This window comes from Macrobrachium rosenbergii, chromosome 16 (genome assembly GCF_040412425.1).
Source record: "Macrobrachium rosenbergii isolate ZJJX-2024 chromosome 16, ASM4041242v1, whole genome shotgun sequence".
Lineage (NCBI taxonomy): Eukaryota > Metazoa > Arthropoda > Malacostraca > Decapoda > Palaemonidae > Macrobrachium > Macrobrachium rosenbergii.
In genome coordinates, this window is record NC_089756.1 from 3,852,018 (window position 1) to 3,996,196 (window position 144,179).

Sequence of the window (144,179 nt, forward strand, 5' to 3'; positions counted from 1 at the left end):
TGACAATATTTTGATAAGTAACAGGGGTAGACCCACCAGCTGTCCGGAGGAGTCTACTTAGTCGTCCCTCACTCTGACCCTGACACATGCTACTCAAGGTCGCGAGTGTGTTTGAAGCATCTGCTATTTCACAAGGTTCAAGGTCGCATATCGACTCACAATCTAGCACAATACGCTGGTCACTAATATTCATAAATGGCACGTTAACCTCTCCGTGTATCACTTCACTCAGACCCGGAATGATAAAATCTTCCCATTTGTTATGGGGTCTGATCATAACTAAGGTGCCTTCCGGTATGTTCCGTGAGGGTGTCACGGTGAGGGATGAGAGGGTCCGGGGTGGTGCCACGTCTCCCGCCTCTGCAGCGGTGGGTACTCCCCCCTCAGCCCCTTTCGACCTTAGGGAGACCCGTAGGCACCTCCGCATCTCCCCCTCTGTGGCGATTCGTTGTCCCTTTCAACATACCTCGATCCCCTTCCCAGCTGTGCCAGCCACTATTATTTCGTTCTTATCTACAAAATCAATTCCTAAAATAACTGAAATTCCCTCTACCTGTAATGCTGGCACCACGTAAAATGTATGTGTCACTATTCGCCCATCGATGGTTACCTGTTGCTTTACAGCCCTCTGAGTTACCATTCGATGGCCGCCTGCAGTACTCAAAACTAAACAACCTTCCATAGGCTGCACCGATCCTGTCACTAGGTGTTCTTCTAGCAGAGACACACTTGCTCCAGTGTCGATCAACGCCCACCCCTGTCGCTCCCCTACCCATATTTGCACGATTGGCACCACAGCTTCCTTCGTGGGTTGAGGGTGGGAGGTAGGTTCTTGCCTGGCCTTCTCTCCTGTCACCCCGAACGGCCGGGCATGGGCAGCGAAGGGTGGTGGAGGGCACTCCACTACTTCTCGGGGGTTGACTGGTTCCCCCTCCTCCCGACAAGGCGTCCCTTGCTCTACCGGGGCACGGTCGCTGGTTGGACCCGGCGGTCGTGGGTGTAGTCGGGGCCCTCCGACTCCTCCTCCACGCCGCCTTCCCCTTCCTCTCCTTGGTGGGGGAATAACGTTGTTCCGCTGGCCGTCGTCGTTTTTTGAACAAGCGCTCACGAGGTGGTCTGTTGCTTTGCATCGAAAACAACGTCGTGGCTGGGTGAGAGAGGGGCACTGGGCCCTCATGTGGCCCTCCCTCCACACCCCAGCAACGCCAACCGTATTATTCCCAGCTGATTTCCCCTTGCCTCTTTGAGGCCCCTGGGTGCGTGACCCTGGCCTCTGGTTGGCGGATGAGGCTGGCGGAGGATTCGCTGGGTCAGATTGGTTAACCGTTGCAACAACCGATTGGGGGGTGGCCTGAGCTCCCATCCGTGTTTGCTGGCTTCGTTCGTGGTCGAATAGAAGTTGCACTTTCGGCAGCAAGACGTGTAAGGGCCTCTTGTCGTAAAAAAGAAATCCCACAACGGAGGTGGGAAGAATCCGCTTCAGCATGCGTCGACAGGACTCTTTTCCCTCTACAGTCTGGTCTCTATTAGGGGTGAGGGACTCATAGTCTTCACCGACGCGATAGTAGAAGGCTGAAATCGACTCTCCCACCCCCAACCTGGGGTCATAAGCTTCCATTAGATCCATCTTCTCCTCTCGGTGTAGGGCAAACTGCTGAGTGAGGTGCTGTTTAAAAGTACCCCAGTCTGCCGAATAGCTGACGTCCCAGCTCCTAATTTGTCTCGCTGCATTACCGATGATCTTCTGTTTCGTTTGTACAATTTTTTCTCTATCTGTCCAGCCAATGGTGGCGTTTTCAACACACTTTAAGAAGGTCTCGATCGAGAGGAAACCTTCACCAGTGCGTGAGTTATCAAACTCAGGTACTGATCCATCTAGCACAGGCAGTTTTTTTATTTTTCGTCTGATCACACTTGCGGGACGACGCGACGTTGGCGATATTGTGGACGGGTCGACGGGCTGTTTTGTTTGCGTTTCTTTTGTTAATTTGTGCAACTCTTCTAACGCGTGTTGGATATTTGTTGACACTGACGGCTGATTCACACTGTCCTTTTCATTGGCACTGTTATTGTTAGCACTGGTACTGCTAGTACTGGCACTCCCGCCGTCGCTCGCAGCTTTTCGTCGAGTCTGCATTGTTTATTTCACGATTGCAATTACACTGTAAATTATTATGTACCGGCAATACCCCACACCTGACACCAAATTATATGACCTGATCTTCGATCATATAAGGGTTCTACCAGTACAATGAAACGCGTAAGATACAATTAACACATGTGTATTTTCCTTAATAGTTACACAGGACCCTGTTGCTAATATTACGCTACTAATTATATTAAGGTTATAACCATCGGAAGGTACTCTGAAACAACACGCGCCGACCCCTGTCTTTGAAACGCGACTTGACCCATCGACCACTGACTCCCTACTGACTCTTTGCTTTTCAAACTGAACTGGTTTGGGTCATAGACCTCAGCTGATTGGTCTCTCATAATCGAAATGGGCCAATAAGGGTCTTCGATGTATGGCACTCATTTGAATCACCCACGCCAAGCCGCCAACGATCGTATGGGTATTCGATGAATCAGCGGTATCTATCGGTTCGTTACTCTCTGGTCACACACACACGCACAAGGCGTCTAGTAGATTTTCTATATAGATCAGCTCATATATATATATATATATATATATATATATATATATATATATATATATATATATACATATATACATATATATATGCATATATATATACATATATATACATATATATATGTATATATATACATATATGCATATATATACATATATATATGTATATACATATTTTTATAAATATTCTACTGTTTGCCCTCTCTGCATTATTTAGTAAGAATATCATTCTAACAAAGACAGGAAGGCATCTCTGTCGAAGCTAAGAGAATTCGGGTGAGGGACGGTAGGCTGTGCTTTCAAAAAAATAACCTCTTTAGTAGGGAATAGGTTAGCATTAAAGTCCTCAACCAACAGGGAGGGTTTTCACCTAGTAACCTCTAGTGAAGGTGGTCTTAAGCTTCCTTTTTCCCTGTCCTGTGCATTCGGTGATGTCTCTGTCAATTTTTCAGACTGCCGAGGGCTATGGACAAGTGTCGGGCAAACAGCCAGCTGTGCCGTACCCTGACCTGACTGACGCCGGCTGAGAGAGACAGACTTTCAGACTAAGAGCATGCGTTGTGCTTAGCCTAACTTTGTGCTTCGTTCCCCTCCTGCCTTTGTTTTACTAGTGAATTGACAATACACATGTTTTTTTCAAGAATCCCGATCGTCCGTTGCATTGCACAAGCAGCCCACGTAATCAGTAAGTCTGGAATTGACAAGTATTTGCTGATTGCTGGTAACTCTTCCTCTGTACTTAATTTTTTCCATTGTTTCCCCTTTCGCCACCATTTACGAGAGAACCTGGCATAACCATATTTCATTGTGAAGTCTAGCATATGACTAATGATCATTGCCTAGTGAAATTGGATAATCTATTCCTGTGCATTAAGTAGGAATTAGGGAAGGTCAAGTGTAAGTGAAAATTTAGGCAAACCTTGGACCCTGATCCCATTGTTTGGAAGAGAAATATCCCTTACCAATAATAAAGCTGTGTACGATATCTGCTAGTGTATAGACATCGTTGCGTTATATTTTGTAGTTGAAGCAGGGAAAATTAACTGTGCCCAACGTTGACTAATGGTTCATGTAATTTCCCTTGCTATCACAGCACATTCTTTCTTTGTTGGAATTAGGTGGGAAGTGAAGGGGTTTGATGTAATTAGTTTGTTACAGAAACAATCCAATTATTAATACTTACAGTAATTCCGACTGGCGACCTAATCCAGTTAAGTAATTGCCTGTCTTTTGGGGGTAACTTTTAGCTTCGATTGACAGTTTACGTGTGTCTTCGGCAAAGCAGGGCTATATAAAATGCAGTAATCAATAAAAAACTCATCAGCCAAAGCCCACACATAACTATATATATATATATATATATATATATATATATATATATATATATATATATATATATATATATATATATATATATATATATATATATATATATATATATATATATATATATATATATATATATATATATATATATATATATATATATATATATATATATATATATATATATATATATATATATATACATATATATACACATATACATACATACATATATATATATTATATATATGTATATGTACATATATATACATATACTCATATGTATATATATATATATATATATAATAATGATATGCCTTATAATATGTATATTTTTGCAAATTTAATATGTTTTCTATTATGTTTATCATGTGTTGTGTATAGTAATATTGTTCATTGCAGTACCAAGTGTCAGATCTTAAAAGAGTTAGTTTGACTGCTTGATTTTAGAGATAAGATACATTTCTCTGTGAGATTCATGCTTACCCAGCTGGTAGGCGCTTTTGTACACAGCTGTCAGGTGTTCAACCAGGGTAACCCCCTTCATTTCGAAGGGTCATGCCTGACCCACTTAAGCTGTCAACAAAGGAGAGACGAGGTGACAGGTCTAGGTAATATTTGTTGACCAGGGCGAGGGTAAGCGAAGGTTTGTTTCCTTATCTACTTAAACTGTCATTAAAAAGAGATATGGGATGACAGGTTTAGGGATCAGTGGTTGTCCTAAAAGCCTGTTGTTTGAACAAGTGTGCAGAAAGGGAATCCTCTATTAACTAAAGAGTTGGGTGCTGACAGGCTAAAGAGCCCTCTCTGGCCCAGGGAAATTTCCCTTGTTATTTTTTTTATTCTTTTCTTCTTCAGGGAAGATTCGCTGGGTATTTCCCAAAAAAATGTCTTACTGGCAACATAGGTTACTTCTCAAAGTAGAGTTTGGAAAGCTGGGCATTAGCCTGTTAGAGTCCATTTGACTTGGTCAAACTCTCTCTCTCTTATCCTCTCTTACTTCAAAGGAGAGTAAAATTTATAATATAACAGATTTGTGTGGTCACTGATAGAACATATCTTTTAAGGTCTGATTTTGGTGAAACTGTGTAGTCTTATAGGCGCCTTAAATAAAGTGTTTTTGTGCTGCAGCAAGGGATTTTACAAAAGTGATACAAGTTTGTGTAAGGTAAAGTGGATTTTGCTTATTATTACCATGATAAAATAAGAAACATCAGGGAGATTTTGCCTTAGTGAAATTATTGTTGGTAAATCTTTTGTGCATTTTTTGTGTGTTCTTGTTTTTTGCATTTTTTGTGTGTTCTTGTTCTGTGCATTTTCTTGTGTGTTCTTGTGTTTACAACTTTATATTTTTACCCAAACTTTTGTGTTGGTGATTTAAGATTTATTTACTTAACATTTTACATATTTTTTATACTTTAACATACTTGATTTTATTTTTATTTGTTAAGATTTCCTTTTCAAATCTTGAGCAGTTCTTAATAGTTTAAATTTTGCTTAGTTAACATAATTTCTTGATAGATTAAAGTTTTGTGAATTAATCTTGTTTAAGAATTAATTAAGTCTTGTGTTGTTTTCAAGCAATGGTAAATTTTTCAGATTGTGAATTCTAATTATAAATTTTGAAGTTGAAAATAAGTTTTTGTATTTAAAGCTCTTAAACACAGTGTTTCATTTGTTGACCACCAGTGAATAGGGTTATTTGTGTGTGCATAAGGCAAAGTGATAAGCATGTTTTGTTCCCTTTAATTTTACTAAAGTGAATTAAGACCAGGGAAACAATTATAGTTGTTTGGTGGGGTGGTGCCCTTTTTATATAGTATATTTTCATGCCTCACACATAACTTGATAAAGAAAGTTTGATTTTTCAAGTGATAAGTAAGTTTTAAAGGGATCAGTGTTACCTTAAGAGTGTTCAGTTGTACTTTTATTGTTATGAGGGTTCAGGTATCTGGCTGAAGTGTGGTAAATTTTTGGTTTTGTGATTAGTTGTGTGATAACCAGGTACTTGGTACACTTCGTGACAATATATATATGTATATATATACATATATATATACATATACAGTCTATATATGTATATATATATATGTATATATATAAATATATATGTACATAGACATATATATTTATATATATACATATATATACTATACATACATATATATGTATATATATAAATATATATATACATATATATACATACACACATCTATATATGTATATATATATACATATACATACTATATATATATATATATATATATATATATATATATATATATATATATATATATATATATATATATATATATATCACTAAGTCCACGTCGGAAGGTGAGCGAAAACCGGGACTTTGAACGAGTACTTTCGTAGTTTATTCTACATTTTCAAGTTCACACTGAATGCAAAAGAAGTTGACAGAGGTTTATATACAAAAACAGAAGATGGGGGCGGGGTTACAGTTTTCTGGCAGATGTTCTTTTCAACTTCCAACGGACATTGGTGAAAGCGCACAGTATTCGGCTTCGACGTAAATTCCTTAAAAAATGTTAATAAGAACAAGTGATCCCAAAGTTATTACTACCCAGGGTCGTCATTTAGCAGGGGGCTGGGAGGGGCAACTGCCCCCGCCCCCAAGACTCAAGTTGCCCCCAGGCCTCAACTTGCCCCCACCCTCCCCCCAAGCCCAATGAAGTAACAGCAGCTGGTTTTCCATTATTCCCACAAAATTCAATTGTGTCATCATATTAAGTTTTATCTATCTATCTATTTTATGTGCTTCAAAAAGCGCATAAAATAGCTCAATATTAAAAAAAAAAAAAAAAGCTGATTAGGCTCGCCTCGTTCGCCAAATCGTCTTTGCCCCTCCCCCAAAACAAAAATCTGAAATGACGCCCCTGACTACCTAGACGATTACGAGTGGACAGTGAATCTTCTTTCAATGAATTGTGTGTAATCTCCCTCAAGAAATATACAGAAAAGACAAGAAGGATCGAACCCAACATTTTCGAGAAATTGAGAACCGATAGATTTAATTTCATGAACAGGATCCCCCCGGATTGGATAACAGTGCTACTGAACAAAATTTTTAATAACTTTAGATTCAAACTAAACAAATTAGTTCTCCACCTGGATAAAAAAATTAAAAAGTCTCATCGAGATAAGTGATTGGAGTAACAAACATAGAGACGACTATGTAATAAACCTCTCAAACAAAGAAATGGACCAGAACCTTAAATGTGCTTCAGGCTATGGTTTATCATATTCTATTAGTGATGACATATCGTGCACAAACAATATCTCAGAAATATCCAAACTGGAAAAGAAAAACACAGTTGTATCACCTTCAATGAATTTAGTTAAAGGCCTTTTCTTCGACTTACTTCAAATACCTAATAAAATAGTGAATTTCCCGAGAAGGTTTATAAATGCCATTCATGAAACGGAGAAAGATAAAAGTTTGAACATTACTAAAACCGACAAATCTAATTGTTTTGTAATCATGGATAAAATCAGCTATGCTGAAAAAATAGAAAACTTATTATCTGATTCTAGTACTTACAAAAAACTACGGAAAGACCCATTAAATGATGTCATAAAAAGTTTCAATTCTAAAATAAAAACTATACTAAAGGAATTCGGTTCAATAAAAGAGAAAGTGTCAACGATTGGCCCATCCCTACCGTACATGTACGGATTAATCAAAACCCATAAAAGAGATTTTCCCATTCGCCCCATTATCAGTTCATCCGGTTCTATCAGTTATAAACTTTCTAAATATCTTGTTAAATTACTATCACCTATTCTGGGTACTATTTCAAATTCCCATTTACAAAACTCTGTTGATTTCTGTACTAGACTTTCCCATATTGAATTATCCAGTACTGACAAATTAACCAGTTTCGATGTGACATCTTTATTTACTAAAGTTCCTATTGATGACTTACTTCAATATTTATCACAATATTTGGACCTGTATAATCTAGAATTACCTACCAATGTTATTATTAATTTGATATCCCTTTGTATAAAAAGTTGTAAATTCTCTTTTAATGGTAATTTTTATGAACAAATATTTGGTATGGCTATGGGGAACCCGCTTTCGCCACTTTTGTCTAATATTTACATGGAATTCTTTGAGTCTAGACTCATTCCAAGGAATCTCTTCTCTAAGGTGCTTTGGGTTAGATAGGTAAACGATTGGTTTTGTACTGTTAAAGAAAATGTAAATATTCCAGATTTCTTGCAAACAATTAATAATCTTGTACCATCCATAAAATTCGCAATAGAATATGAAGAAAATAATTATATACCATTTCTGGATGTCATAGTCATTAGAAATAACACCAATTTTTGTTTTAAGGTATATAGGAAACCCACGAATAATTTGTCATATATTCATTTTTACTCTAACCATGTTAAACAAATTAAGATGTCAACATATCTTAGAGCTCTTAGAATTTGTAGTCCTGAATTTTTGGAAGAGGAGTTTAAAATTATTGATAAAATAGGAGATTCATTATGTTACCCTCCATATTTTTAAGAACTTTGTAAAAATAAAGCAAAAAAGTCATATTATAATCCAACCAGTGTTAACAACGAACTTAAGAATATTCTCTGGTTACCATTTTACCCTAATTTCATTCCTGCAGTGCCCATTTTAGAAATTATTGATATTAACTTAGTATTTAAATATAATAATATTTTGAGAAATAAACTAATTAAGAAGAGCCCACCCAATTCAAACAATATTGTATATAGTATTCCTTGTAAAGAATGTAATAAGATTTATATTGGTCAAACATCAAAAGGACTAAAAGCAAGAAGCTCCCAACACAAATATGCCATTTCAAAGGGCTTATCAAATAATGGCATTGTGGATCATTGGCTTAAAATAGGCCATGGGATGAACTGGGATAAGTCAACGGTCATCTACAAGGTCAACGACCATCGAAAAAGAAATCTGCTACAGACTGTCTTCATCGATGCTACTCCCACCAGGAATGTTAATCTCCACCCTGGATTATCCCTTGATCCTTTGTCCCTGTCTTTTTTGTTTAAAGAACATGCTGCCCAGACTAACAAACTGTAACCCCGCCCCCACCTTCTTTTTTTGTATATAAACCTCTGTCAACTTCTTTTGTATTCAGTGTGAACTTGAAAATGTAGAATAAACTACGAAAGTACTCGTTCAAAGTCCAGGTTTTCACTCACCTTCCCACATGGACTTAGTGATATTCTCAAGCACGCGTTCCTTCGTGCTGTATTGGATACATACATTATATATATATATATATATATATATATATATATATATATATATATATATATATATATATATATATATATGTGTGTGTGTGTGTGTGTGTGTATATACATATATACAGTATATATAGTAGGCAGGAGAAGGACACAGAAACACATACAGATCCAGTACATACATTTATTTGTCTACGCGTTTCTTGGCCCGTGGTCACATCATCAGGTCGAGAAATGCATAGACAAATAAATGTATGTACTGGATCTGTATGTGTTCCTGCGCCCTTCTCCTGCCTACTATATAGTGCCCTCCGATGTGTGGATTACAGTATATATATATATATATATATATATATATATATATATATATATATATATATATATATATATATATATATATATATATAATATATATATGTATATATATATAATATACAAATATATACATACATATACATATATATACATATATACATACATATATATATATATACATCTATATGTATACATACATATATATATATATACATATATATATATACATCTTCTTCTTTTTCTTTTAACGTGTTTTTATTCCCATTTTTGTATGGGGTAAGCACGATGCCTTCTTTTGAAGGACTTTTTGATTTGGCTTTGGGGTAGACCTGTGGTCTCGATCGGCTGCCCTGCCTGACATCGCTTAGACCCCGGTATGTTTCATGTATCATACCAGACCCAACACCCTTTCTTCCCAGCAGCAAGAAGCTATTGCGCGGGTATGGCGAGAGTTCGAGACGTGTGAGATGTTTGTTATGTTTTTAGAAGGTGTTGTAGTGGCTTTGTTTTGTGTGTGTATTTAGTCTGTAACATCCATTTGCTTTTTAAGCAAACCTATCCGTTGATTACATATATAATCCCGGGATGTCTACACGGATAGCAAAGTGTCTGCCTCTCTGATCAGCCGGCTTGCAGGATTGAACCCGCGCCACAGACCTCTACGAAGTCCGAAGCTGCTGCTGTAACCGACTGAGCCATCGAGGCTCTATATATATATATATACATATATGCATATATATACATATATATATATATATATATATATACATGTATAACTGAATCACGAAAATATGGAACGTGATGAATATATAAATAAAGATAAAATCCACGAAGGAAATGGAAACACTGGAGTGCTGCGAGGCCTTTTGACGCTGTGTCCTTTACTTAGCAGACTGAAGAAATATAAAAGTATGTTTACAAAGAAAGCTCATATAAATGACAGATGGGCATTATAAAGGAAACATATGTACCTGGAATCCAACACAATTGAAGAATTAGTAGAACTGCCAAAACAGGATTAAATATTTAAGAGGTTTTTACAAAGGATTAGGATCAACTGTTCAGGAGCAGGGACAGGACAATTAAAAGATTATACAGGTTCGTGACTGACCACCTAAAAATTTTTAGTACAACACAATAATTCTTTTTTTTTTGTAAACAATAATAACTTTTTGCAAGATGAACATTTTTACAAATAAAAATTATATTAAACATACGGATATATAGAAAATATATATCAAGTAGCTAACTTGTAATTAAGTCAGTGATGTTATCTTTTAGGCCATTCTTGAACATTTTTCTAATACAGGGGTCCAAATAATACATGCCAGGGCTAAGATTAAAATTACAACTGGAAGTAAGCTGGATAATAGCGGACTCAATAGATTTCTTGAAGAGAAATCTTTCGATCTAACAATCACTGAACTTTCAGTCCAGTTTATCCTGTGAGGGTTTTCACTTAAATGAATGAATATAGCATTGGATGCTTGTCCAGTTTTGACTGAATACTTATGTTGCTTAATACGTACATCTAAGTCTTTGCTAGATTGGCCAATATAAAAAGAGGGGCAATCCAAACATGGAATATTATATATTATGTTGTTGTTTTCTTTAGGGCTATTTCTTATTAACATTCTTTTGAGTATGTTATTATAAGAAAAAAGGAGGTTTACATTAAAAGGTTTTTACAATGATTTTATGTTTTCAAAACCACTAAAATAAGGCAAGCTAAGAATGTTCTTAGGGGTTTCTTTCTTCATGTTATTTTCACTATAAAACTTTTTGTGGGCTTTGTTATAACAAATATCTAGTATATGTGAAGGATAACATAAATTGTCCCTATTTTTCTTATGTATTCAATTTCTTTATCCAAATACTGGGGACTGACAATGCGCAAGGTTCGTAAAAACAGCGTCGAAAGGCCTCGCAGCACTCCAGTGTTTCCGTTTCCTTCAGTGGATTTTATCTTTATTTATGTATATATATACATATATATACATATCCATATATATACATATATATACATACATACATATATATGTATATATGTATATATATATATATATATATATATATATATATATATATATATATATATATATATATATATATATATATATATATATATATATATATATATATGTTAGATATGTAAATGTAAAGATTAATAATGTCCGCTTCCCGAAATCGCTGTATTCCCACACCGAACTGTGCTTAGATTTTAAGTACCCATTACGTACCGTCACATTAATAATTTTTTAAGCATTTACTGCGTAGATTTTAAAATTTTTTTCAAGTATTATCATAGTACAAATCATTTTAGTTAAATAATTTAAGGTATTAATTTGAATTAAATTGCGTTCTTACGCTGTTCAAATAGATAAGAGCGCGGAAATATCCGTAGCCTCACCCGTAATTAGCTACCACACTAGAATCTTTAGTCAATACAATGGCGGCCATGTCGTTGGTGTCCACAATCCAATCGGAAATCGAAAAAGCTCAATTAAATTTAAAGGACGTTGATGAAAACCTTCGTAAATTAACAGGACGTGACTTTAATGATACGAAGTAAGTTGCAAAAGTTGGCAAAGAACATTGGAAGTGTAGTTAGCGCGTACAGTTATCCGTCGGGATTTTCTGTGGCGTGGCGATGCCTCTGTAATGCTTATGGGACGGTAGGCCGAATGTAAACAATTATCAGTTACCACCTGCATTGTCTAGAATTTAATTGTGATCACCCTGATGGTTATGTTTAAGTAATCCTACAGTTGAGGGGTCCGAATTCACTGCATTACGTAAGGTCAAGATCAGCACGTAGCCTATATCAAATATTTATTGAATTGGGTAGTTTGCAGGACAGCTGGACTAGGCTGCCTCCGGACGGAAGCCAAGTCATTGGCTCCCATGTTTAGTGTTACTTGCTGGTACCCCCCCGGGCCGGGTCAGGGCACGGCGCCCTGGGTGAGGTTAGGAAGGTAAGGTCATTTTAGGTCGGGACCTGGCTTTTAGGGAAGGTTAGGTTTGTTTACGTATGTGGAACCTGACCCGTCGTTTTGTAGCCCCCCTCCCCCCAAATCAGTCCAACATATTTGTAAATCAGTAGCCTAAACCTGTAGGCTTTACGTGGTATTAATGTTGGCCTTTGCCCCAGAAGTAAAAGACATGCATGTTATTTACATATACATTGGGAATGATTATCCGTAGTTTAATCACTTAGCCTACACATATAAATCATAAAATTTTGCTGACAACAAGCAGTAGGAAAGGCTAGTGAACCAGTGTAAGAAATCGTTTGGTGTAGGTTATAACATGACATGCTACGTATAAATACCCAATATAGTACTTATATTTAATAACTCAATTAATATTTCAGTCAGCGTCCAGACCAGAGAAGATCACGAGTTTCTTCGGGTAACAGAGATGAAGAACCTCCAGCCAAGCGAAGACCCCAAGGGGTTTTTGCCAGGTTAGAATCTCCGTGAATTCTCTTGGTAAAACTATAGAACAACTCTGCACGGCTTATTAAGTGTTGCTGGTGAAGGTGTTGTTTATTGGCGGTCAATTATTATTAACCTCACATCTTCATTGGAAACCCTTTGGGAACAGGGTTTTGGGTGGGATAAAACACAGGGAGAGAGAATGGACTTCATGTTGGTATGATGGTCACCCTGGAATGGTTGTGTGCATAAGCAAATGCATATGGGAGCCATGTGTTCAAGAAGGGATTGGCTAAGGAAACTATTACAAAAGGAACTATACTAACATAACCTAACCTAGTAGGCCGTGTTATTTAGCTGGGGGTGGCCCAGGGAAGGAAACTCTACTTTTTACCAAAAGTTCCCCTATAACACTGAGCATGTGCGATAGCATTCCAGGATGGCCAGCATACAATAGTGTATCAGTTCTAAGGTTAATTACAGTCAGCTGCCAAAATATAACTTTAGATTCTTAATAAGGAACCAAAATACCATAGAAAAACTCAATTTCCAAGGTAATAAGCCGTGCGGATTTTTACTATAGTTCTACCATTCTTTCAATCAGCAGTGCTTGAAGCAGTTTTAATATGGAAAATATTTGCTGTTTATTATTTAATGCTCTCTTAGCTAAAGCCATACTAGAGTTGTGTATTTTATACGAACTTGTATTTCACATCATCAGGCTGGGGGGAGTTGTTCTAGAGCAACATTATCAGGAATCTCGTGGTAGAGGACGAGGTTTCCGACGTGGTAGTGATGGAAGCGAACCAAGAGGTGGTGATGGGAGGGGTGATTTACGAGCCGAGATTCATGGAGGAGGAGAAGCACGTACTCGACGAGTCCAGGAGGTGGTAGAGGAGGATGAGAAAACTCCTAAGGTATAAATAATTTGATTCTGGATCTTGTATCTTGAGTAATTGTTTGTTAGGCTTGGTGTCAATGTTGTAGAGAGTAAATCTTGGTTGTTCCGACACAATATACAAACCGTCGGTCCTTTACTTTAGGAATTACTTTCAGGGGTAGGCTGGAAATGGCCCTTAAACTCTTGAGCAAGGTGGTTAGGCAGTAACTACCGCCAGGTAGGCGGGGATACCCGCCTGCCCGGATGTAAACATTCCAGTTTGCTTTCGGCTGTCATGTGTTGCTGATGTGTTTTCGTTCTCTCCGCCTGACTGTCATTAAGCTCTTATTATCCCGGTGGGATCTTTCTGTATTTTTGTTTATATATACGTTTGTTTGATATTTATTAATACAAACCCACCATTTGTGATAACCTTGTGTAAGCCGTCGTTCCCTGCCTGTGTCTTGGGTTTGACGGCCAAGGGCGTAACTGGAGTAGCGTAACCAAGTGGTAATGCTTCTCTTCCAGCAGCCCTTTACGTAAATACTGAAGGCGCCCCTGTACTTTCAGAGATATAGTGGGGACATAATATCTTCACTCCCCTACATTCATCGGGACATAAGAGTTCATTCCCTTCTTGGCTTCCGCCCTCCATGTATAAGGGGCATCACTAATTTCTTCCTACTTATGCTGAGTGTTGCTCGCCGCCTGTGCTTGGAGAATTACAGGCCGGGTGGGAGGTTGTGGGCGTCATCAATAAGTTCCGCTTCCATGGCACCCTTGGTGGCCTCCCCTCCATCCTTTTTTCTCTTCCTGTAGGTTCTTCCTTCTCCCCTTTAGTAGATCTCTCCTTCGCCCTCTTCGCTCGCTCGTCGGGCGAAGACCAGGGGCGGGGAGCGATTGGGTGACCTCGTCTAGAGCACCTCCTCCCGCTGTGTAGGGCAGTTCCCCTTGTAGCGGGAGGAGCCTCCCTCTACTAATCATCTTACTTTTCTTTCAAGTTGACAGTGAGCATCACAGACACAGCAGTAGTTGGCTGGATATATCAAAGAATATCTTGCATGAAGCAGTCCCGACATTCATTCAGTGTTACTTCGGGATCGACCACAATTCCTGGTTAGATAACATATTTCCACGTCGGGATCGCTCTGACTCCGTTCCCGCTGATGTGGATCGATCGCTGTCATTGTTGGTTTTCATGTATGCTGTTGCAATGCCTCCTGCGTATCTATGGTCCATCTGTTCCTGCTGTTCTCTGTGTTATGCTCTTGTCAACTCGACGACAGTCTCTGGGCTGCTCTTCCTGGTCTCCTGCCACAGCCGCCCGGATCGTTCCTGTCGCTGCTGGTGACTTTCAAATGACATTTCTGTCCGTTGCAGTAGCTCCTGCCTTCCGAACCGCTAACGTAGCTCCTGCATCGAATGTCCTGATGGTGCCCGCTACTTCTCTTAGTGGTTGTGCCCGGGGCTGCTTCCGTTGTGTTCCTGCCAGCTGCCCTGGAGGTTACGATGTCAGCCATCCTGTAGAAGATGTCGGCGTGAAGATGAAGGAATTCGCCCTGTTGAGGTGATGTTCCAGGCCGTTGCAGTAGCTCCTGCCTTCCAAACTGCTGCAGTAGCTCCTGCATCGGCTGTCCTGATCATGCCTACTGCTTCTCCTGGTGGTGGTGTCCTGGCAGCGTCCGTTGTGTTCCTGCCGGACTACCCTGGAGGTTACGATGTTTTGTGTCCACCATCCTGTAGAAGATGTCGGAGTGAAGGTGAAGGAAGCTGTCCTGTGGAAGTAGCCGCCGTCTTCTTCATCTTATCTCTGATTTCGTCTTCTGCTGCGTCTTCCCTTCCTCTCCCGAGGTCTAAGGGGGTCCCGAGAATCAGACAGACCTCCGTCAGCCAAAGGAGAGGAATGCTGCTGCTTCCCCTTGATGCCCTTGGACGTCTAGGGACTGCCTCCTTCCGAGGAGGCAGTGGGTCTCTCGTTGGCTCTTCCCAACCTTCGGGTTAGGAAACCGATTCGCATAGCCCAGGGTTTTGTGTTTCGGAAGCCGCGGGCGCGCAGACCTCAGTTTGCGATCCCGTTCCCGAGTCTTAGAGGTTCCGCCTCTAAGATGGGGGCTGCTTTGGGCGCTCGTTCACGAGCCGCTCCAGGTGCTCGAGATTCTATGGAATATCGAGTATCCCGATCTGGTCTGGAGAGATTTTCCTGGACCCAGTTCGGGAGCAGTGCGAGAGAAAGGGCCGAGGCACCCAGGTGTCTCGGCTCCTCTTTCTGCCAGCACTGCAAGCACTCCCCGAGTGTTTGCCAGTGCTCGGTCGGGTTCCCAACCTGGTGTCTCAATCCTGTCGGTTCGAACATCAGAAGAAGCAGGGAAGAGATTCACTTCGGGAGTCCTGCGGGACTTCTAAGGGACTGACTCTCTTCCGGGAGAAAAGTTTCTCTCATTGGCTCTTCCCGATTCACATTCTCCTGTGGGATCTTGCGTTTCGGGGGCCGCAAGAGCGCGGCCTCTCGAGGCCACACCCTCGTTGCCAGTCTTGGAAGTCTGCGTCTAAGACTGGTTCTGTGCTTGGCTGTTTCAATCTATTAGGAAACAAAGCAGCCGCTCCCAATTTTTGGGAGTCTCGTGGGTAGCTCTCAAGCGCTCTCCTTACAAGAGGCACAGTACAAGAGAAAGTGCCAAGACACCCTGGGGTCTGGGTGCGGAGACGCCGGAGTGTCTGGGTGCCGAGACGCCAGATGTCTCAATACTGCCCGCCAGCTGCTTCGGTTGTTCGGGCGGGCTTCATTCTTGTGTCTCGAACTTTAGGGTTCGAGCATGCAAGATAGCAGGCACAGAATTCCCCTTCGACCTTCTTCTCGAGGGGCCTCGGCCTCAAAGGAGTTTAGAGTTTGGGAAACCAGCAATTGTTCACAGCAGACGAGTCCGGCCTGCCCAGTTACAATTGCGTTCGCGCAATTGGCCCGGTTCGGCCCCTGGTCGCACTTACGAGACTGGCTCGGTTCGACTCGGCTTGCCCCGCCTGCCTCCCAGTCCACCGCATACCAACCAGCTGGATCACGTTTGCGTGATCGGCTTGGTCCTACACGGTTTTTTCCGATTCGGGTTCTCGGCTATGTTCAAGTGAACTTTTTGCTTTTCCCAGGAAAGCGCTTTGCCACGGCACAAGTGCTCTTCTTCCCCCTTCTGTTGATTATCGCTCACGGTCCACCTCTCCTGCTTATCTTACTGGCAGGACAGGTAGGGATACTCTTTTCTCCTCACCTGTTCTCTTCTCCTCTCGGTTGTTCCGAGAGGCGCAAGACGGACAGAGAGAGCTCCGACGAAATTTTCTTCGGAATTCGGCTGCTTGGCGTGCTTTGGGTATCAGTCCCCCGATTCTCTCGTATTATAACCAGGTAGCCGAGGAGGGTTTCATGGGATCTGTCAAGGTCTCCCTCCAAGGGGAGAGGTACAGGAGTTTCACGCATCGGAAACAGCGAGGGTCTTCCTCTTCAAGTTACGATCGCCCCCATGTTTTCAGAGAACTTCGTCCTGCGGCTCCCCCAATGAATAACCTTCATCACTCGCAACCCTTGCAGTTCCCGAGGGGCCGAGAGTGTCAGGGACCACCGCAGTCCTGGCTTCCGAGAGCATTCTCGACCTGATGAATTCTTTTCTTCGAAGGAGTTAATTCAGGTCGAGACACCAAGCTTCCACCCCTGCCTTTGACAGAATGTGAATTCTTCTTGCCTCGGAGGGTCTTGCCGACTGCAGTTTTTTGGGCAATTCTGGTGCTAAGAAGAAGGACTTTGTCCCAATTCGGATCTCCGTCATAAGAGGACTCCCCTTTGTCTTATTCGCTCACTTTGTCGGACGTGGAACAACAGGGGCCGGACAATCAGGATGACCTCTTCTCTGGGGCCCTTCCCCCCCCCCATTGACCCGACTTTTTCTTCAGGTTTGGCGGTAGAGACTTCTCTCAGGGGGCAGGCTATGGATTTGACTTCAACCTGGCTCCACCTGGGTCTCCCTGGTGTCCCATCACTGGAGGGTCTCCTCACACCGCAGCTACTGCAACCACCAGCACTGTGACAATGACAGCTTTCTCCAAGATGCCAGTGACTGTCTCGTCTCAAGGTGACCGCCGTGCCAGCATCTCAGCACGCAACGCCTCTGCTCCTGGCTTTTCCATGGCCCTGTTGTCTCAGCCTGGACCCTCGATGATGGTGACCTTTTCTGTGCCTCATCTAATGGTTCCAGTTCCAGGCTGGCAGATGGAGGAGCCAGGACATGCCAAGAGCCAGGGAAGCCAGGAAGCATTGGGGGACTTGACCACTTCCTGAAGAAGATGACGAAGAAGAGGTCTAGGAAGGTGTCATCGTCTTCATCTTCGTCGTCGTTGTCTGCTACTTCCTCCCTTCTTCCAAGGCTCATTGGTCGAAGAAGAAGGCTGTCTCCCCCCCCCCCCTCCCTCCCCAAAGAAATCCCATTCTGGGACTCCTAAGTGACTACCTCCCTCCACAGGGGAAGCAGTGGGATCTCTCATCGGCTTTTCCCGTCTTTCGGGTGCAAGTTCTCACCAGCCAGCTGTGCATTCGACTCCACCCAGTCCCCGATCACCAGCCTGGCTCAGTCGAGTTGAGTGCTCGGCTTGGCTTGCGTGAACCGCTGTGCTCTCCTCGGGACAGTGCTTCACCAAGGCGAAAGCACTCTCTGGACCCGGGTTGCCATCATCACCGCGGGTTGATGACCGCTCTCGGCCTGCTCCTCCTGCTGGTTCCGCCAGCAGGACTAGTCGGGGTGCCCGATCCTCCTCACCTGTCCCCTCAACCTCCTGGGGTTTCCCTTGGAGGGGCGAGTTGGAAGGAGGAACTCTGGAGACTCCTATCCCCAGAGTTTGACTACAAAGGCATACGTTTTGGCTCGGTCCTCGGATCGACCAGGTCGTATGCCTGAGTAGTGCAGGAAGGGTCTAAGGGGTCTGCCGAGGTTCTCCTGCCTGCCAGGAGAGTAGATTGGGAAGGCCGCACCCTGGAAGGACTCGAGGGTCCACTCCCCCAGGGTGCAGACACCCCTGAAATACAGAGGACTTTTGCAGAGGTCATTGCGCTGATCTGTCAGCACAACGACCTTGGGGAAGGGACCACGGCCTCATCTGTGGATTGTCCTTCGTGCCTTGAATCTTTCTGAAGTCCAAAAAAGGAACCCAAGGTTTTGGAGGGGCCGCCATGGTCCACGCTTACCGAAGGACTTCTTGATCAAATAAATAATCTTGTATCTGGGCAAGATTATTCATTTTATTCGGATAAGCTGCTTCCTCCTCTTCTGCCTCAACAGAAGTGCTTCTGTACGCCCTCGGAGAGGGCATTGCCAACCAAGCAGATTGACCCGGACCTGGTGTGTCTGGGCCCGGGTCTCTCACTGCAGCAGCTTACTGCGGAAGGAATCTCCCTCTCGCAGCAAGAAGCAGTGACCCTGGAAGCCACCACTATGGCGGCTTTCTAGGCAGTTTCCTGGCTGGATCTGTGGTCATTCACAGTATCCAAAGTGGTGGCCTCCTCGGACGCTATCTTGCTAGGGGAGGACTAGAGAGAGACATTGTCCTTTCGTCCTTTCTTGTTTCGCCAGGTCTGTAGGTCCCGAGTCGGCAGTGACCCTATGGAACAGACCGTTGCTGGGTTCTGCTTCTCTCTTCCCTGGAGAGCTGGTAGATGGTGTGGTGGACAAGCGTCGGGCCAAAGACAGCGACCGCCTTGTCCACCAGGCAGTGGCCAAGACCTCCAGGTCTTCGCGCTCCATTGCGACTGGGCCTTCGGGCCAGGCTAGCACTTCGTCACCCCCCAAGAAGTCCCAGTCTTCAAAGGGTTCCTGTGGGAACACCGAGCCTTCTTCTTCCACTGGGAAGGGTGGGCAGTCACACCCCTTTCAGCCCTCTTTCCAGTCCAATAAAGAGGGCAAGGCGAAGAAGAAGGGGAAACGCTAGGGCAGCGTTCCCCTCCAGCTGCTGGGCAACATGGCAGCGATACTGAGACGATACCTGGGTAGTGGATGCCCTTCGGGAGGGATATCTACTCCCCTTCGAGTCTCAGCCACCCTTCACCAAATCTCTGGTCCGTCTCCGCACCTACGTTCCTGGTTCAACAAAGGATCTTGTACTCATGCAAGAAGTTCAAGCCATGCTGAGCAAGAATGCTGTGGAAGTTGTTTCAGATCGGTCCCCAGGCTTTTACAGCCATGTCTTTCTCATGAAGAAAACTTCGGGGGCTGGAGACCAGTCATAGACCTCTCTCCCCTGAACTGATTCGTTTGCCAGACTCAGTTCACGATGGATAGGGCTCATTCCGTGCTCGCCTTCATCAGGGAGAACGACTTCATGCTTAAGGTGGATCTGAAAGATGCGTACAGTATTTCCAAATACCCATCCATCCATCCCCCCGCAAGTATTGTAAACCCCCGTATTCGCGGGGATGCGTACTACACCTCCTGTGAATAGCTAAAATCCGTGAATACTTAAACCCCTTCCAAAAACACTTAGAACTGCCTATTTTGAAAGTTCAAAGACAAAAAAAAAAAAAAAACTAAAAATGCTTATACACGGTATTATCCTACTTACGATGGGGTTAGGTTCCAAAAAACCCATCGTTTGTTGGAAAAAACGCATCTTGAATAAAGCCTAGCCTACACTACGGTATTCAGTACCATGTACACATATATGGTAGCCTAGCTGTACTCTACACATAAACAGTATAGTAATTATTATTATCAGCTAATTCTGTAGGTTCATGCAGATTGACTTATGATAATTCAATACAAAGAGAAATTGAATAACAAATAAGAATTAGCTTAGCCTACACTATGGTATATCGTATACGTATCGGTAGCCTAGCCTACATTATGCTGTACTCTGTATTCACAAATTAATATCGTATTATACAAACATCAACATAACGAATATGCATCTTTTCCATGGATCTTTTAAAATGTTATGCTTTACTTCACTGTATCCAATAATTTGTTCCGACATGATATGCAAACCATTGGTCCTTTACATTAGGAATTACTTTCAGCATAGGCTGGAACAGCCATTAAACTCTTGAGCAAGGTGGTTAGGCAGTAACTACTGCCAGGTAGGCGGGAGTACCCGCCTGCCCGGATGTAAACATTCCAGTTTGCTTTCGGCTATCATGCGTTGCAGATGTGGTTTCGGATCTCTTCACCTGACTGTTGTTAAGCTCTTTATTACCCTAGGGGATCTTAATGTATTTTTGTGTATATATTACGTGTGTTTGATATTTAATAATACAAACCCACGATTTTTGATAGCCTTGCATAAGCCGTCGTTCCTCTGCATCTGTGTCTTGGGTTTGACGGCCAAGGGTGTATTTAGAGGGGTGTAACCGAGTGGTAATGCTTCTCTTCCAGTAGCCGTTTATTAGATACTGAAGGCGTTCCCCTGTACGTTCGGAGATATTTGTTGGGACGTAATGTCTTTGCTCCCCTACATTGATTGGGACATAAGAGTTCACTTCCTTTCTTGGGCTCCCTCCCTCCGTGTACTTCCTTCCTACTTGTGCTGAGTGTTGTTTTCGCCCCCTGTGCTATAGAGAGTTGTTGGGGGGAGGTTGCGGGCGTCATAGATAAGTTCTGCTTCCACGGCACCCTTGGTGGACTCCCCTCCTTCCTTCTCTCTCCCTGTAAGGTCCTCCTTTTCTCTTCTTCGGTAGAGATCTCTCTCCTTTGCCCTCTTTATTCACTCGTCGGGCGAAGACCGCAATGTTGGGGGGTCGGCCTCTGGGCAGTTGGGTGACTGCTTCTAAGGGGCCTCCTCTCGTTGCGTAGGGCAGTTCCCCTCGTAGCAAGAGGAGTTTCCCTCTACTAATTATCTTTGCTTTTTCTTTCAGGTTGACAGTGAGCATCGCAGGCATGGCAGTAGTTGGCTGGATATCTCAGGGGATATCTTGCATGAAGGAGTCCCGATGTTCATTTAGTATTGCTTCGGGATTGACCACAGTACCTGGTTGGAATGTCATAGTTCCACGTCGGGATCATTCCAACTCTGTTCCTGCTGATGTGGATCGATCACTGTCATTGCTGGCCTTCATGTATGCCGTGGCACTGACTGCCTCTTGCATATCTGTGGTCCATCTGCTCCTGCTGTTTCCTGTGTTATGCTTCTGTTAACTCGACGACAGTCTCCAGGCGACTCTTCCTGGTCTCCTGCCACACCCATCCTGACCATTCTTGTCACTGCTGGTGACATTCCTGGCCTTTGCTCTAGCTCCTGCCTTCCAAACCGCTTCCATAGCTCTTGCATCAGCTGTCCTGATTGTGCCTGCTGCTTCTCCTGATGGTGGTGTCCTGTGCCGCTTCCATTGTGTTCCTGCCTAGCTGGCCTGGAGGTTACGATGTCCGCCATCCTGGAGAAGATGGAGTGAAGGTGGAGGAAGTCACCCTGTGGAAGCGACGTTCCTGGCCGTAGTGGTAGCTCCTGATTTCCGAACTGCTTCCGTAGCTCCTGTGTCAGCTATCCTGATCGTGCCTGCTGCTTCTCCTAGTGGTCGTGTCCTGGGCGACTTCCGTTGTGTTCCTGCCTAGCTGCCCTGGAGGTTACGATGTTTCATGTCAACCATCCTGTAGATGTCGGAGTGAAGGTGAAGGAAGTGGCCCTGTAGAAGTAGCCGATGTCTTCTTCAACTTATCTTCGATTTCATCCTCTGCTGCCTCTTCCCTTCCTCTCCTGAGGTTCAAGGGGGTCCCAGGAACCGTACAGACCTCCGTCGGCTGAAGAAGAGGAAGGCTGCTTCTTTACCCTTGATACCCTTGGACGTTTATGGGTTGCCTCCTTCCGAGGAGGCAGTGGGTCTCTCGTTGACTCTTCCCAACCTTCAGGTTAGGAAACCGATTCACATACCCCTGTGTTTTGTGTTTCGGGAGCCGCGGGTGTGCCGACCTTGGTTTGCGATCCCATTCCCAGTCCTAGAGGTTCCGCCTCTAAGACGGGGGGGGGCTGCTTCAGGCACTCATTTGCGAGCCGTTCCGAGTGCTGGAGATTCGGTGGAATATCGAGTATCCCAATCTGGTCTGGAGAGTACTCTCCGCGGCCCAGTTCAGGAGCAGTGCGAGAGAAAGGGCTGAGGCACCCAGGTGTCTTGGCCCTTCCTGCCAGCACCACGAGCACTCCCCGAGTGCTTACCAGTGCTCGGTCGGGTTCCCAGAAGAAGCAGGGAAGAGATTCCCTTCGGGAGTCCTGTGGGACTTCTAAGGGACTGACTCTTCTGGGAGACAAGTTTCTCTTGTTGGCTCTTCCCGCCCTCGGGCGGGGAACCAATTCGCATTCTCCTGCGGGTTCTGGCGTTTCGGGAGCCTTGAGAGGCCGCGCCCTGGTTGCCAGTCTTAGAAGTCTGTGTCTAAGACTGGTTCTGTGCCTGGCTCTTTTCGATCTCTCAGGGAACTGAAAGCAGCCGCTCCCAATTTGCGGGAGTCTCGTGGGTCACTCAAATCCTGTGAATCACAAGCACTCTCCTGACGAGAGAAAGTCCCGAGACACCGAGGTGTCTGGGTGCCGAGACTCCAGGTGTCTGGGTGCTGAGATGCCAGGTGTCTCGATACTGCCCGCCAGCTGCTTTTGTTGCTTGGCCAGGATTCATCCTCATGCCTTGAACCTTAGGGTTCAAGCATGCAGGATAGCAGACACAGAATTCCCCCTTGAACCTTCTTCTTGGGGGGCCTCGGCCTCGAAGGAGTTTAGAGTTCGGGAAACTAGCAATAGTTCACGGTAGACAAGTTCCGCCCTGTCCAGTTCCGATTGTGTTCGCGCAGTCGGCTCAGCTTGCTCGCCTGCCCAGCCCCTGGTCACACTTGTGAGACTGGCTCTGCTCAGCTTGGCTCGGCTCGACCCGCCTGCTTCCCAGTCCACTGCATACCACCCTTGGATCGCATTTGTGTGATTTGCTCGGCTCGGCCCAACTCATTTCTTCCGAATCGGGTTCTTGGCTCTGTTCGAGTGAGCTTTCGGCTCTCTCCAGGAAAGCGCTTTCCTTCCCACATGTGGCAGTACTCTCCTTCGGTTGATTATCGCTCATGGTCTGCCTCTCCTGCTGGTCTTACTGGCAGGACAGGTAGGGGTACTCTTTCTCCTCACCTGTTCACTTTTCCTCTCAGTTGTTCTGAGAGGCGCGAGACAGACAGAGAGAGCTCCGATGAATCTGTCTTCGGAGTTCGGCTGCCTGGCGTGCTTTGGGTGTCGGTCCCCCGGTTATCTCGTAGTGCAACCAGGTAGCCGAGGAGAGTTTCATGGGATCTGTCAAGGTCTCCCTCCAAGGGGAGAGGTACAGGAGTTTCACGCTTCAGAAGCAGAAAGGGTCTTCCTCTTCAAGTTGCGATGGCCCTCGTTTTCTGGAGAACTTTGTGCCAATTCGTCAGCACGAGGATCCCTGGGACAGGACCACAACTCCCCCAGTGAATAATCTTCACTACTCGCAACCCTTGTAGTTCCCAAGGGGACGAGAGTGTTGGGGGCCGCTGCAGTCCTTGCTTCCGAGAACGTTCTCGACCAGATGAATTCTTTTCTTCAGAGAAGGAGTTCATTCAGGTCGAGACACCAAGCTTCTCCCCTGCTTTGACAGAGTACGAATTCTTCTTGCCTCGGAGGGTCTTGGTGACTGCACTTCTGTGGGAAATTCTGGTGCTAAGAAGGACTTTGTCCCAATTCAGATCTCCGGTTTTGTAAATTCCGAGTTGGTTCAACTCTTAAGAACAAACCTTTACTTGGTTCTGCCTTCCTCTTTCAGAGATTTGCCAGATACCTCGGTAACCAAGGTTCGTACCAGGGCACTGCCTTGTCCTTTGGACAATGGCCAAGACTTTTGGGTCTTAGTCATCTCAACTCGACCTTGAGTTCAAGCCAGCCCCCCTCAACTCCTAAGAAGTCCCAGGCTTCGGAAGAAGATTGCGGAACACATAGCCCTCTTCTTCCCTTCTAGGAAAATGTGCATAACTGTCTTTTCCACTCTCTTCTCCATAAGGAAGAAGGGAAGAGAGAAAGAAGTATCGACTGGGAAGAAGTTCTCCTATTGCTGATGCTTGGGTAAAAATGATACTTATCGAGTCTCTGGAGCTGGCAGCGACATTGGCGAGACCTGGGAATGGATTCCTTCAGAAGTATCTATTTCCCTTAGGTCTCGGCAATTCATTTCATCAAACTTCCATCCCTCTTCCTCTCCCATGCTCCCGATTCGGGAAATGCCAGCCCCGGCTAGAGCTAATTGTCTCGGTATCCTGTTATCTTGCAGAAGCTTCCCCATGGTGGAGAGTGGAGGTCTGCTTCCATTCCTCTATCCTTTCCTCTTCGAAGTATGAGGAAAGAGTTAGGCTAATGCTTGATTGAAGGAACCTTCGAATTTGCTTGAATATTCCCCTCACATCGTGTGTCTACTTAAGAATTCACTGATCAAGGAATAGGTGCACACTGGCAAGACTTTGTCTTGAACATGTGTGACTGAGACGATTAGTACCTTTTCATCACCATCCTGGGCTCAGGGCAGCCTTTTGGCCGTCCGAGAATTCAGGATGAGTTTTGCGACACTGTGGTTTCGTTGAACAAGAAAGCACAGTAGTGGCATTTGTTGACAAACAAAAGGTAATCGTTTTTTCCTCCTGTTTCATCTGTTGACATTTGCAGGCATTTGAGTGTTCTATAGTGCACTCGACAGCTCAATTAACCAGATGCATTCCCGGTGGGGATGTATTGGTAGGCGAGCTTGGCCTCGGGTTTGAGTGATCGGGACGGAACGTGCTGCTCACTCTTTTCTTCATGAAGAGACTGCTCGACCGAGAAATCCCTACCGTCTTTCTGTTGTCTCCCTGCACAACAAGTCAGTAGTTTTTCTTGCTCCTTCATACCAGACCCGGGGCCGCTACGGTGAGGCATGCTGTCTTTTTAGGGAAGAATTCGATATCTACATTTTTCCCCCCATTATTTGTCTGTTTCGCTAGGGGTTCACAAGCATTGCTCACCCCGAGTTACAGACAAATGCTGGAAGACTTCACCTTTCGCCCGACCTGATAGCCGAGGCATCGAGAAGAGTTCTGCTTGACCCAACCTCCTGTAGCAGTTCTTCAGGCAGTACATCCCTGTGTGTTCAGGACTGGGAGACCTTCCAGCTTTCCATGCAAGCTCAGGCTTTCTCGCCGAGCGGCAACGGATATAGCTGGATATCTCTTGAAGTCCTCTGCAACAATGTTCCAGGGACCGGATCCGTCTTCGCTGGTGGGTGTTGTTGATGGAACTTCTCAGGTCAGAGCCGCTCTTCAAGTCTGGACTTTCTCGTCTTCTCCACTGAGGGTTGCTTCTCTCCCTTTCATTTGTGAAGAACGTAGGCCCTTGCAACCTAGTCTTCTATCTGAAGTAGCCTTCTCCTCAGTCGAGATTTAGCTGCAGATGAGAAGCTGCTTCGGTCTTGCTGTCCCGGGGAACTGTTCCCTGGGTAGCATGTGACTCTCACTTAGGGTTCCTGTCCTGTGCTCTGCACACATCCTTATGAGAGTCGTCGGATAGAGATGTGCCCTCTTAGGATCATCTCTCATCTCGCTCCAGCCTTGGCATAGAAGATGGAAGAACTGGTGAAGGGGATCATACCTCGACTCCCTCTCGGATGTCGTAAGTGGACTCCGAATCCATCAGCATCTATTGTTGGGTTCGAGTCCTTCTTGTTCCCCTTCTCCTTGGACTTTGTATCAATGATCCAGATCAATCGTTACTTTGTCCTATTAGGGAGCTGTGGTACTTTCCGAAAGGGCTCGACATTCCTAAACTGGATGTCGTTGACGTTTTCGCTAGTACTGTCTCTCCCAAGGAAGACGTATCTAAGGACACATCTTTTTCCGGGCTTTGTGAAGCAATTGAAGGAGGTACTCAGCAGCTAGCGATGGCAATACTGGTACTTTTCACCCGAGAGCTCAGGAAGTCAATGGCTTGGTCCATCCCTCGCATCCAGAAGTTTCTGTCGGTCTGGAAGCAAGATGTGGCCTCATAGACCACACTCTTGTCTTCCTGTGGTCTTACCCACAGGCCCTTGGAACCTTTTTTCCTTGGTTCTGTGGTGGCTGCACAGCAAGTTGTGTTTTCTTACCCGGCTCCTTCAAGAGGACTAGTAGCATCTCGCCTAAGGTGTTGGTTCTGGAAATGAGAAGGATACAGAGAGTGACTGGCCTCTCTTCCTCCTCCTTCCCCATCTTCCTACTTCTTCTCCTTCGGGATGAGAATAGGACTTGAACCAATACTTGCTGGATCTGGCGCTGATGCGGTAAGACTACACATCAAGCACCCATTCTGTTTTTCTTCTAGAATCATAGAAGCAATTCCGCTCCTTCCTCTAGCAAGGGGAGGAAGGAGAGACTGGCAATAAAGGAACCCTATATTGGCTTTTCCTTACTGCCTCCGACTCTGGATCCTTCCAGCCTATTTCGTATGAGTTACGTTTCCTCACTCATGCGAAAAGGTCCAGTATCTGACATTTGATCTTGCAGTTCCTATACTCCGATCAATATGTCAGATGCTTGGTACTCCTCTCTCTTTCGACCAGGAGGAGTAGCCCAGGTGTGCAGAACTCCAGTCAGTTCAGGAGACTCACTCAGATTCCTCCCTCCAACCAGTGAGTCTTCCTAATGTAAAGGACCGACGGTTTGTATGTCATGTCGGAACAAATCACAGTTTTTGAAAGTAAATTGTCTTTTTCCTAACTATACAAACCTGAGGTCCTTTACATTACATAATATGCCCACCTCATGCCACCCTTCAGTCTGAACCTGGACTGAAAGGCAAACTGTAATGTTTACATCCTGGCAGGCGGATACTCGCCTACCTGACAGTAGTTACTGCATAACCACCTTGCTCAAGAGTTTAACGGCCGTTTCCAGCCTACGCTGAAAGTAATTCCTAATGTAAAGGACCTCAGGTTTGTATAGTTAGGAAAAATACAATTTACTTTCAAAAATTTTGATATTGTATATTGTATATTCTTACATTGTCTTTTGTGTTATAAATTGCAAGTACAGCGATCAATGGTTTGGTATGGAAACTGATTACGTGGCAAGTTTATTTTGCTGTATTTAGCCGAGTTCAGAGCGCTTTTCTTGCTTGTAGTTAGCGTAAATGAATCTCTAGATACTTTATTTTTATGGAACCAGGTTATTTCTCATTATACGAAGTGTTTTCAAGTTGAAATATAACTTAAATACGTCTTGTTGTGAAATTAATTCAACTATTTGTTTTGTTAATAGATGACGGCCGTTTGGGGCATGTTATTTTTGTGTAAAAAAAAATCAAGATTCCATTGGCTGTTTTCACTTGATTTCATCATAATACGAGCTTTATGTATTTATCTTTATCAGCATGAAAACAGCAGTAATATGTGTTCTTTCATGCCCAGTAGTTTTGATTAAAATACTTTCTCTCCAGTTTTATTTACAGTCAAGTTTCATCCATGTTGGCGATGCATGATAATTTATAGTCATTAGGAGTTTGTACATTGTTTTCTCCGCTTCACTTACAACTTGTAGCTTAAATTTAGCAGTATATTTCCTGGCCGACCTTTTATCCATAGTGAATAAGGGTATAATGTAAAAATATATCACTCCTATTCTACTTGACGGCATTTGTAGCACAACTACGGTAATTGTTTACTACCGTACAGTTGTTGATATACAAGCAAAACAGCTGTTGTTATCCGATTCGATTATAAGCAAAACAACAGTTTCTCGTTCAGTTGTTTATGGCTGTATGCATTTACGCAAGAGTATGACATTACTGACAATACTTTTATCATTCTCTTTTACTTTTTTAACGAGAAGATGGGATAAAGAGATGGAGGAAAAGAAGTTGGTCTATTGTAATTTGGTCTCTCGCTGCCTGATTGTATGTTGCTGCCTGCACCCACATGAAATTTTAAAATATTTTCTAAATATTGTCGTGTCGGTATTAATTGCTTATCGCATCGCAAAATCGAATTATCGTAACTCAAGCACTACCTAGGTACTTGAGTATTTTAATACTATTATCACAAATTTTCCACGAATAATGTGTAGAGTATACATATGTTCCATAGAGAAATCCGCGAATCGTGAGACCGAGAATACGGGGGGGTTTACTGTACCTTCACTTTATCCTTGGGGAGACGGTGTTCCAATTCAGGGCACACTGTTTTGGGCTGTCAACCACTCCTTAGGTGTTTGCGCTAGTGTTTACCTTAGTGTCAACTTGGCCCCATTCTCATGGGATACATCTATTGAGGTATCTCGACAATTGGCTGGTCCTGGGAAGCTCCCGCTGGCGGTTGCTTCAGGACAAGAATCGGCTCCTCGAGTTTTGCCACGATCTAGGGATCTTAGTAAGTCTCAAGAAGTCAGATCTCGCCCCTGAACAGAGGATAGAGTACCTGGGCATGCTGATACAGTCAAACCACAAACTTACGCAAGGTTAGGTTCCAGAACCCCTCATGCAAGACGAATTTTTGCATAAGTTTGGCATGGTCTCAAAAAATGGAAATAAATGCTTATTTCTAAAGTTTAAACACTAAATGGGACCCCTATCATGCTCCCAAATTATTAAGCTAATTTTAAATGAAATTAAAGTTAATTTAATTTTATTTAAAAGTTAGCTTAATACATTACCCTTAAAAAAAGAAATAAATGGTTGACATAAAAATAGAGAGCTGGAAGAGAATTTTTCTCTCCCTCCCCTTCTGACTGATCTATTCTTAGAAGTCTTCTCAACCTCTTTTTAATAACTTCTTTATTCTATGTCTCTTTGTCTTTGTTCTGAAATGCCTTTTCATGAACAAACAGTGTTTTTTATTTGGACTAATACAGCTCATAGTTATTATGTCTCTGTGTTTTAGAATGTATTTTCCACACTACCGCATTTACACTTTGTAGATGGTACAGGTAAAATTAAATCAGTTTAAACTATCTACTGTACAGGTAAAGATGTACTGTACAGAGAAATAATAAGTTGTAAAAATGTGTGAGCACTAAACTCTATCGACGCCTTCATGGCGATTTAGGCGTTGTCCCCTTTGTTGCCAAATGTACTTCTCTCGAGTTTTTAAAGGCCTACCCTTCCCATTTACCCCTTTTAATCCGTGCTTCTGTCAAGAAGGTTTAACCTCCTTGGCGTTTGTTAATGTCTCCTGGGAGCAGTATACTTCTGGGTGTTCTCTATTGCCTTGACACTCCTTCGAAAATATTTCCATTCTTCCAGGTCTCTGGTTTTCATATAGGCCTCATTGAATCGCTTTTTGGACCTTCCTTGTGATTATCTCACGCTACTGGACTTCCGCACTTTTAATTTACTTGTTTTTGTGTCAATTTACTGTGTATATATATATGTCTATACATATACATATATTTACACATATACATATATATACATATATACAGAGAGAGAGAGAGAGAGAGAGAGAGAGCAATTGACATTTGAAAAGGACAGATAAGAGAGCGCAGCATAAATATACATAGGTTACACAAATAAGATTATCGGCAGCTATTTAATTTATCATCTACTCATAATATGGTCCTTCGTTTCTTTCCAGTTAGAGTATTCATAAAATTTTTCTATTCATATATCTTCTTTTCTTTACAGACTTAGTTCAAGTTTTGCCATTTACTCGGAATATTTAATTGTTTTTTCTTTGTTTTTGTATCAGTTTTTATCGTTATAACATACAAGATACCTTTGCATGAATGCCCATACCCGATGAAAAATATCTATTGTGTTTTATAGTCTTCATAAGGGTTTGTCAAAACAAATAGATGATTTGGGTCATGAATGTCATATTGATAATAATACACAAAAATGCCAGGACTATTTATGATCGATTTCTCGAGCCTGTGGATGAAGATTAATGCGGGAACGAGGACTTCCTTCCATGTTGTTTATAAGGCGACAGACTCCTTAATGAGTCAGTGAGTGTTTTGACTGACCTTCCCTTGTGGAGGCACGGGCTGTTTGACATCTTCATGCCCTGAGGTCAGCTTAACAGGTAAGAGAAGAACTGGCAGCGCTGGAAATTTTTTTGTCACGTTTAAGAATAAACGTGTTGTTTTATTGTTGTTAAATGCTAGAAAATTACGAGGGCCTTTAATAATTGACAAAAATTGATTAGCAACCAATTATATTTGTGTTGTATAACTTACGCTGCCTTCATATACCATACAACATGAGTGGGAATATTTGATGTGGCAGCGCCGGTCACCTCCCATGCCCTGCCCTTTTCGCCATGAAGGAGCCGATGGAGTATAACTATGAACGAAAGAGAGAGAGATAAGGGTTGTCCTTACTTAAGAGAGTGAAACTATTTATCAGTTATTACGAACACAGAGAATAACACGAGAGAGAGAGATAGAGATGTCCTTACTTAAAATATCAATTGTTCCCACACAAATACAAACCCTTGGTTCTTTACTCATATGGGATTACTTTCGGCGAAGCTGAACTGGCCGCTAAAGACTTAACAAGGCATTGTGGTGCTATTACTACCGGCCGGGTAGTTGGTTGGTAACAGTGGGGAACCCATGGTACCACCCTCCCGGCGTCACTCATTCACTTTACTTTCCGGCCTCATCTGATGCGGACATGTTTTCCTGCTCTCTGCTCGGACCTTCCTGGATGCAAAGCTTCAACTTTTTCACGGTGTGTTTGTTCCTGTTTTTCTTTTGGCTTGTTACTTTAGTATAACTGTGCGTGTTTGTAATTATGGACAGTCTATCACAAACCCATGATTTGGATAAGCCTGTGCACTGGGTATGTCCTGGTAAGGATAAGAAATGTGGCGCTTTCCGCTGTAGTGCGGATTCGAACCCTCACTCCGTTTGCTTAAAATGTAGGAAAGGGAACAAGGACCTCCCTGATTATACTGTTGATGAACCTTCCGATGAGTGTAGGCTTTGGTCCCCTGAGCGTCGGAAGGGCTGTCTTTGGCTCCTTCGACTCCGACGATTGCTAATCCTTCACAATCATATTTGAGCCCCGAAGCCCTCCCTTGCAGCCTATTCACAGCGCTGAATCTGTCTCCCTGTCCCCTGTGTCTGCACCCGCAGTCACAGAGGAGGCGAGATCGGTGGATCTAGCCTACACTCCTCTCAGTTCTCCCCCTCACCCAGAGTTGCTGATCCCTGGGTTGGGTGGGCCCCATACCCACCTTTGTCTTTCACAGGGTTGGTGTCTGTGCCAGGTTTAAGTCAGGTGTGGGAGTCGCTCAGGATGGTTGGCAGCCCTGATCTTCCTTTGCTCCTTGAGCATATCAACTCTGCTGCGCGGGCAGGAGTACTGCTCCCTCCCCCCACTACCCACACGGTTGACGCTCTCACAACCACCACCATCATCACTGTGCTGCCGGGGAGCGTGATGATCTCGGCTTCTCCTCCACCCAAACCATCATCCTTACCCAAGCCAGACAAAGGATCGTCAGGGAAGGTGCCCAAGACGTCTCGACTCCGAAGACATCGGGAGGAACCAAGAAGGGGTCCCCGCAGCCTTCTTTGTCTGTTTCAGCATCGAAGAAGGCTGGAACACGCCTAGGCAGTAGGGACAGCGGTCTCCAATCGGCAGTCCACACCCCTGCGTTGGTCTCTTCTGCACTCTCCAGTGTGGAGGATCGTCCAGCGTCAGAGCGTGGAGCGGCTGTGAGGAGGCCGTTCCCTGATCGTCAAGACTGTCGCTCACCCAGACGAGTAATTCCGTCTAGGCCTTCTTGCGAGGCTCCACCGCAGGTTGGAGATCGTGAGGGGTCCATGGCCTCCGCTGGTTACACCAGCTGACACGACGGTAGTGTTCGCTCTGCCTCTCCCGCCCCTCAACTTCCTCGGGATTCTCCGGGAGGAAACGGGGTCGGTAGGATTCCTGGGGCTGAGGCCCTTGTGCAGTCAACATCAGAGGCATCCGGTCCTTCCTCACTCCAAGCGAGCGAGAGGTCATGCGCCTCTGTTGTACGGGGCAGAGAGACGGGGTCTGTCTCAGGCTCTCCTGCGGGTGTGACCTTTCTGGATGACCGTCTCTCGGAAGGTCCACTTCCGAGAGACCCGGACACTCAGGAAATACAGAGGGCGTTTGTTGAGGTCGTTCGCTGGTCCCTCAGCACAACGGTCTGGAGGAACCACTTCCAACTCCTTTGGAAGAGTGGTCATCCAGGTTGGAGGAGTTTTACGCTTCCAAGAGGGAGCCCAAACCCTCCCTTGGTTTACCGTGGTCTCCCTTGGCAGATAGCATCCTCAAGCAGGGGAACGACTTGGTCTCCGGACCATTGTCTTCGCCTCGCTCGACTCGCTCTACCAAGCTGTTGCCTCCCCCTCTCCCGAAACAGAAGAGATACTACGTGCCTTCGCAGGGAGCACTGCAGCAGAAGGTTGTGGAACCGGGGCTAACTCGTCTAGCTCCTGGGGCCACTTCAGCTCAGCTAACGGGGGAGCCTGCGCTTCTCACGCAAGCTGAGCTGAATGCCTTGGGGGGTACGGCTCTGTCTGCCCTCCAAGCAATCTCCTGGCTCGACAACTGGGCCTTCGCGTTGTCGAGAATCGCGTCTTCGTCTGGCGCTCAGAGCAAAGACCTGACCTTCAGGAGTCTTTGCCAGTCTGGTGGGAAAGCCATTTCCTTTATAACCCACCAGACAGCAAACCTCTGGGCAAACCTGGTACTGAAGAGAAGGGATGCAGTGTTGTCTTGGATCTACAGATTATTGGGTGCCGAAGCTGCAGTCTCCCTGCGCAATGGACCCAGTCTGGACGCCACCTCCTTCTTCCCCAGGGGCGAGGTGGATGCTGCGGTGGACAAGAGGAAGGCCGACGAGCGCAACCGTTTTGTCCACCGGGCAGCGACGAAAGGCGTCACGCAGCCTTCTCGTCCTGCGGACCGGACCGTGAGTCAGGCTAGCACCCCAGCCCTGAAGAAGTCTGGTGTTTCGGCGGGCACTCAGGGGAAAGTCCAGACCTCATCATCTTGACCTCATCATCTTCGCCTCCACAGAAGGAACCGCAGGGTCCCTTTCGCCAACCTGTTCCCCGAAGAGGAAAGGTAAGGCGAAGAAGAAGAGGGGAGGAGCTCACTAGGGACAGCGATCCCCCTCAGATGCTGCCGTCGGTGGGGGGCTGCCTATCAAGCCACTGGGCAACTTGGCAGCGATACGGAATGGAGACTTGGGTAGTGGATGTCCTCCAGAAGGAATATTCTCTACCCTTCGAGTCACCGCCTCCCCTCACCAACACACCGGTCCAGTTCCCATCTTATCTTCAAAAACCCCAGAGGAAACAGGCCCTGCTTCAGGAGGTCGAAACTATGTTGAGCAAGGGAGCCATCGAAGTCGTCGAGGATCGGCCTCCAGGCTTCTACAGCAGGATATTTCTCATGGAGAAAGCTTCCAGCGGGTGGAGGCCAGTGATCGACCTCTCTCCCCTGAATCGTTTCATTCGCCAGACACGGTTCATGATGGAGATGGTGCGAACAGTACTGTCAGCCATCAGGGAGGGCGACTTCATGCTGACGATCATCTTGATGGACACGTACTTCCAGGTACCGGTCCATCCATCATCTCGTCGGTACCTTCGCTTTGTCCTCAACGGAGTGGTCTACCAATTCAGGGTACTGTGTTTCGGGCTGTCGACCGCTCCGCAGGTGTTCACGAGTGTTCACCCTGTTTCAGTTTGGGCCCATTCGCACAGGATACGTCTGCTGAGGTTTCTCGACGATTGGTTGATCCTGGCAAGCTCCCACTTGCAGTTGCTACAGGACAGAAATCACTTCCTCGGGTTTTGTCGCGAACTAGGTGTCGTGATCAACTTCCAGAAGTCGGACCTCATCCCCAAACAGAGGACTCGGTATCTGGGCATGCTGATCGACACGGCAGCAAGCAGAGTCTTTCCTTCACAGGCTCAGATCAGCACATTCAGGAAGGTGGCAAGGCAGTTCCTAGCGAAACAGGACCAGCCGGCTCAACAGTGGCAAGTTGTGATCGGTCACCTGTCGTCATTGGAGAAGCTTGTTCCACATGGTCGGCTCCACCTTCGGTCTCTCCAGTGGAGACTGAGGGACTTCTGTGATCAGTCTCGGGAGCCCCAGTCGGTTCTCATTCCCATCTCTCAGGAAGTGAGGAACGATCTCGATTGGTGGATGGACAACAGGAACCTCTGCATTGGGACACCTCTGTCCTCTCGCCCTCCAAACATGCTGCTCTTCATGGACGCATCGAAGGAGGGCTGGGGTGCACACCTGGAGGAGTTGCTGACTTCAGGTGTGTGGGACCATCACGACAAGCACCTTCACATCAACATCCTGGAGATGAAAGCAGCGTTCTTAGGTCTTCGGTGCTTCCAGAACCGTCTGATTGGACACTCGGTGGCGTTGATGAGCGACAACACGACCATAGTGACATACGTCAACAAGCAAGGGGGTCTTGTCTCCCGCACTCTCCACACATTGACGTTGCAGGTGCACCAATGGGCAATAGCCCACTCCGTAGAGCTGTCGGCCAGATACATTCCAGGCAAGAGGAACATTCTGGCGGACACGCTCAGCCGTCGGGGTCAGGTGGTGGAGTCCGAGTGGTCCCTTCATCAGAGTGTGGCGGACAGGCTCTTCGGCCTGTGGGGGCGTCCAGTAGTGGATCTGTTCGCCACCCGGTACAACAGGAAGCTTCCAACCTTCTTCTCCGTACTGGACCCATGGGCAGCTGCAGAAGATGCCTTCCAGCACTCGTGGGACAACCTCGAGGTGTATGCCTTTCCCCCATTCTGTCTGCTTCTCCCACTTCTCAGTCGAGTTCTGGTGTCGACAAACCTTCGAATGATCCTGGTGGCTCCCAAGAGTCCAGAGGCCACTTGGTATCCGGACCTGCTGGCTCTACTCTCCGAAGAAGCTGACAGTCAATTATTTGTTCACGCTAGGGATGCAACGACTGACGGGAGCAAGTCTATAATCATCAAGGCTAATGACACAGGTGTGCTAGTCATAGCAATATCTTTACTACCGTCCCTCCAGAAACTAGGTCCTCAGGAAATGTGGATTGCCTTTGGCCAAGGAGCCCATATGCGATGGATTCCAGTCCATAAGGTAGTTTCTGCAATTGGGCTTGAGAAAGCTAGAGGGATCCCCTACTTTCACACATTCACTGGATGTGACATTGTGTCTGCCTTTTGTGGGAAAGCGAAGAAATCTGCATGGCAGACTTGGAATGTATTTGATGATATTACTGAAACATTCATCAATCTCAGCCAGCATCCAACATTGATTCGTGATCTTGACATGCAGAGGCTGGAAAGATTTGTTGTCCTCATGTACGACAGATCAAGCACAGCCACTGGTGTGGACGAAGCAAGACTAGATCTGTTTACCAGCAAGCAGAGGCCATACAACTCAATTCCACCAACACAGGCAGCCCTCAGAGAACATGCAAAGCGTGCAGCCTACCAGGCTGGGATCATCTGGGGCCAGGCAACCCACTGTAATCCACACATGAGAAGTCCAGCTGAATGGGGGTGGACACAGAAAGGAGAAGCATGGCAGATACATTTGACAATACTACCACCGATTGCAGCAAGCTGTCAAGAATTGACAAAGTGCTCCTGTGAGAAGGTTTGCAAAGGAAGAGGCAAGTGCTCTCAGGCAGAGCTTCCCTGCACATCACTCTGCAGCTGCATATGTGAATAGTAGCGGATCGAGAAACAGCAGCACGGTATGCATAACTTTGAAAATGTACTAGCCAGGACAAAACTTATGTAAAGAAAGACAAACATCTTTGTGGTCATCTTGAGAAATATGTCTCAGGGTGCTTTTTAAACAGGAAAATATAGTTCAGCAGGCTTCAAAACATAGGAATCCACACTTAGATCGTGCAAATCAGACAACTACAAATATTTCTAAGCAAAACATCTACTTCGGGCAGTTATTTTGGCAGCCATCTTGGATTTTGAATTGGCCAATTGGGCAGATTTGATTAGTATACCTTGGAGGACACTTGTGCCAAATTTGATGCTTGTATCATCATTTGCACGATTTTTCTGTTATCTGCCCCACTACCTAGCAGTAAAACAATCCAATGCTTATACATTGCTTTATTGCTTCTGACATATAGCTTCATCCTAGCCCTTTTTCAAATGATGTTGGTTACTCCCATTCATTTGAAAAGGCCCAGAAGTCTGACTGTTGAACATGCAGTTCTACACTCCTTTCAACATGTCAGAGGCACGTTACTCTTCCTTGATTTACTCAATCAGGAAGAGGACCCAGGTGTAGCAAACTACCAGTCAGTTCAGAGACCTACTTAGGTTCCCCCCTACAAGGAAGTAAGTCTTCCTTATGTAAAGACCAGTGGTTTTTACTTTGTTTAGGAACAAATGATCAATTTTCAGAGTCATTTGTATTTTTCGTAACTATACAAACCTGAGCCCTTTACAGTTAAGTGCCCACCTCATGCTCCCCCTCATTCTGATACTTGGACCAAAAGGCAAAGTGAATGCTTATCAGCCAGGTGGGCGGGGCTCCCACCTAGCACTTGGTAGTTAACTATCTAGCCACCTTGTTTAAAAGTTAAACTGCTATTTCCAATTACGCTGAAGCATATTCCTCTGTAAAGACCCCAGGTTTGTATAGTTAGGGAAAATACAAATTACTTTAAAAATTTGTCGTTTTTCTGTTACAGCATAATGAGTCTGAGCATTTTGTAACCAGTGTATTAGTAATGTAATGTTACAGTTTTGAACTCCCAACGAATCAATAAATGAACAAACTAGTTAATAACACTGTAATACTCTTGTTTAATTTTCTAAGAATTGAGTGTCACTGCAAAGTTGTTAAATTTGAATATGAGATTAAGAATGAAGTATGCCATAAATTAGAAAATGAGCAGCATAATTAAAAAAGGGTTAAAGGAAAAAAGTCAAGTAAATCATTTGTAGGCCCTTTTTTTCAGGATTGGTTATCTGTGAGGTTCTGGTTTTGAATACTGTACTTTAAAAATTGGTGGTCTGAATTCATGTAACATGATGACAGTTCACTGTAATCAGGTTATGTAATAGAGTGAATCACTTCTCTAGGCAATGTAGTAATCCTCTACTGTACTGTTCTGGTATTTTGAATAACATTTTTTACTGTATACAATACATCATTTTTATGGAATAACTTACACTGTGGTAATTCTTTTTAAGTGTAAAGTTATGTATGTGAAGATAGTATTCATTTTTGGACCAGGGCTGCCTACTGTGCACAAGGCTGTAGCATCTTGAAGTTGCTTCTACTGTGCGCAGAAATAAGTGAAAGTCGGGTCCCATACCTTGTGTGTAATCATAATACTATAGCATCTGTTGTGTCTGTTATTTGATTAGTCAGTGTATGTGTAAATTTCATCTCATGTCGCCAAGTAACGAGGGATGCATTTCTGTGACAGTTGTAATGCACAACAATGTCAGGCACTTTACAAGAAGTTTCTAACTTGAGGTCCCTATAATTCAAGAAATATTACAGTATCTTACATAGTTTGAATTTATGAAACTTGAAAAATTTGTAGTTGGAGAATGATTTTTTCATATAATAATTTACCAAGTTATTACACAGCTATAGTTTCAACTTGCACAGCAGCCTTTATTTAAAAAATCATGGAAGCACTTCAATAGTTTAGTGTAGGTGACAAGCCCCGCACACTAACGGGAGTACTGGAAGCAACTTAGCAGAAAACCTCATTCTGTTTCTGCCAGCTCTCGAGTGACATCAGGGGTTAATTGCAGCTTTTGTTTACTGATTTTCGGTTGCGTGGCTGGATTTCAGTGAAGTATTATCAGTTATTTTGAGTAGCCTTCAAGCTTTAATAGCTTTCAGGATCAGTTTTCAAGTTTTTATTGTTATTCTGTCTGATTCAAATTCATCTCGTTTTTCGTAGCGAAGGTTGGAAAACAGGGGTGCAATAAGATTGATCAGATCTTCATATAACCCTTGTAGTAAGGAAGACATATGTTTTACAGTAAGTGTAGGGTGCAGTAATGTAAGGAGGAACTGGTGCTGAATGTAATGATTGCCCGAGCACCCAGCACCTGCTCTCAAGTGCCCGGCACCAAGTGAACTTAAGTGGAAGGAACTTAATCTCACCTAGAGAAGTTAGTGATAGGAAGAAGAATGCAGCCTCTAGTGCCAAGAAACATGCTTCTCTTAGCTCAGCCTAGGTTAGAAGATAACCCTGCTGTTCCTTCTTCCTCCCTTCCTGGTGTTTCTCCTGCTACTAGCCCTCCTACGTTTAATCCGCCTACTCTTGCGCTTGGCTCCCTTGTTTCTGACCCTTGCCATTGCTAGTCTCGAGTCTAAGTTTAACAGATTTTAACGTAGTAGTGAATGCAGTGAAGCGGAGGAGGTGGCTACTCATCCCTTCGGTCCTCTTAGACCAAGGTCACTGTCATACTCCCCTAGATTGGGGAGAAGACATACTGAAAGTCCAATGGAGGCCAATGGGTTTGTCCCACAGGTAGTTGCCCCCTCAGTCAAACCTGTTTTGCATTCCCAGGTATTGGCATACAGCCACTGGAAAGGCATCTTGACAGGAGACAGTGTTATGCAAGTGGAGGAGGTGGCTTCTTGTCCTGCCAGTTCTCCTAGACGAAGGTCTCTGTCCTGCTCCCCTGAACCTGGGAGAAGACATACCAGAAGTCCAAGGGAGGCTGGTGGGGTTTGCCCACGGGTTGCTGCCCCCTCAGTTGAAACTGTTGCATGTATATCCCAGGTTTCAGCAGACAGCCACTGGGAGGGCGTCTTGTATGTGCATCAGATGTCGTCCGACTCTCTAGACTCCAGCTTAGGCTTGGAAGCACTGCAAGCGCTTTCTAGATTCATCTCATTCATAGAATAGGCATGTAGGCGATGCTGACAACTCTTCTCCACTGCCTAGTTAGCAGTTTAAGGAGCTTGGCGCAGTCCTCTACCTTCTTGCAGTGCATGGGACAGCTGAAGTATTTTTTTCTCCTGAGCATACTTCTGTTGGGCGCCAGTATTTGGCTCCCAACAATCCCTCTCAGGCACCTCAATTCCAAAACTCCATTGAGAGTGGTGTGGCGCAAAGTTAGGAAACTGAGTGGAAAATTTGTTGCGTCACCATTACCCTCATTAAAAGTCAATAACACTCTGATCACAGAGCCCACTGAAGTTGCCAGTGAGCTGGGAAAACACTTTTCTCAAGTTTCCAGCCCTGATAATTATTCTCTAGAATTTCAGAGAATTCGGAAGGCTGAAATGACTCTGAAATTTGATTCGGGAAAATCTGAACCATACAACCACAAATTTTCCTTAAGAGAATTTCTCGAAAGCACTCTCTTCAACTGAATCAACAGCTCCAGGGTGATTCAATTTTATATGAAATGCTTAAACACCTCCCAGATGATGCCAAAAGTATCTACTCAAGATTATAAACAAAATATGGGAAACTGGAATTTTACCCAAGGACTGGAAAATATCCATAATTGTCCCCATAAAAAGCCTAATAAAGACGCTTCCCAAGCCACCAGCTATAGACCAATAGCTCTTACCAGCTGTGTTTTGTAAGCTGATGGAGAAAATGATAAACACCAGATTAGTTTGGCACCTGGAAACTAAAGGACTAATAACTCCATTTCAATTTGGTTTCAGGAAAAATCGTTCCACCCTTGATCCTTTGCTGAGGCTGACCAATCAAATCCAGCAAGGATTTGCCAAACGATGTCAGACTATCGGGGTATTTTTCGACCTAGAGAAAGCATATGACACTACTTGGAGAATTGGCATCTTAAAACAATTGCACAAAATGGGCATATGTGGAAGAATGATTAAATTCATATATTCCTTTTTAACAGAGAGATTTTTTAAGGTTAGAGTGGGCAACACACTCTCCCAACCTTTTGTGCAGGAGGAGGGTGTTCCACAAGGAAGTGTGTTAAGTGTGACACTTTTTCAGTTGCAATAAACAGTATTGTGCAACAAATATCATCACCTGTTAAATGCTCGCTTTTGTTGATGACCTTGCAATATACTGCACAGGATATGATGCCTCGTCAGTATGTAAACATTTGCAAAGGTCTGTTAATGCTATTACAAAGTGGGCTGATGAGAATGGTTTTAAATTCTCTTCCTCGAAAACAGTTTCTGTAAGATTTACTAGGTGCCAGCGTGTGGAAGAGGTTCCCACCCTTAGTTTAAAAGGATCTATCATTCCTTATGAAAAGGAAGTAAAATTTTTGGGAATGACCATTGACCAGAAATTGACATGGGCCAGCCACATAAATGCCTTAAAGACTAATGTTAAACAATCTCTCAATATTTTAAAGGTTGTCTCTGGATTTAGTTGGGGAGCTGATAAAAATCCCTGCTGAGACTGTATGACTCGTTGTGTCGATCCAAGCTAGACTATGGCTGTCAGATTTATTCCTCAGCTTGTAAAACCAAGCTGAAGGAACTGGACGTTGTACACAATATGGGGCTGAGAATATGCTCAGGAGCTTTTAGAACTTCGCCTGTTGAAAGCATATATGTTGATACAGACCAACTTCCCCTTGATCTAAGGAGGCAAGAACTAGGATTAAGATACATGGCTAGAATTAAAAGTGCTCCCAAAAAATCCCTCCTTCCAAGTGCTGAGGGAAGCAGACTCACGGGTCTTTTCTGGTACAAGAGCCTCTAGACCATTCCAAATTAGACTAAATGAAGATGTTAGGGATAGTCATCTTAAATCCCAGAAAGTCATGGAAGTGAAACATCCTGTGTATCCTCCATGGCTTATCCCAGCAGCATCCGTGTGCAAAAAAGCATATAACAAAAAAGACTGTCCTGAGGAAGAGATTAGGGAAAGTTCTTGGAGCACGATACTGCCCATACTAATGTGACAAAAATCTATACTGATGGATCAAAGTTGGATAGTGGTGTTGGCTGTGCAGTTATCCTTGGTGATACAGCATATACAGCTAAACTACCTGACTTTGCATCCATATTCACAGCAGAACTAACAGCCATAGTCTCTGCCCTGGATATAGTTTTGAAAGTAGCTTGACACTAATTTCAACTCATCTACTCGGACTCCAAAAGCACTTTAGAAGCAATAAAAAAATTCAATAGCTTCCATCCATTAGTTCAAAAAGTTCAGGAATCGCTCTTCCATTTGTATTATCTGGGTAAATCTGTCTCTTTCTGTTGGGTCCCTTCTCATGTGGGGATTTGTGGAAATGAGATGGCAGATAGGGAAGCGAAAAGTGCTAGTGTCTATTCAGAAACAGCCTTTAGTAAAGTGCCTCATACAGACCTAAAAGGTCCTTTTAGATCTTATATTTTAAACAAATGGCAAGAAAGATGGACTTCTTCTCTTGCCAATAATAGAAAGTATAGAAAAATCAGAAATAGTATATTGCCATGGGCTTTTCGTCTTTCCAGTCGGATAGACGAACAGAAATAGTTTTAAGCAGAATGAGGATTGGGCACACTTATTTGACCCATCAGTTTATTTTAGAAGGGGGCAGCCTCCCAGAGTGTGCTTATGTGGTGAGATGCTAACAGTGGAGCACATTCTGGTTGCTTGCCCCAGATATTTTAACCAAAGAGAGAGATATTTTAGAGGTAAATCCCTCTGTGATATTTTTTTTGGAGATGAAGCAGATATTTCTGCTCTCATCCCCTTTTTAAAGTCTATAAACATTTTTAATAAAATTTAATTATATTTTATTAATCACATCATAGATATATATATATATTTATTTATTAAGCATTTTCTTCATTAATTCATTCATTTATCATATTGTAATTTATCTATGAACCATCTTCATCATACACTCATTAACTCATTTTTCATAATATAATTTATTTAGTTTCCATTACGGCGCTGAATGGCTTCTTTGGCCCCAGTGCCTGGGCTTTTGCCCTAAAACTCATACATCCATCCATCCTCTCAGGCACCCGTTGTCTTCATTCAGCGCCCATCTCCTCACAAGCGCCCAACATCAACTCTTGAGTGTCCGCCGCCAGTTTCTAAGCACTTGGCGCCAGTTGCCAAACGCCCAGCGCCCGCTTCCAAGCACCTGGCACCAGCTCCCAAGCGCCCAGTGTCAACAATTCAGTATCAATCTCCTGCTCGGAGCACCAAGCACCCGTTTCCAACCGTGGGTCTCCTAGCCTAAGCAGCTCTCCAATATTTACGGGCAACCTCTCCTACCCTTTTTTGGCTCAACCTACCCCTGGTCTTGCCTACCTCGACCTTCCTGATGAGGACCCATCTAGATGACAGATCTAGGCTCCCCACAGTGGTGCTTTCCATGTCTTCTAGAAAGGCACTAAAGGAGATTGAAGTTTGGTTGTCTGCTAAGAGGCTTCCTTCGTTTTTCCTCCCTTCCGATTAATCCGTAGGTTTTTTCTTTCCTGTGCCACCAAGGAAGCTCCTTCCTGATGCTCAGCATTTTCGTTAGCGAAAATTATGTTTTTCGTCAGCGGATCTTGACCTCCTTGTCAAAGAACTCTTGGAGTTGCTTGAAGCTTTCAGTTTCTTGGACTGGAAGGTGAGAGCGCTAGCCAAGAAGATTAAAGATGGCAATGATTTAGTTGGAGATTTTGCCTTGGACTGGCTAGGAGTTTTTTCTCATGTAGACAAGACCATTAGGGATGGCTCTCTTGAACTTGAGGCTCATTTCTCTCTGGTGGTTTTGAAGAAGAGAGATTTTTGGTGCTCCCTTTCCACTAAAGGAGTCACTCAGGCCCAGAAATCAGACCTCCAATAGAAGTCGACTTCTGGCGCATTCTTCCAAACACCCCAAGGATTTGTCTGCGTTTGTTCCTAAGACGGTCTCTCCTCTCCAGCTACATCCCTTTCGTGGGATTAAGCCCAAGTCCAGTCTAGGACCCGCTCCAATGTCCATTTCTCAGCCATTTCTATCAAGAGGAGCTCAAGTCATTGCCTAGAAATGAGGAAGAAGTCCTCCATGCACAAGTGGAACCCAGTCTTCTCGAGTTTTGGGAAAGTGGAGTATCAGAGGGACATAACAGTAGATTGTCAAAGTTCTGAGGGAAAACTACTCCATTCCATTCATGGAGAGCCCCCTTTAGTCCATTCTCCCATTGTTTTGATGGCCTACTCAAGAGGCTCGGAAAAAATTCGACCCTTTTGGAGGTGTCCTCTCTGCAGTCGAGGACATCAGCCCAGAAGGCTTCTACTTCTGTTGTTTGTGGTCCCCAAATCATTGGGGTTTGGAGACGAACCAGTCAGTCTTTTCATCAATTCACCATGGCGATTGGATGATAACCTTGGATATGCAGGATGCATACTTCCTCTTCCCCATCCATTTGGACATCAGGAAGCATCTAAAGTTCGTCTTGCAGGACACACTCTCAGACGCCCCACATCAGAGTCTAAACACCTGTCTCCTCATGGAGCACCCGATGCCACCCAAGTACCTGGCACCACTCAGGTGCTTGATGCCAGCTAAAATCTTCCAGTTTTAGGCTCTTTGCTTCAGCCTCTCTATGGCACCCCAAGTGTCCACTCGAGTCCTCGCTCCTCTTACAAATGACTTCATTTTGTAGGCATAAATGTTAGTCTATATCTGGATGACTTGCCTCTTTGATCCCCTTCTTGGGAAAAGTGCATGAAGGATTTGAACATCTTCCAGGAACTGAGAATTATCTACCTTCAGAAGTCCCAGTTGTCCCTGTTGCAAGAGTTCCTCTATGTGGGGATTAGTCTCAACTATTGGACTTTCCGGCTTTTCCATTTGCCAAGAGAATCACCAGGTTCCTTCAGATGGTCCACAAGTTTGTAGCCCCTATTTTCTTGCTCGGCCCATCAGTGTATGAGCCTACTGGTGACCTTTCGTCCATCAAGACTTACATCATGTTAGGTAAACTTCATATGAGAGTTTGGCAATTCTGCCTCAAGGCCAGCTGGGACAGGGAAACACAGCTGGACACCTACATGTTTCCCATAATCCTGGAATTTAAGTCGGACCAGCAATGGTGGCAGTCCAAACGTAGACTTTCGGAAGGAACGCCCTTCATCCTCTGAGCCCAGACTTAGGCTTCTATTCAGACTCCTCAATTGTAGATTGGGGAGTCCTCTTTGGGGACCAGGAAGTTTCCAGGACGTGGTCACCAGAAGAACAGAACCTTCGCATCAGCATCAGAGAGCTGAAAGCAATTCACTTAAGGCTTCAGTGCTTCTCAATCCTAGTTTACAATAAGACTGTGGTAGTCCATTCAGACAATACCATAGCCCTAACGTACATACGAAAGCGAGGTGACACTCTCTTATTTTCTCTCTGCCAGACAGCTAGAGACCTTCTACTGTGGACAGATCAGAATTGAGTAAGTCTAGTCACTCAATATATTCAGGGCGAACTGAATATTCTGGCAGACGAACTGAGCTGTCAAAAGCAGGTCCTTCCCACCAAGTGGATCTTAGATCCCCTGGTCTATCAAATCAGCAAAACTATGGGGCTGGCCGACATTGGACCTGTTTGCCACCTCAAGGAACCATCACCTTCCTCTTTTTTGTTCTCTGGGCCTGGGCCCTCTAGCATGGGCAATAAATGCCATCCTGCTAGATTGGTCCTACTTGGTCCTCTCCACCTTTCCACCCTTCAACATAGGGAAGTGCTGAACAAGTCTTGGGCTCATCGCAACGTTACGATGACTCTCATAGCCCCATTTGGACCCAGGAAAGAATGGTTCCAGGCCCTGCTAGGGTTGTGGGTGGACTTTCCAAGACACCTTCCCCAAAAACCATGCTTGCTCAGACAACCTCACTTTGAGAGTTACCAAAGGGTTGTCTGCTCTTGCCCTGACAGGCTTTTGACTGTCTGGAAGCTTGTCAGAATGTAAAGATTTTCAAGATGCACTCCAGAAGCTATTGCAAGATGCAGGCGTCGATTTCCTAGCCATGTCTTCCAGGCTAAGTGGGAGATTTTCGAAAGTTGGTGTCTCAGACTCAACGTCTCTTCTTCTGAGACATCTCTGACCCAAATTGCGGATTTTATCCAAGGAGATCTAGGAATCTCTAATCCTCCACCATTAACCCGTAAGAGGTCAACCACGTCATATGACATGTTGCAGAGGTCGTCCCACACAGGTTATCCACGTCATATGACATTCTTAAGTTTTTAAATTTGTGCACCTTCATAGCTCATTGTACGGATATTGTGTATGTTGAATGGGTACTTGGCAAACCTCCAGAAATGCAACAGCACCTGAAACCTGCCCAGGTTGCCAGATTGGGCTACAAATCACAAATGGGGCTGCTTTTTAAACCTTTGGGCAACCATATTTCACAATCTGCTACTTGTGACCTTTTGGGCTACTTTTGATTTGACGTGGACTCTTTTATTCAATTTGGGTTACTTCCATTTATTTTTTATCTTAATAATAATAATCACACCAGTGGCCATACAATGCTCTTAGTGATCCCCATCCCATCCAATACCCCCACCCCATCTTCGACAATACCACCAACAAGAGGAAGACAAGCTTGTCGTCCATTTCTATGAACCACACGGAGGAGGGGAGGTATGGGTGGCCAGGGAGGTAGGACTGTCTGTGTCAGAAATGTCAGACCAGCTGATCCTGGGTAGCAGTGGATTGATGATAACTTTCTGCCTCATACCTTTGATTTTGATGAAAGTTTATCAGGAATACAGGTGGATGATTTAGAAGAAAATACTCGTGAAAGTGATTTTTTAATTTTTTTTTTAATAATTCTAAAATGAAACTGACTGAAGAGGGGTCAAATCGTTACTTTCATTTTATGCAAGGAGGTCATATATCAAGCAACACTCAAGGGAACTACAGTGGTATGACATCACAGTATCAGAGATGAGAAATTTTTCTTCCTAGGTTATGCTTATGGGTATTGTCAGGAAGGGGAATTATCATGATTATTGGGTCACTGATCCTCTCCTGAGTACGCCCATTTTTTCAAAACTAATGTCTGTGAATGGTTTCATAAACATTTTACATGCATTACATTTTTATGATCATCTTGAAGGATATCTAACCAATGCAGTAGGCAAGATAAACAAAATTCGTGTAGTGTTTGATCATTTAAGAAATAGGTGCAAAGAAGTATTTTATCCCTTTCGTAATGTAGTCATAGATGAGAGCCTCATTTTATGGAGAGGTAATATATCATTTAGACAGTGCATTCCTTCTAAACATCACAGATTTGGATTGAAATTGTTCATTTTATGTGACTGTCAAACTGGTTTTGGTCAAGATCTTATCCTGTACGGTGGTGCTGAAACAGAAGTGACACTCGACGAGACTTTTGGGGTTGTCTGGTGGTGTAGTGTTAACCCCTATGGAGCTTATCTTGACAAAAATCATGTATTATTTGTCGATAATTGATATACATCTCCAGCCCTCTTTCAGTATCTTTATTCCAGGAAGACAGGAACCTATTGATAGTGCTTGTAAGACACTAAAATGGTACAAGAAACTTTTATATCACATGTTAGATATCACAGTATGGGATGCAAAAATACTGTTTACTCTCAAGAATCATGAAAAAATGCATACACTGCCAGACTTCATAATGGAAGTGATAGGCCAGCTGTTAGAAGATAATGCTGTTGAACGCCCCTCACCTGGTCGTCGCTCTGCTGCTGGAGATCCAACCTGACTTTCTGCACATCATTTCATTCGTACGATGCGAGTGTCACCAGGTGTCAAGAAACAGAGTACAAAGGGTTTGCTATGTCTGCTGACATACAAATCGTCGACCATAGCAGAAAAAAGACACCTGCTTCCACTGCCATGAATGTGAAATGTCACTATGTCTGGAACCATGTTTTGAAGAATATCATACTCTTAGAAGTTGTAAAAGTGATAGAGAAAAAAGAAAATGTAGTTTGTAAGTTGTATTACTGAATAAAAAGTAAAATAAATTTTTTTCTAATTTCAGTTTTGTAAGAGAAATTTATATAATAAATTTTTCATAGTAGTAGAAAAAAATGGTGTATTAGGTGACCTATAAGAGTAAAAAAAAAAAAAAAAAAGCGAAAATGGACAACACCACAAGGATTATGTCTGAACAGCCAGCGGGGGGATACTCCCCTAATGCAAACTTTTGGTTTTGGACCTTTAAATGTGGGTTGTGTGCCTTTTAAATGCTATTTTCTTTCTTTTGGGACCATTTGGCTTTTATTAAGCCAAAAAAATAATTTTCAGTTTTTTTGTAACCTGAGGGAGTAAACCTTGTTTACAAGTATGTAACCTCTTACAGGTTAAGGGGTATCGAGCTGTGTTTAGCTTAGTGTTTAAACACAGGTCCTGAATTTTGCATCAATCCCAGATCTTAATGGACTTAGTATTGAAGTGGCTGACAGGTCCCTCTTTTGAACCCCTTAGTTCCTCTTCTCGGAGAAACCTTACTTGGAAGACACTCTTCCTCGTAGCTTGGCTACTGCTAACATATTAGCGAGTTCTAGGCCATCGATGAAGGGTAGATTTTTTCACGAGGAGATGCAGTTTGCTTCTTTACCCTTGGATTTTTAGCCAAGAACAAGGACCCTTCCAAGCCCTGCCCCCTTTCTTTCACCATTAAGACATTTAAGGATACCTTGAATCTGAAGAAGGAGAGTCCTTTGTCCTGCTAGGGCTTTAAGATACTACCTGAGCAGGACCAAAAAGATAGGAGAACCATCCAGTAACCTCTGGTGTTCTGTCAAGAATCCATCGCACCCTCTAACTTAGAACACATTATCCTTCTTCATCAGAGACTTAATTTCTGAGACGCATTCTCAGATTCAGGAGGACATTTTACCTGCTTTTAAAGTGAAAGCTCATGACATCAGGACAGTCTCTACCTTATTAGCTTTCAGGCGCATATGTCCCTCACTTCCATTCTGCAGTTGTCCTACTGGAAGTGCGAACTGATCTTCATGTCTCACTATTTGAAAGAAGTTGAAACTGTTTGAAAATTGCAGTACCTTGGAGCCATTTTCAGTGACTGGCATGGTATTGGGAGAGGAAGCATAGGAATCTCTTTTTCTCCTACTATCTCTTCACCTTGAAGTATGGTGTCGAATTTTTGGGAGCCAGGGTGTACAGTGTACCTGGAGTACCCACCAGTCTCAGTGGATGGGTTGTGGTGTTGTCAGTGTAGGTGAAAGCGTTGTCTGGTTGTTTATATTAGCACTGCACTAGAGTAAAGGCACTTGTGTGTGCTTTGCCAGGAAGGCGACCCATGGCTCAACCGCCACGCCTCTACAGGTTAAGATGAGCACCAACCAGAGGCAGTTTTCACCTGCAGTAGCTCTCTTACCAGTAAGGAAATGACAAGCATTGTTTCAGTGCTAGCAAACTTTTCTATTTCAAATTCATCACTATTACTTAATGTTTTGGAGTAGAATATGTCCATGTATCCCACTTCCTGTCAATGTGGTATTCAGCTGTGCAATTGCTTGGTATGTTACTTATATGAAAATGTTATTTTCATGATAAAGTTACATTTCATATACACTTACCAAGCAATTACAGAATCAGAGGCTCCCCTCCTCCCCTCTCATGGACATACGGCACAAACAGAATGAGGTTTTCTGCTAAGTCATTTCCAATACTCCCGTTAGTGGGTCAGGCTTGTCACCTACACTAACTGTCGAATGCGATTTTTTAAATAAAGGCTGCCACGCGACTTGAAACTGTAGCCGTGTAATTACTTGGTAAGTATATATGAAGCTTAATTTTATCATGAAAATAAAATTTTTATTTTTTTGTAAACTGAAGCTTACGCTGAGCCTCAAAGAGTAATATAAGTGATGATATAGTAAGAAATAAACTTTTGTTTCTTTACCAGCCATCCCTGGCTTCGTCAGTTGCTCGACCCCAGGTAGATTTCAAGTCTCGGACGGAAGCTGCTGCGGAGCTCACTAAAGACAGAGCATCCCGTGACAGGTATATTTTGTAAAAACTTTTAATATGAAAGATAAAAAGAAAACTTGACATATCATAGAAGCGCTGTACAGTATATTGGTAATGCAACACTAGAGGCGAGTAGTTTTACTGTTTGTTGGAACATTTAGTTTTCTTCATGAATTTTTCCAGGAACCGTCGAATGTTTGGTGCACTTCTAGGAACTTTAAAGAGATTTAAAAATGATGAAGCTAAACAGAAGGATAAGGTTAGTACAGTTTATTTAATAGAGGGATTTATTACATGCTTGTATTATTCATTGTAAAATTAAACCGACACAGTCCGGGTTAAAATATATTAAGCACACCCCTAAACTGGGCTAAATTTAAGGATGGCCAATTTAAAAAAAAACATTAATAGAAAGAGGAAAATATGCATATGCATATGCACATGGTATAAGAAAAAAATTATAAAAAAAATTTATGTATCATCACAGGGAGTTGCAAGTAAATACTAGATTTCCAACCTTGTGCAGGGCCTCTTTACCAAGACAGTCACAAAAAATATGCAAATTTTACTAAGTTATAAATGTTTTTTCTAATAATTTTTATTTTATTTTGTAAAATTATAATTACAGCTCACACAATATCATAACAGATAAGAACTAAAGTCAGTAACAAATATTATAAAATATTTACAAGACATCCTTGGATGGAAATTTTAGACAAAATTCCCCTTCGACATCACATGGCAAGCTGATGTCGTTCTCCTGTATGACTAGCTATTATAGGTGCTGTTAGAGTTGCCATGAGTCATTTATGGCCTATGGAAGTGATCTGAAGATTTTTCCCGCAAATTTCATTCAAACTGTATAGCGCAAAATGGTTCGTCAGAGGACAGTACCCGGAATTTACCCTAAAGTTATAAATAGCTATCATTGGACGACACCCAGTCACAAAGGGTTAAGAATTGTAAGATATCTTCGTTATTTTATGTGCTGTCTCTAACTGGAGTCTTTGAAATTGTATATAACGTCAGATTTATTTGGGTAGGGGATTATTTCAATTTTCATCTGTTAATATATTAATGCTATGCATTCTGTTATATGCTAGTTTTTCTCTTGTTGTTTATGGGTGGAGTAAATATTCGCACAATAAATTGGTGCAGTAAGTCAGGGAACTAAATAACCTAGCAGTAAATACTAATATAAAACTTTTCCCAATCAATGTCAGTTTTGAAGGATTTATTAAATTTTTGAGTTCAGTAACAAAGGGAAAGAGTACAGGCTTGAAAGTCTGATTGTTCCGATACGATATACAAACCGTCGGTTCTTTACATTAGGAATTACTTTCAGTGGAGCTGGAAACGGCCGTTGAACTTTCAGACAAGGTGGTTAGGCAATTAACTACCGTCCGGGAGTTAGGAGTACCACCTGCCCTGATGTAAACATTCCAATTTGCTTTCGCCCAACATGTGTTGCAAACGTGTTTCTCGCTCTCTGCCCTGACTGTTGTTGAGCTGTTTTCCCGGTGGGATCTTTCTTGTTTTGATTAATTATGAATGTTGATAAACCCCATAAGCCCTCCTTTCCCCAGCATGTATGTCCTGGGGTAGGAGGGGAAGTCCAATAGCTTTTGCTCTCATATTGACGTGGACCCACACTCCCTTTGCTCCACCTGCAGAGGATGTGTGTGTTCTCGTAACTCTCCTTGCTCGGAGTGTTGTTCCTGGTCTGCTGAGCAATGGGCGAAGTTTGAGGGGAGGAGACAGTACCGAAGGAAGCCCACCAAGGCATCATCTGAAGGTTGTACGCCCCCGATGACTCCCTTGGTGACTAACCCTTCGGGATTGTTTCTCCCTCCCAGCAAGCTTCCCCTTCTTGCTGCCTCTCTGGGTGAGGACTCCCCCTCATCTTCTTCACCCGCTTCATCAGGTGTGGAAAGCTGTGGGGGAGCGGACGATCAGGACATCCTACTGGGGCCTCTTCTCTCTTCGGGGGGGGGGTGATTTTATTTCCCCAGAGTGAGTAGAGGCTTCCTCTTTTGACCCGACTTTGCCTCCAGGTTTAGCAGTGGAGGTGTCTCTCGGTGGGCAGGTTTCTGACCTCCCATCTACCTGGCGTTCCATCATTGGAGGGCATGATCTCTTATCTGTCCGACGCTCCTGTGACGACTCATGCAGCTGCCACGTCTACCATGTCAATCGTCACCATGACGTCTTTTGCCAAGCTGCCTGTATGGTTGCCTCGCACCTGGGCACTAAGGTATCAGCCTCTCCTGCCGGCTCCATGCCGTTCTCGGGTTTCTAAGGAGACCCGGATACCCCAATCTGGTACCGGAGAGACCTCTCTCCGTACCGACTCGGGCACAGGACAGGAGAAAGAGTCCGGACAAGCAGGTGTTCTTACTCTTCCTGCTAGCACTTCTACGAGTGTCAAGCAAGTTCCCTGAAAGGTGCGCCAGTCTCTCAAGGGGCTAGGGGAAGAAGAAAAGGGGGAAACACTAGGGGCGGCGTTCCCCCGCAAATGTTGCCGAAGGTGGGGGTGCCTGTCTTGCCATTGGGCAACATGGCAGCGATACGGAGTCGAGACCTAGACAGTGGATGTCCACCAGGAGGGATATCTACTACCCTTCGAGTCTCGGCCATCCCTCACCATCACACTGGTCTATCTCCACACCTATTCATGGATCTCCAAAGGATATCACACTAATGCAAGAAGTGCAAGCCATGCTGAGCAAGGGTGTTGTGGAAGTCGTGTCGGATCAGTCCCAAGGTTTTTACAGCCGAATCTTTCTCGTAGAGAAAGCCACGGGTGGTTGGAGACCGGTCATGGACCTCTCTCCCCTGAACCGTTTCGTTTCCCAGACTCAGTTCACGATGGAGACGGTGCGATCATGCTCGCTTCCATCAGTGAGGACGACTTCATGCTTATGGTGGACTTGAAGGATGAGTATTTCCAAATATCCATTCATCCGTCCTCTCGCAAGTACCTCCGCTTTATCCTCGGGGAGTTGGTCTTCCAATTCAAGGCACTCTGTTGCGGGCTCTCAACCACTCCCCAGGTGTTCACGAGAGTGTTTTCTCCTGTCAGCTTAGGCCCATTCACACGGGATACGTCTACTGAGGTATCTCAACGACTGGCTGGTCCTGGTTAGTTCTCGCTCGCAGTTGCTACAGGACAGGGATCAGCTCCTTGAGTTTTGCCGCAGTCTTGGGATCATAGTAAATCTTGAGAAGTCGGATCTCATCCCCAAGCAGAGGATAAAGTACCTGGGCCTGCTGATAGATACAGTAGCAGCGAAAGTCTTTCCCTCAGACTCTCGCATCAGCAAGTTCAGGAAGGCAGTACAACTGTTTCTATCTCGACAGGAACAGCCAGCTCGGCCGTGGCAAGTCGCCATCGGTCACCTGTCGTCGTTGGAGAAGCTGGTCCCTCATGGGCGTCTTCACCTGCAGTCTCTACAGTGGAGACTAAAGGAGTATTCGTCCCATTCCCAAGACCCCCAGTCCTTTCTCATCCCTCTTTCCAAGGAGGTGAGAGAAGATCTAGACTGGTGGATGGACGACAGGAACCTCTTAACCCTTAAATGCCGACTGGACGTATTTTACATCGACAAAAATTGTCTGTCGGGTGCCAAGTGGACGTAAAATACGTTGACTACAAAAAGTTTTTTTAAATATTCGCGGAAAAATATTTATAGGCCGTTTGCGAAAGGTTTTAAATCACGCGCCTTGAGGGATGCTGGGAGTTCACGGATCAAGCTGTTGTTTTGTTTACAAGCGTGCCCCAGCTGCAGATGCACGAATTTCTTTCTTATCCCAAAAGAAAGCATCAGCTAACTCTGTTGAAAATCTCAGAAATTCTTTAGTCACTTTGTCGTAATTTTTACACCGTTTTCTATTAGCCTTTACATAAAGTTTTATACAGGTAGTCGTCGACTTACGACCTATGCGACTTACGACAGACCGACTTTACGACGGTTACGACAATGTAATAATATATAATAATATTTAATTTTATATTTTGCTAAAATAGGTCGAAAGCGCCGTCAGATATACTTTTTCCCGCTACCGCAGCGCTCATATCCGAGAGATGCTCAGCTTTCAGCAGCGTTCAGTGTGTTTGTGTCGTTCAAAATGGTAAAAGATTCATATTTTTGTAATGTATTTTGTATTTCTATTTTTTGCAAATAAATCAGATGTAATAACAAATTACATTTGATTTATTTGATGGCTTATAAGACGCATGTCTTCATAGGACGCACCCCAATTTCAGCAGGACATTGAGGGAAAAAAAATATAGAATTAGGTTATCATATGCATATTGTCTCTTACCAACAAAATCAACAAAAACATTAATAAAGAAGTTATTTACCATATTTACATTTATCAAAATATGTATTATAAAATCAGCCATTTACTACGATCGAATGTTTCGTCTGCTGCTGAAAGCTACCTTCATAGGTTTACCAATAGATTGCAACACATTCATTTGTAAACATTGTTTCTTACCGGCAGAATCAACAAAAACATTAATAAAGATGTTACATATGGTAATATATGTTATATATATCCATTATATATTATAAAAGTATGCAGTCAAGGGGTAAAATCCAATAAATAAAAATGTTTCCTATGTAACGGCTCGAGTCTCGTGAGCAAGTGAACAAAGCCATGTTATTCTTAAAAGAAAATGCTAGCACGAGTTACGAAGTATCAACTCAACGAAGCCTTGTTATTATGCCTAAAGAGAATGGTAGCAGGAATTGTCAACCACCAATTGATCGAAGCCATGTTGTTATGCGTAAAGAGAATGTTAGCAGGAATTGCCAACTACCAACTGAACGAAGCCTTGTTATCCGTAAAGCTCTCGAGATAATCACCAATAGGTGGCAGCACACGTACTGTAAGTCTGTAAATTTGGAATGCGGCGATCCGCTATAGATGACGATAATGATATTAACACATTTTAATGAAAATATCGATAATAACAACGTAGATATTGATTATAATACTAGCAGTAGTAATTGTGGTGATGGTAAGTGTGATAATGATAAATAATTATAATAAACTTTGTTTTTTAATAGGTTATTAGGATAACACCGAATGTTAGGCTAGGCTACAACATCAATGTGACGTTTCATGTATAATTTCGGCCAAAATTCTTACATTTTGAGCCTACATTATGTACATAGGAAGCAGGGGGATTTTTTAGGCCATTTTTTTTTTAAATGCGTCTTATACCCCGTTAAATACGGTATGTATTTAATTCAAACCTATAAATAAATAAAAGTAAATAATACGTCATCGTGTAGCCAATTGGCAATGCAAATGGCAGATAAGAAAATGTAAACAGACCAAACAGATGGTTTGAATGCCTACAATAAAAATGTTGAATACAGTAATAAAAGTAAGTATTAATCAAGGAGTTCAAGCATGATAAGATTTCATATGCTAAACGTAATAATAGGTATTATACATGCACATTTTTGGGATAATATAAAATGTATATGTAGGCTAGTCATACTTAGGATATAATATATGATGGATAATATATGGTAGGTACAGAATACATGTACATATGTGGTTGGTCGACTTACGACGAGATCGACTTACGACCGCTCTGTCAGAACCTAATGCCGTCGTAAGTCGACGACTACCTGTATATGAAAATGTGCGCAATTTCATATAGAATACAACAAAAAATAACTCATGGTTGTAGCTTTTATCAGTTTTGACATATTTTCATATAAATCACGATAAGTGCCAAAATTTCAACCATCGGTCGACTTTGACTTGACCGAAATGGTCGAAAATGCAATTGTAAGCTAAAACTCTTACATTCTAGTAATATTCAATCATTTACCTTCATTTTGCAACAAACGAGAAGTCTCTAGCACAATATTTTGATTTATGGTGAATTTTTTAAGAAAACTTTCCTTATGTCCGCCCTAATTCTGCTGAAAATCTCAAATTCTTTAGTCACTTTTTTGTAATTTTTGCACTGTTTTCTATTAGCAGTTACATAAAGTTTTATATATGAAAATGTGCGCAATTTCATGTAGAATACAACAAAAAATAACTCATGGTTGTAGCTTTTATTAGTTTTGACATATTTTCATATAAATCACGATAAGTGCCAAAATTTCAACCTTCGGTCAACTTTGACTCGACCGAAATGGTCGAAAAATGCAATTGTAAGCTAAACCTCTTACATTCTGGTAATATTCAATCATTTACCTTCATTTTGCAACAAACGAGAAGTCTCTAGCACAATATTTCGATTTATGGTGAATTTTTGAAAAAACTTTTTCTTTACATCCAAGCTAACTCTGCTGAAAATCATGTAAGAGCCTGACGCCATCTCTTCCAAACACATGTGTGTTCGTTGTCCATCGGAGTGGACAAGACAACAAGAGCATCTTGTTTTCTTTCTCTAAAGGAACGCGATTTCAACCATACAATATTTCCGTCTGTTTCTCCCTAATCATTGTTGTCTTGATGTATGTACAATCACCACTACTTGCATTGCCATGCAAGCATTCTAATCATGTACTCATAATGTTCCAAACTGTGTGTATGTTTCTGTTTGTGAAGACGCCAAACGTCTCGCCACTCCGATGGACGACGAACACACACGTGTTTGGAAGAGATGGTGTCAGGCTCTTACAATCTCAGAAATTCTTTAGTCACTGTCGTAATTTTTGCACAGTTTTCTATTAGGCGTTACATAAAGTTTTATATATGAAAATGTGCACAATTTCATGTAGAATACAACAAAAAATAACTCATGGTTGTAGCTTTTATCAGTTTTGAAATATTTTCATATAAATCACGATAAGTGCCAAAATGTCAACTTTGACGACCGAAATGGTCGAAAAATGCAATTGTAAGCTAAAACTCTTACATTCTAGTAACATTCAATCATTTACCTTCATTTTGCAGCAAACGGGAAGTCTCTAGCACAATATTTCAATTTATGGTGGATTTTTGAAAAAAACTTCTTCCTTACCTCTGTGCGCAGTAACTCGGCTGATAATCGCAGAATTTCTTCAGTCACCTTGTTGTAATTTTCGTACCATTTTCTATTAGGCATTACATAAAGTGTTATACATGGAAATGTGCACAATTTCATGTAGGATAAAACAAAAAATAACTCATCGTTGTAGCTTTATCAGTTTTGAAATATTTTCATATAAATCACGATAAATAGAAAAAATTCAACCTTCGGTCAACTTTGACTCGACCGAAATGGTCGAAAAATGCAATTGTAAGCTAAAACCCTTACTTTTTAGTAACATTCAATCATTTACCTTCATTTTGCAACAAACAGGAAGTCTCTAGCATAATATTTCGATTTATGGTGAATTTTTGAAAAAACTTTTTCCTTACCTCCGCACGCGGTAACTGCTGAAAATCTCAGAACTTCTCTAGTCACCTTGTCGTAATTTTCGCACCATTTTCTATTAGGCATTACATAAAGTGTTATACATGAAAATGTGTACAATTTCATGTAGAATAAATACAACAAAAAATAACTCATGGTTGTAGCTTTTATCAGTTTTGAAATATTTTCATATAAATCACGATAAATAGAAAAAATTCGACTTTCGGTCAACTTTAACTCGACCGAAATGGTCGAAGACTGCAATTTAAGCTAAAACACTTACAATCTAGTAATATTCAATCAGTTACCTTCATTTTGCAACAAATGGGAAGTCTCTAGCACAATATTTCGATTTATGGTGAATTTTTAAAAAAAAAACTTTTTTTGCGTCAGAGCATTACGAATTCATGGATAATTTTGTGATAATATTTTCTCTGTGTTGCTTTGATTGTTTTACAATTTGTTATATACTAAAATCACCGCAATTTAGTGTACAATACAACGAAAAAAAAAATAACTCATTAGCTTCAACCGTTTTGCCCACACCACGATTTCTATACAATTATATATGAAATTTTTTTTTGCGCTGTCATATATTCTAATATTTATATATGATAATGATGTTTTTTTTCATTTCTGATGGTTGCATACTAAACTTCAGGCAAAGACAAAAAAAGGAGCCAAAAATGAACTCTTAATCTTAAAAACTAAGCGTGCTGTGAATTTTTGAAAAAAAACTTTCTTTCTGCTTTGGCGCTAACTCCCGAACTCCGCCGGCATACGACAGACACTTTTGTAAATAGAGGCTCGGTGTTTAAGGGTTAATAGGAGTATGCCTACATACTCCCCCTCCGGACATGCTTCTGTTCTTGGACGCATCAACCGAGGGATGGGGCGCACACCTGGAGGAGTTGCTGACTTCGGGAGTGTGGCACCGAGATGACAAGCACCTTCACATCAACATCCTGGAACTCAAGGCATCCTTCCTGGCTCTCCAAGAGTTCCGGGATCGAGTGATGGGCCACTCGGTGGTGTTGGTGAGTAACAGTACCATGGCAGTGGCATACATCAACAAGCAGGGGGTGTCTAGTATCCCTCCCGCTCCACTAGTGCAGCAGATAATTGCATATTTCATAAGAATCGTTCAGATAGTGAAACAAGCATGAAATTTTGCACAAGTGCTCTTTAAAGTTCCTCTATCAGAAAAGGGCGCTGGCCACGCAAAAATTTAATATGGCGGCCAAATTCCAAGATGGCAGCCAGTATCGACAGATTTTGGCTAATTTTTCACTAGAATGGCATGTATTTGCTTCTAGCAATATGGTAAAGCTCTTCCATACTATTTCTTGTGAATATTATGTTTCTGTAGCTTCCCAGTACAGTTTACCTTTAAATATGGGGCTATATGGCTGCCAAGAAAAGGTAGAAACAATAATTATAATGAGAAATAATGCCCGTTCAACAATTATCGCTTTAAGCATGGATCTTGGTTTCTGTGGTTTTAGATCCTAATGAAGCCATCTCTTTCGAATAACTCATCAATTTTGAAGGAAAATTAATAAATGTAAAAGAGTGTATGTCTGCACACAACCAGGGCACACTGGTGACATCACTGCTGTGTAACTCAGCATGGGGTTCAGTGCCAGCTAATCCAGCTTTACTAATCCTGTAGTCTTAGACTAGTAGTTGTAGTATAGTTTAGTTTAGTGTCCCAAATGCTTTCTAACAGCCCCAGACCAGCTATAGTTAGATAGCCGCACCTGAATAGACAGGATGTGCCAGCGCGGGAGAGCTCTGGTGGAGGCAGGAGTTGCTTCATCTGGAACTGCAGAATCCTTCCTGTCAGCTGCAAGTGTAACCAGGACACGGCAGATGCACCAGGTTACAGCCTCTAGTTTGTACAAACTCCTGAGGACAGCATACACTGACTACTGTGCTGAGAAAGCAAACAACAATGAGCAGGCATTAGAGTTTGAGGAGTGGTGTGACCTTCAAGACAGCAGAGTCCACAGTTCCACTTCTGGCACATGGTGTTGTCTATGGAACTTGTGATATTCCTACTGATCAGGTCCTTCCGTGAGGCCAATTTTGTCCTCTACTGCCAGGCATTGCATGAGCTGATACCCTACTTCTTTTCCAACAATAATACAAACTATGCTCGTTGGCTGCCTATTCACCTCAGGGACATGCTTACCCTAGAGAGTTCACACCCAGAGTTGCACAAGGGAGTTCAAGGCTGGCAACTTTGTTGTGCACAAGACCAGTCACCAGTTCTCAGCAATGGCTCTTGACCAAGCTCATGAGCAGACCAATGCCTTTATAAAGGCTGATGGCGGAGCCATTGGGCTGACTGAAGATCCGTCAGCACTCAGAAGATGGATGGTGGTTGGCCCAGAGATCATCCGCTTGGTGTCTGCATACGAAACAGAGGTTCAAAGTAAGGAGTCTAATGAGCAGACAACACACCATGAACAAACACCTCATGCGCAGAAGACATTCTTGGAGAGAGTCAGCAAGCTGTCATTGGCTTTGCAACACTTGGGAAGTCCTTTTCAGGAAGAGAGCCAGGATCTGTATTCCATTGACAACAAAGACATTGCCCACCCCAGCTCAGCAGAACTTCTACAGACACACCTTGACAGAGGCCGCACTAAATTTCAGAAGTTTTCAGACTCTTTGGCAAACAATGCAGTCTCCTTCTATGAGCCGATAAAGAAGAACAGAACTGACTTCTTCAGGCAAGAAGCTGCTCCTGTAGAACAGTCAAAGCAGAAACTTCTGAAGGAGGATTGCCAGCTTTTTCTCAAAGCTATTTATATCCTGTCAGAGCCGTGAATGTGATCTGCAGGAATTCTTCCAGCACGAGAATCAAACATTCCCAGCTTCCCTTAGTGAGGGTGGTAGGCTGTACACATGTCAGAAGTCTCAGCTGACCTCGGTCCTGGAGAGTCATGTTACACTAGAAGACAAAGAACCAAAGACTGATGTCCTCATTGTAGATGGATCAGCTTTGGTCCATGCCTTGCCACCAAAGAAAGGAAAGACCTTTGAGGGCTATGCACTTTGCGACTTCTTGCCTGTGATACAATCCTATAGCAGCAAGTACACATCATCACATCTTGTATTTGATGTATACAATACATCCAGCCTCAAAGCTGAGACCAGGCTCCAACGTGGTCAAGGAGGAAGGCGCAAGGTGACAGACAAGAACACAATTCCATCCAACTGGCGCAATTTCCTAAGACACGATGCCAACAAGACAGAGTTGTTCCAGTTCCTGGCAGACAAAGTTGCCCAGATGTCTGCCACAAATGTTGTCATTGCCACGAAAAAGGTCTGCTGTCCTCAGCACTCATGAGGCTAGTCTTCAGGGACTGGAAAAGTGCTCTCATGAGGAAGCTGACACCCGCATCTTTCTCCATGCCAAATATGCCACAGAACATGGAGCCAAGACCATCACGGTTAAAGCAAATGACACAGATGTTCTTGTCGTTGCAGTCAGTGCTTTCTCCACTCTCCACAATCTAGGGCTAGAGAAGCTATGGGTGGCATTTGGCCAAGGCCAGAGCCTGCGCTGGATTGCTGTGCATGACCTGTGCAACTCTCTGGGCCAGGAGAAGGTGAATGGCATGCTCTTCTTCCATGCGTTCACAGGCTGTGATACAGTGTCAGCCTTCCGAGCAAGGGCAAGAAGACCGCCTGGCAGACATGGAACATCTTTCCAGAGGCCTCCACTGTGTTCTCCAAACTGAGTCACTACCCTCTCAGAGTGGAAGAGAGTGACCTGAAGGTCCTGGAGAGGTTTGTCATACTTATGTATGAAAGATCCAGCACTGCTGGCACTGTGGATGAGGCTAGACTTGATATGTTTGCCAGAAAACAAAGGGCATATGAGGCCATTCCACCAACCAGGAGCTCTCCTCCAACACACCAAGCGTGCTGCGTACCAGGCTGGTTGTGTGTGGGGCAGGCCACCCAGTGTCAGCCACAGCCAGAGAACCCTGCTGAGTGGGGATGGCAAAAGTCTGGTGAAGCATGGCAAGTCCTCTGGACAACCAACTCGCCCTTAGCCAAGAGTTGCCAACAGCTTACCAAATGTGGATGCAAAGCAGGCTGTCGGGAAAGGTGCAAGTGCTACAAGCTGGGTCTTCCTGCACAGCTCTGTGCACTTGCAAATGTGAAGTCTAGATAAATATTGCCCTCTCTTCAGTAGATAATCTAGCTTGAGCATCCAACGTGTCATGCTATGCCTACCTTCTTATCCTCGAATTTTTCAAAGGTGTAGGTTGAGAGACCTATACATAGATTGGTTGCGTTTTTAGTCCGTATTTCTCTTCTTTTCTTTTTATGGTTACAGTCTTAGACACAATGTTGTATGTGACCATACCATTACTATTTCAGTTGAAAATAGCATATTAGTTAAACTGTCTGATCACATGAATATACCATTAAATAAAAACAGTTGGTCTCTATGTCTGCTAGCGCTGTGGATAGAAAAAAAAACTTTTATGGCAACCATTTTGTACGCCATCTTGGTTACAATTCATTTAGTAAGGGTTTTCAATAAAATGTGTGGTATGGAACATTTTATAACCTAAAAGTCGAGGTTTAAAAAAAAAAAAAAACTGGCATATTCCATCCAATAGATGCTCCCAAACCAGTGAATCTCCAACATAGATGGCGGCCATTTTGAAAAATAGCCGCCATCTTGGATTTTCAGGTGGCCAGCGCCCTTTTCTAAGAGAACGTAGTCTTAGGAATGTTTGTGCCAAATTTCATGCTTGTTTCACTATCTGAACGATTTTTACAGCAATCTGCTGCACTACACCAGTTGACAATGTAGATGCATGAGTGGGTGCTGGCTCGGTAGAGCTGTCAGCCAGGTACATTCCAGGCAAGAGGAATGCCGTGGCAGAGAAGATCAGCTGCCAGAATCAGGTGAGCGGAACAGAATGGTTTCTTTACCCAGGAGTCGCGGAAAGGTTGTTCGGCCTTTGGGGGCGTCCAGTCATCGATCTGTTCGCCACCCGGCACAACAGAAAACTTACGGTCTTCTGCTCAGTCGTGCTGGACCCTTGGGCCGCTTTGGAGGACATGTTCCAGCACCCATGGGACAACCTTGACATCTGCTCCTTTCCTCCATTCTGTCTGACTCGCAAAGTGATCATCACTCCGAATCTCAGAATGATTCTGGTGGCACCCAAATGGCCACAGACCGTTTAGTATCCCGACCTGCTAGGTCTCCTTTCCGAGGCGCTGAGAGAGATCCCCCCTGGCTCAACCTGCTGTGTCAACCCTACGTTGAGCAGTATCACCTGGCAGTGCAGTCCCTGTGTCTTCACAGCTGGAGGTTATCCACTATCTCCTGCGAGCAAGAGGCTTTTCGCGTCGCTCAGCAACATGGATGGCTGGATACCTCAGACAATCCTCCGCAGTGTTATACCAGGGAAAGTGGTCCGTCTTCTGTGGTTGGTGTCGTGGATGGGGTATCTCTCCGGTTGGAGCTGCTGTTCAGCAGGTTGCGGACTTCCTTTCTTTCTTCGCCGAGAGAAGCTTCTCCCCGTTTCAGCTGTAAAAGGCTGTCGGGCCACACTCAGCCTAGTCTTGCAGCTGAAAGGTGTAGATATCTCCTCATCCTTCGAGATATCCCTACTGATGAGAAGCTTTGAGAGGTCTTGCCCACCCAGGGATCTCAAGACCCCTGTGTTGGATGTGACTCTTGTTCTAAGGAGCTTGACTCGTGCACCATACGAGCCTTTACGAGAGTTGTCAAACATTGGCGAAGAGAGTTGGCAAACTTCATGGACTTTCCTTTGATGTTAAACACTTGAGGGGATGGGATCAGTTACTCTTGATTTCATCCCGGATTTCGTAGCGAAGTTTCAGAATCCATCGGTCCCTGACACTCAGTTTGAGACTTCCACAATCCCCTCCCTAGAGGAATTTGTTGGTAATGACCCAGACGAGATGCTACTATGTCCAGTTAGAGTGCTGCGGCGCTACCTGAAGAGGACTCGCCACCTCCGGTCTGAGTGTCGACGGCCCTTTGTTAGGGCTGGCTCAACCAAAAATGAAGTGTCCAAGAACACGATCTCTTTCTGGCTTCATGAGACGATAAGTAGAGCGTATTCTGCTGCTGAAGAAGACATCACTGGTACACTTCGTCCGAGAGCTCACGAAGTGTGCAGCATTGGTCCGTCCCTCGTATTCCGGAAGAACCTGTCAGTCCCACAGGTTTTGAAGGCGCGCGTGTTGTCTCAACAGACCACTTCCACTTCCTTCTACCTTTGGGATGTGTTGTCCACAAGTTCTTAGACAATTTTTCCTTGGGTCCTGTGTTGGCTACTCAACAAGTTGTGTGGCTTACCCGGCTCCTTTAACAGGACAGGTTGCGTCTTGACTAAGATGTATGGTTGTGATTGGGAGGATGAATGTGAAGTGACTGGCCTCTCTTTCTTCTCTCTCTCTTCCTACGGGCAGGGAGCAGACGTGCTGTTACTTGCTGGATCTGGCTGTCGATGCAGGTAAGCACTCAACTAGAGCTTCCATTCTATTTCCTTTCAGGGTCATAGAAGCAACCCCACTCCTTCACTCCTTCCTCTTGCAAGGGTAGGAAGGAGACCATGACAATAAGACAAACCCAATGCTTGTATTTGCCTTAATGTCACCAACTTGAAGTTCTTCCTAGCCTACTTTGCCTGAACTGATGTTTCCTCATTCATGCAAAGGGACCCAGAAGTCTGACAATTGATCCCGTGTTTCTTACAACCCGATCATTTTGTCAGAGGCAGTTTTCCCTTCCTCGCTTTATCAACCAGGAAGGGAACATCAGATTCCTCCCTCCAACCAGTGAGTCTTCCTAATTTAAAGGACCGACAGTTTGTATATCGTGTCGGAACAAATCACAGTTTTTTACAGTAAGTTGTATTTTTCCTGACTATACGAACCTGAGGTGCTTTACATTGCATTTCATGCCCACCTCATGCCACCCCTCAGGCTGTACTCCCGCCTACCAGACAGTAATTAGCTGCCTAACCACTTTGTTTGAAAGTTCAACAGCCGTTTTCAGCTTCGCTGAAACTAAGTAATGAAAATTTTGCTATCTTAACCTGTCCTTAAATGATTCAATTATGTGATCCACTCACCTGTTCACGTTCTTTTTTCACTATGCAATCCAGCTTATGACAACAAAAACCACAAAACAGACTTACAACCCAACTATTATCGACCTAACCTTCAGAGAGCTTTCTCTACCCTGCCACCATTTGTTCAACACTCCCGCCCGCGTTTGTTTACATTTTTCTCCCTCCCGCCATTTTCGTCCTATGACGTCACTTCCTATGACGTCACAACAAGAACATACTTTTCAAACATAAGGAATGTTTTGCTATAAATAGTCATATAAAATTAAACATGTGCTTTCTTTTTATACATTTTCTAATGCCCATACCACTTCACCAATGCAGAAAATAAAAATAAAATAATGACTTACTTATAAAACTAACATATAATCAAGTAAGTCCTAACGTAAAGGACCTCAGATTTGTATGAGGAAAAATACAATTTACTTTAAAAAATTGTGATTTTTAAACCAACTGCTAAAGGTCCTGTTATTTTACATTTTAATGCATCTCAGATTTCCAAGAGCTGTTCAAACCTATTTGGGTAAGCATGACATTTGTTGAAAAATATTTTATTAATCTGTCAGAGTTGCTTCCCAGTTTTATTTGTGAAAAATGGAAGAGAGTCTTCCTTCAGAAAGGTGATCAGAAGTTTTCTTCCTTTTTTAAAGGTGGTTCCTTAGATCAGGTGCACCACTGCATAGTCATGACTAAGTTGAAACTTCTTATAGGAGGAACAGCGTGCCGCCATTGATCGCAAGCTCGAAGAGAAAGGTCGAGCTGAAAAAGAAGAACTGAGGCGTGAACGATTGGAGCTCTTTAATCAGAGGAAAGCGAGACAAGCTCAGATAAGACGTCTTACCTATAAGATGGAGCGTGTGAAAGAGGTAAAAGTTTCTTAATAGCTGATTGAAAAGTTGTTTTTGGGTTTATTGGATGCATTATATTTAAAAGTTTACTATTTTTTCAAATTTTTTCATCTTTAATAACACTACTTAATTTTTTCATTCTTGCTAGCATGAGGCTTGGGAGGCCCATATGATGAAGCTGACAAAGTTTATAAGAACAAAATCCTCTCCCAGAATATTTTGGTTACCTCGCTCACATACCTCTAGGACCACCAGCCTTGTGCGAGCCACACATGATATCATCTCGAGTAAGTGCATTGCTTTTGTTCTAAATTTAAGAAAGTCTATTAAACCCATTGTTTCCAACTTCAGTTTGTTTAAGGTTGGATGTGTTGAGATAATGAGCTCTTCATTCCAGGCACATTCAAGTAGCCTCAGCAGAATACTTAAAGGATGGTTTTTTTAGGTCAGGGTAGTAGAACTTCAATGTTACTATTTACAGATAGTTAAATATTTGGTACTTGTATAAAAACAAGTGAAAAATGCACCAAAGTTTCATCTGTGCAATCAAGTTTTCTGTACAGCTGCTACATCATGTAATCAAGGCTACCAAAAATAGGTTTATCTTTCGGTGGTCTCGGTATAATGCTGTATAAGCTGCGGTCACGAAACTTGAACCGTGGCCTGGTGTTGGTCTGTCCTATAGTGTTGCCAGAAGCACAATTATGACTAACTTTAACCTTAAATATAATAGAAATTTACTGAGGCTAAAGGGCTACAATTTGGTATGTTCGATGATTGAAGGGTGGATGATCAACATACCAATTTGCAGCCCTCTAGCCTCAGTAGTTTTTAAGATCTGAGGGCGGACAGACAAAGCTGGCACAACAGCTTTCTTATACAGAAAGCTAAAAGGCAGTGGAAAAGTCCTTTATTGTATAAATATATTTACAAAATTATGAAGAACTAAAGGATAACTTGGTCTCAGTAAGCTAAATATGTAATAGTTTAAAGCAGGGGTGCACAACCTTTTGAGCTACTCGGGCCACATCATCAAACATATATCTAGTCGAGGGCCACTAGACTAGATTTTACATGAAATGATAAATAGTTTGTAGAATGTTTAAAGATAAAAAAAACACAGTTGCTCACCTGTTTTGTTTTAATGAGATTTTTGACACTGAGATTCATGTACAAGTTTTTTATGTTAGGATGGAAATTTGTGGTTGCCAGTCTTAAAACAGAGTGCAGATTTTGATCACTTAGCCTGCTACGAATATTTGACTTGGTCTGGTTGAGCAGACTAAATGTTTGTTCACATATGTAGGTAGAGCCAAATAAGCTTGCATAAATAGCAGCTTTGTTTCTCAAATAAGGAAACTGATCTTTGGCCAAGCAATTATAAAAGTTGAGCAAGTCCCCTTCATTATACTTGGTACGAAGGCTGTCATTATTCTGAAGATCAATCAGTTCGATTTGTGCTTCTGAATTCTACTTCATCAGGAGATACAGAAAAGGGGTTGCTGAACAACTTCAAATCATTGACTTCTTTCTTTAGGTCCTCAAATCGGCTCTCAAAGGCCTCCAAAAGTTTTCCTAATTTTGCTGCATAATATTCATGTCTATTGCATACTTTGTGTTTCTCACACATAAGTTTGTAATTTGGGAAGTGTCCTAACTCTCCTTTAACTATCTGTAACTGAAACAATTTTAGTTTTTGTTCAAAAGCTGTCACATAATTGGCTAGCTGAGAAATAAGTTGGTTATTCTGAAGTTTATGATTCAAGTTATTTAAATGACTTGTGAGATCTACAAGAAATGACAAATCACAAAGCCAGTCAGCATTTGTAAGTTCTGGTACCATCTTATTCTTTTCATTAAGAAATATCTCAATTTCATCCAGAAGACTGATAAATCTTTTCAGCGTATTTCCCCTGCTTAACCACCTTACTTGAGTGAAAAACACTAAATCGCCATATTCTGCTTCAATTTCATCAAGAAATTGCTTGAATTGCCGGTGATGCAAAGCTGAGCGTGACTTGATAAAATTGACTGTAGAAACTACAACTTTCATTACATGATCAAAGTCCAGTTCTTTTCCACACAAATTTTGTTGATGTATTATGCAATGAAATTGTTTCAGTTCATATTTTCGCTCTCCAAGGTGTTTAATCAATAGCTGCACCAATCCATTCTGCTTGCCTATCATTGCAGGAGCCCCATCAGTTGATATTCCTACTAACTTGTCCAAATCTAACTCAATTACTGAAATTTGTTCTAAAAGTCCATTAAGTAAATCACTACCAGTTGTCTGCCCCTTCAATGAACTGAGCCCTACGAGTTCCTCATGAATAGAAAAGTCCTCTGTCACACCACGTACAAATACAAGTAGCTGAGCCGTAGATGTAACATCAGTAGATTCATCAGTGGCTAGGAGAAGTACACAAATTGTTTACTTTTCTCCTTCAACTGGTCTACTATATCACCCGACAAATCAACAATACGACGTTGCACTGTCATACGATTCAAACTGATATTCTCAAACTTTTTCAAAACATCTGGAGAAAGTTTTTGAGCAGCAAGTAGAATACACTTTTTAATGAAATCCTCTGAAAATGCCTTGGAATGTTTAGCAATCAGGTTTGCAATTTCATAACTCACTTCTGTTACGTCCTGTGCCTCTTTATTTTTCTGAATAAACATATTTTTCTGCACATGAAAACCTTGCATTAGTGATTTAATTTTCTGCTTTCTTAGTTCACCAACAAATTTTTCATAAGGCTTGTGCTTTGTCAGAGAATGCCTTTGCAAATTGTATTCCTTACAAACGGCCACACTATTCTGGCATATCAAGCAAATGATTTTTTTTTTTCACTGTTTTCCACAAAGAAATATTTATCTGTCCATATTTCTTGAAATTTTCTATGTTCATCTTCAAGCTTTCTTTTTCGACTTGAGTTTTTGTCCACAGAAGTACCAGAAGCCATAGTAGCTAAGCAAAATTAATCTGAAAACACTACAATGATAAATGCCTGGCTTTGTAGCAATATCTCCTATTTTAGACTGCAAAGAAACTATCGGAGCTCAGACAAATTGGCTAACTTGGAAGGTTGCCAAATAATCATTTTACAAACTTTTTAAACTGGAATTTAGATGTATTAGGAAACCATAATTATGAATGTAAAATACAATAAAAAAAGAAAAACAAGAAAAACAAAAACAGGTTTCGCATCTGTTTAAAAAGAGAATAGTATTCAAAATTATGATAAATATTAATTTAGATATAACTTCAGGTGGTTACCTTCCCTTCACAACAACGAGGTTACTCCCTCCTAGACAACGGTCTACGAGGTGAACGCAGCGTATGGCTGTCTACAAGCCATACAATGCGTTCACCTCTTTGTCTCGACTGCTTTAGTGTTCGAGGATGGTGATGAAATTATGAATTTAGTGAATGAACTGATTATAGATAACGAGATAATTCAACAATAACAAGAAAACACAAAGAATAATACATACATATATATATATATATATATATATATATATATATATATATATTTATATATGCATGCAGACACATATACATACATACATACATATGTATGTGTGTGTGTGTGTGTGTGTTATATAGTACATTTTACTATTTGTAATTATATCATAAGACGGAGTAATATATTTATATTTATTATTTTCTTTTACTGTACAGAGAGTGATATATTGTGTTTTCTATGATAACTTGAGGGCCGCCATGTCCTTCACTGGGGCATGCATGCCATGCTGGGCACGGTTGTGCACCATTGGTTTAAAGTATTTGTGCTTAAATGTAAATAAATTGTTAGATTTCTGCACATTTATGTCCATATTTATTGCATTTGAAAAAGGGATAAAGGACAAACTATATACAGTGATTGGAGCTTTAAAGTAAACTCATTTAATGTAAGGTTCATTAATCAAGTGTCCCTTGTCTTTCCTCCTGTGCTATTAGAATCACTTGTCTGTTACCCAGTCTTCTAACATCAACAGAAATTAGAGTAACAGTGTTAGTTTTTTGAAAAAGTTTTAGGTACTACATTCATTTCCTGTAGCTCATGTGATCACAGTTGGTGAGGCATGTTTACATGGAATATATGACTAGTGTGTTCTTGTACGTAGTATGTAACAAATTTTCGCAAGTGAAGATGCTTGTGGAACAAGTAGAGATTGATGAAGGTAGATTTGAAAAGATCAAGGCAAATCTTCATATACAGTAGATTAACACGCACAGTCTGGATTTCCATGCATCTCAAGTTTATTTTCCATTCAAATCTCAGCTTAGGATCAAAAGGTTTGCCAAAACCTTAAACCATTGCATTGAGAGAAAGTCAGGGTCACAGGAAGAAGTAGAATTTTTGTGTGGACTGTAACATTTGAGTTTACGCTTTCAGTATTCTGAGATAGTGGTTCATACTGATATATGCAAACCCTACAACTTTTATTAGCCAATGATGTGTCAAGCCTGGTTTTAACGCTGCCGAGGCAATGAGCTCAAACTGGTTTCTCACCTCATTCACTTGTTTTGCTCTGTGACACTCATGTGTTCTCTCGGGGAGAATTTTATTCCTTCGCTGTATGAAGGAAGGTTTATATGCTGAAAATTTCTTTGACATTTGTAATGTTTTAGTTTTTTCAGATGTAGAGCTTGAGTGCCTGGGAGCAAGGGTTCTCTCGCTGGCGATACTTGCAGTATTGCCCTGTATGTTGCCGATTGCTTACTTTGATTCATCTATGGGCATGAAGCAGCTGTTGCTCGGGTTCCCATGGAACCTGTGGCTCGAATCGGAGAGAGAGAGAGAGTCCAGAGTGTGCATGCAGTCATTCCTCCTTTGCATTCATGCATGGGAATGGTGTAAGGGCCCCGGGACGCGATGGACTTGTGTTGAAGTCGAAGAAGAGAAACTATATCGTCGTTTTCGCTTTCATTTACTTGGTGCTCTCCCACATCTTGGGACTCAGGAACCATGTCGCGGACCACTCCAAGACCCTGCAACACAGGAGTACCAGGTGCACGGGTCTCCTCAGGTACGACACATTGAAGAGGTAACCTGTGTCACCTATGCTAGTTCCAGGAAGTCTTTCTCCCAGACTAGTATGTACCTCCACCCACGTTTCTTCAGACACTCGGGTAGAGGGAGTAACCGATGAATGTCATGTACGCAACTCGGAAGCTCGAGTATGCGAACCTCCAAGGTGAATCATGTCACTCCGAGTAATCAGGTTTCATGGAAACCTCAAGTTACCTTTGCCAGTATCGTGGAGCTACCTCCATGGACTAGTATATCCTTCTTCTGCTTGAGTTTCCTCGGACACTCGAGTAGAGGGAGCAACCGATGGTCAATTCACTCGTGACTCTGGAGCTCCGGGTGTGTGAGTCTCAAGCAGTACCTGCATCATCACAGGTACTCAGGTTTTCTCAAAACCACAAGTTACCTTTACCAATGTTGCGGAGTAACCTCCATGGACTGGTGTATAGTAAATCCCCCTTATTTGCTGGGGATGCGTACCACACCTCCCCCACGAATAGCTAAAATCCGCAAATACTTAGAACCCTTCTAAAAACACTTAGAGCTACCTGTTTTGATAGTTCAAACACAAAAAAAAACTAAAGATGCTTATACAGATATTATCCTACTTACAATGGGGTTAGCTTCCGAAAAACCCATCGTGTGTTGGGAAAAACGTATCTCGAATATAGCCTAGCCTACACTATAAATATCAGCCAATTCTGGAGGTTCGTGCAGTGTCTTATGGTAATTCAATACAAAGAGAAATTGAATAACAAACAAAAATTAGCTTAGCCTACAGTATGGTAAATCGTATACAACATACACGGTAGCCTAGCCCATATTTTACTGTACTCTATATTCACATATCGTATTATACAAACATCAACATAACGATATGCATCTTTTCCATGGATCTTTTCAAATGTTATGCTTTAATTCACTGTATCCAATATTGTAAATACAGTAATACCTCGAACTTGGGCGATTCAAGTTGCACGAATTCACAGGCACACGAATTTTTCATTGGAACCTAACTAATGGTCATACACGAGTTTTTCACAGACACGCGAACATTTGCGAACACTGAGAAACCCAGCAATAGTGTTTGTTTAATTTTTTTTTGTAATTTATAAGTTTTCAAGCTTTTATGTGTAAATTAAATAACATTAGATATTATTATTAAAAGTAATAATTTCTCTCTCTCTCTCTCTCTCTTTAGTGAGATGAATTTTTATGGTACATGTATACAGGTATGTTTATTTGTATGATAAATAAACTTTTTACCTAACAATAAGTACTAATTTTCAGATAATAAGATTAATAAAATTAGATAATAATAATAATGAAAAAGCTGTAATTACAAAATTCGTATTATTTGAACAAACAAATTCTTCCCTTATCTTTTGTAAGAAGGTGAAGGCAAAAGCTGTCAGACATGTCATTTAACATGACAACAAGGGGAGTGTTGCTAATCAGTGGTCAAATATCTCTCTCTCTCTCTCTCTCTCTCTCTCTCTCTCTCTCTCTCTCTCTCTCTCTCTCTCTCTCTCTCTCTCTCTCTCTCTCTCAGGAAAAAATACTGTTCGTGTGTGTGTGTACATGTTTTAAAAATGTGTGATAAAGGTAATACATCTTTGGAAGACAAAAAACAAACAAATTTTTTGTTGTCAGAGAGATTAAAGAGATAAGCTCTCTCTCTCTCTCTCTCTCTCTCTCTCTCTCTCTCTCTCTCTCTCTCTCTCTCTCTCTCTCTCTCTCTCTCTCTCTCTCTCTCCAGCCAGCCTTGTTGAATATAAGTTGTAGTGGTAACTCTCTCTCTCTCTCTCTCTCTCTCTCTCTCTCTCTCTCTCTCTCTCTCTCTCTCTCTCTCTCTGCTTTGACTGGATGGCTTAGAAGTACATATGTATATATTTGTAAGGGCACTAATGTTTAAGATGACTTTGAAATGATATTAATAATACAATTTCAAAGATTATAGTCCCGCAGCCCGGACTGTTCAGATGCAACGAACGAGATACCAACTGTAACCCCTACCGATATTTAGGAGTAGACTTGTAAACGGCGAAACTGACCGTCTGCCGAAAATATTTGGGTGGTTTACTTAACAAGCACTACTAATTGCTTGTTAGATTTTGGGTCTAGATCCAGTATATGAGATACCAGATGAAACTAATATATAATATATCCTTGGACTCTCCTGATTATAGAATGACCAGTGACAGACAGGGTGGGTTCCCCCTGACAGACACACTGAAAAGGGGGCGTTAATTGGATCTAGATCCAACTTAGGAGATACCGAGTAAAATTTACACTACAATAGCACTGCGCATCCTAGAGCACTATGGTGGTCATGACAGACATTTTAATGGGTGGTTACCCCCGACAGACACCCCTCAATGAGTGGGGAGGGGGAGACAGGATCTACATCCAACACCGGAGATACCAAGTAAAATTTGCACTACAATAGCGCTGCACATCCTAGAGTGCTGTGATGGTAATGACAGACATTTTAGTGGGTGGTTACCCCTTGACAGACACACCCTAAGGGGTGGGGAGAGGGAAGGGCAAGCCCTGATAATTACTGTATTATAGACTACGTATAGTAGGCTGCTGTTCACCAGTAATATGCATTATTGTGATATATTAATAAATCTTTTTTCTCCTTTCTATATACTTTGTATTTATTTTATATGATTATTATTTGTTTGTTTCATATAAATAACATTCATCTGTAGGCCTATAATAATTCGGTCATATTATTTTGTCAAGCAAGCAACTGACTTCAGTTATATGACTCGCTTTATATTATCTTTGTTTACGAGGTGAACGTTGATATAAGCGAAGGCTGGAAGACTGCCACTGTAAAGCAGCATGTAAGTTCTTATCATTATCCGATTTATTGCTATAAAATGTCTATTTACATAACGCTTGTTGAATAGAGTAATACGCAACTATTGAATAGACAGTAATATATATGTAAGATATACGCTATAGTCAGAGTACAAATGATAATAATTGCGCTATCGTCTACTCAGTTTGTTTTAGTGAAGTAGGAATACCTTCTGTTGGTTTCAACTGACTTGCATACTAATGAATTCGTGGATACATTCAAGTTGTGTATTATCAGTTTTAGAAATGAATATCGTTGTTACTATAATCGATTTTTTTTTTTCGACTGGCGTAGAACTCGTCAAACATGATACACCTGGCTGCGGAAGGACACAGATGATCTCTGTTTCTTAAAAAATCAATTTCTCCACTCCAACACAAAGTTATTCCGAACATTTCCATTCTCTCAAGAAGATTATGAATAAATATAAGAGCAAACTAGACCAAAAAATTAATCACCTAACAAGTCTAGATTTCTAAAGTCCATGCCAAGAACAAGGGTTAAAAACTTATTGGAGAATAACAATAAAAGGAAATCGATGGTTGCTACTCTCAAGTCAGCTGCAGAAGGAGTATATAAGAGATGTATTTGCACGTATAATCCAGGTTGCTTCTCATCAGAATACTACCTTGGACCTGAGACACATTCTGTCATTCCCAGTGACAGAAGTTCCCCTTTCACTGGCGCACAGCGATGGATCTCCCCTAAAAACCGAAAAGTCAGCCCTACTACGGTTACTGGAAATGAATCTAGACAGCTCTTTATCGGCTGTGAGTCACCGTAATGTGGCAGCAACCATTATCAATGGAGGCTTATTAATCCACACAATATTGCAGCAGACAAATGGATCTTATGGAGCAATAGCAAAGGAACTTTTGATAAAAATCTGCTCTTTTCCAGGAAGCCAAATTCATGTTCTCTTTGATAAGTACATCAACCTTCACTTAAAGATAATGAAAGGAGATTAAGAGGTGCAGATAATAAATACTAGATTTACAATCGTCGGACCAGAACAAATTCCACGACAAAGAGGCTCCCAGTTATTGACAAATGGAAATTTCAAAGATGAACTAGCAAAATTCCTGCTCGTGGAATGGTGTAATAATCACTATGGTCCAATCACTGGAGGTAAGATTTTAGTAGTGTCACATGGTGGTTACTGCTTGAAGTATTCCTTTAACGGTGAACAAGAGTATATGATCACTGATCAACCAGAAAATCTCCAAGGTCATCATGAGGAGGCAGATACTTTGGTTGCTCTTCATGTGTTCAAAGTGCATAGGAATATAATTGTTAGAGCTTCAGATACTGACAGTGTAGTAATTCTGTTAGGTTTACTGGGAAAGATGAGTGAAGAAGAGCAAGGAAAACAAAGTATCATAATGGACTGTGGATATGGAAATAATCGCAGATATATCAACATCAATGAGCTGATTCATATTTTTGGAATTAAAAAGAGCTGGAATATCAGCCGCATTACCAGCATTCCACGCCTTCAGAGGCTCAGACGTCACAGCAGCATTTTATAGGAAAGGAAAAATAAGACCAATTAACATCATGGCAAACGATGAAACTGGAAAATTTGTAAAAGCTTTCCAGGACCTCTCATCCACTCAGGATCCAGACATAGAGTTTTTGTCTTCCTTTGCATGTGCTATATATGGCCATCCACACCTTAGTGACCTTAATGAAGCCAGGTATGTCATGTTCAATAAAATGACTGGATCTGTTAACACAAGAAATCCTCTAGCGAATGTGAAGCGTATCAACTGTGCTGTGCACTCGTGCCACCTTGTAGCGCAACTCTCAAAAAGAAAATTCAACGTGCTCTGTATCTTAGCATTGTTTGGCACCGAGCTGATAAGCAAAATCCCAGTGACGGACTACAGTAGACCCAACTCATTTTGGTTGGAATAAAGATGATCAAGCTTTTATTCCGGAATGGTTTGAGGGAAGCTCAGTCAGTGGCAATGGTCCTTATCCAGAACACTACTAATGTGGCAGAAACTGATATCTGCACTGATATTGATCATGATGAAAGTGATGACCAATGGACAGATGATGAAAGTGCAAGTGATGAAGGCACATATTAAATACAGATATTTGTCAAGGCAGTGTATTTTTGCAGGTTTTTATCATTATGATGCCATGATAATATAAGTATAAATACATCATGAACATTATAGGTTTTAACGCGTAATTTGTATTTACTTATTTTATTTTTACAAAGCAGTGGATAGTAACAACTGTTAGTGAAATTTGTTTGTTATATGTTAATCTGAGTTAAATATATATGACTATTTTTTGTGGTAAATGTATATAGACATACCGGTTGTATACCTTTAATGATATTGTGGGCATATTTATTTGTATTATACATTTGTTTGCACTTTCTAAAAGGGATCTTTATTAAATGTTACGGATTTCTTATTTTCCTATATGTTAATCCGTAATATATTGGAAAGTACCATTAAGTTGGTTTATACTGTTATGAATAAATACTGTTTATTACTCCCATTTCTATGTGGAAGTGAGACAAACAATCTTGAAATGCAGACATTTATTTGGTATATATACTGTTATGAATAATTATACTTTTTATTCTTCTTGTTTTATATTCAAGTGAGACAAACAAACTTGAAATGTAGGCATTCAGTTAGGCATTTTGTTTCATAAATTTTTTACTATGGTTAAAATATGAGATTATACACGTACATGTAAATGTGGACAGATTATTTTCATGAGTGATTTGTATTTATTTTCAAATAGAATTGGTCAGTAAGTGTTAAGGAAATGTACTATATTTGTGCTATTAATTAAATCAGTGGGTAAGGCATAAGAAACTATAATACCTTCATGTATGTTAAATCTGCAGTAAACGTGTATAGGAACACTTGTATCGATATTATGCTCAAAGTTCGTATGTTAGTTCTTTCCTCTTTCTTTTTCAAGAATATTTTCATTAAATGTTACCGATGTATGATTCTTCCAATGTCAAATCTCTGACAATACAACAGTACTTATAAGTACGTACATATCGTACAAGTTTGTTTTTTCCCTTTCTTTTTCAAAAGTAATTCCAATAAATATTACGGATGCATGATTCTTCCAAAGCAAACTTTTGACAATGCTGTGGAACTGTACTTGTACGTATGTACATAACATACAAATAATTTTATTTGTGATTTTTGTTTTTGAGAATCAAATGTAAGTCATTGTTGTAATGGGCCTATAGTTAGTACTTTGATTTAAGGCATATTTCGTTAATAGTGATTATATCTTGTGAGTTTTCTTGCCTGGTGGAGATACATCCGAAATAAGTTCGAAGTCACTGAACCTAGTGTAGCCTATGTGAATAATAAATCATATGAAATATTTTTGCTTTTTCAATTTTATCTGGCTCATGAATTGCAGAAAATTACCATTTTCTTGTTGAATACTTTAAATATTAATATCGCCTATGATACATATTGAATCATTTCAAGGTGTCCCATCTCTCACCTCCAATCGTTGGTTATGTCTGTCAGGGGGTAACCACCCACTAAAATGTCTGTCATTACCATCACAGCACTCTAGGATGTGCAGTGCTATTGTAGTGCAAATTTTACTTGGTATCTCCAGTGTTGGATGCAGATCCTGTCTCTCCCTCCCCACTCATTGTGGGGTGTCTGTCCGGGGATAACCACCCACTAAAATGTCTGTCATGACCACCATAGTACTCTAGGATGTGCAGTGCTATTGTAGTGTAAATTTTACTTGGTATCTCCCAAGTTGGATCTAGATCCAATTAACGCCCCCTTTTCAGTGTGTCTGTCAGGGGGAACCCACCCTCTAGTATGTCTGTCACTGGTCATTCTATAATCAGGAGAGTCCAGGGATATATTATATATTAGTTTCATCTGGTATCTCATATACTGGATCTAGACCCAAAATCTAACAAGCAATTAGTAGTGCTTGTTAAGTAAGCCACCCATATATTTTAAGCAGACGGTCAGTTTCACCGTTTACAAAGTCTACTCCTAAATATCGGTAGGGGTTACAGTCGGTATCTCGTTCGTTGCATCTGAATGGTCCGGGCTGCCGCTCTATTAATATAGTAACAAGATAACGATTTAAGGTACATTTGATGTAGGATATTTTAGGTATACAATTAGTATTTGACTTTCAAGATAAGCAGTTTGAGAGGGGTGGGGTAGCAAGTATTCGTGGATTTTAACTATTTGCCGGGGGGCCTGGAACTCATCCTCTGCGAATACGGGGTTTACTGTATGTCGTTAGTCTGTACAAGGTGTCATTGAGTCCACGCAAGGCGTTATACCATTAAGAAGTCAATCCCACCCTGATGGCCACGTGTCCGTGGCTGTCAAGTATCAACAGGGTCGGCAACCAGTCCACTTAGTTGTCTTCGAGTCTGGACGAGGTTCTACAAGTTTGTTCGCTTTCAGAGACCAACCAAACAGTCCTGTCACCAATTCTTTAGGGCAATTAGACCCATCCTACAAGACAGGGTCTTCCAGTGCGGGAATTTAGGCTTCGACATCTACAGCACAAGACTTCTCTCAAGTCCTCGCTCTGCTTACTTTTGTCTTCCTTTCTGACCATGAACTTCATCCTGTCCCACAAGACCAATAGGGACAAGGAATCATGACCAGACTCCGCTGTTTTTTCCCAAAGACCTGGTTTTCAGTCGGATCTATGGAGGTATCTGTCTGAATTTAGACTCTCAGAAGCCCCTCATCATGATACTAGTCTTAGACTGCTTCTCACTCCTTGTGCTAGTAGAGGGAGCCTGACTGGGGAACCGTGGTCTTTATTTCAGTGCAGGTGACAGTGTTATCTAGTTGTTTTTTATTGTGATACTGAGCCCAGGGCAGGGGCACTTATTGAAGTTTTTCCTAGCCTACAGTTAACTCCTTTGCTGCAAAACTACCAATTATGCTTTGCTAGTTATCGAAATTCTCCTTCGCTGCAAAGCTCCCACTTAAGTAGCAGACAATCCTGGTTATACCACCACATTGCTACAGGTTAAGTCGAGAACCAACCAGAGGCAGTTTTCTACTGCAGGCTCTCTTAACTAATAAGGAAGAATAAGCATTGTTTTCAATGATAGAACTTTTTCTATTTCATATTCATTACATGTCTTAATGTTTTGGAGTAGAGTATGTCCATGCATCCCACTTCCTGTCAATGTGGGAATCAGCTCTGTAATTACTTGGTAAGTTACTTATATAAAAATGACATTTTTTTGATAAAATAAAGTTTTACATATACTTACCAAGTAATTACATGATCAGAGCCCTCCCTCTTCCCCTCAGATGGACATATGGCATAAACAAAATAGGTTGTCTACCAAGTCATTCATGGTATTCCCATTAGTGAGCAGGACCAGTCACCTACACTAAACTGAATCATCACCCACAAATTTTTTAATTTTAAGTTGCTGTACAAGATGAAATTATAGCTATGTAAAGTTATGTAATTACTTGGTAAGTATATATAAAACTTTATTTTCAACTTCCCGTGGAAGGTAGTGAAAATTTTTTAGAATTTTTTTTCTTATACATGTGCATTTCCATATCTTCTTATTTCCATTGATGTGTTTTTTCTTAAATTGACCAACCTTAAAGTTCGCCCAGTCTGGGGATGTGCTTGATATATATTTAGCCCGTCCCGTAAGGGCTAACTCATGTTAAATTCAATGAAGTAAAATCCTTAAGGGTGTCAGAAGAAGATCAGTTGTTTAATGACTGGATTTTCTTATAGGGGAACTAGAGCAAGATCGACAGCGCCTGAAAGAAGATCTGGAGGATATTCTTGGATCTCGAGCGGACGATGACCAGGGCGAAGAGGGCAGGGATGCAGCAGAGGAGGGGGGGGAGGAGGAGGAGAAGTCATTCGTGAGCAGGGGGGTCCGGTCTGAGGTCATCAGGCAGGGGGAGGGGGGTACCAATGATTCTGTTGATAACTGTGCAGGTGAGTAATGTTTTCCCAGTGTATTTCAGTGTTCACTATTTATGCAACTAAACACCAGTGATGTGATGAGAGTCATGATAAAATTATTAGTTCTTCAAATACTCGATTGGTTATTGTTACAGCTCTTTTTGTTTTGTTTTCTCTTGGCCTGATTGTGAGTCAAGTATGAGCTATTTTAATTTCTGATATACCATATTAAAACAAAAGATGGAAAGGTAGAAGCTATGTGATAAGTTTGGAACATAAGGTTACCATGGATATTAGTTCTGACAGTGTTTTGATATTTGTGTGATTGTCAGTGGTCTGTATTTTTGTACACATGTCTTAAACAAAATTTGCAGCTGAGACAAGTAGTCTGTCACCTTACTTTAAATAATTTCATCTCGGTTTTAAAACGCAGTTGGTGTAGGTTGCAAATAATCTTGGTTTTGTTTACAAGTGGGAGCTAATTTTTTATGCCCTAGCCTCTGCTGGTTATGTATGGGGTAAGAGTAGTTGCGCTCTCTCTTCACCTTTATTCCTATTTAAGCAGAGGCTTCTTTTACTGAATCTGGTAAGATCTCCTTATTAGTATGACTCTATCTCCTTATTAGTATGACTCTATGTTAACCAATTATCTTGTCAATGTAATTTCAAAGGTAGTACTTTTATCATTACCAATGCATTTCCAGTTGAATTGGATATCTGTCACTGTATTGCTGTTTCAATTTCAGTGTAATGAAATGCCTATGATGAAGTCCATTGGGTAACCTCCTACACTTTTTTTTTTTTCCATCAGCATCCTACTGTTTGTCATCTGATGCATTAGGATTCATGATGTTATTAAATACCTATGGTGCAGTCCATTGGGCTGCATTTTTTTTTTTCTTCTCATCATTAGAGTCCTACTTTTTGGCATCTGATGCATTAGGGTTCATGATGTGAGGAGCTGCAGTTCCAACTTCTTAGTTGCTGCTGCATTGTCAGCATGGTGCTATGTTATTCTAATGAGTAATGCCAGGCCATTCTACAAGTGTTCCACCTTTTTTTACTTGATGTTAGTGGTCATCTACTGTTCTGTTGACTTTATGGGTGTTCATGATTTTTAATGTCTTTTCTTGTGTTGTTGAACCATTCTGTGAATATTATGTTGAGGTGTTCCAACCAGTAGTAGTTGTTCTGATGATTCATTGCCTTAGAATATATTCGGGCTGTTTTTTAGGCACCATATTCTACTGATGTCCCACTTTTATTCCTTACTGTATTGATTGTTGGTGTACTATAGTCCTCTTGATCATTCTGTTGGTGTTCAGCTGCTTATCAACTGAGGCTGATGTTTTATCAGTTGAGTGACTATCGTACTGACCTTCCTCAGGTGTTTTGTCAACTGTTCTACTCAAGTTCATCCATTCTATTGACCAAGAAATTCACCTGGGGCCTCCATGAGATTTCTTGACCACCTTTTGTTACAGTTGCTAGTTCAGTTATTGTAATTCTTTTCCTGAGATGTACGATTGCTTCTCATAGGCAAAAGGAATCTTTACTAACACCACCCTCTTAGCATGTTATTCTCAGACTTGCTGCTCCTCACTTAAAATTGATGACCTTGGAATTAGTAATCAGTGCCCATCCCCTTTCAATGGCTTGGACTCTTTGGGCATGAGGAGGCTATACTCTGTATTTTATTCTAATGTTATATATTGCAATGTCTTGATTTCACAACTTCCTGAAGATAATTTCATTTTGTTTTTTATACTTGGTTTATATTATCTTAAATGTAATATTTTAGAAATTCCAGCCAGATGAGATATCCCAAATTTCTGAATCCATTGAGGGTTAGACATAAATAGAATCAAAATGCTTAGTAGCTTTTTTCAGTAATTGTGAAAAAAAATGGAAATAACATTTTTGTAGCTGTTGTTAGTTATGAGATAATTGCTTGATACCTGATTCATGTACTTCATAATTCAAACCCATTTTCAGTCTGCATATTTTCTATGTCAGTCTTTCTCATACCAGTATTATTTGTTACAGATTTGTTAGATTACGAGGCTGAAGAGGGAGAGCTAGTGTATGATGAGGCAGACCTGTCAGGTAAGGATAACAATGACACTGAACGTGTAGTAGTCCAGGTAGATGGGCGGGGCGATGGGGGGAGGAAGGTGGAAATTGTGGGGAGTCAGTCTTTAGATAAAGTGGAGGGATTGACAAAGGTGGTGGGTGGGAATGATAGTGAAAAGGAGAATCAGAGTAGGCTTAAAGAAAAGAGTAAGGATAGGGATAAAGACCGAAGTTCAGACAAAGACAGAAGGCATAGAGATAAAGGGAGGGAGAAGGAGAAGGATAGGGGAAAGGATAGAGACACAGGCAAAGAAACAGAACGAGATAGAAGTAAAGATCATCTTAGTAGCAGGGAAAAAGATAAAAAGAAAGACAAGTCAAGAGACAGGAACAGAGATGCAGAGAAGGAAAAATCAAAGGCTGCTGCAGAAATGGAAGAACCACATTTACCAGACCTAGAAGCCACAATTGTGCACATTAAAATTGAGAAAGATGATGATGATTTTAATACAAAGGAGCCTGAATCTGTATCAAAAGCTATTAAGGAAGAAAAGGCAGACAAATCAAATACATCTGTGGAAGAAGACAAGACAACCAGCGTTGTAGATTTGCAGCCAGATGGAGAACTCCCGCCATCTCCAACAATTGCAGATTTCCCAATGCCTTCAGATTCCCCATCTCCTCCAAGGGCACCAGCAACTGCATCTTCTCCAGCTGCTGCAACTTCCACAGTCACTTCTAATCCTGCACCTGCATCCTCTCCTAAAGCAGCTTCTCCCCCACCTGTCCTCACATCTCCTCCCATACCAAAATCTCCTCCCCTACCACCTAAAGACTCATCAGAAACCACCTCTCCATCCCAAACTCTTTGTTCAGCTGTTTCTGGAAAGGAACAGAGTGCAGTAGATGCCTCAATGGAGGGCAAAGAAGAGGCTGGGGAAGCAGAATCCAAGAAAAAGGGACAAGCACCTGTGGCACATCTCGATATTAATCCTGGTGATATACAGCTACCTGAAGGCAACCCAATAAAGCCAGCAGTGTCTGCAGACAGTAAAAAGTCTTCGAAGCATAAACCTGTGAAGGAAGATAAAAAGGTAAGTGACAGAGGAGAAAAGAAAAAGAAGGGTGAGAAAAAAGGAGGCGATAAGCACTCAGGTTCTTCAGACGACAGTTCAAGTGATGAGAGCAGCAGCAGCAGCAGCGGAAGTAGTGAAAGTGACAGCTCAGACTCGGAGAGTTCTTCTTCTTCCTCTGATTCTTCTTCTGGTTCATCTTCGGATTCTGAGAGTGATTCAAGCTCAAGCACAAGTTCAGACTCTGAAGCTGGTGGGCAGACGAAGAAAAAACAGACAAGGAAGAGGAGAGGCTCCAGAAGTGCAGATGATAGTAGTAGTGACAGTGAGAGAGAAGGAAAGCCAAAAAAGAAGAGAAAATATGACCAGAGTAAAAAGGACTCAAAGAAGAAAGACGCCAAAGTAAAAGTAGAGCAGAATAGCGACGATGACAAGTTGAAAAAGAGCAGTGCAAGTAAAGACAAAAAGAAAGAGAAAGATGGAGAAAAAGGAAAAGATAAAGAGGCAAACTACAAATCCAGGGACAAGGATAGAGAACGAGATGCATCCAGACGACAGGAGAGAGAAAAAGGGAGAAACGCAGGTAGAAGTAAAAGTAGAGAGAAAAAGAGGGATAGGAGTAAGAGCAGAGATAGGAATAGGAGGGACAGAAGTAGAAGTAGAGATAACAGTAGAAGAGACAGAAAAGAAAGACGTTAATTGGGTTGTCACTTAAATGTTTTTCTATTTTCAAGGGGGTTATATGGGATGAAATTTGAAATTGTATATATATTGTATAGGTTGGATTTTTCCCAATTTTTTATTTGGCATTTTTTCATATAGGTTATGCCATGACAAATTTTGCTCATTAATTGTCACTAAAACTTACAGCGATAATGACTTAATTCTTAATTTTCTTTATTGGAAAGCATATACAGTAATATCCTCAGCCATGCCTGAAGTTTCAAGATTCAGACACTACAGTGTTGTCAAAGGTCATTTTAATGCTAAACTTTGAAATCATTTTCAGCCATGGTTGTTATATATTTCTTCTTTTTTTTAATATTGTTTACATGATAATTAGTATAAACTTCTTTTTCCAGTTCATGTAAGTCAGATTTTTGTGTAATAAATAGTACATAAAGAAGTTTTTCATTATCCCGTAAGCGTTGGCAAGAAATCTTGGCCAGTGAAAACTGCCATGATGTGTTTAGCGATTTGTGTTTTGGGCAACCTAAGAACTTTTATAAAACAATGTCCTTCAGTTTTCTGTGGGATAAGCATGCATTTGCAATATTCTTGAACCTTTAATGTTGGTAATGGGTCATTCCTTACACCTTAAGACATTTGAAAATGGAAACCAAAATGTGTACTGGGTTGTTGCTTCTCTGACGGCTGAACCCCAACTAACTACTATGCAGCAGGAAGGCCCATGAAAGCTCAAAGGTTACCAGAGTAAGCCTGAGCTAGTGGTGGTACTCGACGATAAAACTAGAGTGAAGTCTGCCAGGCATATCAGATAAATGTTGGTGTCAGTAGTGGATCAGCATTGAGCCTGTTGCTGTTTCATAGTTATGGGAGAAGCCACAGACCGCAGGAAAGAAGGCCTCTCCAAGATGGTATACAGTATTCTGATAGATGACCTAGTGTTAACAGTAGAATTCTAAGAAGGAACGGTGGAAATGTCTTTGAGGTGGAAGAGTGGAATGGCGAGAAACGGACCAAAAATTGCATTAGCAAAATGATGCTTATGGTTACTGGAAAGGGAAAAAGTACCATTAGGAAAGTGGCCATGTGGTTGTTTTCAGAGAGGCGCGGCAGTGAACTTTGTACTATGTACCAAACAATGTCACAAGGTGCTCAAGATTACAAAATATTTATGAAGAACTTTATGTCCAAAATGCCTTTGTTCCCACAGTATAAAAACCCTCAGTCCTTTACATGAGGAATTACTTTTAGCGAAGCTGGAACTTCCTCTCTTGGCTGTTTCTCCTTCAGGATCGATCTCTACCTCTTTGTCTTCACTCACTTCATCGGGTGAAGATCGTTGGGGGTGTCAAGACAATCTCTTCTCAGGGGCCTCCTCTCTCCGAGGGGGAAAATTTTCCCTCGATGTGGGAGGGGTCCCCTCTGCTTACCTGACTTTGTCTCCTTCTTCAGGTCAGGCTGCTGAGCTCCACGAGTCGGCCGAGCTCCTTGGGTCTCCCGGGCACCCCATCAGTGCAAGGTATCCTGACATACTTGAAAGCATCACATGCTCTGGAGTTTCATGTGGTGACACATGCTGCTGTCACTACCACTACGACAACGGTGACCATGACAGCATTTGTGAAGGTTCCCACATTGGTGTGTAGGTACTTCCCAACCCTGGCGACCCTGACGTTGGTGGACCAGACTGCCATGCATGCCCCTGCTCCCTAGTATGCGGTGTCCCTTAAGCCTACTCTCTTCATGGTCCTGGTTGTTCCTGTTGCCCCAGCTGCGCCTGGTGCTCTTGTGGTTCCTGCTGCTCCCTCCTGGACAGGAGACCTGACTGCCATCCTGAAGATGTCGAAGAAGAAATCGAAGAGGAGGGGTCGTAAGGTGTTGTTGTCTTCTTCGTCGTCTGCTGCCTCCTCCCTTCTGCTGAGGCTTGCTGGCCAAAGAAGAAGAAGGCTGCCCCCCCCCCACAGTATACCGACCATGGGACTTCTAAGGGGCCACCTTCCTCCACAGGGAAAGTAGTAGAATCTCTCACTGGCTCTCCCCAGTCTTCAGACCAGGGAACCATTTCGCATACGCCACCGAGGTCTCATGTCTTGGGAGCCTTGCATGCACAAGCCCCCAAGGTTCGCACACTTGAAACTGGCTCTAAGAAGTCTGCTTTTAAGACTGGTTCTGTGCCTGTCTCTTCCCGAGTTTCTTTGGACACTCGGGTGCAGACTGCTCCCATTGATCGTTCTGTACGAGATTCAGGAGTGTCGGTTGCTCGACAAGGTCGAGTCACGCCGAGTACTCGAGTATCCCAAACCAGCACCAGAGAGTCCACTACCCAGTGTGGTTTAGGCACAGCACGGGAGAAAGTGCCGAAGCATGCAGGTGCTTCGACACTTCCTGCCAGTATTGCTTTAAGTGCTTGGACAGGTTCCCAATCCAGTTCTTCGTACTCGAGGGTCCAAGCACTCAGAGACGCAGTGAGGATGCCCCTTGTACAATCTTCTTCTCATCAGGGGGTTATGGCCTCAAAGAAGACTGGAGCGCGTCAGGAGGATTGCGCGAGTTCACATCTGATGGTGCCCGAGCACTCGACTCCAGCCAGCCCTCGTTCACGTTCACATGATCGACCTCGCTCTCTGATGGAAAGTGCATGGGTGCATTTGCGTGAACTTCTATGCTTTCCTCAGAACAGTGCCCCATCACAGCGTAGGCGCTCTCCTAGACCCATGCTGCCGTCACCACCTTCCTCCTGCCAGTTCTTCCAGTAGGAGAGGTAGGAGCGCTCAGTCCCCCTCACTTGTCCCCTCAGCCTCCTGGGGTTTCACGTGGAGACAGGAGTCAGACAGGAGGGACTCCGATGAGAATGCTTCTTCTTATTGGGGTTCTACCACGAAAGCCTGCGCCCCGGGCTCAGTTCTCAGACCAACTTGGTCATATGCCCAAGTGTTCGAGGGAGGATCCCAGGGGCCCACCAAGGTTCTCCCTCCTGCAGGGAGAGTTGATGGAGAGGACCACACCTTGGAAGGACTCAAGGGTCCTCTTCTCCAGGACGTGGACACCCCCGAGATACAGAGGACCTTTTTGAAGATCATCACGCTGATTCATCAGCGCTTTGACCTCGGGGAAGGGACTATGGCTGCTTCTGTGGATCGTCCTTCGTGCCTCGAATCTTTTTGGGGTCCAAAAAAGGAACCAAAAGCTTTGGTGGGGTTGCCATGGTCCTTGCTTTCTGAAGGGATACTCAATCAAGTGAATAACCTGGTCTCTGGGCAGGATAATTCACTTCGATCAAACCTTTTGGAGAAGCATCTTCCCCCTCCTCTGCCTCGACAGAAGCATTTCTTCATGCCTATGGAGGGGTCACTGCCGACTAAACAGGTCGTCCCAGACCTGGTTCATCTAGGTCTGGGTCTTTCGCTGCACCAGCTTACTGCAGAAGGGGTCTCCCTCTTGCAGCAAAAAGCAGCGAACCTGGAGGCCACCGCTTTGGCGGCTCTCCAGGCAGTCTCCTGGCGGGATCTGTGGTTGTTCACAGTATCCAAGATTGCTGCCTCCTAGGATTTGATCACCCCTGGAATGGACTCCGTCTTCAGGAGACTGCCAGGTCAGGAGGTAGGGCTATTTCTACCTGGCCCACCAGATGGCAAACCTGGTGTTGAAGAGGAGGGAAGCTGTCCTGCATCGGATCTCCAGGTCTGTAGGACCCGAGTCGACTCTGACCCTCAGGAATGGACCATTGCTGGGTTCTGCCTCTCTCTTCCCCAGAGAGTTGGTAGATGCTGTGGTAGACAAGAGGCGTGCCAAAGACAACAATCGCTTTGTCCACCAGGCAGTGGCAAAGACTTCCAGGTCTTCGCGTGCCACTGCAGCTCGACCCTTGGCCCCTAAGAAGACCCAGACTTCGAAGGGCACTCACAGAAGCACCCAGCCTTCTTCCACCTCTGCCAAGAAGGACACACAACTACCCTCCTTTCAACCCTCTTTCCAGTCGGAAAAAGGGGCAAAGGTAAGAAGAAGAAGGTAGGACACTAGGGGCAGCGTGCCCCTCCACCTGCTGCCATTGGTTGGGGGGGAGGGAGGTGCCTGTTGAGCCATTGGGCAACATGGCAACAACATGGAGCCGAGTCCTGGGTAGTAGATGTCCTTCAGGATGGCTATCTACTTCCCTTTGAGTCTCAGCCACCTCTCACCAACAACCCAGTCCATCTCCTAACCTACGTTCCTGTCTCGCTGAAGGATCTAGCACTCCAGGAGGATGTGCAAACAATGCTGAAGAAAGGAGCTGTGGAAGTCGTGTCAGATCAGTCCCCAGGCTTTTACAGCCACATCTTTCTCGTAGAGAAAGCTTGTGGGGGTTGGAGACCAGTCATATACCTCTCTCCCCTGAACCATTTCGTTCGCCAGACTCAGTTCACGATGGAAATGGCACACTCGGTGCTTACAGTGGACTTGAAGGATGCATATTTTCAAATACCCATCCATCTGTCCTCTCGTTGGTTTCTACGCTTTATCTTTGGGGAAGCAATACTCCAATTCATGGTACAGGTACTCTGCTTCAGGCTCTCGACTGCTCCCCAGGTGTTCACGCAAGTGTTCATCTTTGTGTCAGCTTGGGCCCATTTGCACAGGATATGTATGTTTAGGTATCTCGACGATTGGCTCGTCCTGGCGAGCTCCCGTTTACAGTTGCTCCAGGACAGGGATCGACTTCTCGAGTTCTGCTACATCCTACGGGTCATAGTAAATCTCAAGAAATCCAATCACATCCCCAAGCAGAGGATACAGTACCTGGACATGCTGCTAGCATGCCCAGCAAGAGTCTTTCCCTCGGACTCTCAACATCAGCAGTTTCAGGAAGGCAGCACAGCTGTTCCTGTCTCAATGGGAACAGCCAGCTCGGTAGTGGCAGGTCATCGTCAGTCGCTTGTCATCTTTGGAGGAGCTGGTCCCTCACAGGCAGCTTCACCTTTGTTCTTTCCAGCGGAGAATGAAGGAGTTCTGGTCCCAGTCTCGAGATCCCTAGCCCTCTCCCATTCCTTTATAGGAGGAAGTGAGACAGGACTTACACTGGTGGATGGACAACAGGAATCTCGTAATGGGAGTATCTCTACATACTCCCCCTCCCAACATGCTCCTGTTCTCGGATGCATCAACCGAGGGATGGGGCACAAACCGGGGGGAGTTGCTAGTTTCAGGTGTGTGGAACAGAGATGACAAGCACCTTCACATCAATATCCTGGAGCTCAAGGCAGCCTTCCTGGCCCTCCAAGAGTTTCAGGATCGAGTGATGGGACACTCGGTGGTGTTGATGAGCGACAACACCACGGTAGTGGCATATGTCAACAAGCAAGGGAGCCTTGTGTCCCTCCCGCTGCATCAGTTGGCAATGCAGGTGCGCGAGTGGGCAGTATCTCACTCGATAGAGCTGTCAGCCAGATACATTTCAGGCAAGAGGAATGTAGTGGCAGACAAGCTCAGCCACCAAAGTCAGGTGATAGGGACATAGTGGTCCCTTCACACAGACATTACAGAGAATTTGTTCGAGCTGTGGGGACTTCCGTCCATTGGTCTGTTCGCCACCCGGCACAACAGAAAACTTCAAGTCTTCTGCCCCGTCGTGCCAGACCAATGGGCTGCTGCAGAGGACATGTTCCAACACCCATGGGACAACCTCAGCATCTACGCCTTCCCTTTGTTTTGTCTGATTGGCAGGCTGATCAACAGGGTGTTGATCACCCCGAATCTCAGGATGATACTGGTGGCTCCCAAGTGGCCACATACCATTTGGTATCCTGATCTGCTCACATTTCTTTCTGAGGCACCAAGAGAAATTCCTCCCTGGCACAACCTTCTGTGTCAACCACACAGAGCAGTTCCATCAGGCAGTGCAGTCCCTTTGTCTTCACGGCTGGAGACTATCCAGCATCTCTCATGAGCGAGAGGCTTTTCTTGCCAAGCAGCAACAGAGATGGCTGGATACCTCAGACAGTCTTCTGCAGTGGTATACCAGGGGAAATGGACTGTCTTCTGTGGTTGGTGTCATGGATAGGGTCTCTCTCCAATCGGAGCCTCTATTCAGCAGGTCGCGGACTTCCTTGTCTTCCTTCACCGAGAGAACCTTCTCTGTTTCAACTGTGAAAGGCCATAGAGCCGCCCTCGGCCTAGTCTTGAAGGGAGTGGATATCTCCTCCTCACTGGACATTTCACTACTTATGAGAAGCTTTGAAAGCTTTTGCCCTCCTAGGGACCTGTATGAGCTTATACAAGAGTCGTCAGACAGGGATATGACCCTCAACACTGTCTTTCTGCTTGCTCTGTCATCGGTGAAGAGAGTAGCTGAACTTCATGGACTTTCCTTTGATGTTTAAACACTTGCGGGGATGGGGACCAGTTACACTCAATTTCGTCCTGAATTTCATACCGAAACTCAGAACCCATGGGTCCCTGATGCCAGGTTAGAGTCCTTCACAATCCCCTCCTTAGAGGACTTTGTTGATAATGATCCAGACGAGATGCTACTGTGTCCCATTAGAGTGCTGCGGTACTATCTTAAAAAGGACTCAACATCTCCAGCCTGAGTGTTGACGACTCTTAGCTAGTACTGGCTCGTCCAAGAAAGAAGCGTCCAAGAACACAATCTCTTTCTGGCTTCATGAGATGATCAGGAGAGTGTACTCTGCAGCTGGCGATGACAACACCGGTGCTTTCCGCCCGAGAGCCCACGAAGTCAGGGACATTGGTCTATCCCTCGCATTCTAGAAGAATCTATTTGTTCCTCAGGTACTGAAGGCAGAGGTATGGTTATGGCAGACCACGTTTACATTCTTCTACCTTCGGGATGTTGCCCACAAGTCCTTGATCACTTTTTCCTTGGGACCTGTGGTGGCTGCTCAACAAGTTGCATAGCTAACCAGGCTCCTCTAAGAGGACAGGTAGCATTTCGCCTAAGGTGCACGGTTATGGAAGTTAAGAGTGTTTGTATGAGTGATTGGCCTCTCTTCCTCTTTCTTCTTCGTCATCCTTCATTTGCTTTCTTTGGACAGAGAGTGAGATTCAAGCCATCACATGCTGGAACTGGCGACTGACGCAGGTAAGTGTTACATCAAGCATCTGTTCTGTCTTCCTTCATTAGATTTATAGACGCAGTACCACCCCTTCCTCTACCAAGGGGAGGAAGGGAACCCTGACAGTATATGAGATTACAATTCTCTCACGCATTCGAAAAGGCCTAGAAGTCTGACAGTTGATCTTGCAGTTCTTACACTCCGTTCAGTATGTCAGAGGCACGGTACTGTCCCTTGCTCTATCGACCAGGAAGAGAAACCCAGGTGCGGTGAACTCCAGTCAGCTCAGAGACTCGCTCAGGTTCTTTCCTCCAATAAGTGAGTCTTCCTTATGTAAAGGACAAAGGGTTTGTATATTGTGCGGGAACAAATGACAAATTTTAAAGCTAATTTGTATTTTTCCTAACTATACAAACCTGAGGTCCTTTACAGTTATATACCCACCTCATGCCACCCCTCAGTCTAATATCTGATACCTGTACCGAAAGGCAAATTGGAGTATTTACATCCGGGCAAGTGGGCCTCCTGCCTATCAGACAATACTTAACTGCCCAACCACCTTGTTCAAAGTTTAACGGCCGTTCCAGCTTCGCTGAAAGTAATTCCTTGTGTAAAAGTCCTCAGGTTTTTATAGTTAGGAAAAGTAAAAAGTACAAATTACTTTTAAAATTTGTCGTTTTAAGAGCAAACTGGAAAAAAGTCAAGAGAAACTCATTTCTTGTCTGAACTCCATCAAGAAAAAGCCACATTGAAGATGTACAGTATGTGGTGATATCATCATTGCTCATGTAAAGGTTGTCATGTGGCCAATTATTAACTTGTTCCTGCACGAATACAAACCCTCTTGTCTTTACATGAGAAATTACCCTCAGCGCAAGCTGGAGTAGGCTATTCTAAAACAACAAGGATGGTTGGTAGTTAAACTACCAGTGGGAGGGGCGAGGGATATCCTCACCACTTCCCGCTACTGAGCAATGCATCCACTTGCCTTATGACCTCATTCAGAGACGGACATACTTGTTCCTCCTCTGCCTGATGATAGCCGACTGTTCTACACTTCACTTCACTTCTGGTTTTTTCCTTCCAGTTGTTTCTGTTGCAATAGTGTGTGTATTTTGATATTGTATACTTGCATATATTTTGATCTTGTCTTTTGGTCATGGAGCATAACCAAACCCAAGAATCATCTAAGCCTGAGAGGCAGCCTCAGAGGTTTTGCTCTGGGGTAGGGAAGCATTGCAATTGCTTCCTTTCCCCCTTCATATTGACCTGCATTCAGTTAGCACAAAGTGCCACAAACACTAATGCTCTTTAACTGATCCTTGTGATGAGTGTCGTAATTGGTCCCCAGAGCAGTGGATGCTTTTCACTAGGAAGAGGAGATATAAGAAGAGGGCCTCCCATCTGTCCTCAAAGGGATATTCTCCTCCAAGGACACTGGGTAGTTCTCTCTCTCTTCTGATGCGACTGCCTCTTGCTGCTACCTCTTCTAGGGGAGGGATCACTCCCACACTCTCTCCTGTTGCTTTGGCAATAAGAAATCTGCTTGGAAGGGCGGGGGCCTGTCACGATATCTAGAGAGCTTCCTTTGTCTGTTCGGAGGAGGAATCCCACTCAGAGCAAAGGGAGGCGGTCCCTTCTAACCCATTTTTTTGCAGGACTAGGTGAGATCCAGAAGACGTTTAAGGAGCTTAAGGATCTTTGGCCCTCACTAGGTCTCCCTGGGGAGAGCTTGGTGTGGGGTTTTGATCACCTACCTTAGTGCTTCTATGAAGCCTCCTGCCACCACTATGTCAATAACCGGAACTTTGGCCTCAGTTACAGAGTTGACGGGAACCATGTCCACGGCCATGGCTCCCACAATCGCCCATCATTCTCCGATCCCATTGACATCCAAGCTCCCTGTGCCATCTTCTACTTCAAAGGATCTTCTAGAAGTTTTGATGGAGAAGTACAAACGTGATCATAAGAAGTCGAAGAAGAGAGACCTTTCATCGCCTTCGTCATTGTCATCTTCGCTTCCTCCCCTCCTCCTTCTAAAGGTCCCATTCTGTGGACAGACTGGGAGAAGAAGGTTACTTCTCCCGACTGTAAGAAGGCACGTAGGTCTTCCCACGGTCTGACTTCTTCTACAGAAGAAGCAATGGGATCTCTCGCTTTCTCTCCAATGTCTCCGGACTGTGGAACTGCGTCGCGAATCTCTTCGGATCCCCGAGGCGCAGGTGTAACAGGTGCTCGGGTAAGAGCTGAGTCATGGGTTTCCTGCGGCCTTGGACTCCCAAGGCATTGATGCCAGAAGTTGGAAGCCACCTCTCAGGTCTGGTAAAGACCCTCTGCTGCATGAGGCTCCAAGGATTCGAAGTGGAAGCTCATCCCTCTCTCAGATCCCCATGTAGCAATAACATCCATTGCATATCCCCATGCCTTGGATGCACCATATGCACGGGTCTACCAGACTAGTGCCAAACAAAGGGTCTTCTGCCCGGTGTCCCAAGGACCACATGGCTCCAGTAAGTGCTTGCAGTCGACAGACTGGGCCACGGTCTATGGAGAGAGTGTGAGTGTGCAGCGTGTAGGCACTGCTCCACCCCTTGCAAGAACTATACCAGGGTCCTGAGACAGTGATCCCAACTCCCGAGTCCACTCACCTGGGAAAGCATCTTCTTCACAAGTAGAGGCCATGGCCTCAAAGAGGATTGTAGCACGTTATCGGGACAGCCCACATTCTCACCTGCGTGAACAATCACTCTTATTTCTGGGTGAGACAACTCACTCTAGTCCAGTCGTTTGTTTAAGCTACTTCCTCCACCTCTCCCTAGTCAGAAGAAATAATATAAGCCCTCGGAGAGGTCAGCGACACTAGAATCAACTGCTATGGCAGCGTTCCAAGCAGTCTCTTGGCTTGACCATTGGTCAACCACTGTGGCTAAGGTTGTCTCTTCCCCTTCGTTGCACCGCAGCGAAGAAGTAGCTACCCTTAAACCTGTGGGAAAACTTGATGCTCAAGAGAAGAGATGCAGATCTTCCTCAAGCTTCCAAGTTCACAGGTCCTGAGTTGGTTCTGACCTTGTGAAATGGACCGTTGCTGGGTTCCACTTCTCTTTTCAATGAAGAGCAAGTGGACGCCATGGTGGATAGACAGAGGGCAGACAATAACGACCATCTCGCCCACCATGCAGTGGCAAAGACCTCCGGGTCTTCACATGCTGCTGCAGCCTGACCTTTCAGGTCAGGCTGGCACTTTCTTTATGGGTCCTAAGAAATCCCAGAATTCTAAAGGCCTTGGCAGGAATACCCAGCCTTTTTCTGCCCCCCTGTCAGGAAGGGGCAACACCTGCATCCCTTTTGGCCCTCTGCCCAGCCAGGGAGAGGAGGCAAGGGTAAGAAGAAGGGAGGAGGATGCTAGGGGCAGTGTTCCTCCCCACATGCTGCCATTGGTGGGATGTTGCCTGTCAAGCCATTGGGCAACATGGCAGCGATGCGGAGCGGAGACCTGGGTAGTGAATTCCTTCTTGTAGTCTTATTTACTTCCCTTCAAGTCTCCTCCACCGCTCGCCAGCCTTCCGGTCCATCTACAAAAGTACCGGGCATTTCGAAATTAGAGGCCCCCCCCCTCCACAGAACAAACGGAAAGTTACAAAGTTTTCTGCTATAGCCTATCTCCAAGTACATTATTTTAAGTTTCTATTAAGCTGTTTTTCATTTTACATTTCTAGTATTTTCAGATTGAGTGACGGAGTTAGATACAGCTATGGCTAACGACTCGGAGGAAATCAGATGGATTGACCGAATCTGGGCTATAACCTTCAGAGAGGCCAGGAATGCTGGCGCATCCTTCATTTCACGTTCATGGATAGCTAAATACATTAAAAGAGATGAATCCTTTGTTAAAAGAAACTGGAACGAAAATCCATATGACTGTCATCGCAAAAAGAATGAGAATCTTGGAAGGCCTGAACTCCTTCTCAGGAATCAAAAGACATCATAGCTGAGGCAGTGGGTAGACCAAGAAAGTCTTTACGTAAATTGGCGCTGGAACTAGAAACAAAAAGGGGAAAGAAGAGAAGTTATAGTGCTTAGTGCTGTATATCTTGAGTTGAAAAAACCTGGTATCAAGAAGCCATTTCATGTTATCAGCAAGCCCAACATCACTCAGCAACAGAGAGAAGACTGTGCATGGTTTTGTGGTTCATTTCTTAAAGATTGGGATGAAGCTGACTTTCTCCATGTTGCCGCATCAGATGAATTCTTCATTTACACAGTCAGGAAGCCAAATCATAAAAATGACATCATTTGGGCTGCAAAGTTGGATGATATCAGCAATGACGTGTGCTATCGCCAAGTGAAATTTCCTGAATGTTTGGGAATTTTTCTCTGTTTCACAGCCAAACGCTTAATGTGAATTATCAAAGAAAAAGGACAGTCATGGAATGGCGAATACTTCAGAGAAACTGTGCTTACTGGTGGAGTATTTCCTTTCCTCAAAGATCCTGAAAATGTGTTATCTGTTGAGGAAGTCACATTTGTGCATGATAAGGCACCATGTTTCATGGCTCTTCAGACACAGGAGCTGCTTCAAAACACTGGTATCGATTTCTTCTCGTCAAGTGAATTTCCAGGTAGCTCCCCTGATCTTATTGTGTATGAAAACATTGGTAGTATCTTAAAGGACCGTGTTGAAGCACACACAGTGAACTATGATGGTATACCAAGCCTCAACGACCTGTGAAGAGAGGTGACCGAAGTGCTCAGGGAAATGGAGTTTGAGTCTCAGCTTTTTTGTGATTTGCTGAAATCATACCCCTCAAGAATGCAGGGTGTGATACAGGCAGATGGAGGCCACACAAAATATTGAATACTCACAGAGAAACTTAAATAAATGCCTGTTCTGAATTACTTTTGTTTTTGTCCATATCAATTTTAGTTTATGCTGTAGAGAGGTGGGGGCGGGGCTGTAATTTCGAAACACCCGGTATGTTCCCAGCTCACTGAAGGATCTCGCCCTTCGGAACAAGGTGAAAGCGATGCTGAAGAAAGGCACTGTGAAAGTCATGACAGATCAGTCTCCTGGGTTTTACAGCAGGATCTTTCTTGTGGAGAAAGTATCAGGGGGATGGAGACAGATCGTAGCCATCTCTCTCCCGAACAGATTTGTTCACCAGACTCGGTTAAAGATGGAAACGACACTTTCAGTGCTCACAGCCATCAAGGAGTCTGACTTTATGCTTTCAGTGGCCCAGCAAGATGCATATTTTCAAATACCCATCCATCAGTCCTCCTGCAAGTACCTCCACTTTATCCTCAACGGGACAGTGTAGCAGTTCAGGACACTTTGTTTCAGGTTCCCAACCACTCCCCAGGTGTTCACACGAGTGTTCACCCTTGTGTCTGATTATATGTTAGTTTTATAAGTTAGTCATTATTTTATTTTTATTTTCTGCATTGGTGAAGTGGTATGGGCATTAAAAAATGTATAAAAAGAAAGCATGTTTAATTTTATAAGATGTTTTTATAGCAAAGCATTCCTTATGTTTAAAAAGTATGTTCTTCTTGTGACGTCATAGGACGAAAATGGCGGGAGGGAGAAAAATGTGTGGGCGGGAGTGTTGAACAAATGGTGGAAGGGTAGAGAGAGCTCTCTGAAGGTTAGGTCGATAATAGTTGGGTTGTAAGTCTGTTTGTGGTTTTTGTTGTCATAAGCTGTATTGCATAGTGAAAAAAGAACAACGTGAACAGGTGAGTGAATCACATAATTGGATCATTTAAGGAAAGGTTAGGCTAGTAAAATTTTCAAGTGGTAGCAGAGCGTGGCTCGTTAAAAATGGACAGATCTGATGGTAAACTTTGGGGGATGAAATGGAGAAGAGACTGTCCGAGATTTAGCTGGGCACAGGGCGTATATAAAGGATGGAGAGGACAAGTCGAAGATTGGCTTGTGGTGTGTGGAGAAGAAGTGAAATATCCGGGGATAGAGATAAGAATGAGCTTAAAAGGGAAAGCTTTAGAAGTAACAGAAGGAATAGATAGAGATGAACTTAAGGATAGCAAGGGTTCAAAGATAATTCTAACCAAACTAGATGAAGTGTATCTAAAAGATACGTTAATGGAAAATTACAGTAAAATGAAAAACTATTTTAAAATAGAAAGAATCTAGTGAAAATATGAGAGATTTTATAATTAGGTATGAAAAGGCAGAGTCAGAGTGTAGTAGGGCACTAGGGAAAAGCATGTTTGAAGGGGAAGCAAAAGGTTTTCATGTACTAGAATAATCGAATCTCACAGAAGATCAAAAACAAATGGTATTAGCAGCTTGTGGTCAAGAAAAGTTGGAATATAAAACAGCGTCACAAATAATGAAAAGAATATTTGAGGGATTAGGGAATAGAGAGGAGGGGGAATGGTTGGGATCAGAAGGTTGTGAGAATTTTGGGAAAGGGTGGAAAAACCAAAGATATCGGGGAAAAGTGAATCGAGGTAGAGGTGGAAGAAATCCTTTAAATAGAGAAGGGAAAGTAACACTGTGTGCTATATGCAAATCTGAATGGCATTGGGCCAGAGATTGTCCTCAGAATTTTCAAAATAAGAAGAAATCAGAAACTGGACAAGAAGAAAAAGTTTATATAGGAGAAGTTAGCAAAATTAGAAGAAGAATCTTGGGAAGAGGTTGATGCAATTTTAGACACAGGATGTAAGTCAACAGTTTGTGGGGAATTGTGACTAGCACACATTGTTGTGGGTTTGAATCAGGAAGAGTTGAAGAGAATGAATGATACTAAGAAAGAGTCTAATAAAGTATTTAATTTCGGTGAGTCATCATACAAGTCGAAAGGAGTAATGGAAATACTGGTGATATTGAAAAACAAAAAGTTTTATTTGAAGACAGAAATTTTGCAGGGTGATGTACCATGGTTAATAGGTGAGAAAACCATGAGTAAAACGGGGATGACCATAAATTTAAAAGAGAATTGTGTTAAAATAGAAGTATTGGGGGAAATGAAGGTAAAGTTAAGAGAAGACAGACAGGGCCATTTAAGAATACCAATTTTGAGGAGGAAGGTAGAAGGAGAATTATTATTGGGGGGTTGGAAGGGAAAGAGTCTAAGGGAAATAAAGGTGCAATGATGAAGTTACATCTACAATTTGGCCACGGAAGTGGAGATAAAATATGGAAGCTAACAGAAGAAGCACAGTGGAGTGATGGTTTGAGAGAGAAGGAAAAAGAGGAAATAAAAAAGTTACTAACAGACTTAATCGCAAGTTGTGAGATATGTAAAAGATATAAAAGAAACCCAGCTAAACCAATAGTGGGATTTTCTTGGAGTAAGACATTTAATGAAGTTGTAGCAATGGATGTGGGAGAGATAGAAGAGAGAAAGTTCTTGGTAATGGTAGATATGGCAACAAGGTATTGTCAGGCTTTTTGGATAAAAGACAAGAAACCAGAAACTATTATAAAGACACTTTTTGACGGGTGGTTTGCTATATTTGGGCACCTAAAATATCAGACAATGGGGTAGAATTTCAAAATGAAAAAGTAAGGAGGATGGCAGAAAGATGGAATATTAAAGTATTAGCCACAGCATCAGAATTTCCATGGAGCAATGGATTGTGTGAAAAGACAGTAGGCATAATCAAAGAAAGCTTATGAAAGATGATGAGGAAGTGGATTGGTCCATAGCATTAAGATGGGTAGTGAGTGCTAGGAACTGCTTAATAAATAATGGTGGTTTCTCCCCTAACCAATTAGTATTTGGGAAAAACCCTTCTTTGCCTAATTTAATGGGAGAAGAAAGTTCAAGTCCCGCAAACAGAGAGAAAGGTATGGAAGAAAGCATAGTAAGGGATACACTGAATGCACTGCATAAGGCCAGAGAAGTGTTTATCAAAAAATATAAGAATTGCTCTAAACAAAAATGTCAGAGAACATAAATTTGAAGAAGCAGTAGTGGGGGACGAGGTATTCTATATGAGAGAAAATGAAAATGAATGGAGAGGACCTGCTCAGGTAGTGGGAGTATCAGGTAAAACAGTAGTGGTTAAACATGGGGATTCTCTAAGAGAAGTAGCAAGAATACATGTTACTACGATTCAAAGACTATCACCAGAAAAAGAGAAGATACTTTAAGTAGATGAAACACACTGTGAAGGATGAATCCCTTGCATCAAAGCCCCCTAGATTCTGACCCCTTGTCGTGGGTAGGGGGCTTAGGGACCAGCAGAAGGGTCTTGACACCTGATTGGGATTCCTCTCCACTAGTCTTGAGACTCTGCTGCCGATCCAACTAAATTCGTCAGAACTATCTCTTCTTTCTAGAAATTTTCATTCTTACTACATCCTTCTCCTCCATGTCACATTTTTATTAACATTTTGGATTAATTATGTGGAATTTTCCACTTTTGCAAAAATTTCGCTGCTTAGGTGAGTCTGAGAAGGGACCGTGTTTTGGGAGGGGTTGGCATCTGAAGCTAATTGTGGGAGTTGTGGTGGTTAAGTCACCACCTGACATGGTTTGGACCCAAGAGGTAGTGATGGGACCCTCCCATTGCTATCTTGAGGGCGGAACCATCTCAGGCATCAGCCCATCGGAATCCAGGGGGCTGGTGTTTGGGATGGGACTCCTGGCTTTTGTCCGGAAGCCCACCAACATGCTTACGGTGGGGAGTCGGTCCCCATTGGTGGGGCAGAGCTCTCAGCAGGCGGATAGGCTTATACCTGGGCCACTGAAAGCGTGTTGGTGCTATCCCGTCAGGGTAGGGTATGGGGTGGACCATTGGGAGTCAACTCTCACTTGTGCCATTGGCGGAGAATCCCAATACCTGACTGATCCACGGTGCCTTCTTGATATAACCAAGCAGTATATAAAATGATCTCTCAAAATGGATTTGGCCTCATGTATTCCCTCCCCTGGATCTGGCGACTTACTGGCACGGGAAACGACTTCTGGCGTAGACATGGACACGAGCTCGACCATTGGACTAACCTAGACTCCGAGACACCAGGGAGGTATCAAAAACTGGTGGAATTGACTTAGATAGAGTGCTCTATTGCACTAACATTAGCCTATCATTGGACTATGAATGCTTGTTCAGTGTAGCCAAGCAATTTGGAAAAGTAGAAAGAATAAAATTGACTCTAGAAAAGACAAGCGGACTTTTTCTGCTTATATTAAATTCTCTTCTTCCCAGGAAGCATATGAGGCTCAGAAGAAATTACATGGCCATGTCCTCAACGATGCAGTACTCAGCACGAAGGTGTTTTCAGTGAGAAATGTGAATGACGATCTATTTGATTTTGTACCAAAGGATGAAGAACGTGAATCGTCTCCATGCAGCAGAACACTCCCCCAATTTGGCATGTTGCTAGCTTTAAGGAGGGAAGGGATAATCTCATAAAAGGTGCCGAATGCATTGAGAACAAAGTGGGTACTATCCCCATCGGAAATTTGAAAAGGTATGGGAAGAACTTATTAATAAAAGCAGGAAACGAGACTCAAGCAGTATTGTTAACTAAATTCAAACCACCTGAAGATGGGAATATTGAACATATTGCGTCCCATAAATTCTTTAACACTTTAAGAGGGGTGGTATACTCTAGAGATCTTCATGCCTTTAATGAGGAGGAAATTCTCAAACGATGCCCCCTTGCATATACCAAGTTAAAAACTGGGAGGCGATGCAGCCATCCTACTAACCTTCTCCTCTAGTTATTTACCTGACACCCTCATCAATCGGCCACGAAAGGATGCAGGTAAAAAAACAAACGAAAGCCAAAACAATGCCGTAAATGTTACGAATACGGCCATATTCAAATCTCATGTATTAATAAAAAAGATGTTCTGTATGCTCTGTAGAGCACGACAACCCTGAGTGTGAAGCAGCCCGGTACTGTTTTCAGTGCGAAGGCGACCACACTCAAATTCTAGGACCTGCCCCAGGCACAGGTTCGAAGAAGAAGTGCTGGCAGTGGCAGACAACGAACACATCAGCCTTAGTGCAGCAAAGCGGGTGGTAATGGCAGCGAATAGAAGTGCCAACTCCACTTATGCTTCTGTCATAAGGTTGATGAAGAATCTAATAAAGCAAAGCCTCCAATAACATCTACTAGTAGGCTCTGGAAACCTGCTTCTACATCGGCCGAAAACAATAATCAGAACCCTGAATCACACGAAGTACTTTGAAGCCTAGTACCAAACACTGCACTTCAAAAAGCATGGACAATCTACACCACAAAGTGGAAACAAAAAGTAAAGGCAGGAGATTCAGCACCCAAACAAAGCTTGCAAACATATGCGAACATTCCCACCAAGAAAGAATCGAAGGAACAGCCCCAAATAAGGAGAGCAAACTCTAACCCTTGGTCGTTACTACCACTAACAACAGGGATAAGGTAGCAGCTGCTTCCACAAGAAAGCGCACAAGGAACACATCCCCCAGTGATGAGGGTTTTATAATAAAAACATCAAATGGATTCAGTGCGCTGGAAGAGATCTCCCCACCCAGAAAGGTGAGTCCAAATGTATATAAAGCCCAAAGCCAGGTGAGTGCTTACCAGTCATGCCGTCCTAAGACTCAAAGCAACAGCAACAACAATATTCAGAAGACCAGTGAACACCCTGACCATCAAAGGCATAACACAAAATCTGATGGTAAGCCAAAACCCGACCTTTAACAAGGACGAAAAGGGATCAAAAAAACCACCTCTGATAAAGGAGAACTTTCCTCTCAACCTAGGACCGGCACTTCCCCTCCAGTGAGTGGGAAGTAGTACTTTAACTTTTTTACATTCACTTACGACATCCTCCAGTGGAACTGCAAAGGTCTCAGAGCCCGTTCTGAAGATCTTAAAGTTTTAATGAATGAATTCAGCCCAGGGATCGTATGCCTGCAAGAAACAATGATAGGAAACTCTCCTTACAACCCTGGACTTGATTATGCCATGTTTAATTCTACTCCCCCAGTTGGTGATCGTGCTCATGGAGGTGCTGCAATTATTATCAATAAGTCTTTGCAGCACTCCACAATACAACTAAATACAACTCTCCAAGCGGTTGCAGTGTCTGCCATCTTAGACAAGAGGATCACGGTCTGCTCACTATACCTCCCACCAGACCTTTCTTTTAACATTGGAGATATTCAGTCCTTGATTAACCAACTTCCCGCTCCTTTTCTCTTATTAGGAGATTTTAATGCCCACAACCCCCTTTGGGGAAGTCAGTGTTTAGATAGCAAAGGAAAATAATTGAGGACCTTATTGATACGAATGATGTTGCACTATATAATAATGGGTCAATGACCTTCCACAATATTCATCATAATCATCTTTCTGCACTGGACCTTAGTATTTCTTCAACAAATATCCACCTTGACTTTAACTGGTCTGTTAATGAAGATTTGAATGGCAGTGATCATTACCCGATCCATCTGAAATATGTTGTAAATGCCCCATCTGAAACATTACCTAAGTGGAAGGTAGAGGATGCTGACTGGGACAAGTTCAGTCAAGGAGTCAATCTAGATAAGGAATTTGAGTCATTTCATTCTCACCTGGATGCCTATGACTACTTCATTGAATCCACTCTGAAGAGTGCCGAGGGCTCGATCTCTAAGACAAAAGGTAAACCTCGCAGACCTGCAGTTCCCTGGTGGAATAAGACATGTGGTACTCTGAGGAAAGTCACTAGGAAGTGCTACCGGCGATACAAAACTAGTGGCTCCCCTCAGTCTAAATTAATCTATAATCGTGCGTTAGCCAAGCAGCGGCGTTTTTATAAGAAAGCCAAAAGAGAGTTGGCTTTATTATATCAATGGAATCAATTCCAAAACTCCATTGAGAGTGGTGTGGCGCAAAATTAGGAAACTGAGTGGAAAATTTGTTGCGTCACCATTACCCTCATTAAAAGTCAATAACACTCTGATCACAGAGCCCACTGAAGTTGCCAGTGAGCTGGGAAAACACTTTTCTCAAGTTTCCAGCCCTGATAATTATTCTCTAAATTTCAGAGAATTCGGAAGGCTGAAATGACTCTGAAATTTGATTCGGGAAAATCTGAACCATACAACCACAAATTTTCCTTAAGAGAATTTCAGGAAGCACTCTCTTCAACTGAATCAACAGCTCCCGGGGGTGATTCAATTTTATATGAAATGCTTAAACACCTCCCAGATGATGCCAAAAAGTATCTACTCAAGATTATAAACAAAATATGGGAAACTGGAATTTTACCCAAGGACTGGAAAATATCCATAATTGTCCCCATAAAAAAGCCTAATAAAGACGCTTCCCAAGCCACCAGCTATAGACCAATAGCTCTTACCAGCTGTGTTTGTAAGCTGATGGAGAAAATGATAAACACCAGATTAGTTTGGCACCTGGAAACTAAAGGACTAATAACTCCATTTCAATTTGGTTTCAGGAAAAATCGTTCCACCCTTGATCCTTTGCTGAGGCTGACCAATCAAATCCAGCAAGGATTTGCCAAACGATGTCAGACTATCGGGTATTTTTCGACCTAGAGAAAGCATATGACACTACTTGGAGAATTGGCATCTTAAAACAATTGCACAAAATGGGCATATGTGGAAGAATGATTAAATTCATATATTCCTTTTTAACAGAGAGATTTTTAAGGTTAGAGTGGGCAACACACTCTCCCAACCTTTTGTGCAGGAGGAGGGTGTTCCACAAGGAAGTGTGTTAAGTGTGACACTTTTTCAGTTGCAATAAACAGTATTGTGCAACAAATATCATCACCTGTTAAATGCTCGCTTTTTGTTGATGACCTTGCAATATACTGCACAGGATATGATGCCTCGTCAGTATGTAAACATTTGCAAAGGTCTGTTAATGCTATTACAAAGTGGGCTGATGAGAATGGTTTAAATTCTCTTCCTCGAAAACAGTTTCTGTAAGATTTACTAGGTGCCAGCGTGTGGAAGAGGTTCCCACCCTTAGTTTAAAAGGATCTATCATTCCTTATGAAAAGGAAGTAAAATTTTTGGGAATGACCATTGACCAGAAATTGACATGGGCCAGCCACATAAATGCCTTAAAGACTAATGTTAAACAATCTCTCAATATTTTAAAGGTTGTCTCTGGATTTAGTTGGGGAGCTGATAAAAAATCCCTGCTGAGACTGTATGACTCGTTGTGTCGATCCAAGCTAGACTATGGCTGTCAGATTTATTCCTCAGCTTGTAAAACCAAGCTGAAGGAACTGGACGTTGTACACAATATGGGGCTGAGAATATGCTCAGGAGCTTTTAGAACTTCGCCTGTTGAAAGCATATATGTTGATACAGACCAACTTCCCCTTGATCTAAGGAGGCAAGAACTAGGATTAAGATACATGGCTAGAATTAAAAGTGCTCCCAAAAATCCCTCCTTCCAAGTGCTGAGGGAAGCAGACTCACGGGTCTTTTCTGGTACAAGAGCCTCTAGACCATTCCAAATTAGACTAAATGAAGATGTTAGGGATAGTCATCTTAAATCCCAGAAAGTCATGGAAGTGAAACATCCTGTGTATCCTCCATGGCTTATCCCAGCAGCATCCGTGTGCAAAAAGCATATAACAAAAAGACTGTCCTGAGGAAGAGATTAGGGAAAGTTCTTGGAGCACGATACTGCCCATACTAATGTGACAAAAATCTATACTGATGGATCAAAGTTGGATAGTGGTGTTGGCTGTGCAGTTATCCTTGGTGATACAGCATATACAGCTAAACTACCTGACTTTGCATCCATATTCACAGCAGAACTAACAGCCATAGTCTCTGCCCTGGATATAGTTTTTGAAAGTAGCGACACTAATTTCGTCATCTACTCAGGACTCCAAAAGCACTTTAGAAGCAATAAAAAAATTCAATAGCTTCCATCCATTAGTTCAAAAAGTTCAGGAATCGCTCTTCCATTTGTATTATCTGGGTAAATCTGTCTCTTTCTGTTGGGTCCCTTCTCATGTGGGGGTTTTGTGGAAATGAGATGGCAGATAGGGAAGCGAAAGGTGCTAGTGTCTATTCAGAAACAGCCTTTAGTAAAGTGCCTCATACAGACCTAAAAGGTCCTTTTAGATCTTATATTTTAAAACAAATGGCAAGAAAGATGGACTTCTTCTCTTGCCAATAACAGAAAGTATAGAAAAATCAGAAATAGTATATTGCCGTGGCTTTCGTCTTTCCAGTCGGATAGACGAACAGAAATAGTTTTAAGCAGAATGAGGATTGGGCACACTTATTTGACCCATCAGTTTATTTTAGAAGGGGCAGCCTCCCAGAGTGTGCTTGCGGTGGTGAGATGCTAACAGTGGAGCACATTCTGGTTGCTTGCCCCAGATATTTTAAATCAAAGAGAGAGATATTTTAGAGGTAAATCCTCTGTGATATTTTGGGAGATGAAGCAGATATTTCTGCTCTCATCCCCTTTTAAAGTCTATAAACATTTTTAATAAAATTTAATTATATTTTATTAATCACATCATAGATATATATATATATTTATTTATTAAGCATTTTCTTCATTAATTCATTCATTTATCATATTGTAATTTATCTATGAACCATCTTCATCATACACTCATTAACTCATTTTTCATAATATAATTTATTTAGTTTCCATTACGGCGCTGAATGGCTTCTTTGGCCCCAGTGCCTGGGCTTTTGCCCTAAAACTCATACATCCATCCATCCATCCTTGCATCAAAGGAAAGGGATATAGATGGGCAGGAAGGAAAGGAGATGATAATTGGCTGGAGAAGGAATGCAGATATAGAAGAGACTATAGAAAGAGATTTGACAGAGGAAACACTGGAAGATGAAGGGGAAAGTGAGGTAATAGAAGAGATACCCAAATTCAAAAAGGGAAATATAGTTAAAGGATTTTGACAAAGGAAAAATCTATTTCTGGGGAGGGGCCCGTGTCACCCAGTGAAATAATCCATTCAGCACTTATTTCTAGGTAATTCCATTGCTAGATACCAGAGAAAAGCTAAATGTAAAGCTGGGGTTACTACCCCCAGAGCGAGCTCAAGAAATGGAGTCGTATATGGTAAAGGGTGAGATTGTCACAATCACGGGACCCTGCCCTATAAAGATTCCCAATGTCAAAAGTCCCAACGAGAGAGGTGCCGATACAAGCCCATGCACTACTACTCGGGACTGTACACAAGGCAACACTAGTCGCATTCCATGTTAGCACCCACCCCACTAGAATGATGTTTACCATGGGAGGGAGAGAATGAAAAACAGGGGTGGGTCAACCATGTGACCATTTCGGGCCCCTCCCAGAAATAGATTTTCCTTTGTCAAAATCCTTTTTCTGGATCGGGTCCCGTGTCAGCCGATGAAATAATAACAGAGAAATAAACATCATTCTTATGCTATTAAAGACTTAAATAGAGACGTTGAAAACTAGGAGAATTCTACCCTGAACATTAATAAGGTCCTCTAAATTCATGTAATGAAAATAATGTAAGTGGTCACCGTCTAAGATCATGAGCTTTAGAATTGAACCTGAATAGGCTTGTATTAAGAAAATACTTTCTGCCTAATAGCAGACACAATGACAGTACCCCCCCCCCTGTTTTTTAAAGAGAGGATCTGACAAAATTGCGAGGTCCTGTCTAAAAAAGCCTGTAAGGAGAAAACTGGGCACAGAAACAGACCTTGTAAAAGGGGAGTACTTTCCAAGGTGACCACCGAAAATGAGGACCTTCAACTGTAGATAGAAAGTTAGGGTGAGGAATTCGCAACACTACCCCTGATGAGGGGAAACCAAAATGATTGGTTCCGCCAGACAGGGCAGACAGTACAGGAAAACTAACACTAGAAGCTAAGCTGATTAAAAATTTGGGTCTTCCCCAACAAGGAAAGGTAAGAACAAGATGATTGTTGGTTACCGAAGCTAACTCCGATACATTACTCAAAGACCAGGAAACCGAATGCAGACGGAGTACTGGTCTCAGAACAACACAGACCTTAGGGATGAAAGTTAAGAGCCTGTGAGTCTGGTTCCAACAAAACACTTTCCTCGGGGCCAATGCGCCACATCATTACTGTAGCTTCAAAACTATGTGAAGAGTGCTAGTTACTTAACTGCAGAACCATACTGCAGTAGAGTAGGATCCCTTGACTGATTTTAGGAAAACAGTAATAACAGGACCAATATCAGTTTCCTCCTAAACTGTAAGATTCACAAAGACCACAAAGCCAGGGCATCAGAACTTTGAGGGGGCTGACGCAGGCTGAATTTATACCAGCCATGACAGCCTGATAGTTTGTGGCTGAATTGGGTTGCAAACAGACCTACTTCCAGGTCCAGGAAAAGGTCACAAGACTACCCGAATGACGCTCCGTCTAAGGACTATTCCGACACCAGGGGGGAGGCCGTGGATAGGGAAAAAGTAGTGACCTTTTGAACCCCTACGAGAAGGGTGGCAGACAGAGGCACTTGTGTCTGTTGGTTATGGAGAAGAATGAACCATAACCTGAATGAAAAACTCGAGTTCAACCCACTTGTTTACGCAGCGCACTATTGCTGTTTTGTTCAGAACCAGCCTAAAATGAAACCTCTTGGGAGGAAGAAGTTTCCAAAGGACAGGAAGACTGCCACAGCCCTCCAAAGCGTTGATATGGAACTGCCGGAACGTGACCGACTAAGTTCCATGTACTTCATGGGGCCAAAAAATATCCACCCCACCCGCCCAGAGAGGTGACGGTGTGGAATACTGAGGCCGGAGGGGAAAGCTGGAGAGGAACTGACTTCGATAAGCACTTGACAGTTGTGTAAGGCCGGAGGCCACTATTCAAACAGGAGGAATCAGGGAGACACGTCCCTGACTCTGCCATACCCCGGTTATAAACTCCAGCTTTGACTTCAGAAGGAAAACCGTCACTGAGGCAAAATGGAGAGAGCCCAAGACCTTTTCTTGGGCACGGCGAGAGGTATGCTTGTGTTGATGAAATGTTAGGTCGCCCTTGCTATCTCTTTCCGCTTCCACTGGATTCACAACTACTGAAGGCTACCCCAAATGAGCCAGGCAACTAGATATGCGGCTAGCATAACCTTCTAATACCGGAGCTGTTGAACTACGGTATTGTTCAAACTGGCAAAGACTCTGGGGGCTGCCCTGAGGAGGGCATGAACCTGAAGGGGTACGCCTGCTCCCCGAGTCTGAATCCCAAGAAGGGACAGAACCTTTCTGCAACCAAGATGTGAAAGGAAGCGTCGGAAAGGTCTATAGAGGTGGTTACGGCTCCACGGAGCAGTAGGATCCGAACCCACAAGACTGTAAGCAACCGAGACTTGCCGCATTGAATGAGGAAAATAAACGGGACACGCCCGGAAAAATTTTCCAGTGGAAGGGAACTTCCTTGGCAGACTGAAAAATCCTGACAGGCCATTCACAAAGTCCTCCAGAACTCTGGCCGAAGCTGACTGAACCTGATTGGGGAGGGGACAAACAGTCCAGCTCCACCCCAGGCCTTGATAACTATACTCTGGGCCCAGGGACTGAAGTTCCAGTGGCCCCGAAAATGGTACAGCCTCCCACCCATATGAGAAATACTACAGGGAGGAGGCTTGATTGTCTCCCGGATGAAGCGTATGCCTTCCCAATTTCTCGGAGAGGAGCAGGATGCTTCCCTGCTCCTATGATAACCCCGAGGGTCAGAGCCTCTGGCAGAATGTCTAGTGAAAATTCTTTCCTTGGGTTTTCATATGAAGCAAAGAAAACTCCATTTAGGCACATGGGGAGGCAGAGACACACGGGGTGTTTACAAGGGGCTGATGTGTTGGCTGAACCCGCACACATCGAGGTGGAGGCTGGGAGTGAGAGGCTGACGGCTGTCCAGGGGCAGGAACCTGAAGAGCCTGCACCACCGCCTGAGCAGGGGGCGCTTGAACTACATGAACTTCTTGCCGGACTTGGGATAGGGCCCGGCAAGATCAGATTGTTTCCGCTCGTAAGGTAGACACCCATGAGAACGGAGGCTCTGATTAACATTAGTAGCCCCGGACGGACCGTAACAACGCCCACCTGGGGAAAAGATTAATTCTCCAGGTGAAACTGTTCATTAGATTTTTCGGCTCAAGGCGGAACGTGGCTGGCGAAAAAAGTGTTTTCAGCTGTCCAACCGGACTGATGAAATAAAGCGGGACCTGCAGAAAACCTGACGTGAGATTTTATCAGGACCCGAAACAACGAACCGCCATTATATACCACAGACATTGTTTCTGTTAAAGTCAAAGAATTCCAGGGCCTGGCAAGCCTGACTTACTCCCTGTTTCAGCTTCCGGGAATTGACTCTGGAAGCTTAGGGAGCTGTACGCTGAATAAATTAGAAGCGTAGTCCGGGGTTAGAGGATTCATTGTGAACGCATCTGTGATATCTGTCTCCGGAAATGCGTCAGCGATTTATTTTCAAACAAGCCTGTTGATAAGAGGCTACATTCGGAGCACAAGGGTTAGGAAACAGGGCTCTCAAAGAGAGCACGGTAAGACCCCATAGCTGGCGTGAACTTGGAATTCTCCGCCTGCCACTCCGTTAGAGTTCTCAATGGAGACGATGTGCCCAGCCCCTAGGGAAGATGAGGGCTCCCTTAGGGATCCTGCCAGATAGATACCATGCTCCTTCTGACAATCTGGTAAAACCCGGATAAGGGGATACCAGACCGGAAGGGAAGAAATGCAATTCCACCAACCTCCGTGTGCCCACACCCCCGATAGGAGGGTGCCTTCATGCTGGGAAGCATAAAGGGTTAGGCGCCAGAGGTTCCCCAGACCGGAGGGGAAAAGAGGTGGAGGTGTCCGGAACGATAGAATTCCGGAACGGAGCAGGATTTTACAGGTGATCCATTGACAATGAGTCTTGAGATTAATCTCTTTGGGATTTAAGCTCCTGGGAAAGGGAAGGCACTGACCATGAGGTAGATAGATAGTTTGATAGGTTGACAATGACCCTCAAATCGAGCTCCTTATAAGGAGACCCGTAAAAGAGTCTTCAACAAAGGAAGGAGGGGGTAACTGCCTTGCTTTGCTTGGGCCGTGTCCCTTTCCAGAAGACGAGGCCAAACTCGTAGACGGCACCGAATTAGAGATCCGAGACGTCCTCGAGGGGGCCCCGGAGCGGGTCTTCTTGGTTTAAAAAAGGGTCTTTTTTGATTGATTTCACCTTAGGGACGGTAGACCAGGAACCGTCGAAAAGGGATGAGGAACTAACGAATCCCCTAAAGGAAAAGTTTGCCTCACCGAATTCCGAGCTAAGCGGGAAAGGTTTGCCTCACTTATTCTCGCACCTACTTATCGCTCCGGGACGATGTTCACAGGTTCAAGAACGAGACAGAAGGCCGCAACGTCTTCAGAAAACTCTCTGTAAACAGCTAACTTATTTTAAGAGGACCGGGTCAACTCTTGGACTCCGGTAAACAAAGGGGCAGCAACTTCTTCAGCAACTGACATTGAGAACTGGGCGCCAAGGAAAGGGTTATTACAAATGCCCACTGAAAGGACATAGGAATTTCCCGAACTACGATTAACCCGAAGCTGCTGACCCGGACTAGAGGGTGTGAAGCAAAGAGTTACGAGACTTTTGAAAAACCGGCCTCCAGGAGGGGAAAAATTAGGACCCCAAACACCGGAGGAGCAACTATTATTAAGTCATATGAGACGGAGTTTGGCGAAGGAAAAACCGATAGGCGTATATGAAACCTACCGATCCACCAAGAATCTCGCCCGGAGAGAGCCCAAACACCGAAAGAGCGACTATTAATAAGCCACATGAGGCGGAGCTTGACGGAGGTAAAACCGACAGGTGTATATGAAACCTACGGATTCATCAGGTAGCCTGCTCGGAGAGAGCATAGTGTACAACGCAACCTGCCGGGTACCAAACGACTAATAATAAGCCATATGAGGCGGCGTCTGGCGGAGATAAAACCGACTGGTGTAAATAAAACCTACGGATTCATCAGGTAGCCTGCTCGGAGAGAGCATAGCGTACAACGCAACCTACCGGGTACCAAACAACTAATAATAAGCCATATGAGGCGGCGTTTGGCGGAGATAAAACCGACTGGTGTAAATAAAACCTACGGATTCATCAAGTAGCCTGCTCGGAGAGAGCATAGCGTACTTTACAACCTTCCAAGCCAAGAATAAGCCAAATGAGGCGGAGTTTGGCGGAGACGAAACCGACAGGTGTATATAAAACCTACGGGTTCATCAAGAAGTCTGCTCGGGGAAAGCATAGCGTGCTTCACAACCTTCCGTGCCAAACTATAAATTCTCCAAAACAGACTGCGCACCGGAATGGGAACTATAGACTCAGCGGAGCATTCCTGCACTCGACAAAAGCAGCTGAAAACGTATGAGAAGTGGGCATGCTGGAACGGATGCCGGAGCAGAGTACTGTAGCAGCGACTTAGCCTAGTCAGACCAGGAAAACCCCCGGAGAAAACCGAAGAGAAAATCGGGCTAACAGGACAAAACTCATAGACATAAAAACAGAATCAACGGAACATTCCGGAGCGACCATGTTTTAACAATATGTGACAGATACAAACATAGTGGGAAGGTTATGAACTGTTCGGAAGTGGGCGCACTCAGAGCCAAGAGAGGAAAACCCCCGGAGGAGGATATCCTGAACGAAGTGATAGCGGTGGGTGGAATAAACGCCGACCGCTAAACACTAAAATCGCCCGAGCAGTAAGCAAGGAGAACGCCCAACAAGATAACGAAACACCGAACAGGAAGTAGCAAAATGGAGGGGGAACGCCAAAAGTAAATAAAACAGAAGACAGGTGGAAAACGCTAACTGGCCTCGTATGAGATCCCAACAGTGAGGTGCGAACATGTAGGAAGCACCACGAAGGGAAACAGTCGACGTAAAAGGAAGGGGGAAGGATAGGCCAGGAGGTTGGTAACCCAAAGTAGCGACCAGGGGTGGGACAGCACTCCCCGGGCGCCCGGAGATCCTCATAGATCCCCTCGCTATGTGAGCTGTGCTGCACGACCAGAGCGAGAGAAAAGGAGAGGAAGGGCAAAAACCTCTACGGCCAGGAGAGCAAAGAAAGGTAAAAGGAGTGTGAACAGGAGTGGGGAGAGCACTCCCGGTCACCTCCAGGTCCAGGTCGAGTGCCAACCGATAAGGTCAGACACACCGAGGACAACCAATCAATGCAGAGGAGGGGGATGTAAGGCTACAGCACAAAATAAGGATAAATTGCTCTCAAGCCTTGGAAAGTTAACAAACCTTGAAAAATGAACCAAGGGGAGAGAGAGAGCAAAGGATAAAAGGGGGAGAAGGGGATTCTTGATACCACAAAATAATATATATATAGTCGGTAAAAGGAGTGTGAACAGGAGTGGGGAGAGCACTCCCGGTCACCATTGGTAAGCAACCCAAAGAAGGATTGAACTAGGATGGGCTGACATGCAGGTAAACCCTCGCTATTCCAGCTTAACTTATTAGGAACATTAGCCTAAGTGAAAAGCCGAAACAGGGAGAGGGTGGACGTAGGCAATATATCCAAGCCAAAACCAAACAAAGGGAAGCACCAGACATAAAACACATATGTACAGAACAAGATCACAGACATGAAACTCATACGTACAGATCGAGATCGCCCCTCCCTTAACGATTTTTCCCCGAAGGGAAAAAGTGCTATAGCCAACCCCTAGGCTAACCTAACTGAGGCGATGCAAAGGAAGGAAGCCTAGGAGAGGGGTAAAGGCTAACTAATAACTCAAATAATGCATAATAAAACAAAAATTTTCTATATGGAAAAATATAGGACAAGTAGAAGAGTGGACTATATTGAGTCTTGCAGGGAAAAGATCAAGCAAATCTTGGGCTGATTTGTACAATGTAGAAGACTCACAGTCAGGTGACAAGGGATGGGTTAACTTAAGAGATTATAGTCATGTAGAAAAATTGAAGATGAAGAAGAGGTTTTGCTAGGATTCGAAAATAGAAGTGTAATTGAAGCTAAAGAAAAAGAACTACAAAGTTGGAGAGAAAACAAGGTATATGAGGAGGTAAATGACATTGGACAAAAAGCTATATCTACAAGATGGATAGTAACTGAAAAAGTAAAAGGTGGGGAAAGGATATGTAAAGCAAGATTAGTAGCTAGAGGTTTTGAAGAAGAAATGGCTGAATGGGAAAAAGATGCTCCTACATGCAATGCCGAAATTTTAAAATTTTGTTTGACGGTAATAAAACTGAAAGATTGGAATTGTTATACATTAGATGTAAAAACTGCATATCTACAAGGTGATGAAATACAACGAGAGGTATATTTAAAACCACCTAGTGAAGATGGTTGGAGTGGATTATGGAAATTGAAGAAAACTGTTTATGGGCTCAAGGATGCAGCAAAGGCATGGTATTGTAAGGTGGTAAAAGTGGTGGAGGAGCTTAAAGGCGAGAGGAATAGATTAGAACCTAATATATTCTTTTGGAAGAAAGACAATAAATTGAACGGTATTTTATGTACACATGTAGATGATTTTTGCTATGGAGGAACTGAAGGATTTTTAAAGGAAACAATTGGGAAATTGAAAGGGAAATTGCAAGTAGGAGTGGCAGTATGTAAATTCTATAAGAGAACCAGAAGCCAGAAGATTTACAGGTAATAGAGTATTAGGACAAAAGGAGTTAACAGAATATAGATCAGTGGTAGGACAATTGAATTGGGTATCGCTACATACCATGCCAGAAATATCATATGATGTTAGTGAATTAACCCTTAAACGCCTGTTGGACGTTTTAAACGTCGTCCAAAATTGTCTGTCGAATGCCGAGTGGACGTTGCAAACGTCGACTGAAAATGCTTTTTTTAAATATTCGCGGAAAAATAATTATAGGCCTAGTTTGCGGAAGATTTCAAATCCCGCGCCTTGGTGGATGCTGGGAGTTCACGGATCCAGCTGTTGTTTTGTTTCTGAGCATCACCCAGACGCGCATGCGCGAATTTCCCCCATCTCGCATCAGAGTAGCGCCTTGCGGGAGCGATATTTTGACGCAGACGTATTTTGTTGAACTTTTGCGAGTGTTAGCGTATTCGTGCTGCAACAGAACGTTTGCAGAGATGTCGCAAAGGCGTCAGGAGCGCGAAAGGCGCACATTGCCTGTCGGAAGTGAGCGTGTGAGGCGAGTTTTGAGCTAGGATGCTGGAGAAGGACCCAGCAACCAGAGTGACCCAGCTTCTCAGCAGCGTGTTGTTCAGCCACGTGTGACCTATGGCGACCAAGGACCACATCCCGTTCCTTTTACGACCCCTAGGAATCATCGGGGTGTCCTGAGGGGCATCCGAAAACATTTGGGAGGCCTCCAACAGAAGGACATTGACGAGTACTTGTTGGAGCTCGATCGAGAGCAGGTCGAAAGTCCCGATTTCGGTGGTAGTTGGTCATCTAGCGATGACGACATAACGCCTAACGTCAGCGATGACGAGTATTTGCCACCAATGTCCGTACGGGATCCTCAGCAGGAAAGTGAATTAGAGTTTAGTGGGTTTAGTGCCTACGAGGGAGAAAGTGAGTTGGAGGAGGACGAGGATGACTCGATTGTGGCTGGTGGGGACGAAACAGAAACTGATGGGAAAGTGAAGGAGACGGCCCAGCTGGGAGTGTGAGAGTGCGAAGACGTGCCCGTGCACGTGCGCGTGCGCAAGTGCAAACCTGTAGAAGGTCGCAACGTCGCGGCAGCTCGGGTGAAGGCCGTTCGTCCGAAAGTGATGAGGGGTGGTCGGAGGACCCCACCCCACCTAACATGCACCCATTCATGGCAGTACCTGGACTGACCGTCCCTGTGCCTCTCACTACACTGGGGTTTATTCAGCTTTTCCTGACGCGGGAATTGCTTGAATTCCTGGTTGCGGAGACGGTAGATTACGCTCGGTACTGCCGTGAGGAATTGCGGACGACGTTGTCGCACCGCTGGCGGGGCTGCAACCTCACGGACATGGCGCACTTTTTGGGGCTCCACATATTCTTTGGGATGATGCCTGCTGCTGACGTCAGGCAATATTGAGGCGGAATTTTTTTTTAAGTACGCCTAATGTGGCCGGCATTATGTCCCGTGATAGTTTCCTGGCGTTGGACAGGTATTTCAACGCCTTCAACCGAAGGGCTATACCCCGGAATAACCCCGACCGCCTCATCTTAGTCCGCCCAGTGTTGGAGTTCATTCGTGAACGGTGCCAGACTCTCGTGGTTCCTTCCAAGAACCTTTCTTTGGATGAGGGTATGATGCCATACAAAGGGCGTCTAAGTATCAAAGTGTACAACCCAAAGAAGCCAAAGAAGTATGGTGTAAAGTTATTTTTTATTACGGAAGCCAACACTGGATACGTCGTGGACTTCTTGGTGTATTCTGGGGTCTTCTCCACGCTGCGTGACACTGTCTTCGGTCTTGTGAATCGTTTCCGTAACCAGGGATACCACCTGTTTATGGATAATTATTATAACTCGGTATCCCTGGCCCAGGAACTATATGAAGCAGGTGTGCACGTCAGTGGTACCCTTCGGTTGGTGCGTGGGGCCCCGAATGCCCTCAAGAGGTTTGCTAGCCACCCGCAACATCTTGCAAGAGGAGAGACAGAGTGGCGGCGGAAGGGAGATGTCTTCGTCATCTGTTGGAAGGGGGTCCGACTCGTGCCCATGATTACGACGAGTCATGAGCCCATCCAAGAGGAGATCACCCAGCGGAAGAAGACACGCCGGCAGGGCCGAGTTACATATGAGGAGTTTCGTGTCCAGCGCCCTACTGTCATCAGGCACTACAACAGGCACATGGGAGGAGTTGATCTCTTTGATCAACTCATCCAGTATTATCCCTTTGCCAGGAGAACCAGGAGGTGGACACAGAAGCTCCTCAAATACCTCCTTCAGTTGGCCCTCCAGAATGCCTACATCATTTACTGTGGGTATAATTCGGACGCTCGGAGGTTGACCCACATCCAGTTTTTGAGGTGGCTGGGAATGCCCTCATCAACTTCGATCCGGAGGAGTGGCCTTCCAACGGCGCCCCTGCCCCAAGCTCCAGCTCTGCCCCGAGAGAAAGGTCAGATGTCGTGAGATACCCGACATCATAATTCCTCATCCTGCTGGCGCTGCCCCTGCTGCCGCCGACCTTGATGATGACGCCGCCCCTGAAGATGCCACCGCCCCTGAAGGTGCCGCCGCCCCTCGAATTCCAGTGTCCCGTCGGGTAGCCGACCCTGTGTGTCGGCTGCAGCCAGGAGATCACACACTGGAGCTCATCGAAGGGGGCAGACAGAAACGGTGCCGGTGTGCCATATGAATGGCAAGAGGAGAGACAGCCGGTGCATGTGTCGCACCTGCAAGGTAGCACTTTGCAGGTTGGATGAGTGTAACCGCAGGTACCACAATGCGGTTATTTATTGGAGTGCGCCTGCCCGAGCGACACCGGAGGGCGCAGCGAGCCGCCGAAGGGCGGCCCACCAGCAGTAAGGACACGCGTCTCCCTCCTCCGCTTGTGCCCCGTCATGTCGGGAGGAAAAAATGCAAGACTCTTCAATGGAGGAGGGAGAAAACAAGAAACAGCACGAAGAGTCAGGATTATGAGTGAGTATTCTGCATTTATTTTTTTTTTAGTTTTATATTTATGAGTTGAGTGTTCTGCATTGAATTTATTTTTAGTTTTATATTTACGAGTGAGTATTCTGCATTGAATTTATTTTTAGTTTTATATTTATTACAAGTTTTTATATATCTGTATTCATTGCTGTTTTGTATAATTTCGTTTTATGCAAAAACAAAGTTTTTTTCACAACCATTCCTTTTAGTTATGTTTTCATAACAGTAAAAAAAATATAATTTATATGTGTTTATGTATGAATGTCTGTATATATGTAGTGTATATATATATATATATATATATATATATATATATATATATATATATATATATATATATATATATATATATTATAATTTTTTTTTTACTTGGTCTCTTTTGGGTAAGCAAAAATCTCATATTCTGGTGATATTCAATCCTTTACCTTCATTTTGCAACAAACGGAAAGTCTCTAGCAGAATATTTAGAATTTTGGTGAATTTTTGACAAAAAAAAAAAATTTCCTCCGCTCTGCGCACGCGGACTCCGCTGAAAATCCTGTCATTTCTTGCGTCTGCTTGCCGTAATTTTTTCGCCCTTTCATATTATTCGTTACATAAAGTGTTATACATCAAAATGTGCGCAATTTCATGTAGAATACAACAAAAAATAAATCATTCCTTTAGCTCTTCACAGTTTTTTAATATTTTCGCCGAAATCACGATAACTGACAAAATTTTAACATTCGGTCAACTTTGACTCGACCGAAATGATCGAAAAACGCATCCGTAAGCCATAATTATTACATTCGAGTAACAATCAATCATTTACCTTCATTTTGCAACAAACGGAAAGTCTGTAGCACAATATTCAGAATTGTGGTGAATTTTTGAAAAAAATAATTTCCTGCGCTCCGCGCGCGCGGAATCCGCTGAAAATCCTGGCATTTCTTGCGTCAGCTTGCCGTAATTTTTTCGCCGTTTCATATTATTCGTTACATAAAGTGTTATACATCAAAATGTGCGCAATTTCATGTAGAATACAACAAAAAATAAATCATTCCTTTAGCTCTTCACAGTTTTTAATATTTTCGCCGAAATCACGATAACTGACAAAATTTTAACGTTCGGTCAACTTTGACTCGACCGAAATGATCGAAAAACGCATTCGTAAGCCATAATTATTACATTCGAGTAACAATCAATCACTTACCTTCATTTTGCAACAAACGGAAAGTCTCTAGCACAATATTTAGATTTTTGGTGAATTTGTGAAAAAAATAATTTCCTGCGCTCCGCGCGCGCGGAATCCGCTGAAAATCCTGGCATTTCTTGCGTCAGCTTGACGTAATTTTTTCGCCGTTTCATATTATTCGTTACATAAAGTTTTATACATCAAAATGTGCGCAATTTCATGTAGAATACAACAAAAATAAATCATTCCTTTAGCTCTTCACAGTTTTTAATATTTTTCGCCGAAATCACGATAACTGACAAAAATTTTAACGTTCGGTCAACTTTGACTCGACCGAAATGATCGAAAAACGCATTCGTAAGCCATAATTATTACATTCGAGTAACAAACAATCACTTACCTTCATTTTGCAACAAACGGAAAGTCTCTAGCACAATATTTAGATTTTTGGTGAATTTTTGAAAAAAAAATGATTTCCTCCGCTCCGCGCGCGCGGACTCCGCTGAAAATCATGTCATTTCTTGCGTCAGTTTGCCGTAATTTTTTCGCCGTTTCATATTATTCGTTACATAAAGTGTTATACATCAAAATGTGCGCAATTTCATGTAGAATACAACAAAAAATAAATCATTCCTTTAGCCCTTCACAGTTTTTAAATATTTACATCGAAATAACGATAAATAGAAAAAAATCAACCTTCGGTCAACTTTAACTCGATCGAAATGGTTCAAAAATGCAATTGTAAGCTAAAAAACTTAGTGTCTAGTAATATTCAATCAATTTCCGTCATTTTGGCACAATTGGAAAGTCTCTAGCACAATATTTTGATTTTTGGTGAATTTTTGAAAAATACTTTTTTTTACGTCCGCGCGTTACGAATTCATGCATCATTTTGTGATAATATTTTCTCTGTGTTGCTTTAATCGTTTTACAATCTGTTATATACCAAAATCATCGCAATTTAGTGTACAATACAACTAAAAAAATTAACTCATTAGCTTTAACCGTTTTCCTTACAGCGCGATTTTTATACAATTATATACGATTTTTTTTTTTCGCTGTCATATATTCCAATATTTATATATGATAATGATATTTTTTTCATTTCTGATGATTGCATACTAAACTTCAGGCAATGAGAAAAAAAGGAGCCAAAAATGAACTCTTAATCTTGAAAACTAAGCGCGCTGTGATTATTTGAAAAAAACTTTTTTTCCTCTTCGGCGCTACCTCTCGGAGGCCGCCAGCATACGGGAGACGTTTTTGAAAATAGGGCTTCGGCGTTAAAGGGTTAAGTAAAGCTTTTAAAGAAGGAACGACTCAAGATATGAGAAAGCTGATTAAAATAGTGAGAAAAACTAAGAGCATAATGGGAGAAGTGATAAGTGAGTTAGAAGAAAAGATTTATTGGGAAGCCTATGCAGATGCTTCATTCGGGAATATTGAAGATGGTCATACTCAATAGGTTATGTGATATCATTGACAGATGGTAAGAGGAGAAGCCCCTTATGGTGGAAATCCAGAAAAGTAGCAAAGTCCACAGAAGCTCTGAGTGTGGGGGAGGCCATAGAAGGATTGATATATTTCAAACATTTTTGGGAAGAGATAGGAGGGAGAAAATTAGAAGCACTGGTGAAAGCTGATAGTAAAACCCTAATGACTGCAATAAAATCAAGTACTGGAGTAAGTAGTAAGAGATTAAAAATTGATATTGCAGCAATAAGAGAAACAATAGAATCTGGAGAAATAAGTGAGGTGAGATGGATAAAGGGAAAACATCAAATAGCTGATGTATTGACCAAAGCTGGAGTTTCTTGGGAAAGCATTAGGAATTATGTAGAGGGTAAAGAATTGGAGAATAATGAAGATTAGAGGGGATTAGGATAAGAAAAGACTGGAGGGGAGGGAGAAGAAGATAAGTGTGATTATATATTAGTTTTATAAGTTAGTCATTATTTTATTTTTATTTTCTGCATTGGTGAAGTGGTATGGGCATTACAAAATGTATAAAAAGAAAGCATGTTTAATTTTATAAGACTTTTTATAGCAAAGCATTCCTTATGTTTAAAAAGTATGTTCTTGTTGTGACGTCATAGGACGAAAATGGCGGGAGGGAGGAAAATGTAAACAAATGCGAGCAGGAGTGTTGAACAAATGGTGGAAGGGTAGAGAGAGCTCTCTGAAGGTTAGGTCAGTAATAGTTAGAGAGAGCTCTCTGAAGCTTAGGTCGATAATAGTTGGGTTGTAAGTCTGTTTGTGGTTTTTGTTGTCGTAAGCTGGATTGCATAGTGAAAAAAGAACGTGAACAGGTGAGTGGATCACATAATTGAATCATTTAAGGACAGGTTAGGCTAGCAAAATTTTCAGTGTCGACTTGGGCCCATTTGCACGGAATGTGTCTTCTGAGGTAACTCGACGATTGGCTAGTCCTGGTGAACTCTCACTTGAAGTTACTCCAGGACAAAGATCGCCTTCTCAAGTTTTGTCGCAGCCTAGGCATTGTGGTAAATCTCTAGAAGTCCAGTCTCATTCCTAAGCAGAGGATAAAGTACCTGGGCATGCTGATGGATATGGCAGCAGTGAGCCTTTCCCTTAGACTCCCATATCAGCAGGTTCAGGGAGGCAGCACAAGTGCAGTTGTTCCTGTCTCGACAGCAACAACCAGCTCGGATGTGGCAAGTCATTCTTGGTCACCCGTCATCCTTGGAGAAGCTGGTCCCTCATGGGCGGCTTCATCTTCATTCCCTTCAGTGGAAAATGAAAGAGTTCTGGTCTCAGGCAAGGGACCCTCCATCCCTTCTCATTCCTCTCGAGAGAAGTGAGACAGACAGAACTTAGCATGGTGGCTGGATGACAGGAACCTCGTAATAGGAGTGCCCTTACACACTCCCCTTCCTGAGATGTTTTGAGAGAGGGATGGGGCACACACCTGGAAGAGTTGCTATTTTCCGGTGTGTGCGATCAGAATAACAAGCACCTCCACATCAGCATCCTAGACTCAAGGCAGCCTTCTTGGCTCTGCAAATGCTTCAGAATCAAGTGATGGGGCACTACGTGGTACTGATGAGCAACAGTACCATGGGCAGTAGCACACTCAGTGGAGTTGTCAGCTAGGTACATTCTAGGCAAAAAGAACGTAGTAGCAGACAAACTCAGTCGCCAGGGTCAGGTGATAGGGACAGAGTGGTAACTACACCCAGTCATTGTGGAATGATTGTTCAACCTGTGAGAACGTCCATTGATGGACCTCTTTGCAACCCGGCACAAGAGGAAGTTGCCGGTGTTCTGCTCGGTCTTCCCAGACCCTTGGGCTGCAGCGAAAGACACCTTTCAGCACCCTTGGGACAATCTCGATGTGTACGCTTTTCCTCCGTTCTGTTTGATATGTCTGATGATCATCAGGACGAATCTCAGAATGACCCTGGTGGCTCCCAAGTGGTCACATGTCCAGTGGTATCCAGACCTAGTAGCTCTGCTATCCAAGGCATCAAGAGAAATTCCTCCCTGGCACAACCTTCTTTGCCATCCCCACATTGAGAGTATCTCTTCATGGCTGGAGACTATCCAGCATCTCTTGCTTGCATGAGGTTTTTCTCACTGAGCAGCGACAGAGATGTCTGGATACCTTCATAAATCCTCTGTAGATGTCTGTCAAGGGAAATGGGCCATCTTCCATGGTTGGTGTCTTAGAAGGGGGTTTCTCTCCGGTTGGAGCTACTATTCAGCAGGTAGCAGACTTTCATGTCTTCCTTTGCCAAGAGAACCATCTCTCTTTCTCAGCTGTTAAGGGCTACTGAGCCGCTCTGAGCCTAGTCCTAAGCATAAAGGGCATTGATCTCTCTTCCTCATAGGAGGTTTCTATGCTGATGAGAAGCTTTGAAAAGTCTTGCCCTCCCAGGGAACTCAGGCCCCCCGAGTGGGCCCTCCCAGGGAACTCAGGCCCCCCGAGTGGGCCCTTCCAGGGAACTCAGGCCCCCCGACTGGGACGTGACTCTCGTTCTTCGAAGCCTGACTCATGCACCTTACGAGCCCTTACAGGAGTCATTAGACGGATCTGTTCTTCAAGACTGTCTTTTGCTTGCCCTGGCATCAGTGAAGAGAGTAGACAAATATCATAATCTTTCTTGTGATGTTAAACACTCGAGGGGATGGGGAACTGTTTTGCTCAAATTTTTCTTGGAATTTGTAGCGAAGACTCAGAACCCATTGGTCCCTGGCATTAGGTTCGAGTCCTTCTTGATCCCCTTCCTAGAGAACTTCGTAGGTAGTGACCCAGATGAGATGCTACTTTGTCCAGTTAAAGTTCTACGGTGCTACCTTAAGAGGACTCGACAGCTCAAGCCTGGATGTCGACAACTCTTTGTTAGTACGGCAAGACCAAGTAAGAGGTGTCCAGGAACAAATTTTTTTTTTTGGCTTCTTGAGACTATCAAATGGGCATACTCAACTACTGAAGAAGATTCAAGTATGCTCAAGCCTAGAGCTCACGAACTTAAGGGCATTGGCCTGTACCTTGCATTCAGGAAGAACCTATCATTTCATCAGGTGCTGAAAGCAGGATTGTGGTCACAGTAGACTATGTTCGCCTCCTTTTACCCAAGGGACATTCCCCATAGGTACTAGGACACCTTTTCCTTGGGTCCTGTGGTGGCTGCTCAAGAAGTTGTGTAGCTCATCCAGTTCCCTTAATGGAAGAGGTAGCATCTTGTCTTAAGATATATGGTTGCAAAAGCGAGAGTGAGAGTGCTTGACTGGCCTCCCTCCTTTCCCTTTTCTCATACCCTTTCTCTACCGGCGAGCAGAGGATCGGTTGACAAACCATCGTGTGCTAGACAGACATAGATGCAGGTAAATGAGCGTCCTTTCTATGTTTCTATTTACTATCGTCCAATAGAAGCAAGTCCTACCCTCTCTCTAGCAAGGGGAGAGAGGGACTGACAATAAAACAAACCCTTAGGTTATATTAGCTTTATTGCCTCGGACATTCCTCCAAGCCTTTTTTTAAATAATGTTGCTCTCAAACCCATTATTTTGAAAAGCCCAGAAGTCTAACATTTGACCATATTTCCTTCCTCTGATCAGAGGCTTGGGACTCCTTCCTTTGCTCGGCATTGCATGACCAGGAAGAGATTCAGGTGAGGTGGGGCACCTGTCGGTTCAGAAGCTTACACAGATCCTCCCACCAGTCAGTAAGTCTTCCTCATGTAAAGACCATTTGTATTTGTGTAGGAACAAATGACAAATTTTTAAGTAATTTGTGTTTTTCCTAACTTACAAACCTGAGGTTTTTACATATACTGCCCACTTCAAGCCACCCCTCTTTATGATACCTGTGCTAATATATTAGGCAAGTGGATGCATCACTCAGTAGTGGAAGGTGGTGAGGGTATCTCTCGCCCCTCCTACCAGTAGTTTAACTACCAAACAACCATGTTGTTTTAGAATAGCCTGCTCCAGCTCGCACTGAAGTTAATTCCTCATGTAAAGACCTCAGGTTTGTATGTTAGGAAAAAGTACAAATTACTTAAAAATTTGTCATTTTGTTGTGGGAAAGATAACTTTTATGAATTCCTTTTGACCGGTGTAGTAATTGTAATTGTAAAAAGTTATTAAAATTCTGAAAAATCCTTTCACCCAGAAAGGTGGTTAGCATTGCCCATTTTTGGGGTAATTTATTGTGATTATCCACAGTTGTTTATAAATGCAAAAAAACATTTTTATTTAGGATGGGGAAATAGTCCTATTTCATAGTACATTTTAAAATGTAGAAATAAACAATACCATGCCATACCTTCATTGGAAACTTTTCTTATGAATACAACTCGTTTCTCTCGGAGCCATAGGTACAGTTCCTAATCTTAACCCCTGTAGCTCTTTTAGGAGTCATTGCAGGTACAAATCAGTCAGTTCTTGGGCATTCTGCAGCATGTCCTTTTCTGCCTAATAGCCATTTGGAGTAACTGTTAGTAAGGAGCTTGAGGTAAAACATGCATTTCTTGTAACAAATTTTTTCTTAAAGACTTATTTTTCTCCCCAGAGTACAGCATCATTTAACAGTAAATTGTAAGCCTTAATTCTGAGGATTAGTGAAGTGGTCCCAAAGCCTTGGAGATGCAGCTGATGAACCCTTCAAGCCTATTTGCAGATCCTCTATTGCACTGGATCACTCGTACGTCAGTAATAAAGTAGTGTGTCATTGGCTTATGGCAGATTCGATCTTATGGCTCTTTTTCAGCGCTGTAACTTGATGTTGCATCAAGTTACAGTACTGCAAGTGCCATTGATAGTGTTAATGGCAAGAATAGGCATCAAGTTACGGCGGAAATCAACTTGCGGCACTACTAGAACAGATTCCCCTACCCTAAGTTGAGAACCTGCTCACAGTAGCCCGTCTTCAGACCTTAACTTATCTGTTTCTTAACTTAACAGGCTACAGTGCCCTGCTGTCATCTTTTTTTGTGTTGCCGTTTTAAAAAGTTATGCATTTTGCAGATATCTCTTGAATTAATTAACTGAAAATTATATAGGCTAGAAATAATATTGGATCACTGTTACTTGTGAGATCTCTTTAATTCAAAAGCAGGCTGTACTATAGTCTCTTTTTTGGGGGGTTAGGAGGTCAGACCCAAAGCATCTGATAGGTTAAGGATTTACTACAGTGTTATAGTATGGAAAATGTTTCAGACTTACTACTACAGTGTTGTAGTATGGAAAACGTTTCAGACATCCATCAATTAGTCTTCAGACAAGTTAACAGGTCCTCCAAATGATAATTTTCTGTGCAAATAGGTATTATACATGTTCTTTATTGTAATTATTATATATTTTATATAATTTCATGTATACCCCCTGCTGCTCTATCTGGATTGTTTGGTAGACTAATATTTGTAATACAGTGGACATTATTATGTATTTAGCCACTTACGGCCATGCCATGTTAAATTTCTGGACATCATGATCCCCAGTGTTCGTCAATCACTGGCAGGGTCAGCACTCTTGGCCCTGTATTTGATTTTTAGACTGCCCCTTTGTGTGTAACCCACGAGTTCTTTGATTTGTTCCCAAGAGCAAAAAAGCGTATGCTGTTATTAACCCTAAACGCCCACTGGACGTATCATACGTCGACTAAAATTGTCTGTTGGGTGCCAAGTGGACGTACCGTACGTCAACTACAAAAAATTTCAACCTTCGGTCAACTTTGACTCGACCGAAATGTTCGAAAAACGCAATTGTAAGCTAAAAATCTTACATTCTAGTAATATTCAATCATGTACCTTCATTTTGCAACAAATTGGAAGTCTCTAGCACAATATTTCGATTTATGGTGAATTTTTTAAAAACTTTTTTCTTACGCCTAAGCAACTCAGCCAAAAATTTCAGAAATTCTTTCGTCATTTTGTCGTAATTTTTGCACTTCTATATTAGCCGTTACATAAAGTTTTATATATGAAAATGTGTGCAATTCCATGTAAAATACAGCAAAATACAACCCATGGTTGTAGCTTTTATCAGTTTTGAAATATTTTCATATAAACCACGATAACTGCCAAAATTTCAACCTTCGGTCAACTTTGACTCGACTGAAATGGTAAAAAAAAAAAGCAATTGTAAGCTAAAATCTTACATTCTAGTAATATTCAATCATTTACCTTCATTTTGCAAACCAATTGGAAGTCTCTAGCACAATATTTCGATTTATGGTGAATTTTTGAAAAAACTTTTTCCTTACGTCCGCGCCAGAAATTCTTTCGTCACGTTGTCGTAATGTTTGCACCGTTTTATATTAGTCAAACATAAAGTTTTATATATGGAAATGTGCGCAATTTCATGTAGAATACAACAGAAAATAACTCAGGTTGTAGCTTTTATCAGTTTTGAAATATTTTCATATAAATCACGATAACTGCCAAAATTTCAACCTTCGGTCAACTTTAACTCGACCGAAATGGTAAAAAAAACGCAATTATAAGCTAAAACTCTTACATTCTAGTAATATTCAATCATGTACCTTCATTTTGCAACAAACTGGAAGTCTCTAGGACAATATTTCGATTTATGGTGAATTTCTGAAAAAAAAAAAAACTTTTTCTTTACGTCTGCGCGCAGTTCGGCCGAACATCTCAGAAATTCTTTCGTCACGTTGTCGTAATGTTTGCATCGTTTTACATTAGTCGTTACATAAACTTTTATATATGAAAATGTTCGCAATTTCATGAAAAGAATACAACAGAAAATAGCTCATGGTTGTAGCTGTTATCAGTTTTGAAATATTTTCACAAAATCACGATAACTGCCAAAATTTCAACCTTCGGTCAACTTTAACTCGACCGAAATGGTCAAAAAACACAATTGTAAGCTAAAACTCTTACATTCTAGTAATATTCAATCGTTTACCTTCATTTTGCAATAAATTGGAAGTCTCTAGTGATAGTATGTTAGTTTTATAAGTTAGTCATTATTTTATTTTCTGCATTGATGAAGTGTATGGGTATTACAGAATGTATAAAAAGAAAGCACATGTTTAATTTTATAAGATGTTTTTATAGCATAGCATTCCTTATGTTTAAAGAGTATGTTATTGTTGTAACGTCACAGGACGAAAATGGCGGGAGGGAGAAAAATGTAAACAAACAAGAGGCGGGAGTGTTGAAAGCATGGTGGAAAGAGGTAGAGAGAGCTCTCTGAAAGGTTAGGTCGATAATGGTTGGGTTGTAAGTCTGTTTGTGGTTTTTTGTTGTCGTAAGCTGGATTGCATAGAGTAAAAGAACAACGTGAACAGGTGAGTGGATCACATAATTGAATAATTTAAGGATAGGTTAGGCTAGCAAAATTTTCAAGTGGTAGCAGAGCGTGGTTCGTTAAAAATGGACGGATCTGATGGTAGACTTTGGGAGATGAAATGGAGAAGAGGCTGTCCGAGATTTAGCGGGGCACAGGGCGATTATAAAGGATGGAGAGGACAAGTCGAAGATTGGATTGTGGTGTGTGGAGAATAAGTGAAATATCCGGGGATAGGGATAAGGATGAGCTTAAAAGGGAAAGCTTTAGAAGTAACAGAAGGAATAGATAGAGATGAACTTAAGGATAGCGAGGGGTCAAAGATAATCCTGTCCAAACTAGATGAAGTGTATCTAAAAGATACGTTAATGGAAAATTACAGTAAAATGAAAAACTATTTTAAAATAGAAATAGAATCTAGTGAAAAGATGAGAGATTTTATAATTAGGTATGAAAAGGCAGAGTCAGAGTGTAGTAGGGCACTAAGGAAAAGCATGCTTGAAGGGGAAGCAAAAGGTTTTCATGTACTAGAACAATCGAATCTCACAGAAGATCAAAAACAAATGGTATTAGCGGCTTGTGGTCAAGAAAAGTTGGAATATAAAACAGCGTCACAAATAATGAAAAGAATATTTGAGGGATTAGGGAATAGAGAGGAGGGGGAATGGTTAGGATCAGAAGGTTGTGAGAATTTTGGGAAAGGGTGGAAAAACCAAAGATATCGGGGAAAGGTGAATCGAGGTAGAGGTGGAAGAAATCCTTTAAATAGAGAAGGGAAAGTAACACTGTGTGCTATATGCAAATCTGAATGGCATTGGGCCAGAGATTGTCCTCAGAATTTTCAGAATAAGAAGAAATCAGAAACTGGACAAGAAGAAGAAAAAGTTTATATAGGAAAAGTTAGCAAAATTAGAAGAATCTTGGGAAGAGGTTGATGCAATTTTAGACACAGGATGTAAGTCAACAGTTTGTGGGGAATTGTGACTAGCACGCATTGTTGTGGGTTTGAATCAGGAAGAATTGAGGAGAATGAATGATACTAAGAAAGAGTCTAATAAAGTATTTAATTTCGGTGAGTCATCATACAAGTCGAAAGGAGTAATGGAAATACCGGTGATATTGAAAAACAAAAAGTTTTATTTGAAGACAGAAATTTTGCAGGGTGATGTACCATGGTTAATAGGTAAGAAAACCATGAGTAAAATGGGGATGACCATAAATTTAAAAGAGAATTGTGTTAATATAGAAGTATTAGGGGAAATGAAGGTAAAGTTACGAGAAAACAGACAGGGCCATTTAAGAATACCAATTTTGAGGAGGAAGGTAGAAGAAGAATTATTATTGGAGGGGTGGAAGGGAAAGAGCCTAAGGGAAATTAAAGGTACAATGATGAAGTTACATCTACAATTTGGCCACGGAAGTGGAGATAAAATATGGAAGCTAACAGAAGAAGCACAGTGGAGTGACGGTTTGGGAGAGAAGGAAAAAGAGGAAATAAAAAAGTTACTGACTGACTTAATCGCAAGTTGTGAGATATGTAAAAGATATAAAAGAAACCCAGCTAAACCAGTAGTGGGATTTTCTTGGAGTAAGACATTCAATGAAGTTGTAGCAATGGATGTGGGAGAGATAGAAGAGAGAAAGTTCTTGGTAATGGTAGATATGGCAACAAGGTATTGTCAGGCTTTTTGGATAAAAGACAAGAAACCAGAAACTATTATAAAGACTCTTTTTGACGGGTGGTTTGCGATATTTGGGGCACCTTCTAAAATATTATCAGACAACGGGGAGAATTTCAAAATGAAAAAGTAAGGAGGATGGCAGAAAGATGGAATATTAAAGTATTAGCCACAGCATCAGAATCTCCATGGAGCAATGGATTGTGTGAAAAGACAGTAGGCATAATCAAAGAAAGCTTAAGAAAGATGATGAGGAAGTGGATTGGTCCATAGCATTAAGATGGGTAGTGAGTCCCAGGAACTGCTTAATAAATAATGGTGGTTTCTCCCCTAACCAATTAGTATTTGGGAAAAATCCTTCCTTGCCTAATTTAATGGGAGAAGAAAGTTCAAGTCCTGCAAGCAGAGAGAAAGGTATGGAAGAAAGCATAGTAAGGGATACACTGAATGCACTGCATAAGGCCAGAGAAGTGTTTATCAAAAAATATAAGAATTGCTCTAAACAAAAATGTCAGAGAACATAAATTTGAAGAAGCAGTAGTGGGGGACGAGGTATTCTATATGAGAGAAAATGAAAATGAATGGAGAGGACCTGCTCAGGTAGTGGGAGTATCAGGTAAAACAGTAGTGGTTAAACATGGGGATTCTCTAAGAGAAGTAGCAAGAATACATGTTACTACGATTCAAAGACTATCACCAGAAAAGGAGAAGATACTTAAAGTAGACAAAACACACACTGTGAAAGATGAATCCCTTGCATCAAAGGAAGGGAATATAGATGAGCTGGAAGGAAAGATGATAATTGGCTGGAGAAGGAATGCTGATATAGAAGAGACTATAGAAAGAGATTTGGCAGAGGAAACACTGGAAGATGAAGGGGAAAGTGAGGTAATAGAAGAGATACCCAAATCCAGAAAGGGAAATAGAGTTAGAGCTATAAACAAAAATACAGGACAAGTAGAAGAGTGGACGATATTGAGCCTTGCAGGGAAAAGAACAAGCAAATCTTGGGCTGATTTGTACAATGTAGAAGACTCACAGTCAGGTGACAAGGGATGGGTTGACTTATGAGATTATAGTCATGTAGAAAAATTGAAGATGAAGAAGAGGTTTTGCTAGGATTCGAAAATAGAAATGTAATTGAAGCTAAAGAAAAAGAACTACAAAGTTGGAGAGAAAACAAGGTATATGAGGAGGTAAATGACATTGGACAAAAAGCTATATCTACAAGATGGATAGTAATTGAAAAGGTAAAAGGTGGGGAAAGGATATGTAAAGCAAGATTGGTAGCTAGAGGTTTTGAAGAAGAAATGGCTGAATGGGAAAAGATGCTCCTACATGCAATGCCGAAATTTTAAAATTTTGTTTGACAGTAATAAAACTGAAGGATTGGAATTGTTATACGTTAGATGTAAAACTGCATATCTACAGGGTGATGAAATACAACGAGAGGTATATTTAAAACCACCTAGTGAAGATGGTTGGAGTGGATTATGGAAATTGAAGAAAACTGTTTATGGGCTCAAGGATGCAGCAAAGGCATGGTATTGTAAGGTGGTAAAACTGGTGGAGGAGCTTAAAGGCGAGAGGAATAGATTAGAACCTAATATATTCTTTTGGAAGAAAGACAATAAATTGAATGGTATTTTATGTACACATGTAGATGATTTTTGCTATGGAGGAACTGGAGGATTTTTAAAGGAAACAATTGGGAAATTGAAAGGGAAATTACAAGTAGGAGAACAAGAAAGTAAAAGTTTTAAGTATATAGGAGTAATAGTAGAGCATAAGGAAAATGGAATTTGTCTTAATCAGTGGCAGTATATAAATTCTATAAGAGAACCAGAAGCCAGAAGATTTACAGGTAATAGAGTATTAGGACAAAAGGAGTTAACAGAATATAGATCAGTGGTAGGACAGTTGAATTGGGTATCGCTACATACTGTGCCAGAAATATCATATGATGTTTGTGAATTAAGTAAAGCTTTTAAAGAAGGAACGACTCAAGATATGAGAAAGCTGATTAAGATAGTGAGAAAAACTATGTGCATAATGGGAGAAGTGATAAGTGAGTTAGAAGAAGAAAAGATTTAATGGGAAGCCTATGCAGATGCTTCATTCGGGAATATTGAAGATGGTCATACTCAATTAGGTTATGTGATATCATTGACAGATGGGAAGAGGAGAAGCCCTATATGGTGGAAATCCAGAAGAGTAGCCAAGTCCACCATTGAAGCAGAAGCTCTCGAGTGTTGGGGAGGCCATAGAAGGATTGATATATTTCAATCATTTGTGGGAAGAGATAGTAGGAGGGAGAAAATTAGAAGCACTGGTGAAAACTGACAGTAAAACCCTAATGACTGCAATAAAATCAAGTACCGGAGTAAGTAGTAAGAGATTAAAAATTGATATTGCAGCAATAAGAGAAACAATAGAATCTGGAGAAATAAGTGAGGTGAGATGGATAAAAGGAAAGCATCAAATAGCTGATGTATTGACCAAAGCTGGAGTTTCTGGGGAAAGCATTAGGAATTATGTAGAGGGTAAAGAATTGGAGAATAATGGAGATTAGAGGGGATTAGGATAAGAAAAGGCTGGAGGGGGGAGAAGGAGATAAGTGTGATTGTATGTTAGTTTTATAAGTTAGTCATTATTTTATTTTCTGCATTGATGAAGTGTATGGGTATTACAGAATGTATAAAAAGAAAGCACGTTTAATTTTATAAGATGTTTTTATAGCATAGCATTCCTTATGTTTAAAAGAGTATGTTATTGTTGTGACGTCATAGGAAGTGACGTCACAGGACGAAAATGGCGGGAGGGAGAAAAATGTAAACAAACAAGAAGCGGGAGTGTTGAAAGCATGGTGGAAAGAGGTAGAGAGAGCTCTCTGAAAGGTTAGGTCGATAATGGTTGGGTTGCAAGTCTGTGTGTGGTTTTTGTTGTCGTAAGCTGGATTGCATAGAGTAAAAAGAACGTGAACAGGTGAGTGGATCACATAATTGAATAATTTAAGGATAGGTTAGGCTAGCAAAATTTTCATCTAGCACAATATTTCGATTTATGGTGAATTTTTGAAAAAAACATTTTCCTTACGTCTGCCCGGTAACTCTGCCGAACATCCCAGAAATTCTTTCGTCACGTTGTCGTAATATTTGCACCGTTTTATATTAGTCGTTACATAAAGTTTTATATATGAAAATGTGCGCAATTTCATGTACAATACAACAGAAAATAACTCATGGTTGTAGCTTTTATCAGTTTTGAAATATTTTCATATAAATCACGATAAATAGAAAAAATTCGACTTTCGGTCAACTTTAACTCGACCGAAATGGTTAAAAACTGCAATTGTAAGCTAAAACACACAGTCTAGTAATATTCAATCAATTAGCTTTATTTTTCAACAAACGGGAAGTCTCTAGCACAATATTTCGATTTATGGTGAATTTTTGAAAAAAAAAAAAAAAAATTTACGTCCGCGCGTTACGAATTCTTGCATCATTTTGTGATATTTTGTGTGTTGCTTTGATCGTTTTACAATTTGTTATATACCAAAATCATCGCAATTTCGTGTACAATACAAAGAAAAACAAAATAACCCGTTAGCTTTAACCGTTTTGCTCACAGCGCGATTTGTATAAAATTATATATGAAAACTTTTTTTTGCGCTGTCATATATTTCAATATTTATATATGATAATGATTTTTTTTTTCATTTCTGATGGTTGCATACTAAACTTCAGGCAATGACAAAAAAAAGAGCCAAAAATGAACTCTTTATCTTAAAAACTAGCGTGCTGTGATTTTTTGAAAAAAAACTATTTTTCCGCTTCGGCGCTAACTCACCGAACGCCGCCGGCATACGGGAGACATTTTTGTAAATAGAGGCTCGGCGTTTAAGGGTTAATTGAAAGTAATTGAAACATTTTGATTGGAATATGTTTCATAAGCCTTTGACTGTCCTTGAAAAAACCTATATGAGAGCATTCTTAAACTGAATGGTCAAGTTAGGAACAGTTATATTTTAGACATATTGAATCCACATAAAATTGTAGGTTATGTCAAGTCAGCTCCATCACTGTGTCAAGAGGAATAAAGCTCTTTTTGTTTAGTGTCGATACCATCCATGAACCAGTTCATATATAGCCTTACTCAAGCACAAATGGCTCTCCAGTCACACTGACTGTGCATACATAGACCACTCATTATCATCCTGCAAGGGTTCTTTCCCAGGATGGTGGTTTATAGAAGGCAGCAGTATTCCCTGCAGTATATACCTCCTCATGTGTGAATCAGTCTGTTGGCCAAAGAAAGGCTTACAAGTCGTGTGATTGCCATTAAGAATAGTTTCCTCGGTAAGAATTGCAAGATTTCATCCATCTTGACTCCCACGGTACTTTTTCCCGTTTAGGCCTGCCTCATCAGAAATCCCCTTACCCAGGGGATGGCCTGCCTCTTTTGGGAAGGATTTTCCTCTGTCCTAGACTACCTCACCTACAATCTCTGGCTTCATGCCATCATCTCATCTTTTAGGTTAGGTAACATTTTTGCCTTCCTCCATCATTTCAGTGCCTTCATTCCAAGTTCCTAGTGGCTGCAAATTCGTTGTATGTGAACCATTTGAAGGTTTATTCTGTGTTTCAGAATCAGTTTATGACCGGTCTTCTTTTTTCTTTAGCAGTTTTCTTCAACCCCACCAGTGGCAAGCATGGCTTCCTCCAAGACCCTTTAACCTAAACCCTATGAAACTGGGAAAATTCCTCGTACTCCTAGCACTCCGCAGACATCCAAGAGGGCCATATTCACCTCTGCAAAAATTAGTGCTTTACTGGTAGAAGACTGATTAGGAATTTGCAAAGGATCTATGTGCCCAAGGACAACACATCCTTCGTAGATATTCTCAGCTGGGTGTGTGACACCTTAAAGATCAAGTCCCATTTCAGCCCCTTGGAGACCTTGATTGCGAACTGAAGGGATGGCAGTAAGGAGTAGGGGGGTACAAGATGAATCTACCTTTGGCAAGGTTTAGTGGCCAGATACTACAGGTGGATGTAATGCTTCATTTGAAGGGTTGCAATTCCTGTGGTTTTTCCTTTGCAGATAAGCACCTTCAGAAGTTTTATCATTTCTAGGACTGATACTAGCAGGCTTGTCAGCCTTCATTTGCTATGAAGGCTGTCAGTAAGCTTACTCTCCCCCTTACTCCAAGGTCAATCTTGTGGTGGTTTTCATGATGGACACCTACAACCAGTTGTGCTGGGAGGGTTCGACCCTTCTGAAATGGCTATGATATAAAAGGGGGTGCAACATTAACCACTTAATTTCAACTTATGACTAATGCATTCTCTAGACCCCAAATGTTTCTGAAGTGTTCCAGAGCTGCTATTTCCAGCTTTGGGTCTTTTGTCGTCTTCAAAGTCTCATCAGTCTTTGTTCTCCTCCAACCAGAGAGGAGGATACTTTAGAAACAATTTTTATCTTTCATTAATTCAGCAGCAGTTGTCATGAGTTAGTACATTAATATAAAAATACCAAATTTTACATGTAATATGTATTTTTCCTACACTAGGTATACTAGTCAATCTCTAAGTCAAGAAAGCCTTTTGCCGACAGCTGAACAGTCGAAGGTTAGCCATATGGCGACTAACCAGAGGAACCGAGCAGCTGATCTTTTGATCATGCATACTGGGCTGCCTTTCATATCTCACACTTGAACGTGGCTAAATCCATATTATGTTACACTCAAAGTGGGATGGCCTTTTACAGTGGCTTCTACCATTCTGTCGAGTGGTTTCTCCAAAAGGTCGGCTATCTGTTATTCCTTCCATCAGTGTATATTTAGGCTTTATTGAGCGAAGACATAGGACATCTGTGCTACGAATCTCTGGAGAGTTTTCCTCTGTTGTCTACACTAATAGGTTTGCTGAAGCCATTTTGTTTTTGACCAGTCAGCTGCAAGTATAAGGATTTTCTACCATGATTTCATCATGTTACATGTGCCTGAATCATTGTCATGACAAAAGCTACAAGTTGATGAACTACAATTTTGGAAGTTTCCATCTCCATCATCGAACTAATGAATAACCTGAAAGTATACTGTTCTTAACATTGCTGATGCGTAACCAACAGCTGTGGGTAATGTTTTGCAATGCTTCATCTCATGGATCTGACCAAGTATAGGTAGAAATAAAAACAGCCTTCACCCATAATATTGCCATTTCTAAAAATTGTCTATTTTACAAAAGCTAGTATACACAAAGCCACTGTAGAGTGACCATTCAAATCATAAATTACATACTACAATACACAGTTTTATTATACATACCAGGTTTCATACTTTCATGGAACTGAATCGCTAGAGAATAACATATTTACAATATTGTACTTACAAGAAAATTGTGACAGCATAGAATGCTTAGTTATTAATGAGAAATTATGGAGATGAATACGTTGATGCCTAATAAATTAATGGACATTAATACATTATCTTGAGAAGAGTATCGAGTCGACAACAGCAGCAAAACTTGCTACGTCAATTGGCAAGAACACTTCAAAAAAAAAACCTGCTTTTTACATAAAAAAAGGCTTTTTACACAAGCAACTAATTACATGAATGGCATAGTTACTAATTCCAGAAAAATGTCTAAATCTTTGCCTAAAACTGAGAAAAGAAACATTAAACTTGTTAACCATCAGACTTTGGAAGGGGGAAGAATGTTAACAAATCAGAATCCTTTGCTCTGAGATCATAATGTCTGCACATTTTAGTAGTGGTTTGGAAGGCAATTCAAAGCATATGGTTATTTCTTGCAGTCAAGACCAATGTCTTTGCATGTCTAAGCTATGAGCATGATGATCTTGGAGCATATTCGGCTGATCAGATTAAAGAGCCACGCCAAACTTGTTACTGAACTTTAGGACAACTACACAAAACAAGGAATACCTTTAAGGTGATGGATTGGAATCCATGCAAGGTCCTCCAATGAAAAGGCTCATGTTTTCAAGCATTACAAATACAACCTTCAAGCAAGACCTATTATAACAAAGCACACAGTCAAGGAATGATTCTCAACTATTTTGTTCCCCCTGGAGCAGTTTTTCAACTTAAGAACAATTTTTGTGATAAATAATCTGCATTCTTGTTAATTTCAAAAAATTTAAATAACTTAGGGCCATATAAAAGTTTACTGAATGTTTACAAAATGAAAACACAACTTGCATATACAGTAACATGTTTTATCACAAGGGTAGAGACTACAGTCTTAACATCAGTCGATTTCAAATCACACTGGTTTTAAAAATGCCCCTTTCTTGTGTATTATGTTAGAAAACTTACAATTTCCACTGTGTAACATAACAGTAGTCAACTCTGATTGATGAACGTAAGACCATCTTCTCCCCTCAACTGATCCAATATGAAATGCAAATAGTTCAAATGGTGTGTCATCATTTACAGAAGCCTGAGTTAGTTAACATGAGCAGAGTCCAAAAAGAAAACTGTTCATGCAAAAAGATTTTTTTCCACTGGAAGAATTGTCATTGGGCTTTCACAGCAAGCCTATATGGAAATTTTTGAAGTACGTAATGTAGCTTCAACCTCCCTGGTGTTAGCTTTTTTATATAAACTATTCAAAACATTTCAGTAACACCACAGGGTTAAAACTACAATGATTTTCTTTTCAAGATAAATAAATGAAAGGCCACAGACACTGAACCAACAAAGTGAACTCTTTGCACCGGTGTGACTTCCCCTCAAGGCCTTAAAAGCAACTTTATTTCAGGTTGCAACACTACCTAATCCTCACAGCACCTACATTTATAATATATTGTGCCCTCATAACAATTCAACATGTTCTCACTAGGCATTTGATAAGGTTTACTTTGTTTCTTTGGACTAAATTCCGACACTTAAAAGTAAGGAAAATGACTAGCTGAAGCTTTTTTTAACAACCATTAAAAGATTTATAGAGAAGACCCAATGTCAATAAATTGTAAACAAGAAGTTCTTATATATAACATCATAATTGCAAATTTATACATAATTCATCACTCAAATACATTTTTTTTTTAAAGCACCAAACAGCCAGAATTCCATATCAGCTGCCTATATGTACTGAAACTCCTAGATTAACCAACAAATTTTACAAATGTTTGCAATGTGATAGTAGCACCAACCAGCTCTATATATACCCCATATAACTTACCCTACGAAAACTTCATAAATTCTAAACTTCCTAACCACCTGAGGAAGGTAAGTACTTTGTGTTCTATGCATGCTGATCAGTTGGTCAAAAACAAACCATCAGCAGCATTAACTGGTTGATTAAACTATCATATGTTATTAAGTATTAATGGTTACAGAATAATTACTCTCTTTCAGATACTCTTTCTTACAGTATCCCCACTCTGTATAACCCACTATATCACAAAGACGGTAATAATAAATAAAACTTAGCCAGAATTGGCTAAACCAAAGCGGTACTTTTGTTTTGATTTGTGACCATACTGCCCCTGTGACATGATACTGAATGGTCCAAGGATTTAGTAAAATTGAAACTTAAGAAACAAAGAAAAATCTACACTTAATTTGAGCAGAGTCCTTTATATTATATTTAACAAAAACTGTATTTAGGCAGCCCATGACTACCAGCCTGCGAGTGACCTGCTCATAGCCGCTCTCCAGGCCAAACGTATCCCTATGAATCATAGGAGGAGGAGTGATGGTCAGGAGGTCGACCAGGAGAAGGTGGAGAGGATAAGTTACTGCTAGTATTTGATGCTATCGAATGCCGTGGCGATGTGTCACCACACTCCTCCTGTAAAAAGGCATAAATTAGAATGAACACTGATCAATTTTATTCTAGTAATAAAGATGGATTAATAAGACTGTCTGCATTACAGAATTTTAAAAACACATACTAGTAGTAAAAACATTTCACTCATAACTACTATACGTCTTGTCGTTATTACTTGTTGTTTTCTAACTGAGCCTGGGGGAGTTCAAGAGAAAGTACACAAGAGAGGAGAGTTGAGACAACTCATTTAACATGCAACCTGTAAAGGGATAGCTGATGTATAGAAATTTATAGCCATGACTGAGTCTCGCAATTAGTTAGTTGTACTTTTGAAGAACTGTATTCACTATAAACCTTTATAAATTACCCTATCATTTAGTTTCTCAGAGATATGAACCTTTAAAAAAAAAAAACACTAAATTTTGGATGGAAGTAATGTCGTACTAATACCGGTTAATGCTTCTGACCTGCAAATTCCTTAAAAACAATTTAGACATGCTTATTAAGTTTATATGCAAAATATTAACTTTTTCTGTAAATTTGATTGTTTTATTCATATTCACTGTTCGATTAATTAGGTATGTAAGCTTCTCTTAAAATGTTAGAAAAGTTCACATACATTACAATAGTACAAAACCTCCAATTCTTTCACTTACATACTTACTCTGTACATAAATTAATTTATCACAAATTATGATTACTACACTGGAATATGGAAAATTATGTGTACTTCTTCTAAAAATCTATGTAAGTAATGTGAAGAACATTTAATTTTGCCCAGTGAGAACTCAGTGGTCTGGTTGCAGTACTGCAAAAATCATTACAGTGTACAGTATATACAAAGTTGTGTAATCAAACAAGCATCAGACCTGATAACAGAGCTTATGTATGGCTAAAGTATAATGAGTGTTGAAGGCCAGGGTTTTAATATAAATTGTAAAACAGATGATAACCTATAATAGGACAAGCGTAAAGGAAACAATAAAATGAAGCAAAAGCTGCAAAATTACAGTACTTGCAAAAACCTAGGCCTTAAACAATTGAGAAAAGAGCTCTACTGGCAGTCAGTTACATTGCTATGAAATGCAGTTACCAAACTCAATCATACTGCGTCATAGCCTCAATCCCAATTATAAAGTTAAGAACAGACCAAGTCAATTGTTATTATTTATATACTCTTGAGTATGAGCACAATTTCATTCTAGTGCTGCCAAATTACAAGATTTTAACTTGTATTAAATAAATTAAATCAATACCAAACAGATGACACATTTAACCGATTTACACAATACTGAAACATATAGAAGAGTTTCGTGTTCCCTGACATATACCTAGTAAGAAAACTAGAAAACAGGTTTGATAAAACCAACCTCTTGGAGTTGATGAATTATCTGGTGACGAGGTTCCTCTGGAGAGCGTTGTTGTGGTTGGTGATGTTGCGAGGTGGAATTGGGAGGGAGAGGAGGCATTCCAGGTCTACGTATAGAACCAGGTAAGGGAGGTGGACCGCTGCCTATAATAGAGAACGATAACAAATATTAAAATGTCATATACACTTACCAAGTAATTACATAGCTATTGGTTCCCTAACCTACGGCATCTAAAAAATTCAAAATTCGCGCGGTGGCGCTACTATCGTTGGTGTGTAGGTGACAAGGTCCCGCCCACCATCTGAAACTCGAGGAAACAACCCAGCGGAGAGCTCAATTCGTTTTATGCTCTAATGTTCATGCAAGGGGAGGAGGGTGGGCTCTGATCATGTAATTACTTAGTAAGAATATATAAAACTTTATCATAAAAATGTCATTTTTTCATACGTAACTTACCAAGTAATTAAATAGCTGACTCCACATTGTTAGCAGGTGGGAAAGAGCATGGACATATTCTACTCCAAAACAATAAGTAAGTAATGAATTTGAAATAGAAAGGTTGCTAACACTGAATAAATGTTTGTTGTTTCCTTACCTCATGAGAGAGCTGCTGCAGGTAGGTACTGCCTCTGGTCGGCCCTTCTCTCAACTTGTAGTGGACGTGGCAATATAGCCAAGGGTCACCCGTACATTAGTGGGAACTTTGCAACAGAGGAAGTACACCATATACTGACAAAGTTTTAAAAGATGACCTTGCCCTGGGTGAAGACCAGAATACAAAATGACAACACTATCATCTACACCACAGAATAAAACCATAACCCAACCTTTATCAATAATAAAACGCGAACTGGTGGGTACTCCAGGTACAATGTACCCCCTGGCTTCCCATCAACTCAAAACCTTAAGTCAAGGCGAGTGGACAGCAAAGGAACAAAGAGATTCCCTATGCTTCCTCTCTTAAGTGCAACCTCTTCGTTGGGTGAGTCGGTAGAGCTGTGGACTAGCACTCGTTAGGCCCGAGTTCGAGTCTCCAGCTGGCTGATGAAGAGTTAGAGGAATTTATTTCTGGTGATAGAAATTCATTTCTTGCTATAATGTGGTTCAGATTCCACAATAAGCTGTAGGTCCCACAGCTAAGTAACCAATTGGTTCTCAGCCACGTAAAATAAGTCTGATCCTTCAGGCCAGCCCTAGGAGAGCTGTTAATCAGCTCAGTGGTCTGGTAAAACTAAGGTATACTTAACTTTCTCCTAAAGTGCTACAATTTTCAAACGCGGTTTCCATGTCCTTGAGGTAGTGTGAGGCGAATATGGACTTGCATCTCCAGAACGTCGACTGTAGGAGTGTGGAAAGAGACAAGTGTTTAAAAGCGAGGGAAGTTGTGACTGCCCTAATTTTGTGAGCCTTAACCTTAAGTAATGGAAAGGCTTCTTCCTGGATCTGAGAGTGGGCTTCTAAAATAACTCTCAGAAAAAAAGGGATGGCATTTTTGGAGAGCAGGCAAACTGGGTTTCTTACAGAGTGCCAGAGGTTGTTCGAAGGCCTCTAATCTTTTCTACCCTCTGAAGATAGTACCTGAAGCAGAGGAGTCTTTCTTCCTCAGGTCCTAAGATATCCATAAGGTTCTTGATGACGAAGGATCTAGGCCAGGGTTTAGAAGGGTCCTCGTTCTTTGTGAGGAAACCAAGAGAGAGCAAGCAGACTGCGTCCTCTTGTGTAAAACCTATTCTCTTGTCTATTGCCTGCAACTCGCTAATAAGTTTGGCAGTAGCGAGAGCCACTAAAAAGAGTCTTTTTCGTGAGATTCCTGAGGGAAACATAACGAAGAGGTTTGAATTGGGGACCTGAAAGCCAATTCAATACAACGTCTAAGTCCCAAGAGACGCTGGAAGAACTTTCTTTCTTGGACGTATCAAAGGATTTGATCAAGTCGGTGATATCTTGATTAGAAGACATATCCATTCCTCTGTGTTTAAAAACTGAGCGGAGCATCGACCTATGCCCTTTGGTGGTAGAGGTTGATAGCTTCCTGATGGGCTTTAGGAATATCAAAAAGTCGGCTATTTGGCTTATAGATGTCTCAGAAGAAGAGACGTTGTGGCGGCTGCACCACCTTCTGAAGACTGCCCATTTGATTGGTAGAGCTTTGTAGAAGAAGCTCGTCTGCATCTCGCAATTGCCTCTGCAGCCTGTCTCGAAAACCCTTTTGCTCTGAAAAGGCACTTGACAGTCTGAAGCCTGTCAGGGCCAAAGCAGATAACCCTTGGTGGAATCTGAGAAAGTGGGGTTGTCTGAGCAGAGACCGTTTTGTGGAAAGCGTCTTGGGTAGTCTACCAGGAGTCGAATCAAGTCTGGAGACCATTCCTTGTTCGGCCAAAATGGAGCTACTAGGGTCATGGAGGTGTTCTGATGAGTCAACAACTTGACTGCTTCCCTGATCATTCCGAAGGTAGGGGAGGCGTACACATCTAAGTCTGTCCAGTCCAAAAGCATGGCGCCTGTGCTCCATACTGAGGATCCAGGACCGGAGAGCAAAACAGGGGAAGACGGTGGCTTCTCGACATTGCAAAAAGATCCACTGTGGGTTTGCCCCACATGCTGTTGCAGACTATCGGGTCTAATGTCCATTCGATTTGAAGGACCTGTTTGAGGCGGCTTAATTCATCCACAATCGCATTCATTCTCCCTTGAATGAACCGGGTGACAAGAGAGACTTGGTTCTCCTCCGCCCACAGAAGGAGATCCCTCGCTGTCTCGTACAGACAGGAGGAATGAGTGCCCGTTTGCAAATGTAAGCAAGAGCCGTGGTGTTGTCCGCATGTACTACAATCTTCTTGGCTTGGACCAGATCCGAGAAGGACTGAAGGCCCAAGTGAATTGCTCCCAGTTCCTTTACGTTGATATGATAATTCTGTTGTACTGTAGTCCATGTTCCGGAGACTTCCCGGCCGTCCAGAAGGGCACCCCAGCCTAGGTCGGAGGCATCTGAATTAAACAGGTCTGGGTGCACTGGGAGAAGAGATTTCCCTGCCTGAAGTCCTCCACATGACCAACACCAGAGATCCTCTTTGATTTCCGACGTCATCGGGAAGATGAAAGTCTGGTTGGGTCTTTCTGCACCAGTTTGCTTTGAGGAAAAACTGAAGGGGTCCCATGTGCAGTCTGCCTACTTTTACAAACTGCTCTACTGAAACGAGGGTCACCAGAAGACTCATCCACTGCACTGCCGAGCAGGAAGGAAGAGCAAGGAACTGACTGACAGTCTGAAGGCAGTTCTTGACTCTTTTGGGTGACAGAAAAGCCCGAAAAGTCTGAGAGTTCAGTAAGCCATCGTAAGCCGAAGCATAGGGCCCGGAACTGTAGTATCCTGTCCTGAAAAACGAAGTGTAGAAATTTTCGTGAGTCTGGATGAACAGGGACATGAAAATACGCATCCTGCATATCCAGGGTGGCCATCCAGTCCCCCTGTTGTACTGAGGACATGACTAAGCAAACGGTCTCCACATGAAACTTCGTCTTTAGTACGAACACATTCAAGGCACTGACATCCAGAATGGGCCTCCAGCCCCACGAGGCCTTTGGAACCACAAAAAGGCGATTGTAGAAACCCTCTGAGTGGGGATCTAGCACTTCTTCCACTGCTCCTTTGGAAAGAAGGGATTCAACTTCTTGAGAGAGGGCCAAAAACTTTGTGGAACCTTTGGAATACGCTGTCAACGTGATTGGAGATGTAACTAAAGGAGTCGTCTTTACAAAAGGAATGGAGTAGCCCTCCTTGAGAACCATGATCACCCAGGGATCTGCTCCTCTAATCTCCCATTCTTTCCAATAAAGTAGCCCCTCTGATCTCCCATTCTTTCCAATAAAGTAGAAGTCTGGCTCCTGCCTGGGCACGGAGGACTAACTTCTCACTTCTTGAGGTTGGATTTTAAGGAAGACCTCTTAATGGACTTTGTAGGAGGTCACAAGTTTGATCTAGATCAAGGCTACGTCTTAGCTTTCCCTCCATGAAAGGGCTAGGACTGAAGAGGGGAGAACGATCTTGATGTGGAAGGCACAGGCTCCTTCGGATATCTAGTGGACTGTGCCAACAAGTCAGTGGTAGACTTACTCTGCAAGTCCGAAAGAATCTCCTTCACTGTGCTTTGAGGAAAGAGGTGAGACCTGTTTAAAGGAGCGAAAAGTAGAGCTGACTTCTGAGTCGGCGAGACTCCTTTCAAGGTGAACAAACACCAGAGCTCCCTCTTCTTAAGGATGCCCATAGAAAATAGGGAGGCGAGTTCTAAAGAGCCATCTCTAATTGCTCTGTCTGAGCATGAAAGAACTAGCCAATCGGAGGCAAAATCTTCAGCCAGGGCAGGACGGTCTTCAATCTTCCTCGCTAGCGCCCTGATGGCCCAATCGAGGAAACTACATATCTCAAACACCTTAAAAATATTCTTGATAAGGTGATCCAGTTCAGCTGAGGAAAACATTATCTTGGCCGACGAAAAGGCCGTTCTACGAGAAGAATCCACCAGACCAGAGAAGTCCCTTTGGGAGGATGCAGAAACTCCCAAGAAAGGAGCTTCCCTGGTGGCATAGTAAGAGTACCTCATCTTCAACAATTTGCTGGGCAGAAAAACAAGTGTCGCTTTGCCCTGTTCTCTCTTAGCGGCCAGCCAGACATGAACTTCTTTAAGAACCTTCTTTGAGGAGGAGGAAAGAACTAGCTTGGGTAACCTGGTACCTTCCAACGAATGCTTTTTCATGAGGAAGGTAGAAGCTGGAGAAGTAGGTGAAACAGGCATCAAGAAATCAGGGAAATTATCCAGGAGGAAATGCAGAAGAGATGAGTAAGCAGAAGAGGGAACCATATCCTGAACAATCTCTTCCTCCTCTGAAGAGATAGGAGACAATAATTTCTTCAAAAAACCTAAAGGTCAGTCAACTGGCGCTTGAGTGGGGCTAAAGAATCTTCCTGGGCCGACGAGGAAGACGGAATAACAGAAGAAGGTGCATGGGCTCCAGAAGCAGAAGCTGGGAGTTCGGCTGTTGGCGTTGGAAGTTCGGGAGTTGGCGCCGGGCGCTCATCAGAGGTATTCTGGCACGAGATGGCGGGCACTGGGCGCTCATCAGTGGTATTCTGGCGCGAGACAGAGGGCGCCAGGAGCTTATCAGCGGAAGTCTGGCGCGAGTCGCTGGGCGCTCGGAAGAAGTCAGGCACTTGGAACACTTATAGCGCTCATGACTGCTCTGAAGAAATGACGACGATGAGCAGGAGAATCAGGCTGGACTTGAAAACTGCAGGACGGTTGTGGGCTAGTCTCTCTGTACCTCTTGACAGCCAGGGGAGAAGAGTTGCCAATATCCGCAAGTCTCTTGAGCGGACATGAAGAAATAGAGTAGCGATATGGGAGCTTCTTGCGTGGACTGAAAGATTCCAAATCAGAAGAAAGTTGATGCACAGGAATGCCTTTCTAATGGTGTTTAGTCGAAGCCTGGGAGAGCATGACAGGCTCGACAGAGTGGGGAACTGCCTGTGGGCAAACCCCGCCAGCCTCCCTTGGACCTCCGGTATGTCTTCTCCCCGGTGCGGGGGAGCAGGACAGTGACCTTTGTCTAGGAGAACTGGTGGGACAGACAGTCACCTCCTCAATATTCACAGCACTCTCACTTCTCACTGCACTGTCAATACTTATATTTTTTTCCATTAGAGATTTAATAGCTGATCCCATTTCCCTAATAGTACTAGATAATACACTAAATTTCTGATCGAACCTAGATTCGAGGCTGGCAAGGGCACTAAGAGTGGAATTATGGAAACCTGGAACAGAGTGGTAGTTCTGTCATCCCCTAAATTTTCCCAAGGGATGGAATCTGCAGTGGCTCTACTTTCAGCCCTAATGGCTTCTTTCCTCTTCTTATCTCTTTCTAATTTCTCTACATGAGATTTCAAGGTTTTCCATTTCTTATCCTCCCAATCCTGACACTATGCAAGCATTATCCTAACTACATTCTTGCCCCGTACATTTAGTGCATTTTGTATGGAATCGCATGAAAGCTTAGTTAGCCTAGTTCTACAACCCTCAGAACAAAAGCAAATACTAGATGAACTGGAATCCTACATCGTTAACCAAAAAACCTAAGGTTAACTCGAACAACAATTCAACAAAGGTAGCAAGCCACAAAGCAACAAATTCTGAATACTTCACATTCATGCAAAGAAAAAGCCAAAAAGCGAAGCAGCTGCGTGAAAACTTCCAATGTTAACCGGAAGCCGGCAGAAAACGAATTGAGCTCTCCGCAGGGTTGTTTCCTCGAGTCCTGGACGGTGGGTGCGACCTTGTCGCCTACACACTGACGATAGTAGCGGCACCACGCAAATTTTGAATTTTAAGCTGCCATATTTAGGGAGCCAATAGTTTATGTAATTACAGGCAGTTCCCGGTTATCGGCGGCCTCGGTTACTGGCGATCCGGTTTTACGGCGCTTGTCTAGCGACGACGACAACCAGATTTTCGTCACTGATAAAACGGTTATCGGCACTGATTGCCTCTTATTGGCGCCGCTGATCACCGGTTATCGGCGGTGCTAACCAGGGATCAGTGCTATTATCGCCGATTTTCGGTTAGTGGCGATTTTCGGTTGTCGCCACGCCCGTCAGAACGGAACTCACCGATAACCGGGGACTGCCTGTACAGTGAACCCCCATATTCACAAGGGATGCCCCCCAAATAGGTCAAATCCGCGAATGCTTACAACACCCCTCTAAAATCGCTTATACCTGTCTACCATGAAGGGTCAAACTCCAAAGTATGAGTAAAAATACCAGCCTACATCAAATATACATTAAACTATTACCTTATTACTGTATTAATCATTGAAATGATACTATTAATATAATTTCCAAGCCATCTTAAACATTTTATCATTACATTTATACGTACGTACTGTATGGCTT

The 144,179-nt window shown here is 42.5% G+C and overlaps 2 protein-coding genes across 16 annotated transcripts in view; one reads left to right on the plus strand and one right to left on the minus strand.

Annotated features, from left to right (window-relative positions):
* The first annotated feature begins 11,995 nt into the window (after positions 1-11,995).
* Positions 11,996-83,223, plus strand: Pnn (desmosome associated protein-like protein pinnin). Of its 2 annotated transcripts, XM_067118303.1 has the most exons (9): positions 11,996-12,127; positions 12,933-13,025; positions 13,718-13,913; positions 49,668-49,765; positions 49,916-49,991; positions 64,963-65,118; positions 65,249-65,387; positions 78,778-78,987; positions 81,001-83,223. In XM_067118303.1, exons 1-9 carry the CDS (start codon positions 12,009-12,011, stop codon positions 82,797-82,799), a joined length of 2,886 nt encoding a protein of 961 aa, XP_066974404.1. In that variant the 5' UTR covers positions 11,996-12,008; the 3' UTR covers positions 82,800-83,223. The 2 variants fall into 2 exon arrangements, with proteins under 2 accessions (XP_066974404.1, XP_066974405.1); XM_067118304.1 differs by lacking the exons at positions 12,933-13,025; positions 13,718-13,913 and having other exon boundaries at positions 12,009-12,127.
* A 50,043-nt stretch (positions 83,224-133,266) lies between these two features.
* Positions 133,267-144,179, minus strand: part of gek (serine/threonine-protein kinase gek) — a 439,738-nt gene continuing 428,825 nt past the window's right edge. For all 14 annotated transcript variants that reach the window (XR_010855605.1, XM_067118318.1, XM_067118311.1 and 11 more), the window contains 2 exons: positions 137,234-137,376; positions 133,267-135,884 (listed from right to left, as the gene is read on the minus strand). Coding sequence is in view for 13 of the 14 variants with exons in the window: in XM_067118318.1 (XP_066974419.1) it covers positions 135,765-135,884; positions 137,234-137,376 (263 nt within the window). In the remaining variant the exon portion in view is untranslated. The remainder of the gene's footprint in view (positions 135,885-137,233; positions 137,377-144,179) is intronic.

Excerpts from the sequence above, each read along its gene's own strand:
- Pnn (XM_067118303.1), top strand. The coding sequence starts at position 12,009 with ATGGCGGCCATGTCGTTGGTGTCCACAATCCAATCGGAAATCGAAAAA. Across the intron at positions 12,128-12,932 it reads CGTGACTTTAATGATACGAA|TCAGCGTCCAGACCAGAGAA; the intron begins GTAAGTTGCAAA and ends TTAATATTTCAG. Across the intron at positions 49,992-64,962 it reads AAGCTAAACAGAAGGATAAG|GAGGAACAGCGTGCCGCCAT; the intron begins GTTAGTACAGTT and ends AACTTCTTATAG.